Here is a 144179-nt window from a genome sequence, read left to right on the forward strand (position 1 = left end):
AAAAAAAAAATATTTCAAAACCACCTCCATGGAAATCTGTGAGAAGTCTGCATGCTGAACAAATAACTCCAGGTTTGTCAATTCTACTTTAGTGATTAAAATTTGAAAGTCTCTTCTTCTCCCTTCATAGCTCTTTCTTGTTATGATCCTGTGAGAAGGTGGTCATCTTATTCTTCCCAGAAATCTAACTACTTCTAAGATGGGATATAGGACATGATTTACTTGCAAACAGCAACAGGAGGCAATACTTTGGGAAGGAAGTTCATGTACTGTGAGTGTTTGCATTCACAAAAAAAAGCATGTGGATGTGTATGGGCATATGTAAGCTTGTACTCTTGAAAAATGAAGTAGCCTGTAATTAGGTTATGGATCATAACACACTAAAAAACTACAGCACTTCAGAATGATGAGCTGTACATGAAACATTCATTGTCAATCCTGCCATTTCTCAGCTGATTCATATAAATAAGGAAGTGGCTTTGGCATGTAATCAATACCCTAAGTGAGGGAAGTAGAGTGAAGCTTGCTGTAGCAGCAGGATCCCCTATTAGAAAGAACATAACCTGTTCTTATTCTTAAAGATGATCTAAAGGGCAGAGACTGCTTATCCTGACACTGTAAATGATAAAAATCCAATTTCTGGGATTGAAGTTCGGTGCTGAGGTGGGTGAAAAAGTTCTCGTGTGGTGGAGTTTTACATAGTGGGGCCAAACATACATCACTGACTTGCGTCACAACTGTCTACTTTCCCAAATCTTTCCCTAAAAATATAGGATACAGTCATTGTGCCTGTCTATTTTTAAACTCTGGTAAGGACACCAGTGATCCACTGTTTGCTCTTGAGTAAAAGGTGTAGCTCGTGTGTGTGTAGGTGGTCAGTAGGCAAATATGGTATTCTGATGGTGTTATGGTATAAATCTCCTGAGATTTATGACCTTTGTCTCTTGTGCTTATTCTCATTTCCTTTGTGCTTTCCTGCTTGTTTGTTAACTCTTTGGGAAATACACCTCACTTCTGTCTGGCATCTGAACAGCACCTAGCACAGTCACTTCTGTCTGGCATCTGAACAGCACCTAGCACAGTGTAGTTCAGGCTCATACGTGCTAACCATAGCATCTTAAAAGTCTGTGAACTGTGATGGCAGAGTCTGCAAAGTAGGAAATTGCAAACAAAAAAATCTGTGTTTAATTTGCAGTAAGGGGATTTAAGTTAGACAAGCTTTCTAACAGTAGCACAGTGAAATATAAATAGGTTGTCTTGGAATAGACTAGCCAATGCCTTCTTAGGACTCATTGATAAACTGATCCTGCCCAGAAACATGGTGATGAACCATATGACCTCTTAACATCTTCTTTTGGGCCTGTTTTTTGTGTTTCTGTGATCTTTCAAAGATAACTCTGGTCTTTAACCCCATACATCCCACTCAGACTAGGGGGAACTTTGTGTCCAAGTTCTGTATTCACCTTGTAAAACCTGTTGACTGAGAAAACCTTGTCTGCAGTTCATCAATACATTTTTATGTCAGCCATTTTATGTCACACAAACAGGTTTTTCAGTATTATTTTTCAGAATAGGCCCTAACTTATAGAATCATAGAGTCAGAGAATAGTTTGGGTTTGAAGGGACCTTAAAGGTCACCTATTTCAACCCCCTCTGAAATGAGCAGGGACATTGTCAACTTCTCTGGGAAGTTGTATTTTCATGGTGCAGCTCTGAAGGGAAGAGATAGATACTCTCTGACATAAAGCAGGTACATGATTACAGAGGTCATTAGCTGCTGGCTCAACATTTATCTAACTACTTTTTTGCACATTCAGAACCATGGTGTCTGTGGGACTGATTCCAGCGCTACTGCATAGTTACTAGAGTTGCTTTTCTTCTTTTCTCTAGACTGTATGAGAAGAACTGCACTAAAACCTGCTTGGAGTACAGAACAAGCTGTAGAAAAGCCAGTCTGCTAGGGATCACACAACAGAGGTAACAGAGCCTTTGTTGAGGACTACAGTGTGACCAGTGTTGCTTTCAGGCACTACTGTTTCAGAAGTGTATTGATGAAACAGAAGAAACTTCAAGGGATAATTATAAGTAAAAGTTAAATATGTTAGGTGGGGCAAGGGATGTTAAAAAATATCAGGAAAGAATAGAAATCCACAAATATTTGAAAGGTGTAAACATCACAGAAAGAAGTATTACTTCTGAAGTTCAGTGAACCATAGGATGGTACAAATTTTTTTCAGTAATGGACAATGCCTGGGGCAAACACCAGCAAAAAGGACTAGCTGAAAAACTGTTCTCTCTGTTTTGCAAGCTGGAAAAGCGACCTGACCACCTAAGTATAGGCATTTACAAAATATGTTAGCAGAAGCTGTATGGCTCTTCAGACAGGCAGATACTACTGAACGTGTCTCACAGAACATACCTTTCTGTAACAACAGAAGCACCAAAGGCCAAGGAGTCATCTGACCTTTTCTTCCACCCCCATGAACTTGGCAAAGAGGATTTTTGTCTTTGTCAAGAAGGTACCTAGCGGGCTACAAACTATGCTGAGCATTACGCATGTGGTCGTCTCCTCTTGGCTGAGCACTATGTTTGTCATACAGTCTTACCCATGGAGCTGGGCAAGAAATATATGCTGCTGCTGAGCAGCTGGATGCCAACATTTTGTTGTAAACAGTTAAACAGTGGACAGAATTGGGAGAGAGACTGCATGATAAGCAGACAGTCAGGTGTCAGAGACTGAAACAGATTGCTCCATGTTCTTAACAGACAAAGTGCCCAACCTCTGCGAGAACATAAAATGTACAGCCTCTTGGGCTGGTTTTCCTTACCCATGCATACTGTGAGGGATGGAGAAGGATTGACACATTTCTATAGAAATACACATATTTATGTGCAAAACACATAACATGTAAAGGAAAATATTGTTAAAGTCTGAACAGGAAATCCTGGGGCTATTTTCAAGACAAACCAAGTAACTTAGGAACTCTGCTGCATTATCATTTGTTAAACTTTGAAAACATTTGTCCTCTATATTTTCCTATGCGTACTGAACATAAGGTATACTTTACCCTTGAATAGCATGTATTTCAATCCCACCATGCAGAGAACAGGAGTCCTACTAAAATAAGCATATTTTTTTGTGTTACACTGTTGTAACAACAAACATCATTCTTGTTTGAAACAAAGCTTGGTTCTAGAGGTAGAAGTCCAATTTAGGGGAGAATAAATAACTCTACCTGATGCGGCAGGTCATCAGAACTGACAGACATTTCAGATGTACCCAAAGTGGGTGGAAAACCACTTCAACCAAGTCTGTCAGTGCTTACCTGCCTCAACCCACCATGAAGCTCTAAGCAATAGACAGTGTAGCACAGCAAAGATGGGCCATGAAGCACCTATACTTGAACAGCACACCAGACAAACGGGAGATGGTAGGAATTTCCTGCTGCTGATTCCCCACATCACTGAATCATGGTCTCACAGCAAGTTGTAAGTATTTCTTTTTGAAGAGCTGAATAAGATAGCACATAACGCACAAGCTGATTCAGTCATTACATGAGTCTATGATTCTACCTGTCCTGAAGGAATAAAAAGGAAAGGACCTGCTATTTTTTTAAATGAGAAACTTTATTCTGAATTTTGTATTACCAGAGTTTGTACTCAGGCAGAGTAATTAACAGCTTAGCTGTTACACAGTTACACTTCATAAAGTTCGATGGCGTTTGTCATTTGAAGCAATGTGAGGAGGAGCCAGACTATGTCATCGAGACTTTTAGGAGTGTATTAGGCATCTAGGTTATATCTCAGACCCTGTGAATGAAGCACTGCTTCCTGCACCCCTACTTTTCTCTCCATCTCTCTCAGTTTAGATTGCAAGGTCTCTAAATAAGGGCCATTTGCTCCTGCACCTGCTCAGTGCCTACTCTGCTAGCTGTAGAGCAGCACAAATAACATTGTCACCTGGAGGAGCCTCCCTGAGTAGATGTCACTTGCTCCTGTCAAGATGAAAAAATAGAGGTGCTGTTTTAATGTGGGAGGTTTTCTCTTCAAACCAATAATTTAAAAATCTTCCCGTATACATAAATCTCTCAAACATAAGAGAAAAGGGGAGATATCCTCACTTGTATTGGTTTGATCTCAGAAATGTTACATCTGTATTATTATCAGCCTTACTCCTGGAAGAAAGAGCACCTAGTCAAAAACACCCATCTGCTAATCAAACCAGAACTGAATGCATCAGCTCCACAGTCTTTGGTAATGCTGCTGGATGACAGTGCCAAGTTTTCACTTTTATTTGACAGTTTTCCCACAAAACAGGGAACAGCAATGTCAGCTTACTTCCACATTTTGTGCTTTAATCACAAAGCACTTGTGAGAGCACTTCTTACTTTTTTTTCCAGGAGTGCTGAAATAGCCTGTGGTAGATTGAGGGGTGTCATTTTTCCAAGTGTTTGGAGAAGTCTGATGGGATGTGCAGTTAGTAGATACCGGGCAGGCAGTAGTATTCCCTCAACAACATTATTCTATTTCCAGTTGTTCATACGGCTTATACCTAAACTTCCACAGTGTTAAAATGCAAGTTTTGTTTGAGAATTTAATACTAAAAAAAGGACTTGGTTAACAGCCCTAATAACAAAACTCTTTTTTTTTTGCTCATAAAACCAAGTGCAGAGCAGACAGTAACTCTTTAATATACCATCAGCCCAAGACATTTCAACTTTTGCCTTCTTTTAAAATATGGTAAAAGCTATGAAATTGGTACAGTTTCTGGTTTCTCTGCTCAAACTGTCACAGAAGAAACTAGGAGAGATCTGCTCCTGCCTGAAAGTTTGCAGTAGGTGGGAAAAGTAAGAAAGAACTGCTAATAGAAGTGAGACACATCCCAGCTACCTGAGTTCAGACACAGCAGAGAGCTATATAATTATTTTCCTCATTGTTTTAAAAGTAAGGGTAGGATAGCAGGGAGACTTCAGGATGCCTTGAAATTCCAGACAACTCATTTAACAGCTGCAGGAGAGATGTGAGAAAACAAGCAGAAGGACTAGAAAGCTGGAGACTGATGGTTGATTTGCACCTCATTGCAGCTCATTGCCACTCTCAGCCTGAGAGCTGAGGGCAGGCAGCAGCAGGTGTACTTTGTAAAGCTGATTTTCCAGCACATGAGCCCTCTGCTAATTTGAGTACCAAAGTTCATTCAGCTAGTCCTCCTCAGAGGAACAGCTAAAATAGCTTTTGTGATCCTGTGTTTTTTCTACCAGAGTAGAAGAGAAGGTATTTTTCCATATGCTATTGTAAGTATAAGGTACCAGACTGTTGTTTTTTTTTAATGGGGAGTTACAAGGAATATTTAAAAACACATTGTACTTAAAAAGACTAATATTCTTTAATGGAGGCTTGCTTATATCTGCTTGAGGGCTCATGTGTACTTAGAGAACATATTTAAATTTAACTGCAATCTTTTTTTCTTCTAAAAGACATTCTGTATCTCTAATATAGGAGACTGTGTCAGCTTCCCGGCATTTATTTTTAAGGAGTAAATCTTTTAAATCAACCATAATAATAAAAAGCAGTCTGTTCTCTAAAATTACTCTGAGATTCTTATTATTGGTGTTGTGGGTTGTTTTTTTTTTTTTAAAGTATTCCTGTGGCTAAGGACATGTTCATTAAGGTAAACGTTTCTATTTGCAGGTAGAAAGATACACTTGGAGATCTTGACTCTGCATATATAAGACCAAGCTGCTGTCAGGCAGGGAGCTTGTAATAAACCAATTTAAGTAAAACATTTAGTATTTATGTCTATTGTAATTTAGAATAATAAATACTTACATGTGATTTTCCTCTTTGCTTCACAAGATTATACAAGTGGCAACTCTTCTGTTAAATGCTAGTGAGGCAAGTTGCTGCTCTTGAGAAAATAACTATTTTTTTCTACCTAAAAGCAGGGAGTTAACTTCTTGGGGAGGGGGAGTTTGCTTAATTTTGTTTCTTGATGCACAGTTTGCGTAAAAAGACACAGTTCAGTGAAGTCTATATCCTTCTGGGGGCAAGTTGGTATTTGTACTACGCGGGGGAAATCCCTTCAGGGTCAAGGAGTCTGGTGTTCTGTCCCTATGGGCAGCCATGTCAGTCCCTCTCACATGCACACATCACCTTGTGAACTCTAGTTATACAGCTGTTGTTTCATTTTCCTCTCCCTCTACCACTAACAGAAGTCTGGTCTGTAATGGTCCTATTCTGATAGGCTGGCTACAAGTAAAACCCAATCTTGAAGGATCTGAGGATTGCCGTTGCTGGTCGTGGAGGTTATGCTGTTAACATACACTGGACTTCTAACTGCTCCCCTGCTCCTTACTTCAAAACAAGCATTGTTTTTTGTGTATTTTGGGGTGTTGTTGGGTTTTTTTTAACATTGTATACAATCTTCTGGAGAAAATCAATACAGTGTATTTTCAGAGCTGAGGAGTTGAAAATGGTAGAGTGGTGGAATGCAGGTGTATTGCTGCAATATTAGGTGCAAAATGTCATTTAAAATCTGATTCTTGGGAGCTTCAGCTAGCTTTATCTGTTTGGTTTTTTTTTTAAATACTCTCTTATAATGATCTAAATGTCATAGCCAACTTCCAATAGTATTGCTTGTTTCCCTCATTTCTTTCCAATGACAAAGATTCAGTCAAGCTGCTGATGGCTGTAACAGAGCTCTGTTCAAGTCTGACCATGTTCATTGGGTTACACTTGCTGGTGGATGGTGTTTATCAGTGCTGATGTTTCAGCAGTTGCTCTCTTTGTGGGGTGAGGAACTGTGACTGAAGTCCACAGTGGAGCAGTGTCAGATGAAAGCTCCCAACTGCTCAGTTCAGAGGAGAAGGTTGCAAATTGCAAGGTAGAGATAGATTTCTCACTTGAAATGTGGCTTTATGCCTGCAAAATGCACCTTCCATGCCTTAGTCGCCCATGCATGCTTATCTTATTGGAAATATCTTTTTTAATTGTTGTCTGTGAGAATAGGTAATAAAAATACAAATAGAACTGAAGTGCCTCTGTAGAGTATGCTTCTTGGGTAATTCCCTGTGTGGTAGCGCGACTGCTGTAATTGTGGCTAATCAGTATAAGAAAGAACCGGGGTTTAGCTTTTTTTCTTGTAGGCCCACTGAAATGCTGAAACTCCTTTTGTACTCACTTTTCCCAGCTCCCCACATCCCCCCAGCCAGTACCCACAAAGAGCAAATCCAGAAAGACAGCCTAGTATTTTCCTGAAAGTAAACTTCATTTAAATCTTAGCTTCTGAAACCTGTCGTGAGATGGTATCATGAAAGCTGCAGGCTCAGAATACTTTAACTGACTTGTGTAGCTGTGGCTGCAGGGTTTGGCTGGGAGGCCATTGAAAGAGATCAGAAACTGATAATGTCTATAGCTGTAGGAGATACCTTCAGTAAAGAGCTGGACAGTTGTTGCTATTGCACCTGAACGAAAAGCCGTGGAACCAGGGAAGGAAGTATGTGCTACAAATGTGATCAGAAGTAATAGTTACAAAAGTTTGTGTGAGACTTTTGTTTCTTTTTAATGAACACTTTTTATATTAAAAAAAAAAACCAAAAAACCATTTGGGATAAATTGGTCTGAGTAATATTGCTTAGTGCTTCCTTTAATCTAAAGAGACAGTCAACTGCTAGGATGCAGGGAGTTCTTCAGTTCTTATTTTTGCTCCCCTCTCCCGGCATGGTTATTGTATTTAAGAATAAGCAGTGAGATTTCAGAAAGTATTTCTTTCTTTCTTCCCCACCTTTTCCAAACCCATATCACTTTCGGATCACTGGAGAACTAAACATCATGTTTTTTGTCACAGCTGGTATGTGGTCCAAGGATTTTTCAAATCACTTGATACCAAAGCTCCTAGCTGTCTGCTGAACGGAAAAATTGGCACAAAGAATATGTGTATGTTGATCATCCTGACTTTTATATTTTTGTCTCTATTCTTTCCAGATACTTTGCTAAAGAGGCGAATTGATAATGTCTTCAGAACATGGAGCTAACAAACGGCATCATAACCCAGTGGACAGTATATGTAGAAAGATCAAATCTATCCAAATGATGGACCAAGTCTCTAATCCTGCTTTGCAGATACCAAAGTTTCAGTCCCGGAACTTTGACAGTTCACAGTGCAATATCAAAAAAAATGTAGAAGAAATACTGAAGCAAAGAACTCTTAGAAGTCATGATAGTACTGGTCCACACTTAATCAGTCCCAGCAGTGACAGTGTTTTCTCTGCAGACTCGCAATTGCTGTCACCTTGTCTTGGGCATATATCTGACTCCTATTCTCCACATGTTACATCTTCAATCATTAATAGTGAAGAGAGATCCAGCAACTCATGGATGCCAGTATGCCCCATGGAGAACTATTCTCCATCTTACTTCAGATCCAGAGAGGCTAATACCCAGAACAAACCGTGTGCTTTATCAAATATCAAATCTAAAGATGTACCTTGTGAACAGAAGTATCTTACATCAAGTCCAAGTCCAAATTTACACTTCTTCACATCTGATAAAATGTCAGAAAGTACGGTGGCGCAATCTCCTGTGCCGAAGAGATTACCTTTGAGTGAAAGAGGTAACAATCTGGGCATGAAGTGGGTGGGTGTAGAAAAAAAACAACTCCAAATTGAAAATCCTAGACATCCAAGCATTCAGCCTGCATAGATGACATTTATTTACTATATAAGCTAGTAACAATACATTTTGGAATCACTAAAATCCAATAAGACTGCAAAAAGAACTGAGTTAAATCTTAATTTTTCCCTTTAAAAAATGTTAATGTAAATGTAAAAAGTGAGGAACTAGTAAGTCATGTCAAACTCTTTTTAATTTCCCAATTCTGTTTTGTCAATGAGAGATTTGACTTTTTATTTAGTCTGCCTTTAATATAAAAAGATATATGAGTTTTGGTGTGGATTCTTGTTTGGGGTTTTTTTAAGGATTGTTTTCTTAATAATCTGACCATGATGATTTCTGTACAATATATATGGAAGGGGAGGGAAGAAATAGCTGGACTCTTAAAATCTTCTGGTTCATATGTTTACTTCATGCAAAAGAATAGCCAGTTGCCAAAAATGCATGTGTAGAAGTAGATGCATAAACCAGTTCCCAACTCAGAGGCTCCAGCTATAAACAGTTCCTGGTGTGATTTGGCAGTAAAAGCTCTGTTTTTATTGGTGGGGTGGAGAGAGCTGGCTGGCTGGCTTTGGGTTTGAATCATCTTAAGAAAAAAAAAAGTGTCATTCAAGCTGTGGTAGGCTATGTGTACTCGTGCTATTATGAAAGTAATATTGTAGTTAGAAGCTGTGGTGCATGCAAGTTGTTATCAGCACATAAAGACGGACAATAACAAACATTCTTCATAGGATGGAAGCAGTCACTGGGGTACAAAGCTGACCACGTGTACGATGTGAGCTTGATCTGTGAAGAAGACCTACTGACCACTATCTTCTGTGCGTGTGACGTAGAGCATACAGGTTTGCCAGTGGCTTTTCATTGCTGTTTTGTTCTTCTTTAAACAAATTTTCAAGGCTGAGATCATGTTATGATTCCTGAGACATGACAATCTGTGATATGCTTAGATTGAGTAGTTCCCTTAGCTAGGTGGCTGTATGTGTGGCAGATGCAGAATAAATGTCTGTGCCTCTTTTACATGGTGCCTGTCCCTTCCCTCCCCTCAGCCTTGTGGATCTTTGCTGTATTTTAGCACAGAGAAAGTGGAGAAGCAACACGATTCTAGCAATGAACCTTATGGGAAATGACTGTTTGTTTCTTTTAGGCTTTTTCCTAATAGAAAAGAGAACTTTGGGGAAACTTCAGAGCAAGAGAGAATTCCTTTGAGTTCCACCTCAAACATGACTAAAAATGGTAGAGAAAGGAGTCATCTAGCAGTGTAAGATAATGTCAGTCACAGGGTTTGCCCAATTTGATGAGACCTGAAAGTAGTAACATAGCAAATGTGTCGAGTTTGTTCCTCTTAAAGTGAAGTCCACAAAATAGTAAACTGGGCTTTCACACTTATGAATTAGAAAAACCAAACAAAAGCTCTAAACTATTCCTTTCCCGGTGACACCAGGACTGCAGGGATCTCTTGCTTGTCCACAGCTCTCTAGTGCAATTGAATACATACCAGTACAGATCAGTAGCACGCCCTTTTACAGCTTTTTATAATGGCCTACTAGACTTCAGTCTGGCGTATGGACACCTGTATCTATTTTAGGAAAAGTAGCAGTTTCCAAGATCATTGATTATTTGAGACATACAACTAGTCGGGGATTGGAAGACAGTGGTCTTGAAGAGCTGTGCAACATGCTTGACCCAGACCAGAAAGATATCTCCATGGACCTGGAAACATACCATGCCATCATGAAGGAGTGGATTGAAGACTGTAAGAGAAAATGGTAATAGCTTTTTATCAATCTATATCGTAAAAGCTTCTGTGAAAACAGGAGAGCAGAAAGTTCTCCTGTGGCTTGCGCCTTTTGTACTCTGGAACATAGTATCAGGACACTGTGACCACAATGTGGATTTTGGCTGGAAGCTTTTAAATGTTACAAAGTTGGTAAGCAATCCAGTGTCATACTGTTGTGACTCTTGATGCTTTCTTGTTTCAGGGAAGATGATGCCACCGAGGAACCAACACCAAGCATGGAAGGCCTGGAATTGAAAACGCACAAAAACACCTCTGAAGGTGCAGACCATTTTATTCTGTTTTTATTTGGGAAAATTCCTCTTTCTTATTCTATAACTAAAAACTCTGCCTCTTTCAGGAAAAAAGACGCATATCCGAATGAATGTTACATCAGGAAGCTTGGAGGCCTTTGGGGGAGATGTGTCTAAAGGAGACATGTAAGTCCATTTAAGCAATTCTTTCTCAGACTTTAGTACTCCTAGCTTTGAATTACTTGAGAGTAATTCCTAGAACCACTGTTTCAGAAAACTATCTTGGCAGAGTTTCTAATGCTAACCTCAGTCTGCACTAGCTCTTGATACTATCACATTCTTCCTCACAGCTTCTGCTTGAGACTTAAACACTAATAATTTTTCCTACTGATAGCGTGGGCCTTCTGTGTCCGTGGGCCTTCTGTGTCCGTGGGCCTTCTGTGTCCGTGGGCCTTCTGTGTCCGTGGGCCTTCTGTGTCCGTGGGCCTTCTGTGTCCGTGGGCCTTCTGTGTCCGTGGGCCTTCTGTGTCCGTGGGCCTTCTGTGTCCGTGGGCCTTCTGTGTCCGTGGGCCTTCTGTGTCCGTGGGCCTTCTAAATTCCCAGTGGTCAGAATTTTGACATGTATTTCTCTTTCTTTTTAAATTGGTTCCTTCCCTCCCCCAAGTTCTTAGGTGTATGACAATAGCAGATGTTACCTCCTGAAAATCTGGTCCTTGGTTTTGTTCGGGTTGTTTTTATAGTCATGACTGTGACTTGAATTCTGTTAATAGCAAAGCACTTATCTTTGAAACTTCTGGTGTTTGTTAACTTTTGCCTTTTATGCATAGCCAAACATCTTAAGATCTGCTTTCTGATGCTTCCCTATCATTTCTCAGGATCTCAAAAGGGTGTTCCTTGTTCAAGTTTCAGTTGAAAGCATAAGTGGAGGATGGTTTAGGGAAAAGAAAGGATCCAGAGATTGTGGAGTTAATACAAAAGTATTAGTGGTGGCCTAAGAGGTGGTTAGCAAAGGCTTAAGATACCGGCATGCACACATCCAGATATGGCACTTGTCTGGTGGCATACTTTAATTGTAGGGAACATGAAAAAAAAAAAAAGCTTAAAACCAGAACAGTTCCTTGTGTCCATAGAACTGATCAGAAGATGATCTGGTATCTCTGTGCAGAGCAAATGACTGCACATTGAAGCATTACAAGCCCTCTGTGGGCCCTCCTCTCACCTCTCTAATCAGTGCAGCACAGCATCAGGATTTTTTAAAAGTCTAAATTAGCTCAAATCACCTTTCTCAATCTTTCCTGGTTTTGTTACTGGAACAGGGAGACTTCTGACTTGATAACCTGTGTTGTGGACCTGCAGTACAACAACCAGAAGCTTCGTGAAGAGAACAACAAGCTGAAGTTCACACTGGAAGCTGTGGATGAGACCAACAATAAGCTATTGGCAGATAATGAGCATCTACATCAACAAATAAAAAGGTGAGAAAACCTGATGGCACCAGATCCACAGTGTAATGACCATGGGCAGACCTGTCTTCTTCCAAGGGGTCCAGCCTTGCTTTATGATTTTTAGCCTCGCAGGTGCTTCATGACAGCAACTTTCTGGACTTAATGTAGTATCTGTAAGGTTTAACCCTCTTGCCTGATTGTTCTGCTCTGTACCTCCTGGTTCTCATAAAATCAGTCATTCATTTTATAGCCTGGGTCTTGCAGCATGAGGTGCTGTGGGTGCACACAGGCAAAATCTTAGGGTAAAGCAAAATCAAACAAACAAATTATAAGGAAAAAATTAGAAACCACTTAATACTACCAAGAGAACAGCCAAACACTGGAAGGCTTCCAATCCTAGACCACACACTTGCTGCCAAGCAGAGGGCAAATGAGCACATAAGAGCTATTTTACTAGTCCCTTGAGAAACTCAAGTGACTTGGCTCGTTAGCTGAGTATTGCTGCAGCTTGGGGACCTATCAATGCCATGAGTATGAGCCTATTTTTACAGTGAGTTCATAGTGCTCATCTGACCCAATTATTCGTTCAAACGTGATATAGTTATGTCAACTGCTAAACCATTCCCACTGTCTTCTGGGGAGATTAAGGCAGGAGTCCTGTAGCGTAGCTGGCATGGGGCATGTGCCCTCGTGTTGGATTATGTGCTCTGGAGTTCCCTGCAGCCTAGAGCTAGCTAGGAAAAGGGCCTTGCCCCATTGGTTAAATATACATTGTTTGGAGTATCAGATCAGGATAAGAAAATGCTGCAGACCTTATTCTTGAAAACTGAACTGCAATGGTTTCTGTAACTGCTAACAACAAAGTATTGTGAAGATGAGTTTGTGTGCTCAGATAACCTGATATATTTGACTGTAACAAGCTGGATTGTCCAGCTTGCCATCTTGGATAGCAAAGCATGCCGTCTTGGATACTATGTTTGCCTGGGGTTTCCTACCTTACTGTGAGAGTGGAAGGGGTTGATAAATAGAGGGGTTAAGTCCATGAGACTACTTACTGGACAAAAATGATGGGCTTAAGCTTGATTGTTGTTCTTCTGCTAAGTATCTGTGCCAAAGAATAAGTCCCTGGTGGCTTTTAAAAATACTGGGTTTGGTATTTCAAGCCAATCTAATGACCAACAGTTACTCACTAAAGTTTCTCTGGATTTACTCACCCCACTCTACTATCCCACCCCTCCCACAGCATCCAGCATTCTGTGCTGAAAGCCAAATCACTGGAAGAAGAACTAGAAGAAGCAAAAAACAACCTCAACCTGTCAGAAGAGAGGAGACAGCAGATTCTCTGCCAGAATAAACAGCTAGTAGGTGCTCTTATTTCTTAGCTTACGTTGTACAGCATCTCATACCTTGCTGTGACAGTGGCATGGCCACTCAGACTGAAAAAATCAGTAGCGTGACCTCTGTACCAGTAAGTATTGAGGCTTTTTGAGGATGTTTGAAATGTGATTTATTAGTGTTACAAAAACACTGTGAAGTTTTTTTGCATGGAAGTTTCTTTAAACTATTATCAGTTACAATGAAGAAAACAATTTGAAGGGCCAGTTTCACATATAACTATGCTTAAAGACAACAGCTCTCATGCTACCATCACTGAGCCCTGTCTGTTTTGAAGTTGGTGATGTTCTGCCAGAAATTCACATGACTTTTCTAGAACGAGCAGGGAGCAGGAGACTCAGTTCAGATGTCCACACAAGAGAGTCATTCTCCTATGCACCCCTAAGTTATTGTCAATGTCCGTATGGGCTGGTAATATGGCAAGGGCCTATCAAAAACCTGTCCATTCTAGACTGACAGCTGGAAGCCAGGCAGCACTCCTTGGCATACCTCAAAGGGCACAAGCTCCCTACATGAGAGCATCTGAATTGCACCTGAGGTGTCTGAGTAGCAAAGCCTGTGTGACTGTAAGAGGTGTAAAGCAGCCTGATAACATGGCTGATGTGGCTGTAGCTTTAGCAGGTGTTGCCAGACACCAGAGCATAGGCTTTCCGGAGAACATATGTTTGCATTGATGCCATGCGTGTTGTTCACACTACGGTGGCATCTCTGCATCTTGCTGTGTGGGAGTAGCTGTAAATTGGTGTTCTGTAGCTCTGTGTGCTGCTGATGGTGGGTATTTAGAAATCAAAAAGTCTTCCATGCCAAGCAAGTACACAAGATTTTTTTTTTGTTGGTGCTATTCTGCTGTGGTGCGTGTATATTTTTGTTTTGCTTTAATTTGAAAGTACATGCATAATTCACCTTGTGAGAAGGAGATAGGGTGGGAGGGATAAATATTATTAGAAGTTTTGTAGTTGGACTTGTAAGTCCCTTAGTTACTGTTCCTTGTGCAGTGGAGGCACCAAGTGGGATACTACCTTTCTTCATGTCTGATATGAAAATAGTATAGCGTGGCACATAGGCTTTCCAGATTTGTCTTTAAGCATGAGCGCAACTAGACTTGATCACTCTTGCCTTGAATACCTCCTTCCTATCATCTAGTGGTCTGAGCTTTACTCTGATTTGGAATGTCTGTGTCAAACCCATCAGTGAGGGTTTATGAGTTAGACTAGCCTCAGCACTCCCCTTTTTGCTGTGCTCTCTGAAGCCAAGAAATGTAATGCCACAGCTTCATATTGGGCTCTGGATGTGTTTGTGGTCTATTGCTTCTTGGCTTAGTTGACATACTAAAACCAACTTTTTTTTCTCCTTTTTTTTTTTAATATATCTCATCAGGAAAAAGAAAATCAGTCTCTCATCTTCAAAATTACTTCTCTCCAGGAAGAGGTAAATAAATCATGACTTTGCAAGTACAGGTTCTTGTCTAGCTAAAAGCTCACTATTAAGAAATGAAATGTTTGCCAGACTTTGAAGCCTGACATGCTAATTAGGTTATCAAAACATCTTGCATTTTAGAAGGATGACTTGTCATAAAACTTCATATCCTGAAGTTGCACTATGCTTTAGACTTTTTCCATTTGCTGGGGAAGTAAGGTTGGGGAAGTACATGGCACAAGGACAAATAGCTTCCCCCCCCCCCCCGCCTTTTTTCAAAGCTTTATAGACAAATTTCAAATATCTCTAGTTAACACAGATATAAATATACTAACTCTATATTGAAACAATCTCCATCTAACACTTTTTCATTCATATTCACTTCTGTTTCCCTCCCCCAAAGGAGGAGTCCCATATAGAGCTGTAACTCCATAAAAAATGCAGTGGCTGGGGGCTCCACTCACAGCTGGATCCATTGACACTGGCCAAGGATCTACAGGAGGCTTGTAGGGAATATACAGCTAATGGAGCTATATCTCTAGGCACTTTTTTTTTTGCTCAGTGTAGAACTATTTTTTTTTTACTTTTTTAATCTATTTCATTAAAGTAAATATTTTATAAACCAAATTTTATCAGGTGATAAAATGTTTTAATACAGGCTGTAAGCAAGTATTTTAGATTATTTAGGATGAAATAGAGAAACCAGTTAAATCATACGTAGTAATGAAAAGAAAGCCCCTCATGGATTCAGGAATCTATTATCTATTATAACAACATGGTAGTCATTGCTCTTTGCATGTTTACCACACTCAAGATTAGTCTTTCTGAAAAGCTTGTAAATCCAAATAGCTATTAAACTGCATCTTTCCAAAAATAATTCTCATGCTGCAGGCCTGAAAGCTTTTCTTTAGCTTTCTAGGTCTGGTAGTGCTTATAAATTATGTTTTGAGGGTTTTTTCTTTTTCTTTTAACAGTGCTCTCGAGAAATGGGGGGGAGGGGGGAAGGAGCAGAAGCAGTTTCAGTGGGGCAAACATATACAATCTATGTGCATAAATGTGGGTAGCGATTTAGAGTAGGCAGTAGTTTGGGGGTGGAGATGTCATTTTGCCTAGTTTCTTCACGGAGAAGCTGTCAATCCGTTCAGTTGTGCCTAAACACTCTGTATCTTGTTCAGAATATTAGGAGTAGCATGGATACCGATGGACTTCAAAAGAAGATTTTGGAGCTGTCTAAAAATGCAGCAGAGCTTCAAGTAAGCATTTCAAATCTAGGAGGAACAAACAGACAGCCTGTAGTTTACTTGGGTCTAATGAGAGGAATTTCTGCCTCTGGAAAGTAGACAATCCTGAATCTGTCTGTATTAAAGAACTGCAGTGCACCCATAACTTGGACAACGCAACAGCTTTGACTAAGAAAGTTGCTGTCTGGATGCTAAAAACTGGGCTAATATAAACAATCCACAGTTTCATTCTTTCCTCCAAGTTAAACTTTTAGGGTTCTTCTTCCACACTATTTGAGAAAATACATTAGAAAGTCAAGCTTTGGCTGATGTTGCTGAAACTATTAGCCTGGGCAGACAAGAGGAAAAAAAGGTAACTGTGAAGACTGAGAATGCTTTCTCTTTTAATTGGATGCAAGATTTGAACTTTGAAACACACCACACAAGGTATTCAAAGAAGAATTTGAGTCTTCTAAGCAAGGACTCTTGATACCCTTTTTCCCTTCCAAGTAAGAGAGAGGAACAGACTTGTATGCATACTGATGACAGGAATTATTTTTGAATTATCTTTTCATTCTTTAGATCCAAGTACATATCTATGAGAGCACTGTAGTGAACAAAGAGGCAAGCTTGATCCAGGTTAGTTGCTTTTACTTCATTACTGTCTTGACTCAAAATACTGACTGTGGGATGACTTGTAAAAATGCAAGGCACCAGTCTTCACTGTGGCACTTTTATTTGTACTGTTCTCATACTACAGAACCTGATCCTATAAATGCTTCAAAGTAGGCGAGATCTGCTTTAAGACCTGGTTATGAGTCAGCATAATTAAAGGTTTCAGGATTTTGCTTTTATTTAAAAAAAGAAAAAAAAAAAAGACATCCTATTAAAACAATAATTAAAACAAACTTGCAAACTTCAGAAAAAAAGTACAGAAACTTCTAAAGGCTACTTCCTTCAACAGATGGTAAAAGAATGTACCTGCACAAGATCCTTTCCTTCATTTCTTTTACAGAAATTGCTTAATTTTTGTGTCAAACTAGAAATGGTGATTCAGAGTCCAATGGAAAAGCAAATTTGTCCTCTCTCATTACTGAAGTGTAATTATCTAGGCTTTGCTGAAGAGTGAACATTTTTGATGTTGTTTTTAAACTTATGTCTGTTTTCTAATACAGAAACAAGACTACATAAGGGTGTTGGCATTCTCTGGATTCATGAATTATGCAAATACCCTTCTAGGCTAATGGAGTGTTTAGCAGAACATGTTCTAAATCAGCTGATGAAATATTTGACTATTAGGCTGTCTGCAAAAGTGAGTGCAGCTGCATTCAAATAGTGACAAGAGAACCTAACTTCAATGTGATTCAGCTGATAATTTTGTAGCTGAGGTGTGGTTTTTTTTTTAAATTGTTTTAGTGTTTTGTAGAAGCAGATCAAGGGCACAAATTAAATTTTTTTTTTTAAATAGCTTTTACCTTCTCCTCCTTGAATGATTCAAAGCTTTTGTGGAATCTGTAGTATCCTTTTATTTTAAAAAGTCTTTTCTAGTCTACCGACTAAATGGGAATTTTGAAAGCAGATTGCTAGATTGCATATCCTTGTAGATAAAGGTGACTGGTTTGTATAATCTTGACGATACTGGTATGGAAAACTGACTTTGCTTGTTGGCATTAGGTTCTGTGGGATAAGGGTTTACCTGTAAGTGAAGAGAACCCTCTCATAGCTCTTTAATCCTATCCAATCCAGCTTTGGATAATGGTCACTGAAAATTATTATGGCAGCCTTTCTTTTCAAGGCCTGCAGAAGGTATGTGAAGATAGAAAACACTTAATTTTTCCTTTAAAAAAAAAAAAAAGAAAAACCAAAAACAAAACCCCCCAAAAACCCAACAACTTCAGAACCATACATCCGTTGTCTCTGCCAAGGCTGGAAACCTGGTTCTATACCTCGCTTTTCTGCTTAGCTGTCTTACCTGCTTAGCTTCCTGTGTATTTTCTCTCTTTCAAAACCTCAACAATTTTTAAAGAGGAAGAGTAGGAAGAAGTCATAAGAGGCGAGAGGACCAAAGCTCCTACCTGAAGTTCCTGTTTTTTCTGACAAATGCTCTGCTTGTCTGTGCAGTGTCTGCTATTGTAATGGCATAACATGACTAAAGCCCATTGCTAGTTTGCAATGCTAAGAAAGTTACTACTTCTAACTCCTCAGTCTTACCATGAGGGTTGATATGTTCTGTCAGCACTTCCATTAGGTGGTGTTTAATCTGCAGAGCGATACACTCTATGCCTTTAATCATGAAAACTAATGAGAGTAAATTCAGAACACTGCAACCTGTTTTAAAGGTCAGTTGGGATTAAAACTCGTGCTAGGCACAATATAGTCCAGGTTTCCAGCTAAAACTAGACTGCTTCTGTCTAATTTAATATGCTACTGCTGGTACAGAAACCAGGTAAGTAATAACTTGAAACACAGCCCTTGGAAAGGGTTTTTCTCTCTCCTTAATTTCAGGAGTTACGTAGAAAAGGTCTTCTGAGTGCTTTCTGTTAGCCAATATGCAAGGTAATTGCCTGTATTCTTTTAAATTTGTTTACTGCTGTGATGTAGGATTGAGTATAGTGTTATGTTGGTTACGAAGCATCATAGCTGTAAGTATTACAAATGCACTTCAAGGTGCTAATTGTCAGGTTGTATGCTTTAAATGTTCTTTTCTCCACAATCTCTGCAGAAGGAGAAGGACATCAAAGAACTGAAGTTAACCATTGTGGAGTGTTCCTCAATAATAGAGGTATGAGATCGAGTTTAGTTTTTGACTATGTGAGGGGAAAGCATGCATATTCTGTACTTATTCTGCATGACAAACTGTCTAATCAGGTCTGATGTATGTTTTAGACTTTGCGGGCAGAAAAAAATAAGCTACTGGAGAACATGCAACACATGCAGCAGGAGCTGATCTCGTGAGTATTTTGAACAAGTCCCAGGAAATGTGGTTCATCAAAAGTCAAAAAGGGCCGATAACTTTTTTTTTTCCTGCTTCTTTTAGAAATGGGTTGAGTTTGTGTAAATTTAACGGTAATATTCCTGAAGGGATGAATTCACTGCACTGTGAACTGGAACTTGCTCAGTCTTCTGAGGTATGAATCAAGTCTTTATTAAACCTTAGCCCAGTTGTCTTGCATCAATAAAGGAAGAACAAAGCTCATTCCCTGTAGATCATTAAGATAACCCTGGAATTCTAAGCCATTAATCCTAGCACGCAAGCATAGAATGTGAAGGTTACAACATTGTCCTAAGTACATTGGAGAAAGTCCAAAGAAAAGCAAACAAAACAATCAGAGATCTAAAAAAAGAGACCTGCAAAGTAACTCTGGAAGAGCTAGGGTCATGCATTTAGCTGGCAGAAGACCAGACTGATAGGAGAGGATACAAATTTTCAACTATATAAAGGCTATTATGCTGAAGAAAGTAACTGTACTTGTACTGCCTACACTAGACACGAACAAAGATTTTCTGTCGCAGGAGGGGAGACTTCTTCCTTGAAGTCTAATATAGTGAAAAAGAAAATTAAGCATTAGAGTAAGCATCTTGACAAAGTTGTAGAGACTTTATCTAATTTATTCTTTAGAAACGCTGATAAGCATCTGTGTGTAGGTACCATTCCCTTGTCTCTCAGCAGGTACAAAGGAGACTGATCTATAGAAGTCCTGTCCAGCTCATTTTTAGCTTTTTTTTTTTTCTTTCTTTCTTTCTTTTCCCTGAGGTCTTTGGATAGTGACTCAGAGGAGGACAGGAGAGGCATCCTTCTGATGAGTCTGGCCCAGGCTGACAAATTCTTAGTACTGCAGTTGAGCCTGTTGGTTTGGAGTTGTAGTGTCCTCTGTGTCCCCTGCAGAACACCCGACAGGTGGTCTGGTGACTTTTGGGAGCTATACTTCTGATCAGACATACTTCACGTAGCACTGGAAGTTTGGTTTCTAATTTACTGTTCTCATAGCTTTCCAGCACTCCAGTGGAGAACTACTAGAAAAAAACAATTTACGTGTACATTCTCATTTTGGTTCAGATTTTTATCTGAACTGTTCTGTGCCCATTTCCCTAAAGGCGTTCCATGGAGTCCTATCCTTCCTTACAGTGCTGTTCTTCCTTTCAGATGCAAGCTGTGCAGCAGAGATGATAACACGTGCTATTGCAGTGATTTTTTTTTTTTTTCCTTGTAAGACTTCACCATGCTGCTACTTGTTTTTGTATGTGGTGTCTTCGCACAACATTTGCAAAGAGTTAGCGTTTTTAAACAGAAAAAAAATCTACTAATGGCCTAAAACTACAGGCCCAGAAATGAGAGGTATACTTGGCTGGGCAGCTATGTTTTAAAAGTAATGTATTGTCCCCTATTGCAGCTCCCCACAACAGCAGTGAGTCGCTGCATTTAGCTCTCACATGCTATAAGGAGACACAATTCCACCAAATCGCCTGTAAAGCAAGTGAGGGCTCTGCTTATTCATCACTTGGTAAAGCTTATTCTGAATAAAGATAACTAATTATTGACTTCCTCTTGCCTATTCCTGACATGAAAATTTACATTGGATCACTCAGCAGCTTGGCTGGCTTGCTTTTTTAAATCCCCATGACATGATGGTTTTGAAAAGCTTTTACAAGCTTCAAGTTTCAGTAGCTCTGACCTTCTGGTAAATACAATGCAGGGATACTTCAGAAAAGTCTAAATGTCACTGATGCTGTTTTGTAATAAGGAGATGTCAAAATAAGCTAGCTGGCTCTTCCATCTCTTCAAAGATTACCAAGACTGAATGGACATCCCTGGATGAAACACTGGACCGTGAAGTGCTGTTTTTACTTCAGGGACCTGAATATGTGGGAGAAAAATTTAAGACTATCATGCAAAACCTGGTCAGTGGCAGAGCTTATGTGAATAAGGATGTGGTCTTCTATCAGCCTTTTAATTAGGATTTCTCCAAGCATTGATAATCAAATCGTGTTTACTCCCTTTGAAAAAATAAGAATAGTTTCTTTGGGGGTGGAGTGGGGTCATACAACAATATCACTTGGCACCTACTCTAACTTATAGCCTGGGTGATTCTGGGCAACATTATGTCAGACTAGTACTAGAAATGTCCAGGTTTGGGGTTTTTTGTTGCTTTGGGTTTTTTTTGTTGTTGTTTGGTTATTTTGGTGGGGGGGTTGTTTTTCAGCAAGAGGAAGCCTCTGAAGCAGAGGAGCTGGTCACAGCTTCTTTACAATGGATAAAAGATCCTGATGTGAACATGCAACAGGCTTGGGAAAGAAAACTTGTGGTAAGTAATTGTTTCTCTGAACCTATTTTATTAAATAGTGGGGCCGTGCAAACACTTCAGGTGAGTATCTTAACTGCTGCATGCTACGTATATTAATTATTGAGATCATAGCAGTCCATCTGGAGGTCAGAGATAGCTGTATGGAGAGAAATATCTTTTGTAACTTTTTTTTTTTTTTTGAGGAGGAAGGGGATGATTTCTTTTCACTGAACTGCTGTGCTTTTCTTGACTTTTCTGCAAGAGATCACTGTGTTAAAACTATGCTTGAAGGAAAGGCTAGATGAAGCAAGTTGACTTGAAAAGGAAAATGAGGTCATGATGGCAACACTATATTGTGTGAGCTATGAAACTGTTATGCCCACTGTGTATTTCTGTGTGCCTTGAGCACTCATTTTCCCCTGTGCTCTGAATCTGACTCCAGTAGTGGATGGTTTTATCCTCAAGAGGAAGAGGGAGAGGGCTTTATAACAAGATTTCCAAATCAAAACCTTCATAGGGTTTGCTTTGTTTTGAAAGGCAGAGAGTTCTGCTTTTGCTGGACACATTCCACAGGAAAAGTTTCTACAAAAACGTATTTTACAGCTAAATCTGGCATGATGTGTGTTTACTATTCCTCATACCTCTTGTGAGGCTTGAAAGTAAAGATTTTGCTCAAGGTAACTGGCAAAAATAACTTCCCTGTGTGGTAGCAGTAGTCTGTGGACACAGCTCCATTCTCTTCATTTTATTCCCTCCTCTGCTCCTATGTAACAGCAGTTTCTGAAATGTTCATGTTACTGGATGTAGCTCTTTCTCTAACCTGCTCCTTCTTCCTAATCTGTTGTTAGGAACGCTGCTACAGAAAACTCCACTGAAGTGTATACTAATGCTGTCTTTTGGCTTCTTAATAGATGCAAAAACCTCAATTCATCCCACTTGGGTAATAGCAGGTGGCACCACAGTACATGCTGCTTTAAGCTGTTAGCTTTTAAGCAGGGTGCTACCCTTCTTTTCTTCTAGTGCTGCAAAATATTGTATCTGGCTTTATCTTTCCTGGGCAGGTGGGAGCAATGATTGCAGCCATCCAGTCCTGCAGACAGTTTTTTTATTTTTTTCTCTTTTATGTAAATCCTGAAAGCTTCCCCTTGGAGAAGGTGTAAGCGATTCAGTCTCTTCACCCTGGTGTGACTTTGGGTAGGCTCTAGGAAACTGCTGGCTTGTGCGTTGCTGAACTTTTTGATGTTGACTAAAAAATTCCTTCTTCACAGCTGTCACAGCTGAAAAATACTTGTTCAACTTACCATTGGGATGGTATTCCTGTTAAGCATGCAAAGCTAAAAACTTTCAGTGTGGGTGTTGTAGTTGATCATGGCAAATTAATCCTATTCTGGCTCCTAGAGAGCGATGCATTTGGAAACTAAGCTAACAGAGGATCAAAGAAGAACAAGATTCTTTAAAAAAAAAAAAAAAAAAAAAAGTCCTGATCCATCTGGGACCCGTAGGGACGGGAAGTAACTTAATGTCAAACATATAGTCTTCACCTAGCTAGAACAAGCCAGATGTGTGGGAAATATGGTATATAGAGCTGAACAACAGTAGATCCAAAAAAAGAAGCATTCAAAGTAGTTTCTTCCAGCCTTAGTGAAAGCTCTTGCAGAAAAATGAATTAATTCTTGGACCATGCGCTTTACTTGAAGTCTAAATACTTCACCACTTCCTGTGCAATATATTATGGACACATTTTGCTGGGTTTTAGTATTTCTGAAGTACATAATACATAAAGTAAATTTTAAGTATGCATGTGGTTTTGTGTGTATAGACATATATTTAAGAATATATTGATGGTGACAGTAAAAACTTTTTTTGCCCTTCTCCTGTTGGAAGATAAGACTGTGGCACTTGTGCCCTGATAAGCTTATGCCACTTATGGGTCAAAACCATGTTATTTCTAAGAGCAAGTGCTGCCTGCTTTGGCTGAGAAACTGGTCTTCAGGATGTGGGCATTTGCATGTTGTCACATCCCATGTCATCCTAGTAAACCTATCTAGCAATGCTGCTCAGGGTCTGTCTTTTTTTTTTTTTTAGCATGATACTTGATGTCCTGTGCTTTTTTTGTTTGTCATGAACAACATTGCTCTAACTTGCAAGTAGGTAACGTGGCCCATATTTGTAGAATTGATGTTTTCCCCTTTGAACTAATGTAAAAACACAGAAATATGAACCTCATTCTTACCTGACCTCTGTTTGACTTTCATTAAGCGTTCTTTAAAAGCTAAGGACTCTTCTGTATGTTCAGTTGAACAAGGTCAGAGAAAGAGAACTAGATTCTTCTTTCTCAGTACTTTATACTGCAAATCACTGTTCAGAGAAATAGAGAGGATGCAATGTTACTTAATGCTTCATTTTTATGATCGTCCCCTTTTTCTTCCTATAAATCAGAGGTAAAACTGAAAATCTTTGTCACAGGGCTTATCCCCTGGACAGATCTCATCTGCTAGGCATCTATGACAAACTGAAATACAGATTTATTGGTAGGTTTTTTTATTTTATATTGCTGTGGTACAAACTCATATTGATGATTGACACAAATTGATGCCAATGGATTTAGTTGTACTTTGAGGAAAGGGTCAGAGAAGCCTAAATTATCAACTAAAACTTCCCCTTATGAAATATTTTTTCGTGTTGTTGCTGTATCTGGGCATATTGTACTGGAGGTTTTTCTGGGGTAAATTTTAGACTCCCTCATGCACCATGTAATATTCTGCTACACTTACCATAAATACTTGCTAACCGTATATTTGTTTTGCAAGGGATAAAGAGGAAGAGACTATCTAGATCTGCACAGAAAGAAAGCCGAAGAGTGGCTTTTGACTTAGAAGTAGTCTTTTGGAAAAAGTGGGAGCCATTTATCAAATTGAATTACCATATAGAAGGCTTATGTTTTAACTGTTATGCATTGCTCCATCTTAAACTCTTAATGTACTAACACTCAGCAGGAGTCTAGCCTGTCTGCCCCTGCATCCCATCAGATTCAGGAGTAAGAAGGCACAGATTTGAAGTTAACAGGTAGTTAACCTATTGGACTGTGCAAAACACTATTTTGTACAAAGCAAATGCCAATTTCTCTTTTATAGTATCTTCCTTCTTAAACTGTATTTTATCTCATTTCTCTCTCTCTTCCCCTCCCTCCCTCGTCTTCCCCAACGAGATGCTGTGTGAGTAGATTACAAAACGTTGTCATCCACCTTATCGATTGCTGATAGTGTTGGATATAGGTGATGATACTAAATGGTGGAGCAGGGAAATAAATTCTCATCATGTAAATTTGGGCTTTTGTTTACTCTCTGGTTCTGCTCCTTATCTATCTGACTACATGGCAACTCAGTTTCAAAATTCCACAGGTTCTCAAGCAAGAACTGGGAGAAAAAAGACACCTTTGGATCCAGAAACTTCAACTCTTGCAAAAATACAAAGAATCCCTAGATAAGGATTTTATTCGAATGGCAGGCAACCTGAGGAGAACCAAGACAGAGCAACTTCACCTAAGGAAAGACCTCTCTGCCAGGTACCCCTTCAAAGTGTGTGTGCCTTTGTTGGGGTTTTGTGTTTTTTGGAGGTTTTTTGTTGGTTGCTTAGTTGTTTGGTGGAGTTTTTGGTTTTGGTTTGGATTGGGGTTTTTTTTGACTTATGGAACAAAGCTTATTGAATTCTGAAGACTTTTTGTTCACAGAGGAAATTATCTGATGTTTTGGAGAGTGGATCTGGTTTTAGCATAACGTTTACACTCTGTGGGAGTTAAGGTTTGTGTATGAAGTAACATACAGTCTTGGCGATGTCTTTGAAAACACCAGGGAACCACAGACTGAACAGTTAAAGCAAGAGCGCACTGCCTATCTAGCAGGTGCAACCATTAAATAAACTGCTGGTTTTGTGTAAAGCGGAAGACCTGTAAAAGATATGCCTGCAGGTATTATTGCTTTGAGAGATAATTGCTAGCCCCAGACAATATAATCTTTCAGTTTCTCAAAGGTATAGCTTCAAGGAGTTATCTCATTAAGTATGAAAAGCTAACTTTAAATTTCAGTTTATTGGTACATGGTTCCTGTTATGAGTTTTGATGTTACAAATATGGCAGCAAAAGACAGCAGGTGTAAACCTCTGCCTGCCCACCCTCCCTCTGCTCCTCAGACATTCAGGAAAGCAGCTAGTCAAGTTTTTTTGCCAGAACAACTAATTTGAATTTGATGTCTTTGTGAAACCTAGGCTTACTCATAGTGTCAACCTTCTGTTATCCTATGCTAAATGTAAATTTTTGCATGCATGCCTTTACCTGTGTTTGGGGTATAAGTAGCTTCCTAGGGCTTTGCATCCTTGAGAGCTAATGCAGAGCACTCATACTACACTTTTGCCTGACTTATCTTCCACTTAATATTGTTAATGTAGACCTCCCACATGCTCTCCCTTCACTCGGAGAAGAGCTGGTAAAAATACTGATGGTTTGGTTTCTTAAAACTGCCTCTCTATTAAAATCGTTTGGGGTGGTAGCAATAAGAAAGAGGAAAAAAATGTATGAAGGTGAGTTAGAAAAGGAATGGGCAAAGGGTTTCTGCAGTAGAAAAGAAGGGGTTCCTTGAAAGCCATTGTCCTTAGCACTAGTTCTGATGGCACCTGCTTGCTCTCAAGTGGAATATCCTCCGACATAGCTTCATCAGACTAATGTCCCAGTGTTTATCTGCAGTAATAGCTCCAGGGTATCTTTTCTAGAATGATTGACTCTATGTCTAACTACTATTTCTCACAAACTGCGAGTCAAAAGAATGCATTGACAAAACTGCAAAAGTTAGCCCCACTAAGCTCTTGCTCTTTGGGAGTTCTCTGGATATTCCAAAAGCTTCCACTGCAGTACCTAACTGGCTGGGGCAGGCACAGCCATTGCACCATTCAGCTGGGGAGAAAGCAGGGAAAACCTCTATTCCCTTCCTAATTCTAGAGCTGCTATAGAGAAGTCTTGTCTGCTTACTGGGTTGAATTGTGCTTAGCAAGAACTAAGTCCCTGGTGCTGGATCCTGGGGAGCTGCAATATGTAACAGCTGACTGTGGCTCTTGATGCCTGTCTCGACAACTAGCGTGTGTCATCTCTCGGGCATGCCTGCTCTAAAATGTCAGTAACGGATTGTGGTTTGTGCTCTCTCGCCCTGCAGGCAACGTGAGATAGAAACTGTCAAACAGTTACAAGAACAAACTGCTGGCCAGGCAGAAGCCCTTGGTTTAGAGCTGCAAAAAGCTACAAAGCAGCTTGAGGATGCCAGCAAACAGGTAAGGGACCTTCTATGCAGGAAACAGGTTACGTACAATGCACTGCTGCTTTTGGGAAAGGAAATTGCATGTTCAGAATGGAGTGCCTCATTGCAAAAGTGGAACCAGCAGAGGAAGTAAATTTTGAGGGGGTGGTGACAACAGTTTGCTGATGAAAGAGGCAGCATTGCATATTTGTGGTGGCTTAAAAAAAAAAAAAGAGAAAAAAAAACCCACCAAAAATAGCTTCCATACACAGTCCACCCCAATGTAAAAATGCAGAAGTTCAGAGAGAGCTTTATCACTTCCTGAGAAAGAACAGATGCAGTTTGGTTTCATTTACATGAACTGTAGAGGCTCCTTGTGTTAGCCAGGCTGCTTTATTTTTTTTTCATTCCCTTTTTTCTTAAATATTGTTTTGTGCTTAGGCAGAGGATCAAGCTGAAGCCTTTCACTTTGCTTGTGAGGAAGCCGCATCCTTGAAATGCAAGTTAGAGGAAGCCATTTCTGAGCAGCAAAAACTCAAGGATGTGAACGCAGCTTTAACAAGCACTTGCCAGTTACTTCAAGACAAGGTGGAAGACCAGAAAAGTGAGTAACTACTGGCAGTGTGCCAGCATTCACTCTTGCATGGGCAAATCCTTTGTGGTTTAGTTATGGCAAGGGGGAACAGGACTGATCTGCAGGTCATCCGGTAAAATGCTCTGTGGAGGATTTTTTTTTTCTTTCTATTTTTCCTTCTGCTTTAAGAGAACTGCAACTATGGCCTCTGGGCTAAGAATCAGGTGGGATCCCAATGAGTGTGGGTTGGGCTTGACCAAAGCTGCAGAACCTCCTAACAAAGTCTCTAGTCCTAGGAGCAAGGGTTAGTAACTGCATGGGTGGCACTGGCACTCCTTTACTGAAGGTGCTGTTCCCACACCTGAATAGCCCACCTTATTCTTAAGTCATCCCTCTTTCTTAAGCTTCCTGTACCAAATAGACCTGATTTTTGTGTTCTGCATTCTGCTTGCTGCTTGTATTTGCTTTGTGTTTTTTAATAACTGCATGGTACCAGGCTGTTTTCTTTAGTAGAAAACAGTCATGTCACTGCATCATACACATGGAACTTTTGATATGGAACAATGGAAACTTCATACTACCTCTTGCTCACTTACTAACATCAACACCTCAAAAACCTGGGCAATTAAAGGAATGCAGTGGTTTGATTCCAGCACATGTGGCTCTTTCTTTCCAAATTCTGGAGTGTGTATCACTTATAGGAAAAAATTTGACTGACTTAAGCCTACTGAAAGTTTGACCTCAGGCATATGTTTCCCTGGGCAATGTGATTGACGCTCAAAATATATGTGTGTTGTAAACAACTTTACAGTTTGCCTTGTAGGAAAAATTACATGGGACCCTATACCTTAGCTCTAAGGCACAGCTGTTATGCATTGATGCAGCAGAAAGAGCACCAGACTGTGCCTGCTGACTTCTGACCAGTATTTTGGCATTGTTCACGTGTGTGTGTACTCATGTTGCTTTCATGCTTACTTACTGCTTCCTTCGAACTCTGGAGTTTGTTTTTTCTGCAAGAGGCCTAACAATGGAAATAGTGTGTCATTTTCCATCTCTGAATGGGCAAAGCTCTTCTGCAAAGCGAGCTAGTGTAAATGAAAAGAGAGAACCCCTGATGTGTTGAAGAGACTGGTGCCACTGCAACTCACAAAAAGCAGAAAATAAATAAACTAACACACACACACCCCCACCCCCACCACCCCCCCAACAACAAAGAGACTCCCTAAAAAACCACCACCCTTTTGCCACCTCCCTGCCTACTATTAGCTCTGGTGTAAAAGCTACAATAGACATATCAGGGTAGCAGTCACCAGAGGCAGGCCTTGGCATTACCAAACTTGAACAAAGGATGTCTGTAAGTATAACATAAAGCCCATCACCTTTAAAACTTCTGTATGGGATGTCAAATTGAAAGGACAAATTATTCTCTTCCATCAAGTGATAATAGTCATCCAATTCCACAGGGAACTGTGGCACCTTAACACTGACGATGTGGGGAATCATTGCCCCTTCTCTCCCTCCCCACCCCCCTTATAGCAAGGGGTAATGTAATCACAGGGAAGAAAAAATGCCCAGTGTTTTCTGTAGGGTGGAACTCGCAAAACAAAATGCACTTTTAAAATTCTCTTTCCTGTGGAAAACTGTTGTAGGTATCACTAGACTAAAGCAAAATACAATGACAGGCAGTAGTCAGGTTTAAAGGCACCGTAACATCTGACTACTTGTTATCAAATGATAAGGAACCCTGTAAGACTTGTAAATGTCTCTTTATAGCAACTGCTAATGCACTGAGATGGCAACTGCTTCAAAGGCGACTCTGTGAATTTCTATGTCAGGTACGATGCTTGTTTGGTGGGAGAAGAAAAAGGTAGGCTTGCACAGGAGGTGCTCTGGTGGAAGGATACCTACAGCTCAGATGAACTGCAAGTAATTTGGCAGCATCTGATTTCTTTTTTCTCACATGTACATAACTGTGGAGGCAGTAAACTGCATGTACTGATCTGCACATGATTATTTTCCTTCTTCAGCCTTCTGGAAAAAATGAGCTAGAACTTACAGGTGTGGTGTTGGTCTTCATTGTTGGTGATCATATCAAATGGGCCTGAGGAAAGCTTTCCCTGATGTGTTGGTGTGATTCGTCCCCCACAGTCAGCCCCCTCTTCTGCAGACAGTCTTGAAAACAAATGTTTAAAATACTGCAATAAAATGTTTTTCAGTATCCAGACATTGGAATAGGCAGTGAAACAGTTATTACCTTTGTGCCCCTCTGTGGAAATACGTTGGAAGTTATATAACTCTGGAGTGCTTTGCTTTTAATAAAAATACTTTCTTCAAGTTTAGAAGGGGGTGGAGGGGGAGACATTGTGGGAAGACTTTTTCCCAACTGGCTCTAGTAAGGAACGCTATAGTTCAGAGTCTGAACAGTCTGGATTTAACATAGAATAAGAAGGTATTTATAAAGGCAAACAGAAGATCCTAAAATGTATCCCAGGCTGTAACAGGGGCATCAGAGGAGCAGAATCAAAACTATGGACCAGCGGTATGTGACTAAAACTTTTATTTGTGCATAAAGGTCTGCAGAATTAAAGGCTGAAGGTAGCAAGGAAAAATAGTTTTCCTGGTAGCTGAAAATAGTGCAATTAGATAAAATTCCATTTTGTTCATAATCAGTAGTAGTGTTCTTTCTCTTTTTTACCTTTTTTTTTTCTTCTACCTCTGCCTGACTTAAACTATTTCTCTATCACAACAGTGTTGTGCAGAGTTAGAATCTGACTACAGTCTGCCCACAACAGCTGAGCCAGTAAAAGAGCAGGTAAGCGTGCTTGCTATGACCATTGCTGAGCCTGTCAAAATGTGACACTAGTTTTGTTTTAGGTTTTTTGGGGTTGTGGTGTTTTTTCCATGACCTGAAGGTAATAAATAACTTTCCTTGTGAAAAACTTTGCGAAGTTACACATTTAATAAAAAAAATTTGAGGTACATATGTATGCATGCACATGTATACACACATACAAAAGCATATTCAAAACCTTATTGCAAAACCAGTTTCCTATTGCTTCTGAACAGTCACTGTGACAAAATACAGGCATAAATTGCATTTTGAGAAGGATCGGAAGCTGAAGATGGGGCTACATCTTCCAATTTCTTTTCCATTTTTCACCACTTAAGCAACATGATGTCAAATGCAGCTGCCTAAGTGTTGCTTCAGAAGTTTCCTCTAGCCATCTTCAGATGATACCTCTTCAGCATTAAACAGCAAGCAAGTGGTGTGCGTTCAGGGGCAGGGGATGGGGGGGGCAGTGCTTGGCCTCCATGCAGAGGAGCTGGAGATGCCCTCCTGCTGAGGGAAATATGACCTGTGTAGCAGGTGCTGCACAAATGTTCCCCCCCTCAGTCTGGTTGGTTTGGCTTGGCTGAAAGGGGTTTTCTTTTCTTGTTTTTGGTTTTTTTTAATGGGGTTTGGTTGGTTGGTTGAGTGGGGGTTTTTTTGGTTCTGCTGTCCTGCTCATCTTGCCTGGTTTTGTAGTATCTAGTTCCAGACCTAGCCTGAACCAACACGTCTGTTGCAAATGTAAAGTTGAATTATTCTACCTCTTACTGTATCTGTTCTGCACATTAAGGATGTGAGCTTTTCAAGACACAAAAGCAACAGATGATGTATTTGTATAACTGTTAGTATTACATTATGCAAATGCAACTGCGTGTGTGGGGGGAGTTGGTGGCATTAATGTATTCAGCATGACTGAACAGCAGCACTTGCTATATTTCAATTAGCAGCTCCATTGCTCTAAAAAACTGTGGAGTGAAGGACCCATCTTGTGCACGGAACTTCCCAGGACACTGCCCTCGGATGTTTCATACAGGCATAGCACGCCTCTGCTAGGTAAGACCTGGTGGTGTTGGCCATTTTTTTCTCTCTTTCTTGAAATATAGGAAGAGTTGATAGAGCGGTATCAATGGTGCTAAATGTGCTGGTAAAGCATGGAAAAATCTATTGTTGGCTTTAGCTGCTTTCTGCTTGTAATCCAGGAGGCTGAACCATGCTTATAAAGCTTGTAATGAAAGGCCTGAAAAGGCGACTGTCTGTCAGCCTAACAGGAATCCCCAAAAGCTTAAGGAACTATTGGTATAAATCATGCATCCAAGTATATTCCTGACAAGATGCTTGCCACTCTCGATCAATGAGACTTCAGTTAAGGTTCTTCCCATTCACTCTGACTGGCACACACTGAGAGAGCAAACAATGTCCTGCTACTCTGCTGAGGTCAGTCCTGGTTTAAAAACTTGAATGGGTAACGCAGCTACTGAGAATCAAACAATTGTATTTGTTGATTTCTCCTGCATTCATAAGGTGTTCATACTTCCCTACAACTCTCAGGCCTTAGGAGTATTAAAAGCAACCACTAACAGATACACACTGTAGGACCACAGAACTGCAGACTGCATTTGGCATTTTATAGAAAAAGCGTTTCTTCCAGCAGTAAGCTGGTACCACACAGAGTCTCTTCTCACACAAACTATAAAATGCTGAAATGTAATTCTACACCATACTGGGGAAAATGGAAGATGATCTTGCTTGACTGCACGTGCTCCTTTATAAGAGCACTCTGCTGTTCTGAAATGGCTGCTTCAGTGGGCCAACTTGGAACGTTCTTGCAACTTGTGGCAATATCAAGATCCAGCCACAAATAAGGCAGGTATTCTTGCCTCGCACCAATCAAGTATCGATACAAAAAAAAAAAAATCTATTTCCTAGCCCTCTCTGCCACACAAAACAATTCACTGCAACAAAGCTGTCCTACATGGAAGCTTCTATAACCTGACTGATGGAGAACCTCCATCCCCAGGTGCTGCAGACTCTCCATCTACAAAATATATTAAGGCCACATAACCTAACCCTTTCATTCCAAGATGGAAGCTGCCTTTATTATAAATCTGTATTTGGTTGATCTGCTGCTTGATTATTTTAGAGTTAGTAGAAAATTGGCATGCGACTAAATCCCCCTTTGACAGGGACCACCACTCTTCACACTTGTCTCTCGTAACAGATGCTCTGACCTTGGAAACCTCATGCCCAAATAACCCTCCTGTGCACAGCTGGGATCGGCCTTATAGACAAAGCTCTGGCAGCCGCACGTTTGAAAGCTGCGATCTGGGACACGCATCCACTTCAGATGTGACGTCAGTGGGGTGCCAGTAAGATGGCAGAATAACCTCTTTGGGTGAAGGGTAAAAGAGTCCACAGGATGTAGCAGGTTCCAAGGGAAAGCTGTATTCCCAGCACATGTCGAGTTCAACAGCAGGGCATCTCTTATAGGAAATACTGAACACTCAGTGGTCAGCTAATGGTGTTATGGGGTAACACTTTGCTTCTATTCACAACAGTAATATTAACACTTTTTACTGAAATTGTTGGTATGACCACCAGCCAAATACAGTGATGGTGTTTCCACTTCATGCTGGAGAACTGAGGCATGATGTAGGCATTCCTGTGCCTATTTTCAGTATTTAACTCACAATTGATGCTCCCATTTAGAAGCCAAAATTATTTTGGCTTTGAGGAGTCACTTTTTTTTTTCTTTTTCCAGAGTTTAGAGCAGGTATTCTGAGATTTTTACTTATCAAGCCAACTCCTTAGATCTTTAAAATAGAGATTGAACTGCTTAAGAATATGAAAGCTAGCTAACTATTGTTGATGAATATTTTAAAAGATAAGGATGTTCCTGAAGGTGCAGAGGCAGGCACTGCAGCAAAAGACTCGACAGCTCTTGAAGCTTTTGCCACTGGTTTTCTGTAGAATTGTGCAGTGTGGAGGAGGTTGGGAGAAGGACTGGTGGTGGTTCTTGCTGTTTGGGGGAGGAGGGATTGATGTTAGTGATGAATTTATCTTTCTCTGAGAGACCAGCTGTCTGACTATACAGATAGTGGTGACTTCAGTTGTTATGTGCTTAAGGAAAATGGGCAATATATCTCACTGTTATTTGGGCAATATGCAAATAAAATGTGTACTGCCAGGTGGAAAATATGCTCTGCTGTTGACTATACTGATGCAGACCTTCCTGTTTCCATTACAATGATGGACCCTTCACTTACTGAGGTGAGTGCTGTCTCTGCCCATGATGTGGTTTTGAATGGGTTCAAGCATTTAGTGCTTTACTCAGACCCAGATCCAGATTGAGCAGCTATAAATCAGCAACTGCTCCAAAGTGAATGGAGCTAGCATCAGTCAGCAGGGTGATGTGGCATCTTGTTCTGTGTGGGGTGGTCCCTTCTATTTGGGCATGCTTCTGGAATACCGTAGATTTAGACCCAAATATCTTGATGTTCACATGCATCTGGGTCATGCTTTTAGCTCGGGGGTATCTTAAATGTTGTTTCAACTCTTGAAATAGTGCTGTTTCTGCAGTAATGCTCTGTTCTGCTAGGGAAGTCTGAGTGATTTTGCTCTTTTTATCCACCTGCAAGAAGCCACAGGATGTTTTAGTTGTGAATACTGCCTTTCTCTGCACTTTCTCCCACAGCTACCATTAACAGCTGAAAAATTACATCTTTGCTGTATGAAAACTTGCCTTCAGCTGATGTGCTCAGATATGCCTTCAGTGCTGTATTGAATCCTGCATCTACAGCTTGAGCTGTCAGTCTGCTTTCTCTTGGCAACAGCAAGATGAGCTGCAGCTCAGCACACCTACTTGTGCTCTGTGTTCAGTGTCACAATACTCACTGTTGCAATCTAGATCTCAGCCCTGCCATACAGGGCTTCTAATTAGCTTTACAAACTCCAGTATTGGTGATGTTGGTGGTGATGGAAGAATATCGGTCAGTGGTTTCTGTGAACCTGGAAATAACTTTTGCAAGACTAATGAGCAGGCAACCTCAGACCTACCCTAGCTGGTGTGTGGTACCTGCCAAGTGCAGCAGTGGTCCGGTTGTAGCGACAAGTCAAGGCAGAAAGTGCAGTCAGGGTAAAAAGTAAGAATGGTGGAGACTGCCTGTGGTTTCAGCACACTGCTCAGTTGGGGTAGAGCAGGCGAGGAGCTCCTGGCTTATGCTGCTACTACTTAAGCTACCTTAAAGAGGATAATTTCAAGGGCTCCTGCTTGATCCAGTCCTTCTGGAAAGTCACAGCCTTGCAAAGTTGTTTGAAATGCCTGTGCTTCATTGCTCTGGAGCATTCTGTAATTCCAGCTGGGGTCAGAAATTTAATTTTCCATTTTTGCCTCTTTTTTTTTTTTTAATATAAACTTTCCATGTGAATATTCTAGAGGGGGAAAAGTAAAATGTTAAAGCTTGCCCCAGAGAAAAGGCAAACAGGCTGTGTCCAGTATCTGTTCTAAAAACTGTGACGTGCAGCAAAATTTGAATATCCTTGTTTAATAGGAGAAGTCTCCCTAGTTTTTTGGGGTTGTTTTTTTCATTCACTGTGGTTACAGATGTGTTTGAGCAGATCAAGCCCTTCAGTATGTAAGTAACTAAAATTATTTTGTTAAAGCATTGTCACCATAGGAGTTTAGGGGCTATTTAATAAAGGAGCTCTTGTGAGAGCCAGATGAAGCTTGGGCTTTCTAGACTTGTTTTGATTTACAAATATGAAAGTCATCTCACAGTCTAAAAACCAGATGATAGGCCTTCCAAATGTTAATGTTTGTCTGGGAGGAGTTATACAAGACTGTGGCCAGAATTTTTCTGCTCTGATAGAGGATCCTTGGATTATTAAGCTAATCAAAGGGATGGAGGGGGGAAAAAGTGATTAGGAATGTACTACAGAATCTTTGACACAGTCCTTTTATTAGGAAGAACCATTCTCTAATGCCCTGTGTGAACAGATTTTATTAGGAAATCTAGAATGTGGGTTTTCCTTCTTCTTGTTGTGTTTTCTCTTTAAGTGTATCCTGTGCAATCCATGGGACCTCACAATCCTCACACTCAATATGGAGTTTTAAACACTGAATTAAGGGTTGTTTTTTCTTCATTGCAAACACAAACCACTGACCATGTGATTACCTAGGGATGGAGACGGCATGTAGAATAATGTATCCCTTTAGTCATTCCCAGGTGATGCAGGGGTTGGGTTTTTTTGCTTGAGTGGGGGGGAGTGTGTGTTTTAAAAGCCCTTTAGATTTCTTTTGTTTTCATTCCAACATGCTATTCATTTTGACCTTCTCCTTCCCCAATGCTCCTCTAGACTTAATGTCCTGAACAAGAAAAATGCAATGCTGTACTTCCTTAAGCTTAATAGAGAATTCAAATAAGAATAAAAATAGCCTGGATTTGCATTAGAGGAAATATCTGGCTGGCTGGGGCAAGGCTCTGCGAGTGCAGTTAAGCTCTGATGGGTGAGGGAGCAGAGAGGAGAGAGAAGGCACTTATGCTGGGAGCAGTCGGTTGCTCTCAGAAGTAACCTGGGGCCTTGGTCATCTCCTTTTCTACTTTGCTGGGTTTCCTGGGTCCTCTGAAGATACCAGAACATAGGTGACTACTCACTGATACGGTTTTTCTGTTGTAGTCATCCCCCTATCTCAGTAGCGCTCTTGGACGCTTGATATGTAGGGAGCTAGCCAAAGCCTCGTATGTCTCTGCTTGGAGATAGGTTGTGTTTTTGGTTTGTTAGGTTTTTTCTTCTATTCAGCACTCTTCTTCAGCAGTGGGTGGAGTTCATCAAAAGTCATTACCAACTTAACCCTTTAAACCTCTATTTCACCCTGTATTTTCACCCATAGAGACCCATCTATCAATTGAATAAACAAATTGGAGTTACCCAGGGAGAAATGAAGAAGAGGGATATTTCCTGTTCGGTATCTCCCTTGCCATATTAAAAGACTTAAGAGGATGTTGGTTTTGTCTGTGATGTGATAAGACTTGGGTCCAGAACAGCACTATAGCGGTTAAAGCAACATGAGCAAAACTACATAGCAGCCTTTAACTGCTGAATTCCTCTCTGCTGTTTGCATACAAAGAAGGAGGCCTGAAGCCTTCTGAACTGGCTGGGTAATTATTATATATAATATTGAAAACCAGTGTAATTCAAAGACACACGCACTAAAATGTACAACACAACATGCAAGTTTTCTGTGTTCTGAATCATCTGCTCAGTTGAGCTGTTAATTGTAACACTTTAATTTACCTAAATGAGTCTGACATCAATAGCCAAGTGAAGTGGTCTGCACCTCACTTGTGGGGTTTGAGGTCAAGACCTTGAAAACGGATGTCTCTTGATGCACAGCATTAAGATAGAATAGTGGTATGGTAACATGTACGTCGGTCACTTGAAAATGTGTGTTGGAAGCAAAACGTGATATTCCTGAGATAAGATTTCTACAAAAACATAGTTATCACTCCTAATGATGATAACACGCTAAGTTACATACTGTATATATGGGTGGCTTTACACTAGCAGATGAATCTTCATGCACATACTATCTAGTTCTTCACTGCTGAAATAATTTAGGCACAGCTAGGGGAAATACTTTGACATACGAATTTTCTATTCGCATGGCAACCCCTTCCCTGATACTAACTTTTCTCTCTTTCTATTAAGATTGACTGTGCAGAGCCTTCACTACCAGCCAGTCTGATCCCGTCCAGGTCAGGCTTTGTGCAAGCTTTTAAAAGTCTTTATCAAGATTGTATAATACGGATGAGTATCTGAAAGAATTTTGTTTTGGCAGTGATCACTTAACATCACCCCAAGAAGTTCTTACATCCTCTTCGGAAAGCACTGCACCAGTAACGGGTAAGGCCTTAATTTGGGGCACAGATGTGAGAACTTTTTGCACTGAAAATCTTGGAAATAGATGTGATCAAGTCTGCACCTGTACTGAACAGCAAGAGCTCTGTCTTCTGTTGCCTGACATTATAGGCTGCCTTGTTATGGATGAAAAATCACCCAAGTGCTCACGTGAAAAAGAGGAAGATATGCCAACTTCTGTAGCAATGGAGAAAAACAACAATAAGGATCCGGCTGGTCCTGTGTCAGGTACAGTAACCACTGCAGCGCGCTGGCCCTCATGCAGTGAGGAAACTGCTTGCTTCCAGCACATCTTTGAAGTGAGGAAGCAGAGTAAGAAAAATAACTTAATGACAACTTTTGATTTTTATGTTGTTGAACATAAAATTTCACTTTTGTTTGCAAGTGCTCTCAACCTTCCCTGAAACTCTGAGTAGGAATAAGTTTTTACCTACTCACAGGAAGCGGGTAGCATACAGCACTGCCAGAAGTAAACATGAAATAACTTAGTGAAATCTTGATGCTTGCTCAGCTGGCAAGACATTGTATAGGTAAGAAACCTCAGGCAATTTGGGGAGGAGACAGAATGTTTTCACTGTTTTTAAAAGTTAAGTGACACAGCTAGACTAAATAACACTTTGTTCTCTTTTAAAACTGATGCTGAGGGCACAAGAACCTAGAGTTGGTCAAAAGGAGAGATGAGGATAGAAGCCTTTGTGTATGGTTCTGTCTTTCGCTGTAGCCATAAACACCCAGAAGAATTACTTTTACCAGACCTATTGGTGCTTCTTCCACTTAAAAACCAAAAGCAAAACAAAACTGGAGTATGTGTACACAGTGTATTTAAGCTATTTTTAAAAAAGCTGATCTGAATAAGCAGCACAGAATACGTGTACGTGCTTGTTTGTAACAATTTTTTTTAACCTTGACCACAAAAAGTCTTATATTTAGGTAATTTCTTGTTTAGTTTTGTTTCTTTCTTTAGTACTCTCTTCCTGAAACCTAACTCAGTCTCCTCACTTAAATGTATTTTCTTTCTACTAATTTGCCTTTACTGTTAATTTTCATATGTGGTCTGGGTGCCTTTGGCAAGGCGGAAACAGATATGCAAAACAGATCAGAAAGAGTCCAAATAGCTTTAAAGTCTGAGAATCTGCTGTCTGGTGTACATCTCTGAACAGAAAATATTTCTAGTGTTAGAACAGAGACACTGATGAATCTCCACTTGTGGTTTTTGCTAGTACCACACAATGTCTTCTAAAGGTGCTTGGGAGCCAGGTCAGATATGTAGGGCTGCTGCAAAAATCAGCAGGGACGAAAAAGAGTGCTAAGCAGAGGTTGATGGTCATGTGAAGGATGAAAAGAGAAAGCACTTCAAATCTGAAGGTGGTTTGTTTGTTGTTGTTGTTTTTCCTATGCCATTTCTTTGGTTTGCATCTGTGTGGGTGTATGACTACATAAACAGAAAAGGGGGAAAAAAACATTTCTAGATGTTCTAAAAGCTGTAAATAGCTACCAGAGTTACTGGTAAGCTAGAAATTAATGTGACTCTTGGACTTTCTTCAGTTTCTTAAATATTTTCCTTTTAAAAACTTTTAAATACCTGTCTTCCTGGAGATTATTTTTGCCTGCTTTAAAGTTGTTCTAAATTGCAGCACTTGAAAGTCTGTGTTGCGTTTGAACTGGCATCATCAGTTCCTGAACTTAGCAGTTCATCATCACTCATCTTCTGGGAAAGAGAGTTATTTTGTCGGCTCTGTCAGCACCCTGCTAGTTCAGCTTTTAGGTACAAAGGACTGTCCAAGTGTCAGACTATATTTGAAGCTTATGGATGCCTGAAATACAACAACTGTACGTGTTTCATGACCTGGTTGTGCTCAAGCTCCTCTGTGAAGGCAACTGAAGCAGCATCTATTTCTTGACTTCACTGGATGTTCCATAACATGAAAGAAGAGAATTACAAATACTCATCACTTCTCCTGTTAGTTTGTGCATGGGATTTTTTTTTATATATATTCCTGTGCTTATAGAATTCCAAATAAAAATTAATTATAAACTTTCTCTTTAAATAACAAACAAACAAAAAGAACCCCACCATGCTGGTATCAAAATAATGAAATTCATTTATCCAAGGGAATGTTACTGTAACTCTTGCAACTTCAGCTAGAGCAACTACAACCAGGAGTAATACTCTCACTTGTAGACATGTAACGCATCTTAATGGGATTTTTTTTTTTCCAAGCCAAACATAATTATCATCATACTTCTTCCTTTATAGTGTTCTTTGCTGCTTCCTCTCCTTCTCAATGTTCCCTCCTGGCATTTGCTCTAATTTCTTTTAGCCATGTTGGTCCATGGTGTTGGAGGTTTGTTTTTTTTACTGCTACATTTGGTTTTGGGAATATTTCTCCTCAGGAATGGATCTGACCAAGAAGGAATTCTGCCCCATGATGGAAGAACACAAAACCACGTTTCAAAACATTTTAAAGCCAGACCCGGTAAGACTCCCAGTGGCAGTGAAACATAGCACTGGTTTGGTGAGCAGTGACAAAGAAAAATACTGCAGGAGGGGACAGGCCCCTCCAGTGGTGTTGTGGCTCTTCCCTTGCTATAACTATTCTCTGATATGCCTTTAGGAGGTGGACCAGGAAAAGAAAAATAATAAAAAGCAGAGTGAGGAAGCACCAGCTGTGGTACCCAGTAGGAAAGGTAAGAGGTTTTGGCTGAACACATTCGTGTAAGTCAAGCGCATTCCTTGGTCACTTGTGTCAGGACCTGTGTAAAGAGCTGCGGAGAGCTGCCTGCCCCACATGAATTGTTATAAGGGGTGTTCATTTTAAAGAATAGTTAGCTGCAGTTAGAGACCAAAATGGATTAGCAATGGAGAGAAGGAAAATGTTATCATGCAAAACCTGCTTCTCTGATTTCTACAGATACTGATCTGACCAGCTCCATCTTCCTCTAGACAGGAGAGACAACTTGGAAGTTGCAAAGGAGTTGGGATATTTGAAACAGTTCTGGCATGCCTGCCCTCCCCAAATATTTGTAAAACAGCATCCTTTATGCTAGCTAGAGTTTGGGGTACTACGGTGTAGATAAGCAGTGTGATGTTTCTACTGAACTGTGTTTAGACATCTCCACTCTTCTAATCACCTCGCCTGTTGCCTCTGGAGTTCACTAAAAGCTAGTGATGTAAGTCACGTAACATCCTGAGCCTCTGGGCTGGGGACTTAAAACAAAACCTATAATTGATCATTCCTGTACCAACTAAATGCCATGCCAGGTGAAGCCAACTAAACAACTAACTCCTGTGGCTTTGTACAAGTGATAGTGCTGCGCTCTCTTACCAATACTGTAATGTATTCCATATAATAATAATAATGTACTCCAATGTACACAAATTAGATTTATTGGCAAGATAAACTTTTATTAACACTGTCAATTTTTAACAGTGGCTTCTGTTGGAGCTTAAGAGACTTTCACAAGCTGTTTTTTCACTTTTGTATGAGAACTTTTCTTCTCTCTTCCCAGGGAGTTCACCCACTGCAGGTGGCATTAAAGCAGATAAAACAAAGCAAAATGAGCCGTAAGTGTTTTGATTTTCAACGATCACCTGCAGCTATGAATTTAAAGCTGCAGCCTATTACATGATTGTTTCTTCTTACCCTACAGTGACTCTCCTAATGAGAAAGAAGTGGAGGTAAGTCTTAACTGCTTGTATCCTTAGGTATCTCGGACAACAGAAAGATCTTGTCGATAAGCCCCAATTAACTTGTCCCATACAAAAGAATGGTGCTGAGTAGCTTAAACTAGATATATTTCTAGAAGTTGCCTTATGAGATCTGTCTTTCCAAGCCCAATTGAAATTTTGGAGGAGATGGGAAAAGGTGGCAAATCTGAACAAAAGATTTGTCACTACTAAAATATTTGTTTGCAAGCTTGAAGGAGCATAGCTGTGACCTTGTCCCAGGTAGAATGTGCTGATTTAAGACAGTTTTTGTCAAAAGACACAGATGGCACACTGCGTGCTGCCAGAGTATCACCTATTCTGGCTGCAGATTATTTCCCTCATCGCTACAGATGGGAAGACTGGCTTTGGTGAAACGGCCCATGTTTGCTTTCTCTTCTGTAGCTCTCCTATAACTGTTTGTGGGGTATAGTCCCAAATGTCATGTCAGTATCCAAATCTACCTCAAAAGCTTCTGCATCCCTTGGATTATTCTGAAATCTTTTCCTTTCCCACAACAGGCTGAATTTCTGAGGTTGTCTTTAGGTTTTAAATGTGACTTGTTTACTTTGGACAAGAGAGTGAAGCTTGAAGAAAGGTCCCGAGACTTGGCTGAAGAAAATTTGAAAAAGGAGATCACAAATGCTCTAAAGATGTTAGAGGTTAGTAATGGCCAAGGCTGGTAGGGTGGATAGGATGAATGGTTGTGAAAGTGTCTCACTTAACACAGTGCTTTTTTTTAGGATTTGTGTGTGTAATACATAATAAGCAAATCTGAACTAAGTTCTTGAGTGATGTACTTGAAATATGGGAGACTTTGCATTTGAGAGGTAGCTGCCTTCTGAGTGTATTGTACGCTCAGGCAGTGGGGAAATTTTCTATTGCAGAGATGTCGGGCAAGAACCCCTATCTGCAGCTGACTTTATGCTAGGTAAGATGAAGCCTCTGCCTGCTGGAGATCTGTATCCAAGTTACACTGATCAGGATGTTGGATGCTGATCTTGTGACTCTGTGGTCCTGGACGCAACTCCTCAGCATCATCAGCTGGGTTCACCCCTCTTTCTCTACTGACAGCTCACACTGTTTTTTCTTACCAATGTGCCTCTTAGGCTTTAGTTCCTCTGTGTGAAGAAGATAACCAAGCGCAAGAGATTATTAAGAAGTTGCAGAAAAGCTTGCAGTTCCTCAGCCAGTATGCAGCCCGAGTTGCCAGTAGAGCAGAGATGTTGGGAGCTATTAATCAGGTAACTTTCCATGAAAATGTATTTTGTACAAAGTTAAAAGCTTCTAGATATAAAGGGATAGCAGTATCTGTTTGCTAGGCTTCTGATTACATACACAAGATTCCCAAATCAAATTCTGTAATGCAGACTGACCAGTACAGCTTAGTCTTGGCTTTCTCTTCTCAGATCACTGTTTGGTGTGTTATAAGGAATGCCAGGCACTGTGAGAGCAGCTACACTGCACTAGCATTGTGCAAAAACACACAACAGAAATATGGTCCTGATCTAGAACAAACAAACAAAAAACCCCAAACACACAAAAATCCAGAATAAACTTCGCATCAGAGGGGTGTATACAGTGGAGAGCACAAGAATGCAATGTGGTAACAATAGTCTTGATGCTCTAACGGTAGTTCTGTGCCTTGTGGAAAGGGCAGCTAATAAGCTAAATCTATGGAGACTTACAAAGACCTGCTCAAATGTTATGTGTAACTGTGGATAATGCCAAAGAACAGTGTGAAAAATATGACTTGGCAACACTAGCAACTGCGTGGTGGCAGCTGAGACTGTAGATTAGAGAAGGAGATGAGGAGGAGTTGTAAGGGCTCAGAAAATGGAGACTAATTTATTTTAGTATAAGAATAATCACTGGGGACGTGAGACCTGTGTCACTCGGGCACATGTTGGGAGATGGGTTGTGGTGAAACGTTGAAAGGGCAGACAAAAATGAGAAGATGTTGCATCACAGTGATACAAGATGAGAATAGACGGTTACGGGGGGGTGGGGGTGGGGAGGGAAGACTTAAAATCTAAACATGATGCAGTTCCTCAAAGAGCTACTCCTTTTTCTTTCTGCTGTTGCACTTGCTCTATTAGGAAAGCCGTGTCAGCAAGGCTGTGGAAGTAATGATTCAGCATGTGGAAAACCTGAAGCGCATGTACACAAAAGAACATGCAGAACTTGAGGAGCTGAAACAGGTCCTGCTCCAGAATGAGAGATCTTTCAGTTCACTTGGAGATCGAGGTAACTGAAGAGCTGCTTTGTCTTTTTCTCTTTCTAGCACCTGCCAGATAGACACTTACTATTTTAAACTTAACATATTAGGTGGAGGGGTTATATGACTGTGTTTTCTCCTTTCCTAAAAAAAGCAATTTACTAACGGTATTAGATACAGCTCTCTGAAACTAGAGTTGTATGTAAACTGTCGTGAAGCTCTGGGCAGAGGGGGACATTGCAAGTATGCAGTAATATTCTGGCTTTTCGAAAAGTTCATTGCGTGTCGTGGTGATAATCTTATTCCTTGTGAGCGGTAAATTTGGGTGCTCCCTCACACTGGAGCATTCCCAGTAGCTATTTCAAGGTAGCTGAGCTTTGACTGATCTCTACAGATGCTTCCTGCTCTTTTCTAAATAGGAATCACAGACTCCTTAAGTGCAGGTGCTCTGAATTTCCCCCTCTAAGCAGATGGTACAGTGGTCACGTTTTCAGATGGCGCTGTGTACTTGTGGCTTTGCCAGAGAAGGATTAAATTCTTCTGAAAAACAGAGCACATATTTTTAAAAACAGAAAGGGCCGTCCTGCACGCTGGTAAAATCCTCGCAGGAGCCATCTGAATCACAGGCTGTTCCTTCCTGACTGTAAAAGATTGTCCTGTAGCAGGGACACTGCCTCGATAACAGAAGAATACCTTTAATGATAGCCACAGAAATTGATGCTTGTAGGGGATATGTAATGTGTGACTATTATAAACTTACGTAATGAAATTGAGTTTTCAGGAAAAAAGTGCTCTCTTCTGCTTTCTGAGAGTACTCTGATACACTCTTCACTTAAACAGATACTGCAAAAAGTCAGACCTTTAGTTGTAAATAAAGCTCACTGCATTCCTGTAAGCCTTTCTGTTGTTTGATCTCTTCACAGATGAATCTACAAATAAAAAACTACCAAATTCTTTTAACTTTAAGGTAATGGCTGTTACAGCTTAACATGAAATTTCAAATGTGTTTTTAAGTGTGTGTGTTCATGTGTTTGCCTTGTCATGTGCTGGTGCTCTGCTACATGCTTGACTCTGTAGTTCTCTGTCTCAAATATGGGCTGATGTTATCAAACACGAGGATATGTTTTTTTCAGTCGTGCCCACCAACCTGAGGGAACTGCATGTGGTCCCACTTAGAAGATGAAGTGTTCACAGAAGCTGAAATAGCTGTGCTGTCATGAATGGTTAGGAAATATTGTTGATATATGGTTCTCATCAGGGCTACAGAAGAAGGGTTTAGCAGAGAGGGAGTGGGAAAAAAAAAAAAATAGATGGGAGCAATTCATATAGACCATAGGAATTCCTGTGAGCACCATTATGAGAACTGACACGCCTTCAATTTTAGTATTTTGCTGGAAGCTGTGCAGCCAGCCTCACTTCAGATGCTTAGCAGGGAAAAAGCAGTTAATGCGGAAAGATGCTGCTTTAAAGAATATGGTTTGGGCTGTGCTTATGATTTGATTTGTGTGTCACTTCAAGCTAAGTATCAACTTTTTTTTATACACTTTGTATAAAAACAGATGGTATTTTATGTGATCAGTGAGTAATCCAGTCATTCCTTGATAGTCAGTAATGCCTCTTATCTGTATAGCCATCGTCATCCCTACGAAGAGTTAGCATTGCAGCGTTGCCTAGGAGTGCTGGAAATGCAGGTATTGGGCTGCCGCTGGTAAGTAAGGGTTCCCAGGTGGCGGAGGTGCTTTACCTTCTCAAAACTGTCTCAGCTGAAGCATGAAAATGCAGATATAGTAAGTCTGAAACTTCTTCTCCAGGCCCTGCTCCATGAACCTGATGGAGATGAACGAAGTGATAAATTCAACAGGAGATCAAGCAATTGGTAAAGTTACTTGGGCTTGTCTTTGAATAGGGTTAAATATTTTTCAACTCTAACTGTGCCTGTATTAAGCAGCTTATGGAGCATCTTGAGGTATAATAATGTTTAGGCTACACATTTCCCATTAGTTTTACATGCTTCAATAGGTAAATATGAGTCTTCATGACTAAATGTTAGAGCTCTTTTTTTTTATATATAATTTTTTTATTAAGAGTTGAGAGTTTTAAAAAATTACCATGACTTTCTTGATGTTGAACTAAAATATGAAATGTAAGCAGCTGGCACTGATGGATCTGGGTTTGGGGTGGGTTGGTTTTTTTTTTTTGGAAAAAAAAAAAAAAAATCCTAATTTCAGGCAACTAATGTTGGAATTTATTTGTCTAAGGCCTACCCAAATGAGTAGGCTACTGCTGAATTTCTAATCTCCAGCTATATATCCGACAGGGGAAATTAAGGCAAATTTGTTTAAAAAATGACAGGGGACGACTAGGAGCAAAGCAAAATGAGAAGCGTCCTTCACTACAGCGGTTCATTAGCACATATTCCTGGGCAGAGTATGACAACGAACATTCTGAAACAAAGTAAGTTCAACACAGACATCCTCCGAGGTGGGTGTGGGGGTGTGTGTAGGGTGGGTTGGTTTGTTTTAATGAACTCTTAACTGTCCACCACCTGATCAGGGCTGTAAAGTCAAGCTTTGAGCTCTGTCAAGCTGAATGCTTGATGGAAAACTTTGGAACTGTTGATGCTTGCTTACAGAAATGAGCAGTTGGAATCACCTGCTGAAGTACAAGAAGAACTGTCAAGGAAGGAAAGCATCTCTGAAAAAGGAAAACGTTCATCAAAATGGAACCTAGAGTCAGTGTAAGTTTTCTCACATCACTCTGAGGTAAAGCAGTGTTTGGGTGGCGGACATGGGAAGAGGATGTGAAGTGGTAGCTTTGGTTTGGTGGTTAATGCTGACTTCTTAAGCAAACCAACTGGGAATAAGTAATGTCAGGTGCCAGAGACTCACCCCACAAGAGATTCATTACTAATCTGAAATGGTGAGGTAGAGGAGCCTCATGCTATGATCCCACCTCTTTTGGTTACTCTGTGACAGCTCTTACAGCTAGGCCACCAGGTCATGCTAACACATACTCTAAAAATGATCAAGGATTTGAGGCCTGTGCAAAACTTAACAGCAGCTTTGCACACACTGAGACACAAGTAGTTACCATGACTAACTCCAGACTATTCCAGTTAACTTCTTGGAATATCTCAAGTCAAGGAGGAGAGTGCTGTCCTCAGCAAGTATCCCTTGGAAGTTCCTTCCTTAGAGGAAAGGAGGTCTGCTGTTTCTGCAGAGAAACTGTTTTTATTCCATATGAATATCCTACGCTAAGCCTCCACTGTGAGCATTCCTGATCAAAGGGGGAGACGAGACAATTACGCTAGCGTGTAAAACTGAGAAGGCGGCAAGAACAGATATATATTGGGGTTTTTTTCATTGTTTGTTAACGATGGAGGTACTTGATGTCATGAGAAGTCTAGGATTTGGATAGTCAGAGTGAGCAAGACTTCTCCCTAACCTCAAGGAAGGCACCAAAGCCCTAGAAAACAATAAAACATAAGGCCAGTACTTTCAGTGCTTTCTACAAGGAAGATTTCTTGATGATTTGCAAGGCAGCTTTCGTGAGTCCCCTTCAGAAACTGTGTGTGGTACAGGGAGCAGGGGTGGTCTTATGAGTTGGGTCAGTCACCTAACAGCTTAGCAAGAGCCTGCTTACTGAGGTCTGCATTTTAAACCCAGAATGTAAGATACCACTGTACACAGCTCCCAATACAGTAACAACCTCATCACTTTTGACAGTTAAGGATCTGCTTTAGGGTTTTTTGGGGTGGGGAAGTGGCATGGGAAGAAGGTTTACCAAGTTTTGAAGAAAAACTGAACCACTCTGACCTTGCTTTTCTGTGCAGATGCAATTTAATGTCATCATGGGCATCCCATTTCAAGACTTCATTTTCCAACGCTAACAAAACTCTCTGGGTTTCTGTTTCCATCCTGGTACTGCTTGCTGCTCTTACAAGCTTCCTCACTGGGCTGTCTCTTCAAAGACCAGCAGATGCAGCACCTGTAGGAACTGGGGACTCCTGGACTTCACTACAGCAACTGTTGTGGCCATACACAGGACTTCAACACAATGGACCACCCCCAGTATAACAAAGGCTCTGACTTTTGTAGTTATACTTCTGAGTTCTGGATGACGGTATGAGAAGCTGAGATAGATAGTGTATTTAAGATTATGTGTTTGGGTTGTGGATGTCTTTTGGGGAGATTGTTTGCTTTTTTTAAAAGCATGACTTGACTTGAAATTGAAAAATACTTCCTTCCCCTCCCCTCCCCCTTCTGATACAAGTCATCTTTCTTTACAAGTACCTACAAGCGTCTTGGTTCCATTCAGGCTAGTGATTTGGAACACAGCTAACAATAAATATGACTAAGCAGTCTAGTCACAAGAGAATGAAGAACTTATTTTGCTTTAACAAAAATGGAATGTTTGCCATTTTAGTCATTGAAGCTGTTTCAGTGATTTGAATAGAAAAGGATTTAAGACTTGAAATGTAACTTTGAGAGCTTTTGGTAATAAAGTTTTAAAGGAAAGCATGCAGTATTTAAGAGTATGTTAAAAGTCTTGTAGCAAGCAATAGCTGATATATGACATCAATAAACAGGAAGCTAGCTGTTTCCACTTTCTCAATTGCTGCTGTGCTGGCAGAGTCTTTAAGCATATGGTAGAGTGTGGAGTGAAATTCAGAATCTTCTTCTAGCTCTTCTGAAAAAGCTTCACTGGTTTCAGTAATCTTGAGCTTTTGTGCTTTCTGACCATTAAACATGTAAAGAGACCAGTCTTTGACAGAATCTGCTTTAAGATGCTCACTTACCTGTTGCAGGAAAAAAAAAAGTGCTGTAAGAAAGATGACACACTGACAGACTACCCATTCTAGTATTAAATTCTTGTATGCTCATGACTGTAATGCAGAAACAAAACCAAGGCCCTGCTTTAAACTCCAAAAACAGTATTAGCACTCTGTGCCTAAGAGACTGTCTACCAGGTACGGTATCAACACCACAACCTTCCATCTAGTTTGCTTCTGTAAAATGCAAGGTTTGGCAGCTTTCTCACTGCTCCTGACTCCTGTGGAGGGAGTAGCTAGGTGTGACAGGCATCACTTGTTTTAGTTCTTGCTCCTGGGATTAAGTATTAGGCTAAATATTTGTATGTATATGTCACATGCATTTAACTCAAGAGAGTAGGAAAGCTGCTTGAGAGTTCAAGGGTGGTCTGTTCTGTATCTGCAACCACAACTGGGACTATTTTTCTGACTGCCTGGGCAAAGTTTTAACCACATGCATTTTAATTTGCAGATGGAAGCAAATCAATCCTTTACAGTAGCAAACAAATGAAACCCCATATGGGCAAGAAGAAATTTCCAGATATTAATTTGACCTTGCAGATTAGATTGCTGTTCAGAGGCCCCCCCTACAGTAGGACACCTCATGAAAATCAGCATCCAGCCCCCATCATCCCAGCCTTGGCTAAAGCCTCAATAGCTGGTCAGCTCACAGTTACACATCCTGGCACATGAGCAAGTGTCTTTGCTAGGGAGATGTGTCTCACCTCACACCTGCATGGGCTGCGAAGCAGTGGAGAAGCAGGCTCTGAAGGTTTGCTGAGCACTGCAAAGTAGTCAAGCCTAAGTCTTAAAACTGCTGCACTAAGAGAGTGTATGCAGGGGTTGAAGACAACACTCGAGATAAGTGTTACTTAAAGAAGTTAATTGTTTCTGTCTAACTATGACAGAGCTCTGTGCTGGTTTTCTCTAGAAGTTTAGTCTAAAACCACAAACCTTGAACACTACTTGCTCTTGACCTGCTTCTAGATTCCATTTGCTCCAGGCAAAAGCAAAAGCAGATGCAACCAGTGCCATCTGCTGATAGGCCCGGACTTCTGCTAGGGGAGCCTGTAACACAAAAGTACAAGTTAGAAAATACATATGCCTACCAGTCAGTCTAATTCCCTGTCATACAAATGTAAGAAAAAGCTTGCTTTAACCAAAATCCACTGGCTAAGCTGGCAGAACACTTCCATACTTGCCCCCTGCTTCTGCACAACAGGTTTTCACACAAGAAAATGTTACCTAAATGAAAAACAGATGGAAAAAAACAACATGTAAACCATACACTCTTGCACTCACCTTCTTGTTCACAGAGACATACTTGTGAGAATACTCTCCTGGGAAAATATTCACACCAGCTTTTTTCAAAACTGCTCTTAGGGCAACTGGACTTGTCCATTTTCCTGTGATGTGGGAAAGCACATCCTTCTCTTCCACCACTACTGAAGACAACATGCACTGATTATCCTGTTGTTGCACAAACCAGTGAAAGCAACTTACTGGTCATGAAAGCTATTTTCTGCTTTAGGCATCAAAATATACTGACATATCTTTGCTATTCTGGATATTGCATACATATCTGCCACTGAGCTGTAAACTTTCATTCACAGATCCTGAAGAAAGGCACTTGTCTGTAGGATTTCAGAAATGATGATGGTCTAAGCTTATGCTCACACAGACCCTTTCAAAATCACACCTGTTACTGAACTGATTTATATGGCAATGAGCACATGGATAATGATGATGCACAACATGAACCTTCAAAGTAGTAGGTTGCTTGAAATGCTTTTTTTTCTCTTGGTATAGTTGGGAGCAGAGAGGAACAATTTTTAAGTCTCTAGCTGGTGAAACAGTTCTGAATTCAGCAAGGTAGTATCAATATCAAAGCACTTACGGGAACTTTGCTTTCTTCTGACCAGTTCACAGAAAATAACTGAAATTAAATTGCTCACTCTCTTTTCCTTACAGTGTTCAGAAAGGAACAGATCCTCCCTCATTTTCAACCAGGTAGAGTGAGATTCAAATTGCTCTTGTGGAAGCTTCCCAAGTTCTTAATTAAGGACACTGTAATAATTCTTTTGGGAATAAAAAAAAGCTGCAAGTCTTTTATTAAAGAAAAATTATTTACTGTACCTTAACTTGTATCTGAATCATTGCAAAGACTGTAGTAACTGTAAGTAGGGCTTCATCCATACCAATAGGTTGCAATTCCCACGCCTGATACGGCATGTTGAGATGGGCATCCTGGAGAAGTGCTACTGTATAGAAGGCGTCCATCTCAAAGGTGATACTCTTCTCTTGCGTTACATACGTTATGTTGCCAATGCCATCAGTTCTCCACTGCTGCCCTTTACAAAAGGGATGCAAAAGCACAAAGATGTATACGTAAAAGCTTCTGCTTCTGATATGTACTGGGGAAAAATTAGTTAGTTAGTAAAGACATCCCAGGTTAACTACTATTCAGAGTTAAGGTAAAACATTAGGCACAAAATAAAAAGAATTCACTTAAGGCAAAATCTCCCCTCATTTTAGTTGTCTTTAAGTACAAGATTGGTCTAATTTTGAGAGGAAAGCTTCTCCTTAATCTCAGAAGAACTACAACTATTAATGTAATGTAATTCATTTTTTTTACTTGCTATCTAGTAGTCCACAAGCTCATTTTCAACAGTAATTTCAACTGTCACACTGTTGTTTTAATAGGTTCTACTCTCTTTCATTAATGTAAAGTCAGAGGTCTGTTGTACTTGAACTAGAATATCACATTTGGTTTTTAACATTTAATTTTTGTATTTTAACTTAATACTAATACATGTAGCTAGTTAGGAGCTAATTTGGTTCAAAGTGGACTTTTTACATGACTTCATGCTAGCAAAACTTGATTTGTGGTACACAGTTGTACTACTGCCCATTCAATGGTGTGTATATTTTTCCATTCATATTAAAAAGCTACAGTAAAAAGCCGCACCAAGCAGTCTGTTATTAGATATGATGCAGAAACAAAACAGAACCAAAAAAACCAAACCTCAAATCAAGTAATACTGAAGACCCCAAATTATTTCTGGGCTGTGAATTGGCTCTTATTTTCACAGCTGGGTTCTGGAAATAGTCCCACTCGGGTACAAATTCCACTGTTGAAATTTAAGAGAGATTTCTGTCCTAAGTTGGTACCTGTAGGATCCCATCGGGCTATCACAGGATCTTCAAAATACATCACATCATCTGAAAGCTTAAGGGTTATCTGTATTGGTGGATGTGTGGCAGCTTCAGCCTGTTCTGGGGGATATGAGTATGCCTCCAACCCACCATCAAGTAACTTTGGCAAGATGGGAAAAAGACAGGTAAAGTTTTATTAGAAAATGCAATAGTCTACTTTTTTTGTTTTAAGTAAGTCCACCTAATTGCCTGCAGAGTTTCCTAATACACCATTTAAAATGCTTTGCTAATGTTGCACATTTCTAGCTACAACACTGACGACAGTAGAAGGGTGCCTCCTAACAGGCCTTTGACCCCTTCATCTGCTGTGGGTGGCACCCTTAAGGCAGCGCCACACAGTGAGAATAGTCAATTTTTTAATAGATCCACAGCCGCCAAAAAAAACCAAGAGCCCCTGAGAGGCAAAAGCAGGTAACATTCCACTTTGTCCACACAGAGTCAAAGGGAATGGAAGAGGTCACACGCGCCTGGTAATGCAGGTCTGTGTGCTCAGCTGGGAAGGAAGATCCCACGCCTCTTGATCCACCCACAGTCCCACTTCCTCAGTTCATACGGGCACTTCACTTACTAAAGGTTTTCAGTGTCACACAGTAAAGACGGTGCTGTAGGTTAGTGCTGCATCAGGCTCCATGAGTGGGAAAACTAGAACACATTGGCGATAGCCCTCAAATATCTTGCAGGGTCCGTAACTGAATCGGCAGTAATTTTGCTACCAGCCCTCTTGAAGTGTACCTTTCACATATGAAAAACTAAGAACTTCTCTCTTTGCTTTTACTTTGGCCAAGAGCACTTTCCAGCACGACCTGTGCTAGCCATGCTGATGGGCACTGATGGAGCACACACCTCTCAAAGTGCAGGCCGATCTCTTCCCCCAGCTGCTTCAGAAAATTGGCCAAGCACAACTGAAGAATGATGTGAAAACTTGGTCCTTTAGTTCACTGCTCAGGAGCTCCTGTACACTGCATACATACAGTGGCAACACACCCCGGGAACGGCTCTTCAAGGACGACAGAGAAGAGGACTGCATGGGGTGGAATCTCTTTCCTCACTCACCTCCACCATACTCCAGTCCTTGACTTGTTTGACCTGAGGTGGAAGCTGCAGTACAGCAATGTGGTACACACCACCCACCGGCACAAACTGTTGCAAATCAACAACGTGCTCATCAGTTATCACCTCTTCTTTTTCGTTTGTCTCTCCCTGCATCAGTGGATCCTGAACTAAATTAAACAACCAAACAACATGAGTTAACTTACTGCTTCAAGTAAGACACTGAGATTTCCCACTTCTATTATTTTTCACTTTTGCACAAAAAGCCCATATGCGTGAAGTGCTTTATACTCCGCAGCGTCTCAGCACCATCTACTGGTGTTTCCCAAATCTTTTAACAATTAAGAGAGACAGACAGCTGGACAATGAAAAGCACTTGTTTTGGTACTGAGCTTTTTAACAGATTAACCTCTGCTCTAACTCTATAGTCAATTCAAAATGCTTTATATAGGAATATGGTTTTACTGATGAAATGACTGACATCATTAATCACAGAAAAATTTCACAAGTATACAGTACAGTAGATTCTGCACAGGTTTAGTAAGATTATATTGGTATGAAAAGAAATGAGGCAAATAAAAAGATAAGCACCTACAGGTCCTATGCTGAAGGTGAAAGACGATATTTATGAAGAGCAGGAGGGATTTAACATGAAACAAAAAATTTCGGGTATCAAAGACATGTCAAATTTTTTCCATGCATAATTATGTATATGTTACATATATGTATGAATTTAAGTTTTAATTAACTGGAAAATGTTATTAGAAGGCATGCATGCCAGGGACAAAAAAAGGACTATAAATATTTTCTTTAAAGAAAACCAAACAAACAAGCCCACGTAAAACATTGCACCGGATGTTACAGAAGGAGGACGGAAGTTACCATTGACAGGGATCAAGGAAAAAGTGTTCAATACCGTAAAACAGCTACTGTAGGTGTTATGAAATTTGCTGTTAAGAGAGCGAGATAACCTCAAAAAAAGACAAATATTTATATAAAACTGTTTTCAAGCTTTTTAAAAAACAAGTGAAAATGATGTTAATTTTATAATGTCAGATTTAGTTGCATTAGGCAGAGGTTTTATTCTACTGTATTCACACAACAACATAATGTCCTTTTGCAGTTATTCCGAGCAAAAAATTTACAGGAAGTAAAAGCCATCTTACTACCACCCACAGTGGTAGCTTGCACTGTAACTTGCTTTTTAAAATAATAATACAAAAATATTTAAGTGTCTTCTAAACAAAATTATTCATTCTCCCAAGCTGAACTGAATTCTTAACACTGGTACAATGAAGTTAAATCCAGAGAACTGCAGCAGTTCTTGCTCTTTTCCCTGCTGTTTCATTCTTGAGTTTTGCCTCTCGTCTACCTGCCTGCCTGTTTTCACTGAATTTGTGGTAACTGAGTATCCTTTCAAACTCTGCTCTGAAAAGTGGTCGAATGGCTTTGCAAATCATTAGCATGCCAGCAAAAGCATAGTTTCATAAGCCTTCTCTCCATATTAAAGCAGATAGATAAACAAGCTTGAAGACATTCAGGTATAATCAGTACACTTCAGTGCACATACATTTCAACCTAATACTATAGTAGGGATTTTCAAAGCCTTACTGAAATAAAACAGCAAATTCCTCCAAATGAAGCCCAAGTTCTTTAAATTATCCTGAAAAACCACCTTGTTTGGGTGGTCTTTATGGTCTAGTCCGACAACTGGTTGCTTGGACTGTGCTCAGCAGAAAGGGTTGTGGGGTGGGGTTTGGTTTTGTTGGGGGTTTTTTTACAACAAGGAAAAGGGTGTACAGTCCAGCTAAACTGTGCTCAATATTTTGCAGTTAATTTATTTAAGATAGTACTGCAAGAAAACTCACTTATTAAACCAAAGGGCACCACAACATTGAAGCAATTTGTAACTAAACTTATGTGGGACACATAAACAATTTCAGTTCCTAGAATTAGGCCCTCTTTTAGCAAAGTATATCAGCACGTATCTCGCTTTAAGCACACATTTAAGTAACACTCGGTAACACCTACACTACCTGCATACCTACCATTATAGGCATTTGAATCATTTTTTTTCTGAGGAAGTCAATTTCACCTGACAGCCTGGCAGATTCATAAAGATTACGGGTGAGACATACACACACACACATACATAAACATATGCATAATAATATGTAAATGTACATGAACATAAACGTAAATAATAAATGAATTAAAATAAGTGTGGGGACAAAATCCATTTTCCTAGCTGTCCTATTTTCTCCCTGCATTTAACAATCATTAACAGAAATGTCAACAAAACTCAAGTGTTATCAAAACATCAATATAAACTTTGTTCCATTCACACTGATATCTGTATCACAATGTTTCCATATATAAAATTAAATATTTAGAGTAAGTACTTTTGTAATGCTGCACATAAAACCTAACCAAATACCTTGTGATGCTATGTCCAAGATTTCTGGTTTCTTCTCAATTTCCTCCTCCATCTCATTTGGATCAGTTATGCTGTTGCTGTTTTCTTTGAATGAGAGATCACTCTATATAAAAAGCAAAAGACATTTTTCCCTTAGTCAGACACAGACACAAGAAAGAAGAGGGTATCACCTCCTTCAAGGAGGCCCAAGGAGAAAGAATAGAGTCCCACTCCTCCAGCAGCTTTTGCACCAATCTTACTACAGAGTCAAGGCTTTAGGAGAAATCATTCCCACCTAGCCAGCAAAAATAGTTTTGATTAAAGGTTCTCTCCAACTTTGCACCTGGATATATAAATAGAGATAAACCTGAAGTAATTACTTCATTTCCACAGCAAATTCCATCTCAAGCTCCCCAAGTACCATATAAGCACTTAACCTTTTTAGCAGCGTGTGCACTCAAAAATTACGTTTACACTGACTTTACAGCTAGAAGGGTGACACAAAGAAAACTTAAGCCAAAGCCACACTGAAACTCTGCCAGAACCCCCATTTGCAGTCTGAGCCTGTGCCTTGCCCGTGATATTTGTTCCCTTTCTCACACCGTTTTCTCTTTTCAAAACATTACCCTAGATTTCCAGCCAAATTTCCAACCCAGATACAAATTCATTCCTGTCCTAGCAGACTCCTCTGGAAGCATAGCAGGGGACAAAAGGCAGTTCAGTGCGCGAGCCATCCCTCTGGAGGCACAGGCACCTCCTGTGCCCTGCACTGTGCCTGCCCGTGCGTGGGAGGAACACACACCTCCCAAAGCAGGACAGAAGGTGAGGGGAAAGAAGTGTTTACGTATGTAAACGTGGGAGAACTCAAGGCAGAGCCAGACAGGAGGAGAGGCTGCAGTAGAGGAGAGAAGTGGAGTCTTCAGAGGGAACAGGAAAATTCAAAAAACTGGACTGAGAGAAAGAGAGTAAGACCTAGAAAACAAAAACAGAAGGAATGAAATGAGGAGCTTGAAAAAAGTCTGAAAAATGTAGGTGAAAAATGCCAAAAGAGAAGATCTTCTGTCATGTAAAAAAAAAAGAAAAAAGGAACCAAGAAAAATGGGATTCAGGCACTGATTCACTACAAGGCATCAGGGACCGAAAAGGAAAAAGGCAAAGATAGTTGCTCCAAAGGTATTAAGGTGTAAAACATGACAGTTTGCAGTTATTTGTGCAGAAATTTTAGATAGAGAACCCGAGTCATTTCATCTGCAGGTCACAAATGATACAAGAATACAGAGCCAAGCAACCGCCACAACCCCCAAAGCCCACATGCACCATTGGGGAGTGTTGATGAAGGGAATCCAGCAAACGGAAACAGTATTGGGAAAGCCCTCTCGTGGCAAAAGCTTCAGCATACAGACACTGAGCCACCAAGTAACCGCACGACCAAGACCTGCTGAACTCAATCCTATTCCGCATACTGCGAATTTTCCTAATACTGGATTCCTGCAATGATTTTATGGGGCTGTCCGTTTCTCAGAAGCAGAACGCACGTCACAGATTTATGGAAATATCTTACAATGGCACCTAACATTCCTCACGGCTTGATCCTACTCTTAAACCGCCAGCCCAATGCCAACTTATGCATGCTGACTGCACGGCAACTACCACAGCCTGCCCAAATGCCCCTTCCTACCTTCTGTACAACAATCTTTGGCCATTCATCTTTCCATTCTCTTGAGGTCTGTGGCACTGTATTAACACAAGTTGCCTTTTTCTATAAAACGTTCAAGAATCTGGCGCGCTCAGGCACGGGACACACGAAGAAGCTGTTACACCACGACTAGGCTTTGAGTAGCAATAGCGGTGTAGGATGTCCTTTGGTTGAGATGCTTTACCTACCTTTCTCCCATCAGAACACATTTCTTCTTCAGCAGCCATGCCGGACTCTTCCCTGGCTTTCTTTTCCTCCTCTTCTGGTTCTTCTACGTTGTCTTTTGAAAGCTGAGTTAACTCTTTGCTATCTAAGACTTCCAATTTCGGCACCCTCTGACACCGCAGCCAAAGTGGAGATACATGATCATAATGCGTATGCAATATGCGAACAGCAACACTGCTCACAGCCAGTGACTTTGGAAGATCAAATCCATGTTGTGCATCACAGAACACATGATTTTTGAACCTGTAAGGAACAGTTTAAAAAATAACATTCCCTCGTAAGGTTGGCAGCACTTTTATTCTTCTTCATTAAGTATTCAAATTGATGTTCTACACTAAAAGTCGCCTAAATTCTCTTTTGTCACCTGGCACAGTCTAAGAAATAGAGCGGGACGTCACGATACACTTCCTGCTTTGTTTGTACTGACAGCTGTTCGTAAGCCCCTCCAGAAAAAACGTAACTGCATTAAGGGGATCAGGAGCTGCAAAAATAACGGCCCTGATAGGATGACAGTGAGGCAGAATCAGGGGGCAGCTCTTCTACACAGTACATTCCTGGTAACACAGACTAATTTAATGGGCAAACTCCTACATAGGTGAAGTCACCAGCTGTCTACGTTACATCGGTCTCAGTATCTTCCACGTAAAACCCAAAGAGATACACAGACGTAAAAGCAATTTTGATAATCAACAGTATCACACTCCTCCTTGTGAGAGCGTAGGAAACGGGCTAAGAGCAGCATGAGAGGCCAACTTGCATCAGGTAAGTATCTACCTTGTAAACTTGTGTTCTTTCATCAGATAGGAAAGTTTCCTGCTCATTGCAACTCCTGCCCAACCAAAACCAGAACAATTCAAATAATACTTCTTTTCAGATAAGAACAGCTGGTCAAAAGTTCTGAAAATCTTCTAGTAATGCATCTTTTATTTTTTAATTCTTGGCTGAAAATTTTAAGTGCATCTCTAAGCTGACCAAAAGACTTTAACACTAACCCAAATGGGCTCTTCCTGCAGGTCAGTCTGCTGTTGCTCATGACACAACCTTCTAACTATCTTAGCAAAGCTTACAGCAACAGGTCCTTAGTCATGGTAAAGTCCTTTTATCATTTTATTCCTCATATTTGTGAAGTGGGACTAGGAAGTCTGCGCAAAAATCTTGTTTTGAAAAATATATCAGTTAAATGGTAATCTAATGTAAAAAATCTTAGATTCAGAACCAATAGTGGAGGATACCTGCATCCCAGGCTCTAGAATCTTTTATCTAAGAGGGGACTGAGCACAAAGCATCATTCAGCACTTTGCAAGCAACTGTAACAGCCTAGAAACTATTTACAGCAGCAGCAAGAAACATGACTTCCAGAGGAATTTCCATTCTCTGCATGAGTGCTATTGTTTTCCTTTAAAAATTGTTCTGGCAGTAACAGAGTTCTACTGTAACATTTTAGGAAACAAACCATATACATGTATTTATAGGTATATACATCTATAATACACTACTGTTTCTTCAATAAAACTGATGTAACTAGTACCTTCCCTAGCAACAGGGTGGTGTGAAATCCATCAGCTGGGAGTCTGTAGAATAAATGCTATTCAACATGAAAAGGATTATGAGAAACTGGTTCTTGGTGTTTACTTGGCTTGGGCCAACAAAGCCAGGACTCATTTCAAATTAAGAATTTCAGTATGTTGTACCTTACTTTCTTTTTCAGATTGGCCCAAATACAGAAAGTAACATTTTTATCCTTTATGACCGCCTGCATATTTCCGCTGTCAGAATCTTCACACATATTAGCTGTCTACAAAGAAAAAAGCTGATTAAATCATGTTTGCTTCTTATTTGTATCACTCTGATTTACTTACAACTACACTTGAATAAATAAATAAAAGACATGTAGGAATAAAAATAGACCAGACCAAGCTCAGGTATGTTATATTTATGTACTAAAACATGACAATTATAAACTCAAATCTCTTTGTTAAAATTTGAACTATGTTCTTTTTCTTCCTCTGACTTCATCAATTCTGTCAGTCAAAAACTGCCAAATATGGGACCTTACATTATCCCCTTCAACGGTACTACCTCTCTCTCTCTTAAGCATGCGCCCTTAAAAACACTTCTCAGGACAAGGGGACAAAAAGGACTTACTGACCAATATAGCATTCCCATCTCACAGTCACTGCAGAGATTATTTAGTATTTTTGTCAATATAAAATTTGTGAAATGGTAATTACATTAGGAGTTTAATCCTCAACTCAGTAAAGACAATCAAGAATTTAATATTTCTTAATTTGCAGAGGGTTTTGACCCTCAAGCGGCTTGCTATTTCCTTTACTCCTTTTTTTTTGTTTCCTCTAGCAATATTCTTTTGCTACACATACTTATATATATGATCAATGTACTTAAAATAACAAACCAGATCACTACTTATACATGCAACCCAGAAAACTGATTCCCAAGTATATTTTAATTTTCTTGTTTTAATACTTTGCTCTTTCCAAGATCTTAATTTAAAAAATATTTTAGTCATATGAACTTGTATTAAAAAATGTGTACAAGCTAACCTTATGACCTGCTTTTCACACTTGTCATTTTTTGTACAGTAAACTAGCTTTAATTTGTTTCCTATTTTGCCTCAGTGATTTAAATTTCATGCAGCGCCCCTCGTTTTCAACATGTGCAAATCTCACAAAATTTCACAATAATTTAATCTTAAGTGTCTTAATGATGGGAATTGCCACTGTAAAGCTAAGACTTTCAGGGCTTTGGAAGAATTACACGTCTGGTATCTGCTATACACATGATGTGGAAACTCAAACACTAAATCTGGAAACTCAAGTACTAATCTCTGTGACAATTTAAGAATAAATAAAAACAACCGTCACAACAAGACACTTGTAGCTAACCTTATGTGCTATAACCTTATGTTTACAACTTTGAAGTAGTAAATCTTGCTTACTTTAAGCAGGTGCTCTGTAGCTCCATTGTACTTCTGATGAAGCAGATTCTGCAATTCCAGAATAGATTCCTGGTACTGGACTGTTTCTTTTTCTGTTATCTCATTTGGTGGTGTGTCCAATAAAAGAAACTGCAACTTCTCAATTAACTAGAAGACATTATATGTGGGGAAAAGTATCTCTATTTTGATACCACCTTTAACATACTGTTTTGTCATGGAAAATGAGGCCAACTTGCTGCCTTTGTACCTAAACATATCTTGGTTGCAGAAATAATCTTTTTCTATTACATCTCCAGAAATTGTGCTAAGCCAGCATTATCAGATAGACAGTCAATCATGCAAAGTGCTGGAAATTCCAGGGTCAATTCTGCCTTCCTTCATTCCTCTAGTCCAATTCCTTCATTCCTTAACCTGTGAGCTGTGAAATCTTAGCTTATGAAATAGAGCATTTAATGAACCTGATCAGTCATATGAGGAAACCTTTTGGTCAAAAATTACTTTTAGTGAAAAGTTCACAGCTTTATTTTGGAACCATATTTTCTATAGTAATAATTTCAACTATGAAATCTTAAAAAAAAAAATAAAAAGACATACAGCAATTACATTTTAATTCTCAGAACACATGTGAGACTCACCCCCAATTTCTGGAAGACCTCATTTAACTTTCTGAAAAACACTATCAAGTTAGCATAAATGAAAATATAATCCTACATTTAGAGAGCAGCTACAAATTGCGTAAAATTGCCTCACAAACCATCAATGGTTGGTGGCTTGCATTTTGGGAACTCTTGCTCTTACATGGCACTTTACTGGCTGTAAGTGTTACACAATAAGGCTGCTGTCCACTGAAGCATCTACATACAACATGAGCTAATATGTTCCGGCTCAAGACTGTTTAAAGTGTACATAGCGGGGAAGATGGGTGTTGGAATACTACAGCTCAGTGTAGAAATATTACACACTAATCCCTTAAATGCACTGCATATTTAACGTCAATAGTCATCTTCTTTAGAGTTAACAATAAATCTGCAGTCAACAAAATGGAAAAACTGAAGAAAAACGTCTGGGTTTTGAAGGTTATAGCCAATTTCAGTCATTAGGCCAAAAAAAAAAAAGAAAAAAGAAAAAAGGAACGGGGAGGAGGCTGTTAAGGATATGGTCTGGTAAGCTTAAACTAAAAAAATACCATTTTAACACTTACAATTAGCACCTGTTCTCCCTTCTGCATCACAAGTTGAACATCCTCATTTTGCTCTTCACGCCATAAGCTCATGAAAGTATTTATTTCCTTCAGTACCGTTGGGTCAGGACTTCCATCACAACTGAGGTAATGCTCCCACTACAGAAAATGTTCAAAGAAATTTAGATATGGGCATGTGGTGCAAATTACTATCATTATTACAAGAAAAAGGAGGATTCTGAAAGACAAATATATTACAGTGATACATTCACATCTGCATCTAAACAGGACTGTAACACCACCTGGCTTACCAGTACACCAGAAAAAAATGGTTTACTTGGATATTGATGTGTTAAGATACTTCTGCTCACCTAGTATTTGCTGTTCATACTTACTCATTTATCAGTAGTTTCTGTTCTGCTAGGTAGAAGCAATGAATTCAGTACCTGCCACAAATGAGGGGCTGAAAGAATGACTGAGAACACAAATAAGGAACCAGTGCAGGTGGAAGAGGCAGATGGTTCTCAAACCAGAATCTGCCAACAAAACTGAAAATTCCTACACTGGCAATAAAGTTGCTTGAGAGCCTTCTACTCGAACATGTTTATTCCTCCTTGCTCTGCCGCTGAAGGAGATTTCCTCCTCCTTACCAATTCAGCTGCTACAGAAACCTCTGGTGGGAATATGAAACCCTAGATTTTTTTTTTTCATAACTATTTTCAAATCAATTATTGGTCATTCTTATAGGTGAGGGGAAGAGAAAAAAAAATCAGCAGCAGGCTAAACCCACTTAACTCTACACATGAGCCTAACATTGGCTCATGGGGTCAAATTATCACCTGTAATGTAATTTTTTTCATCCATATAGTAAGATATTAAGCAAACACTGCCTGCCTGTTTACTCTGAAGATTAATAATGCAATGTTACTGAAGACTGCATTACAGTGAACAACAGATCTTTTAAAAGAAAAACGCTTGTATAATTGCATTCCCAACCACTTCCACAACCATCTCCACTGACTTCAAAAAAAGCAATGATAGGTGAGTGCTCAGTGCACTGGAAACTCCTGTATAAAAGAGTGATCAGTCTCCTGTAATTAAAACATCTGATATCTTTTTTTTTTTTTATCTTAGCACTTAAAAGAGAGCTTCAGTTTCATCATCAGGAAAACACATCCTTAAAAATAACAACACTTGTTTGTGGAGAAAAAGGATAATTTTCATGATAATTTGTAAATGTGTCTGTTAATCTGAACTGAAATTCTTCAGAAATGGAACATGGAAACTCAGCATTTGGTATTACATATTTCTTTTGCCCTAAATAATCTTAAGAAAAAACTAAACTCACCCTGGTATTTCCCATAATCTACCATTATTTTATCTGAAGACTTATTTTTAAAATAATAGTTCTAATTTTTAGAACTAGCCATTACTTTTCAAAACAAAAAAAATCCTTATGCTTCTCCTTCTGAGAAATACTCTTCAGAAACATCCATAAAAAACAACTGTCCCCTTTCAAAATGACCAATAGATGCTCCTGTTCACAAGGATAACAGAGTCAGAGCTTGTCATCAACTGAAAAAGGTAGTAAAAATCATCCCTGCTGCACCTTTGCGGCAACAAAGGCTACGGGCACAGCAGGGTACACCAGGAAGAGCGTAACCAGGGAGCCTAGGACTGTTCCCTCTGCAGGGCTCCCGAGGCCACATCTGCAGGGCTGCCTCCAGTGTTGGGTTCCTCGGTGCAAGAGAAAAAGTGGTCACCTGGAGAGTCCAGAGGAGGGACATTAAGATGCTTCAGGTACTGGAGGAAATGACACAAGAAGAAAGGTCGAGTTTTGTTAATCTGGAGAGGACTAAGAAAGCTAAAGGAGGAGCCAATTGCAATCTACCAGTACCTAGAGAGGGGTTATAGAGAAGACAGAGGCAAGCTTATTTCTCAGAGGCACACAGGGACAATGTGCCATGACAAAGAGGCAGAGATCACAAGCTGTAACAGGGGAAATGCCAATTGGATTCAAAGAAAAATTATTGCAACGAGTGGTAAAGCAGTCAACTAGGTTGCCCAGAGATACCGTGCTATCCCCATCCTTAGAAATTTTCAAAACCCAACTGAGCACCTTCATCTAACTTCAGAGTTTGCTCTGCTTTGTGCAGGAGGTTGAAGTATATGAGTTTCAGAAGACTCTTCTAACGTGATTTATCCAGCGATTCTAAATTTGTTCTACAGAGGCTTTATAACGGATTAAGTGATATACAAGACAAAGAGAAAATCCTTGTGTCTACAAGTCTGTTTAACCTTACTTGGAACCAAACGGATCAAATATCATTATTACACAGTTACTGAATGATGTTTGATGGATTTATGAGAGTGAAATGTTCTACTAGCATATTTCCATGCCTTATTATTTAAAGTTTAACTTTACAGGCATATAGTACTATTGGGTGATAATTCAATCTCCATGCATGTCACCCAAAACTGCAGATATCAACTCTTAGCTGCATTTTCCTGTATTTTAAGCCCTGATATCTGACCCAGATTTGAGCTGTGTCCTTCAAAGTTTTGGCCAACCTCTCTCCAAATGACGACGTGTCATATCCAGGAACCACTGGAACAATTGTTGTCAATTGTCTCAAATTCTACAAAAATATTTTTAAGCCCTCACAGAGATTTTCTTGTGGAATGTTGAAAAGTAGAATGAATTCAACAAATAAAAAAGGAAGAACAAATACCAGAACATCTGAACCTAAATTCCTCTTGACTGCTGCGGGGCCCTAATACTTCGATCAGACAGGTAGGCTTCTCTTTGCCCATGTTCCTCTTCTGTGTACACCAAGGTACAGAAGACAGAGGAGAGTGAGGATGGCCAGTTATTACCTTGAGATGGAACTTGAAATGCAGCCATAGCACACAACTAAGATTCTGTAATGGAGACGTAACCTAAAGTCTCTTTATTGTCGAACCTCTACAACACTGAGCAGATTTTGTAAAGAAAGCTTACCTTTGCATGTGCTCTATAATCTGTTTTCCACTGCTGTGCAGACAAAAACTTCTGTTCCAGTGAATAAAGTTCTGCTAGTTCAGATTCCCTTCGTTCTTGATCCTATTTTTATATATATATCAAACAGAAGAGTTCAAATATTTGGTTTATATCACATTAAAAAAAAAGTAGGATATTTGAATGAGTTATCTTTTAAACAAATCCAAACACAGATAACTTGCTTTTAACACAAACATTTAACTGAGAAGACTGCAGCAGTTCGCAATATGTTATCGTCATTACATTAGCTGCTGAGCCATGTGATAAACATAACATGTCATATGATTGTTAACCTCTCACTTGAACAGTTTCCACATCATCATCCTGGAACCACCTCTAATGAGAGCTGATGAAAAATGTAAGCATATGTTGAAAAAATGTGTCCAAGCTGATTTTTTTTTCCCTTATAATTTCTATTATTTTCAAATTATCTTCTCTCTACGGGGAAAAAAGTGTTCTGTGAAGGAGAAGAGCCACAGGCAAGAGTGACTTTTTGCTGGGGGGAAAAAATAAATTGTGGTAAATGTCCTTTTTAAAAACAAAACAAAACAAAACAAAAATATTTAGATATTACCAATCAGTTTTTGTTCTGAATTCCAGTCGTCTAAGAAAAATAAACACACATATATACATGCACCCACACAAATCAATGCATCTGTCCTAATATGTAACCACTTCTAGAATTTATACCAAAATCTGCTTGCCACAACTGTACCAATTATGGGGAACACAAAAAATATATGCAATTGCAAATATAGTAGAAATGGAAAAAAAGAAGTATTTATTCAAACTGGAGCATCACATATCCCAAAAGTTAATGTATTTAACCACAGCATCTTTATATATCAAAAACAGGCAAGACTACCTTGTCTCAGAGAATTTTTCTGAATCGCAGAATCATTAATGTTGGAAAAGACCTTTAAGATCATGAAGTCCAACCATCAACCCAACACCACCATGCCCACTAAACCATGTCCTGAAGTGTCACATCTCATGTTTTTTGAACACCTCCAGTGATGGTGACTCCACCACCTCCCTGGGCAGCCTGTTCCAATGCTTGACCACTCTCTCAGTAAAGAAATTTTTCCTGATATCCAGTCTAAACCTCTCCTGGTGCAACCTGAGGCCATTTCCTGTCGTCCTATCGCTAGTCACTTGGGAGAAGAGACCAACACCCACATTGCCACACCCCGCTTTCAGGTAGCTGTAGAGAGCGATAAGGTCTCCCCTCAGCCTCCTCTTCTCCAGACTGAACAACCCCAGTTCCCTCAGCCGCTCCTCATAAGACTTGTTCTCCAGACCCCTCACCAGCCAAATATTGGCTTAGTGAAAGAATTTTACCGAAAAAAATCCAGCACCATTTCCCTTGACTTTACATGTATTATGTTTTATTCAATTACTAATCCAGCTCACCACCTTCTCAACTTGTGGGATCTTACACCAGAGTGCCTTTCAGTGATTTGGCTAGATTTTTCATTGCTAATTTTAATCTAGTGATGCTAGAAAATTTCCTCTACATTGCTCCCACCACTAAGGACATAAGGAAATTCCTTTCCATTCTCACACTAAATTAATAACGTTTCACAGACCTCATCACAAGTTTAGAAAGAAGATTAGAATTTTTCATTAACTATCGAGTATGAACTAACTTTTGCCTTAAGCTTTTCCATCTGCTCTTGTTCAATTCTCTCCTTTTCAAGTCTTGCTGCTTCTTCTTGTTGAGCTTGCAATCGGGCTTCCTCTGAAGATTGGGAAATATATCAAAATAATTATATTTTGTTTAATAAAACCAGACAAATTATTTTGTTATTAGCTGTAATCACAAAAAACTATAATAATGAGCAACACAAAGGTTGTATCTTGTATTGTGCAGAAATCTTCCAAATGAGCCAAATTACTTTGAATTATAGTACTAAAACACACTAACTATGGTGCTACCCCTATCAGCCCATGACAATACAAGTGGAGACAAGGATCAGCAAGCCCTCTTCTTCCCCTCAGAAACAGCAGCAGGAGCTTATTTATCTAAAGCGCCCTTTATCTACAGCTTGAACGGGCCCAGGTTCTTAATCCAACATCTGTGGTGAAACTGCCCAAGTGGTTCAGTCCCAAGTTAGTCTTCTCCTTTCCTACAACCTTTGGTGGGTACCTCAATCTTACAGTTGTTACTTCATTGAAATCCTCTTCGGGATCAGGTACTCCTGATGACAGTTTTAGCTCTTCTTTGCTGCCACAGGGACCAGAAAATCAGAAAGGATGTGAAAACTAAAATGGAATTCAAACTCTAAGCCTTCAGCCTAAGCTAGCACAGCCTATGCATCAATCCAGATGTTCCCAAAAAGTGGCTTGAATGTCACTGCCTACATGCAAATCACTTACAATCTATCTGTGTTGCACAGAGGCAAAAGCAACGGCAGTTCCCAAATCTGCCTGTACTCACAGAGATTACTTAGTCATTAGTAGTCACTTGCTATTACTAGCAGTCATGCCCAAACCCCTGCGAGGATGGATTAATGGCAGCAAGGGAAGAGATGGGTCTGATGTTCAGGCAGGGGTATGTGGTTGTGATACTGAACTGTAGAAGCAGACACATTCAGATGGGAAGGACAGGTCAAGTCGTGCAACTGGGACTTCATTTTAAGGGATACAGTGATACACAACGGAAAGATCTTGAAGAAGCGCGTGGAGGAATCAGTTGCTCAGCAGAGACAGAGACTTAAGCCCAAGCAAATGACACTTTAATCTATCCAAGTTTGTATGCACTTTATCTGCTACCCCTTCAGAACACCAGCTAGCACCCTGCCAACAGATGTATTCTGTTGGCTGCCTTTGGAAAAAGTCCTTTTCAGTGAATTTCTCTTCTTTACCAATAACTAGGCTTGGAAGGGGCCGTGAGGAAGAAAACCACAGAACACTGCATTGCTAACTTGCTGACAATATTGCAAAAGGTCATGGTAAGAGAGAAAAAAAAAAAAAAAAAAAAAGAATTCATTCTTCCAGCCATTCTTCTTCCCAGGTCCTACTCATGGTAGCAGTAACTCGAGAAAACAGTATGGCTCTAACAGGAAAGTGAGACGTGGGAGGCGGTGACAAGTAACGCAGAATTTGGCCTACGCAAGAAAAGAGAAATGAATCACCTGTATTTGAGAGAGACAGATATTGGTGCACATATAGTTTGGGAGATTATTTTCTGTCCATTTAATTAAAATAAGTGATTTGTGCCATCACATGCCCTGTAAATTAAGTGCACAGTACCTTCCTCTTTCAGCCTCCTTTCTTCTTCTTCTTTCTGTAAACTCAGTTGTTCAGCTTTTCTAACTTTCTTTTTGCCACCAGACTCAAGGTTTGCAATAAATTAAAAGAAAACAAATGTCAATATTACTTTAATCCATTTTAGGAGGTATTCCCCCTCTATAACTTTGCCATTCTAATCTGATCCCCGAATTAAGATTTTTAGACTCCCTACACAGTCAATGAAGCCTCCAGGACAGCAATCCACATCCTGGACTCAATTTTGTTCTCATTTTCATGATGCAATATATGCTCTCACAATTAATTGTTCTGTGCTAGACACTCCTGAACATGGCCACACTAGGGGAATATTAAAATATATTGTTTTAATGTGGACATTGAATAACAGGTAGATCTGCTAAGAAAGTGGATGTTACAGCATCAACCATTTTGGAAAATATTCGGAAATGTATTTTGGGATATAGGCGAGTGACATTTAGAAGCATCTAATTCACACGACAACTAACAAAAAGTCCTCTTTACTGTCATAAAATCCTAACTGCAACTCAAGACAGTTAACTGTTCAACCTCTAGGTTAATCCTAGAATAACTACATTTTAAATTTGGGTTTCTCAGAAGTTATCTGCCTTATCAATTCTTAGCAGTTTGGGTATACATTTTAAAGAAAATAAAAGACAAGGTAAATAACATGCAAAATCTACTGTCACGTAACAGATTAACCAAGATACAACACTTTTTTTTGCCCTGTAATTCACAGCATTCATAGATTCCTCACTGGTGATACACATAAAAATGTGACAATTCAATCTATGCAGATGAGGCCACATTGTTCTAAGGAGACTTGAACAGCTAGGACGTAGTAAGCATAATTCTCTTTGGATTTCAAGATTTGGATCTGGGCCCTCACTTTTTTTATCACCAGCAAAAAAAGAAGATTCTTGGACAAGTTTTTATTTTTTATTATCGTTTTGTGTTCGTTTGGTTTTTCTGTTGACACAGTCTTGGAATGTTTAATCAAACATGTAGGATCAGCACTGTCACTAGAAAACAGCACTTAAAATAAAGACACACATGAGGACACCACCGATTCCCTGTTAATGCAGTAGCAAAAGCAGCCTAAGGTTGCAGTCCTCACCAAGTGCACAGTTACTAAGGACTAAATTATCTTTATTCAGTTTTACTCAGTGTTTACACAAGTAACACTACCATTGTATTGCACGCACAATAAACTTGCAGTCAATGTGCCTTGACTCCATCTGGGGTTGATGGAATGATGCCTGGGAGGAGTGCTGTTCCTGCAAAGACAAGGCCTGAATACAACACATTTTAAAAAAAAAAAAAAAAAAAAGCAAAAGGGGAGAGAAGAGAGAAAGATGGGCCAGGAAGTAAATCAAAGCAAGTATATGGAGCTTGCAAAAATACGGAGGCCAATTTTGTACTGAACTGCAAAATTAATTCACAGCCAACATTATTGTTTACGAGTGAGAGAGATAAGACTATTTCTTCTGTATGCGTGAGAAAATAAACCATGATATTCTGCATAGGCTCCAGCATACAGAGAAAACAAAGAGTGACAGCAGCCTAAACTAAGGTTGAAAGCAAATGTATGGATGACAAAAGACAAGATGTCAAGGAAAACAAATGACTTGCATTTGGTGGTGTATCTGTGTACTGGCTGAACAACGGTATTCTGCCACTGACCCGCACAAATGAAAGAGAACTGAATTAAATTAAATGTTTACTTTTTTAAAAACAGAGGAAATATGGAATGTAAATGGGTTCAGAAGGCAAGGCAATGTGAAAAGAGGAGACACATCCTCTATCTAGGCATCTAACCTGAACGTTGCCTATCAGAGCTGAATCCCAAGTCCCCACGCCATCACTGGCAAGAGACAAGTGCTTACAAGGATTCAGACAGGTAAGGAAAAATGACTAAAACATATCAAGAGAATATAACTGGACGGTATCACAATGTAAATGAGCACTAAGGATCAAAGACATCTGTTTGGAATCCAATCCTCCTCTTCTGCAGAGAAACGGGCACAGAATGGTAGCACAGCAGCATGGTGCCCATCTTGCAGAGGTGTAAATAAGGCAATAAAGAAAGAGGTCCAACAAAGCTGACAGGGAAAGACAATGAAAGAGGACTTAAGTCCAGACAGTTGCAAATGAACATGATGGTATTATGAAGTCTTCCCACCCGCTCCACCCGAGTATTGAGTGGGAATTTGGTAAACACTGTTACGAGTCCTCCAATTGACAGGGAGCTTAGGAGACAGGTTTGGAGACAAGGAGAAGGTTTGTCATTCAACACACAAAAAGTGTTAGTTCACATTCTAATTCGGACTAGTATATTTCCAGATATACATAGCTACTTGGAAAGCTATTTACTTTGCATGGTGATAAATATATATATAAATGTAACTTTGAATACAAAAGTTATCACAAAGCTTGAACAAAAACAATGGTGAAAATTCAGTGCCAACAACAAACGTACATCCACCAGAGTTAGTGTGCATCTTATCACATTTGTTACCAAAGCATTTATTTGCAAAATTCTCCTAGAACAGAGCCAGCAAAAACCACAATTCTACCCATTAAGATTACAGGGAAGAATCAGTTCCTTCCAGTTAAAAAAAAAAAAAAAAAAAAAAAAATCTTTGATTGCTTTTCCTCCAGTGAAAATGGAAAATCTGCTTGTTTCCATTACTTACAATCACTTTTTAGTCAACTTCTTTTCACATGCTTATGACAACATACAGCTGACAAAATTTGAGATGCACAGTTCTCCAACGAATACATGTGAATGTGTTCTTTTTTGCGGGAGGGCTGGATAATTGCATTATCACTGAATTAAGAATAATCCACGGGCATGAATTTATGCAACTCAGTTTTCCATGAACTTCTGTTTGTTGTCCCCCCTACCCATCACGTGAATGTGTCCAGCCTGCAGCTCAAAGCCAGGATGCTGGCTCCCTGTCTGGACCTCCATGGCCAAGCACAATGCACAGCAGCTGCGCTGGCCACCTTTTCCCTAGTAGTTCTGCAGGAATGACAACTCAGCCTCCTTGCAAAAGGCACATAAGCTTAGTGTCCTGGAGACACCTCTTCCTCTTTCAAATTTGATGGAGCCTGACCAACTGGCTCAGAAGAAATACAGCTTAGAAAACAAAAAAAAACCCCACCTTTTTCTTTTTAAAAAGCACATTTGCATACGATGGTATCATAGCACTTTTATTGTGACAGAACCTCTTAAAAATCATGTTTGTAGTCATTAAGTCCAGACGTAACTGATGCTTACTTTCATTTCAGTATGAACTGATTTGTAATTTTACTCATTTAATTTCCAAAATAACAGAATTGTGCTGGCACAGTATCTAAATGAACACTGCAAGGGTCAAAATACTGTATGTGAACCAGAGCTTACCTACCTTTTTTTTCTTTTTTGGACCCTAGAAGATCGGGGGGGGCAGGGAGAAAGAGGGGAGGGTGGGGAAAAAAAAAAGAGGAGAGCGAGCATCAGAGAACAGGGTATCAAGTAGTAAGGAATAGTTAGAAAATACAACTATTCTGTAAAATTAAATGAGATTAACTATTGAAAAATAATGACAACAACTTCAATATTGCAGAAAATTAGCCACTAACACATTACTCCAGACCATCATAATTTATCAGGCTAGATTACACTTATAGTTATAGAATTATACCTACTTATTCCCACTGTTAAAAAATTAACGTACAACAAATATGTAATTTAGTCCAAGATACAATTTAGTCAAAAAATGTTTTCTAAACTAAACAACTGATACTGTGTGCTACCCCCAATAACATTAAATTATACCATGTGATGACTTAGAAGAACACAGAAACACCACTGGCATCTTTCCTTATTCAAGGGGAAACTGAACATGAAGTGAAAAATGTAATTACAAGACTTCTCCAAGCGACTACAGGAAAGAAGGACAAGGTCTAGAAAGCCAAACATCTACCTGAATCCCTTATTTGATTTACCAAGAAATACCTTTTCTGTGCAACATCTAGACATTGCCATGTGAATTTAAGTAACTTCAGTGTGATTAGTTACCCACATGAGCATATTCCCTGCGGGGTGGAAAAAGGGAAGAAGGAGAAGACAGGCCGTGCAAGGGCACGCAGAGGGGTTTGTTACCATAGAGGAATTCTGACAACAGAGTTTTAGTAACCTCCAAGCTGAGTTTCATGCTAAGCAGCCATAGTAACAAAGCGCAGCACAAGAAATGAGATTGGGGGATTGCAGCGAAGCTCACATGCCCTTCACGTGACTTTAAATAAGACTTACAACTTCACCTTAAATCTTTTTTGCCATATACCGGTACTTCAGCAGCCCATGTGGGATACTTCAGTCCAGCCCTTACCCACCTCACCAGCGTCTCAAGGCTCCCGTTACCGTTGCTTCTACCTTCCCTCTTTACCTGCAAGAGCTCAAAGCCCTGCGGCTACACCGGCACCAGCAAAACTGCCCGGGCACAGGCCGCCGCCGCCCCAGCTGCAGCTGAGGGCGCAGGTGCAGCTCCGCGGCTGCCCCCAGCAGGCCGCACTCTCACCGCCAGCGCCGGCAGCTGGGTCATCCCAACCGGGCAGCGGCAGCCCCAGCCCAGCGTGGTGCAGGTCCCCAAAACGAGCCACCGTAGCGAGGAGACAACCCTGAACCTGCCGCCGCCCCAGCCCGCTCTCACCATTGCGCCGCCACGGCCGCGTTGCCTAGGCGACCAGCCCCCCCTCCCACGTGCTCCCCGCCGCTAGTGGCGTCCTTCCGCCCACCGCCCCGCCCCTAAGAGCAGCCGTGCTGCCGCCGGGAGAAGGGCGGTGCCTCCCGTTACGGCTTTGCCGTAAAGCGGCGCCAGCTGGGATTACGGCGCCGAGCGGGTGAGCTACTGACTTTCTACTTCTCCCCCTGCCCCGTGGGCCGGGCCGGGCCGGGGGGTGCGGTGCGGTGGTTGTGTGTGACTGAGCGCCGGAGGCGCAGGGCAGGGCGACAGGCAGCGGCCCCCGTCGGCTAAAGCAGGGGGAGGCGGCAGCCCGAGGGGCGGTCCCCGGCCCCGCGGAGCGTGGCCGGTTCCCCGCTAGTGCCATTTGGGGAAGCTGGGCTGGATTCCCGTTATTTACAAAAATAAAATTCGGTTTACTTCGTTACTAACGCATTTTTTTTCCCCGTTACGTTTTGCCAGTATGCGCTGGCCTCAATTCGTAATGCACTTAAACGATTTCAAAAGCAAGCGATATTTATAAACGCGAAGGAATTCCTATGGTTTTATTATTTTTGTATATATGTATTTACCACTGTACATATATACACGTGTGCACATAGATACAAACGCTCCCGTCGCAGACCACCGAGGAAGCAGCAGCCAGGCTAGCAGCCCGGTGGAGAGCCACAAGCACGTAAGGAAGCAGCCGACGAAGATAAACGAGCATGACAGTAGTGGCGAGGTTTTGGAGGGGCCCTGTGTTGCGTTTGAGATGAGGACAGATGGAAGGGGAGAAGAGAGGGAGGAACTAGGCAGACATTAAAAGGAAAAGAAGCCAAAAGCAGAAGAGAGCGAGCAGAACCAGACAATAACAGGGTTAGAACAAAGAGGGCTACTGTAAGGTAATGTGTGGTGAGAAGCTATGGAGGATGAGGCTGGGATTTACTGACTCCCATGGAAGGCTAATGTCAAACATTATTCTTCAGGTAAAAAAAAAAAAAAAAAAAATCAGAGGAGAATAAAGAGTTCACTGAAATGTGAGAATGGCCAATTCTTTAAGAGGTGAAGTGTTGAATCTGTACAAAAATGTAAGTGTCTTAAACTTCATGAGCACTTTCCTTAACTAGACAAAACCTTTTCACTGCACACTTGATCTATTAAAAAAAAAAATCTTCTCTTTTTTTCTTCAAGCTGCTGCACCTTGGAAGGGAGTATCCCAAAGGAGCAGACTACTTTAGAAGCCGTTTGAAGGCAGCTTTTCTAAAAAATAAAGATGTGAAAGATCCTGAAAAAATTAAGCAGCTAATTGCACGAGGAGAATTTGTTATAAAAGAGCTGGAGGCTTTGTACTTCCTCAGAAAATACAGAGCTCTGAAGCAGCGCTACTACAGTGATGACAATCAATAACTGGTATTAATGACTTTACATGTAACAATACAAATCGATAAAAATAAACAATAAAAGAGCTGTAACCTCCAAAGAAATGAAATGTAAATCCTTCCAACCTATCTAAAGTACAAATTAGGACTTGGCTTCCCCTTAAGTAGTTGCTTGAAGGATTTGGGGTTTGTATTGTATGAGTAACAGGTTTTTCCTCAACTACTTTTGACCTCCTTGAACTGAAGCTTCAGTTATGAAACAATTTTGCAGTAAATAGTGGTAATATAATTCTGTTCTGCTTCATTTCGATACAGATGTTGAACAGAGTTCTTCTTACCCGATAGCTGTGTGTTTGAACACCGATTCAAGGTGCTACAGTTCTCTTGTTACTTAGAAGATTAATCTGATCTTCCGCATCTAATGATTCATTTCCATTGTAAATGAGCACTGTCTCAAAAGTAAATTCTTAAAGCTGTTTGTTAACTACATCCGTTTAAAGTGCAAGAGTCACACTGGCAGGCTGGCAGAGGTGCTGCCTGTGTTAGTAAGACGACTACAGCGTGAGGAAAGGGGTGAATCTGAACAGTGGTTTAAGCACTTAGACCCCGAAGGCAATTGCTGCTACTACTAGTTTCCAATGTTGTATAAGTAAGTGCTGTAGCAGGAATATAGAACTTGATCCTTTTCCCCTGGCAGAGAAGTTTGACCATGGGTGTTTGCTCCATGGCTAACTCCGTAGACCTCGGCTCAGCTAGCACAAGCGTGCGCCAGAGCTGATGCTCTGTACAGACTAGGGTTGGTTGGTGTTTCCACTCCCCCCTCCCCCAAGAAGTAAGTGACACCTGGAGGTAGAACAGAAATAATCTTTGAAATATAGGTCAGTAATTGCTGCAGTAGAACTGTTGGCAGTAGCAAGTCTTCACACATGTAAATTACAGAACAAAGAAAAAGATGGCAAATTAGACAGTACGCTACCTCGTGATGAAGTGTGCTGCAGTTTCTAGCATCACACTGATGTGGAAGAGAGTCCTTCCACATCAGCTTAACTCCTCTACAATTGCAGTTAAACCTGTTCTGAACTAATACCCCTACATACAAAATTTAACCTGCCCTCCTCAATAACTGATAAAAGATTATCCAGACAAGGTAACAAAGGGCCAAAGTGTGAGTTTACAGAACAGTACCAGTTTCACACTTTTTCCCCATAGGACACAATGGATACTAAAGCATGTCTTCCATATTCTCTAAGTTTATGGAAGGCATTTGATAGAAGAAAACAAACGTGCACCTGGGAATGAACACAGAATAACTATGCAGAGTATTTTAGACTAATTCACATCAAGTCTGCTGCTGGACCAGTGAAAACAAGGCCTCTGAGGCATGACTGGGGATAGTACAGGCCAAGCTGCCTGCACTAGTGAAGGACAAGCACAACCTCACCTGAAGCGCGGCTCTGCTCACCGCAGGGCACAGAATGCAAAAGCGGCACGGACCAGAGGAGATGGGTTGGTACAATAAAGCATTTTGTCGAAGTGCAGCAGCACCCCCTCGCAGAGGGAGGGAACAGCAGCAGGCAAAGACAACAGCTTTGTGACAGGCAATGAGAAGTACAAGGAATAAACTGAGAACAGCTGCCAAACACGTGCAATTCCATGGATGCACCATTCCAGAGGTGAGGCACTGAAATTTCTTGGGAGAGAAAAAGCAAACTGGGACAGAAACTCACAATAACTATTTTTTATTACATTACAATAAATAGGAGCAGTACAGTTTGACAAAAAAATGACAAATTCCAGATCACCTCACAGCACATACTCCTAAAAAACATTAAAAATTTTTAAAACAAACAGTGGTTTTTTTTTTTTTTTTAACTTAATGTCTGGTATGACCAACATTCTTAGGTCACGCAACCAAATGATGGAAAAACTGGATCACACTGCATATGTTCCACATCAAATAAAGCACAATGTACAAAATGTGCATGTTTCAGTTTACACTATACAAAAATAGTTAAAATACATTCCAGGTAAACATATTACATTAAGAAGTCATTCTAGTAAGAAGTTGGCACTCAAGAGGAAAAAGCAGAAGTATTTTCAACATGAAAACACGAGACAGTGGAATAAAGAAATGTTAGGAAAGATTTACCATCTATGTAGCTTTATGTAAACTTGAGACAAAATAATTTCTTTACAGTTTGATGGTCTTTGAAGGTAATAATTGTATTGCTTCATAGTATAGACAAGAGCAGAAGATCGTGTGTCAGTATCTACCCATTACAGAGATCCTGTTATTGTAACAAAATCTATACAGTGAAACTTTTTTTTAAGTTAGCAAAAATTTTAGGGCAATAAGACTGGTCAAAAGAATTAAATTTCAGTTTTGAGAAAACCAATAATAAAGTTGTTTACCAGAGTTACATAAAGCTACTGTAAGAAGGTGTTACTCCCTGACACATGGCAATTTAATGTATTAATGCAGTGATTCACATGTTCATTTAGTAGTTGCTATCAAAACAGACAGCATCCAGGTATGTTCTTTGAAAACATTTCAAATAGGGAAAGACATAATTATGAGATCAACTTGTGCAAGCTGCAATCCAACATGCTTCACCAAATCTCAACAAATATGAAGACAAAACTGCACAACAGTGGCAAGGATGTGTATTTTTCTTCTTGTAAAAAAAGTAAATGAGGGCTAATCTAAATAGATTTTGTACGTATTTAATTAGATTGGGAGCTACAGATCACATTTACTGAAAAAAAACCAACCTGTTTTATATATAGCTTTATATTAGAGCTATAAATCCACATTTGATGATTAAGACATTTCAGCTAGAATTTCTCCTAGCAGTTTTTAGTTAAATTAACGTAAGAATTTTAGACCAGCCCCAATTTTACATGCAGTGTGACTCAGTTACAAAAATCTTAAAGTAATCTCAAGATTACTTTCATTTACTCGAGGTATACTATCCACTTTTGCTACGTTCTTCTTCTATAATCAAGAGTGTCTAAAATGTGCAAATAACTGTCTCCAAAACGTTTTAACCTTGGAAGCTGTAAAGTGTTTTGTGACATTAAGAATCAGTTCATATTCCTTATTGTTCCTTATGATATAATGTTAGGTTCTCCTATTACTGTTTTTCATCATAAAGTATATTTCACATTGAAGCTGAAAGGAGGGGAGGGGGCCTGGGTTTTGGTGGAGAGTGGGGAATGGCAGAGGCGCAGGCAGGGAAAGGCATTATTCCTCTCAGCCACATTGAAATTAAAGAACACGCAGCAACCCAGACAGTACACGTCCCCTGCCAGCTTTGCAGCTCTCCACCCGTGAGAGTCACTGGTGGTTTGATTTTTTTTTTATAGAAGCAAAAGAATACTTTTCTCATGCAGTTGCACCTTTAACATCATTGAAATGGTCCAAGTTACACAGGTGTATGAAAATTGTACTGTGTAAAATTTCCACATAATTGTTTAGTTATACCTTAGGTTAGTTAGGGCAATGCTGCTATTCCCTGTTCCAAACTTTCCAGTGTCCTGAATTATCCTACTTCAATGTCTTGTGTTTTGTTTTCTTGGGCACACCAGAGTCACATTTTCAATTTTACTCTGCAGCTGAGTTAAGTACTATGAAGGAGTGTACCTTCAGGAACCCAGGCCCTAATGAAACAATCAAACAATGCAACATTTACAGTAAGACAACAGGAACTGTCAACACTGGAATTACTGGCTCTTACTTTAGTGCAGAATAACTACATTACTGCAGTACCAAAAAATGAAAGCTTCTGCAAAAATTCTGCATTAATTTCAATCAGGAGAAAAGAGTGGTGAGGGAGGGCGATATCACAAGAGAACTTAATCACAGAGAAAGGTAACATTAAAATCTTGGTCTAGCTTCATGACAGTCTAGACACTGGAATGCCACTCACCAACCATTTAATCTGTGCAACAAAACTAGTACTTCACAAACATTACACAAACAACACTGACTCTGGAAACCATGTTCTATGCTGACGGTTTGTGCAAATTCCACACCATTTTTATGGCATAGCAGATTTCCAAATTATTTGCATGAAGCAGATAAATTCAACTCATTCATTCACTCATTTGATGTGAGTACAATTTAAAACTTCTCCCCTATTTTGCACAAAATATGCATCTGGAAATATTTAATGCCACTCGTGGGGGAAAAAAATGGTTTTACTTCGCTATATAATTTAGGATTTATTCTGATTTCATTCTTACGGTAAATTCTGGATCCATGTATGAATTTAGCTAAGAATTTAATCGACTTATCTGTTAAGGCTTTCTAGTAGAGACACTAGAGACACTAAAGGGTGAAATCCTGTACCTACTGAACAAAGCTACTTAGATTTGCCACTGGGGGTCAGGAGAGCTAGAATTTCACCTTGGTCTTCAGAGACAAAGAGTCAGTGAAAGTCTTAAAGCAATGCATTAACAATAGCAAATCAACCTAATTAGAACTTTTACTTTTTCCATTGCCAGATGTGCATTGTTGTATTTTTTTAATTTTTATTTTTTATAGAAAAAATAGAGTATTTAACGAGTGACTGTGACAAATTGCAGTGAAAAATTTTTTTGTGAAAGTTTTATCTTTACATTCATTAAAGTTGATCTGAAATGCTACAAGACTAGATGCCTAGAAGCAAAATCTACAGGAAGACTATAAAGGCTTCTGGTCTCTCTATATTGCAGTCAGTCTAAAATAAAAGAAAGGCTGAAACAAAAGTCTCTTTTGCTAACTAGTCCTTTTTCCCAACCAGATTTAGACACCAAAAAATTAAAGGGGATGTTACAATGTGCAGAGCATCATTTCATTGTTTGGTTTGCACACAGAACAGAAGTTTACAATCAGTAAGAAAAATAGGAAGTTAGCCACTGTGCATGCACCAGAGTCCTAAGACAGTTCTCAGGTTTTTTGGGGGGGTTTGTTTGTTTGTTTTTAGTTTGTTTTGTTTTCACAGGCATTGCTAGTTCAAGAACCAACAGTCAAAGAATACTGGCACTTTAAGAGGAATGAAGTTTCCACTGTCATTTAAAACAAGCATTCAGGTAAAGCTAACAGGATCATGAAGCAGAAAGTAAAGTAATGCTAAAACAAATGCTAATAATTTAGTGTAATGTACAAAAATTACTTAAGTACTTCTTAAGAATAAGGATAAATTGTATTTACATAATTATACACTTTGTCTTTGTCTTCTTTTTCTTCTTTTTACCATCTTTGCTCATCTTCTCTTTGTGTTTTCTGATTTCTCGAACTAATGTATAGAAGGCATCATCAACACCCTGAAAAGATATACACACACACACATTAAGATCACATTAACAGACTCACACACCTGCTTAGGTACAGCCTGTTTTCATCTGACCTGATCAGGTGAAGTGTTTCAATCAGCTGTCTGTGTTGCTGCCTGCCAGGAGAGGTTACACTGCCCTCTCCATTCTGAGGCTTCTATAATGTCTCCTTGAATAGACTGCAGGTTGGAGGAATTGCCAGGGCAACAGTCCTCTCGGGCATTCCTGTTTCTTGGGAAGGGGTGTGCTGGGAAAAACATATGCAGATGGAAGGGGAACTCCAGTTGTCTCCTGTCATGTAAGAGGAGGACGCCTGACAGCATTACTGTGCACGGGCAGAGGGGCCTGCAGGAGAGCAGCTTTGGGGAATAGGTTGCCACCGTTTGAACAATTACTCCTGGCTGCAGGCTGTTCCTCTCCTGAGTTCTGAGCAGCACTGAACAACAACCTGAAAAAACTTCTGATGCCAGCAACAGCTAACACCTGCCTGGCCTCTGTCTCAGCTGTTCCCCAAAATGGGCTTCCAGCAGCCTGCAGGTGACGTGCTGCTCAGGGGTTGACCACATAGGTTCCCCCGTAGGGAGTTGATACCCCATAGGTCCAATTCCATTACTAATGTGTCAAGAGAAGTAATTTAGTGTATTGCCCTCTTCTCCATCTCAAAGAGGGCACATGTTGTCCCACCTCAAACTAAAAAAAGTATAGGTATCACATGTTTAGATTATATGTGGATTGTTACTACAGAATAAAGTTCTGATGCATTAGCTAGCTTTGTTTATGCCTTTATAATCTCTATGCAGCTTTAAAAAGTAAATACAAATATTTGTACCAAGAATTCAATGCCAAAAAGAGATAGTTGTGATTATTCTACAATTTCTCAGGCACGCTGATATAGTAATCACACCACAGTTTTATAAATCTTTACATATGCAAATCAATCAAATCAATCCATGTTCCCATGATAAATCATTATTTGATAAATCATTCTATTCCAATTATATAAAGACACATGGAACACATTTTATCTATGGTGCTGTATCTTGTACAGTCACTTAAAATCTTCACAGCTCCAGTAGTGAAGCTACAGGCACAAAAGCTGATGTTTCTTCACATTGAGGAGTTTTTCATTTGGGGGAGGAGGGGTAATTATAGCTGAAAAAAATAAACTCTGGTCACAAGGCCAGCATATCTAAAAGCCTGATATAAACAATTATCAAGTACAGTGTTACATGATATACTTTAACAACCTATTTACATGAAACAGTTTATTCTATTGCCTAGCTTTCAGGTTGCTCCAAATTCCGATCAAGTACCCATGTTCTCAGTCAGCTTTTACATTTAATGGTTTGAATACTGACAGTTATAAAAACATTAAGATAAAAAATTATCTTGATTCTTAACTGCCTTATTCCTTATCTTATCTTTTAGATAGATCAGAAATAGTTGTATAATGTATCACAGCAGCCAACTGCACCACTATAGAACTAGGTCTAGAAATTTAGCCCTAGAACTATCAGGCCTATCTGTCAGCTACAGAGTTTTGCCTTCAAGCCACCAATAAAAATGAACAGTCTCTGTTTATTCCTGTCATGCCTACTTCAGTTAGAGAACCGAAAGTGAACTCTGAAAAAAGCACAACAACAACAAGCCAAAAATCACCTAATTCATTACTCTTTCAGTCAAACACCAAATGATGATGAAACTTAATATGGAAGGTCCAAACAACAGTGAGGTGTTAAATAGCTTCACTTATAAAGCAATGCTCCCAGTATATCCTAAATTTATTTAAAACCTTCACATTCAAGTTCATAAAACATTTACAAATAACTGGTGTTCGATCAAAGTCCTTGTCAGGCTACCTCCCAATACTAACAGCACGCTTTTGCAAGGTCTTGTAGTATACAAAATACATTCGCAAATAACTTACTTCTACATTTTAAAATATTATTGATCAATATAAAATTGATGTGTCATGCCTAATGGAAGAGTAGCCTTGGTTCTGGAAAAGATCACATCCCCCATGAATCTTCAGAGAATTAGAAATGCTTGGTATTATTTTACAGATAGATAGTGTATTTTGCTTATAACTTCAGCATTAATGCACAAAGTGAACGTTTAGCGATGTTCATGTAGGGAAGTAGTGATGGTTCAAAGTGCATCTACTGCAGTCCTCATACCAGACAGCCAGCTAGGAGGAAAGCATTAAGAATCAATCACAACAGACAGAAGAATAGTTTCATTCTTAGAACACAAGAGTGGTATAAAAAACACCCCTGCACAATATTCTTCTACACATTTCCTTACAAAACCACCTTTCAGTACTGCACAATCATTAGTGTGTTAGAAAAATAAGCATTACGAGGACAGTCACTGGCTTTCAGCGGTGTCTTCAAATGAGACATGCTAAACAAAAATTGCAATTTAAGTCTTCAAATGAGCAATCCTCCCTCATTAAACTAGTTTTAAAAGAAATACAGAAAAAATAACTTGTACAAAGTAATAGCTAGAGACTATTACGGGTCTTTAAACACATGACTTCACAAGTAAGGCTGAAATTTTTATTCTACCTAGTGAGGTGATGATCTTTTAAATACAGCGCATGTTGCAAGATACTAGGTAATTGAATTAGCTTTCGTCCTTGCATTTACATCTTTGTAGATCAAGCCTTTAAAATTATTAATTATATATTTGGTAGTTTGGTCCTACCACAATGTCTCCTAAAATCAGGTAATGAATATAACATGAGATACAAAACTACATTTAGAATATTTGTGAATTAGAACTGGAGGACTCAAGATAAACTGAGGTCTTTCAGTTTTCAGTCTGTGGATTAAATTTTAAATGTACCTAGTAGATACTCTGTTTACAGAAGGTCCCTAAAGGGATCAATACTGTAAGATCAAAGGCAGTCAACCTTTCTAGTTACTTCTTTCAGTAAGAAGGGACTGCATACAGCTGACCTTCCTCCCTCTCACAATGGGGTTATTGTGTGCAAGCATTGCTGAAAGTGTAAGAGGTACTGAATGAGTGCTTTAAATCCAGGCTCAGAATTAAAAACTCAAAATTCACTGTGCATGCTCAGAACTACACCACACTGTCTCAGTAAAGGTGCACTGACAGGCTTGCTCCTGACACCTGATTTTCCAAAGGGCAACTACGAAATGCAAACAGAACAGAAAACACAGAAACAGCCTTGCTCCTGGCTGCAACTTTTCTTTGGGGCACCACATGGTCTCACCACCATATAGAAGCCTGCATATCAGGTTACGTGGTTACAAGTACGTCTGAGACTTGGCAACTAACCTGATTGTATCAATAAGAAACCCTAAATTCAGAAGGAATTGGGAATTCCTAAGGGTTCTGGGCCCAAACAGACCCTTAAACAAGTTTTAAATTGTATGAGTCTTTTTAATATGTATTTAATATTTTTATAGCTATAATACAGACATATGTATCTGTCATGAGGAAAAATTATTTATATACCTCAGCAGTACTATGGAAAAAAACCCATGAAATTACAGTTTAAATCAAGATTCTAGAAATTAATGAACTTTAGTAATTCAAACATTTTAATATTAACCTAGCTCAACCTGAATTGCCTGATCTAGCTGTCTAATTAATGCCTTAGAGAAACTTTTCATTATAGCATGCTTTTTATGTTAAAAACTTCAATGTTTTCAAGAAAGATCTTTTGAGGATTTTACACTGTGTTATAGAAATTTCTTCTTGCTAGTTGGAAATTACAAACTGAGCAAAAGGTGTTACGTACTTTCTGCTTTACTGTGTAACAGGCAAAGGAACGAACCTCTTGGAAAGCGTCAGCAGTTAACAGTAAGTAATCTGGGTAGTCAAAATTTTCACTTGCCTTGTACAAAAGTAACATAACTAAGAAGACATCCCATAAGCAGCAGGAAGATAAACTGAATATTCCAAGAGGTAGCAAAACACTCTGAACCATCAAATTTGATTATCCACAAACAAAAAAGGAAAATACTGTCTATCATTGCAAACTGTGTTATAACGAATATTTCTGAAGTCTCAAATGCCAGCTGAAAGACTCACATCATTAGATGCTGGTCTCGTTAGCTTGTCTACTACACAGACTGAAAAAATTCCTTACTAAATGGAAAACTGCCAGACTGTTTTAAATGCCAGTTTCTTATTCCATTAGAATCACTACTGAACTACAGCTCTACCACCATAATTTTCATATATGCTTTCTCCAGCTTAACCTCCTAAACACAAAGTTGCTGAAATGACTATCAATACTATGTAGAATTCACTTGAGTATAAAGACAAATATTTCCTCCACTGAGCAGACACTCTTGAAGTTCTAGAGTCTAATATCCAACACTATTTCCTAAATCAAGTATAGAGAGAAAAAAAAACCCAACTAAAAAAACCAACCCACCAGCCAACAATATCCATTATTGACAAAAGAGATTTTCCTCATCCTGGGGAGAGGGGGGACAAACACCAAACCACACAACCACAAAAAACCCCCAAAAACAACACCACAAACTATACTTCTCTTGGACATCAGGAGAAAGAAAGTGGGAAGCTGGTAGAAAGACAGCATGCTCTCCGAGCTATCAAAAAGAACCTTAAAATCTGAAAATATGCTTCCACTGAAAAAAAATAATGAAAACCACAATTCCCACGATCCTATTCTCCTTCTCCCAAGGAAGTCCACAGAGAGGAAGAGCGGACAGAATTCAGGATCTTTAAAGTCCTAGTATACAAAAAGAAATTCCACTTTGAGGTATGGCTATGTTAGTAAGACAGCAGGAAACAGCAAAGTTGGTTTTCAGAAGGCTACACAAAGGAGGCTTAATCAATTTAATTCATATTGCTCTCATCAAAACTAATCTTGCCAAGCTGCTTAGTTGGTTTTTGATAACTAAGAAAGAATAAAACAAGGTATTTTCATGGCATCAATGTTATTGATATTTGGATGTAAGACTGAGGAGCTTCATAACTGAAGTTTCCAGTTTCCTGCAAAGGAAACCTTTGATACAAACATATCACAAAGTGTATCTTTTTTTAAGGAAACATCTAAAGAATTATCTCGGAGCAGCCATTCATCACTTAAAGCTGAGAATATAATAAACCTGAGGAGATCTAGCAAAAACTGAAATGAAACAAAATTTCTCCTCCTTTCCCCAAATAGAGAAATGAAACTCCCTTATTGAAGGGGATATTCCCACAGCTGTGACAGTTTCTTTAGGATACAAGGCAAATTCCACCACCCCTCTGCAACATATTCTGAAGTGTGAAAAAACACCTTGAAAAGCAAACAGTTTTTCTTTTACACAATGGGAAATTCTTGGTCATCCTCCGGTTGGACAAGTACAAAAGGAGTAACAACCCACTGTCTGTAGTGGTGCAGTAAGAGGTAAAGCACTAATGGAATAGTAATATATGCAAGGAGATATTCTGATGGTTTGTTCAAAAAGCACTGGAAGTGATTTAGACCTAGCACTTCTTCCATATCACAGTTTTGTCCTCCCTCTCCTCCTCCTTTTTTTTCCTTACAGGAGTGTACTGAAAAAACCCTGATTTTGTGACAATTTTTAATTATTTTTGGTGGTGTTTTTTTTGGGGGGGGGGTGTGTGATTTTGTTGTGGTTTTTTTCCCTCTACAGTTTTGTTTCACTGTAGCTTCTCCCCCCACTTTGTAAAGGCCCTCAAAAACCTGAAATGCTACCATTTTGTCAAAATATGAATCACTCACAGCATTAGAGTTGGGAAAAAAGGTCCAATCAATATTCACTTCAACAGTATGTGCAATATATCTGTAATAAAAGTTTTTCCTCTTAACTTCTTCAGATACAAAACTAGGTCTCCATTCCACAGATAAGAGAACTTGATATGCAGTAAAGACTTCTTGTTAATCTCTTTATCAAAAACCCATGAAACAAAGCAAATCCATAGTGCTTGGGTGTTTGCCAGGAGTATTATTCAGGACTACTATGCTGAAATCTGATTGGTTTTATATCTTAAATTATGTAATCAATTAACCATAAAATGTCCGATTTGCAAGACACTGTCAATCATTTTCATTTGGCAAGTGATTTGTAAAAACTTACCCTGTTACATTACAAGGCATTTTTTAATTTTCACGCACCCTGGAGTCTTTTCTTCTTTGCTGATTTTTTTCACTCTGTACTGTCGAATCTCTCGCACCAATGTATAAAAAGCATCCTCCACTCTCTGCATTGTAAAACACAACTCCTTAAAAACTGCTTCATTAGCAATTGTGACATATTGGGACACCCACGGCAGGGAAAAAACCACAACAAAACCACTGAAATTATGAGCTTTACTTGAGAGAAGCATATGGATCTCCATTTATATATTTAAAATGCTGGGCTTGCACATTTGGTGCTTGATAAATACTTTTTAATGCAAGCAAAAGAGACACACTCAAAGAATTTACTGATTACCAATTATTGTGAATAGCTATGCTCAAGCCCTCCTTTTGTTCTGCACAAGGTAACAGACAAAAAAAGAGTAAGAAATATTTTCTTCCATTGCATATCCCGCTGAAAGTAATACCGCTTGTGTTACTGAATCTTTTCAAACATTTTTGTGGGTATGGACATATTTAGCAGGCACAAAGCCTTATCAGATTGGTAACTGGAGGGTACTTATAAACACACACAGTTAACCACCTATTTTCACTTCTTAGCAGAAGTGAGAACCTGTTACTGTTTGGGCAGGCAAAGAAGAGTAAGCTCATTTATGTTCTGTTCTTTAGATAAGAAAGTGTACTTTCTTCACAAAAGCTAATTTCCTAAGAGGTTACAAAGAAATAAAATCTTGTAACAATATTAAATTTTGGGCAATAATTTTTATAAAGCTACTTACTTTACAGAGGAAGCACTGTGCTATAAAATTTAGGAAAAGGCATATTTGAGTCATGGCAAAGTGCTTTTAAGAAGCACCTTAAGTATATTATATTTCAGAGTAACTTTCAAAAGTAGTTGTAATTATAGAAGTCACTGTTCCACGCAGAAAAAGCAACAAGTTCATTATCATCGTGTTCAAGAGCTTGATTCACATCAACATACAAGGCACATCTAATCTGTTCTCTCTGGGCCAGACTCAGGCAGCCACAAGAGTCCCATAATAACAATTAAGTGCAAGCAGCCTGTGACGTTCTGCTACTCAGATTTTCCCTGGCTGAGGAGAGCTCTTCAAGTATTCCAGGGATGACACAGAACTATGTTGTTTTTACTTCTCTGGTCTCACATCCTACCTTTCTGCAGCTCTGTGTTTAGGCCACTTGGATATGATGATACCATATGCATTTTTTAAAAGCAAAAAAGTATGAGGACTGAGGATACCTTTAAGCAAATACAAGATAGAGAGGTACAGCACCAGCTTCAAGTTAGAACATTTGTTATTTTAAACTGAGTAGATCTGTGCATAAACTTAGAAATTTAGAGAATCTGTGAAGATGTTCTTGTTGTAAGAAGATGCAAAATATTTAGCTGTAGCTTTTAAAGGGGAGAGCAAATCTCTCCTTTGCTTTACTGTCCATCTCATTCAGTCAGATCAACAGGGTTGTTAATTTAATACAAACTCATGATTTGAAAAATAAAAGCAGAACAGACTGATGATCGTGGAAAACAGTACAACCATTTAAGTCCCAAAACTTTATTACTACCCAAATGCACAATAAGGGCAGATTTTCCATAAATTATTTCTCTAACCCATCTTCATATTATGCACTTAAAAGTAGCTAACATTTACTTCCACAGTTATTGGGTCATTTTGCATGAACAGTGCCATAGGTTATCACAGTGAAGACTCAACGCATTGCTTATCTGAGGGTTCTTCTGAACTACAGCCACTTGAATTTAAAGATTACATGAATTAGATTTATTTCTTGGATTGTATTTCTCTGTTATATATAATGTGCTATTTCTCTGCTATCTATAATGTGCCCTATGAGGATGTAGTGAAGTATCGACGAGGTGACAAGTCTTACATTCCAGGTCTGAGAATTTACAAAAAGAAAGCCATTAAAAAACAGCAAAAAACAAGTAAAGCTCATACTTTCATGTCTTCCTGGAAGGAATGGAAGTGTATTCCTGAAGAGGAAAGAGTAAACATTGATCAGCTGCTACGTGCCAAAGCACAGACTGTACAAGAATCAACACTTTTGCAAATCTACTGTTTTGCAGTAGAAATACATAATTTGATTATGGAGCTTTCACATGAATAATTAGATAGCAATTCTTCAGTCAACATTTATTGCCATTTATTTCCCATCACCAATATGAGCTATAATTTGCTTTAGCAATGCAGAGAGAGGGAGACACACCGACAGAGTGAGAAAAGAAATTGCTACTACTGCCACCACCAAGAACAATCTTATGAATCCTGTTGAAAGAAATCATTCTGAAAGAAAATCTGTAGAGATACATTTACTAATTTCATTAGCACAAGGTGACCTTTTAAAGAGCCAGGTGCCAGTCTTAGACACTTAAGAAGACATTTTAATACCAATTTCTTTTAAGATTCTTCAGTATTTTTTCCTTAAATGAGCATGGACCATGCATCTAAAATATGATTAACCAGTTCTGTTAGCTGTCAGAACTGGAAGCAAAAATATCCCTTGGCAGATATTAAAAACTTCTAAATCTAAACTGCTGTTTACTTTTAACAGCCCAAGGAACCCATGACCTTGAGGCAACATTTTCAGGAAGCTTTTGACTCCTAGGAGACAGCCAAACAGTCGATTTAAAATATGACTATGTGCAAATAAATACTATTTCAAATATGCACCAAAGTACAAATGGGATTTTTCACATGTTCTGCTTCTGTAAATAGTGCTTAAAGGAAACTAATGAAAATTAGCCTTCACATCTCAAAAGCATTGTGTCCACCTTTATACACTTTCAATAATCAAAATTATTCATGAGGACACAAGCAAAAATAATGCTACTCACTTGCATAAAAGCACTCCCAACATAAAACTTTCTAGTGGTAAAGTCATCTTAGTCAATACCAGAGAATACACAAACCTGCAAAAATATACTAGTTTGTGTAACATTTAGCTTATAGGTTAAGGCTAATTTTTTGCTGTCCCTAAAACAGATGTGTATCAGAGGACTGTTTAGAACCAGTTACTACCACTCAGCCACATGTAGAACCTCCACTAGTTTGGGGAGGAAGGAAGTATTAAGCTGATTGTCTTATCTTCTGATGGTTAAATACCAGGCATACATCAGTAAATTCATATTAAATAATGCACAAAATCATGATTAGAGTTACAAAGTTAATCACTCCCAGGTTCAGAAGTGCCAGAATTACAGCTCTGTCCTACCTGAATTTCACCCATTGTAGACACATATCCTTTTTTGCTGCATCTTTACATTACGTAAATAACAAACCTGTTTGCTCAGCATCCTGGAGTCATTCAGCACACAAGCTGGATGCCACAATTTGGTTCAACATTATCAAAACTTTTTTTTCTTGGGGCCTTGGTCTTGGGAAGGACTAAACCTTTTTGGAGAAGTTTTACCTTATAACAAACAAGTGACATGAAAAAAACTCAACCCACATTGTGAAGTCTGACAAAGTTATAATTGAAAACAAAATGGAACCTGTACACATGAACTACATCAAAAATGGCTTGGAGTTAAACACATACAATATCATTAAACAGATGTGACAAATCCCCAAAAAATGGCAAGTTGGTTCAAGCAAACTGTCTAAATTATCTTAACTGAGATGTAGGAATGAAGTTCTGTAAATACTGCACTGACTACTTCATCAGACCAGGGTAGAGGTTTTCAACATACTTTCATCACAAGTTTGGGACCTAACCTATTGTACATCAGACAGCTGAAATAGCTATAATGCTTTTTTAACAGCATCCTTGTGATTTAGGTCAACTCCTTCATTAAACACTTCAAATGTATGTTTAAGTATATATCGTAAACAATGAGATCGAACACTCTGGGGAATCCTTTACTATGCTTACAACAATGCCCATGTATCTGCTTTTCCTTTGAATTCAATACTAGCAGAACAGTTGAAATGTTCCAAGGAAAACAAAATCCTACAGTCAAACCGCATTTGCTGTGTAGCTACAGCCTTGCAGCTTTTCCTTGTGTAACTCACAGGCAAATGGAAGCCCAGTAAAGAATACAGGATGCAGCCTGGGTGGGGATAAATCAAGTTTGCCTCTGATCTCTCAGTGATACTATCGATAATATTGGGAGCTCTATGCTCATGTGGACAGGGGAGAGTTTGAATTTAAAGCTTATGTCAAACAGAGAAAAGCAAAAACAGCTATCAAAATAAACCTAAGAACTTCATACCCTTCTGTATAAAGATTGTGAAAGGATGAGTATAAGCAATGCAACATGCCTTACAAAACCACCAGTATTGACATGTGTTTATATTTAGAAACAGGACTATCACTATTTTTCATAAATTACATTACATTCATTTCAATCAGTAGACTAATTGAGAAAATTAATAATCTATAGCCTTATACCCAAGTTGTAGGGTCCACTAAGCAAATGTTTCACTGATGAACTCAATGATTTGTATGAAAATTCACAGAGAATTGGCTTAAAACATGACCTTTTTGCAGTAAAGTTTACATCTTTTTTGACACTCGGAACTAAATAAAAACAAATACACTAACTTTTAGAACAACTTATTTCTGTGCTTCATTTCAGTATTTTTCTCTTTCCTATTTTTGACCTCATCTATGAATTTTTTAAAATCTTAAAAACTGACTTAGTTGGAACTGAGATATTCTGCACGAGCATACAGTGCTATCATCTTTTAAAAAGTGTCTTGGCAATCAAAACAGACTACATGGACAACTGCTTTCCATTTCCATCTCCCTGTTTCCTTCCCCAGAAACCTTTCTGATTTTCTCTCAGCTCCAGCAGACGCGGGGCACAGGGAAGGGCTGAAGCAAGAAGGCGGTGAGGGCCCCTTCAACAGGGCATTCGTGCTGACATTTCAGTGTGGTGGGAGGTGCACATAGGAAAGGAAAAGAAGGTTCCTGCTTCTAAATATTCATGTCAGACTTTTGATGGACTCCAGAAGCTACCAGACCACCATCTACATCTATTCATACTTGGAAGTTCTGCATGTAACCAGAGAGGAACAGATTTATTTTTTTAATTTCTCTATTTTTAGCCAAGGACTGAATTCTGCCCAATACAAATGTAGTCCGTGGGCCACATGCAGCTCACAAAATGGTTTGAATCCCCTAATTTAAAAAGTTACTTTGGAAGACAGGGGGGGGTGTGTGTGTGGGGGGGTGTATATATATGCATATATTTTTTTATATGACAGTGTGAATTAAAATCATGATATGTAAATGCACATGTATACACACATATATACACACACAAACATGAATACTTAGATGATCTTGCTGTAATTAAAGATCAAGTTCTTCCTCTTCTCAAAAATATTTTATTAACACAGCATCTTATGAAGCAGTTTCATAACACAAGATGTGATGAACAGCACTGCAAAAGAATCAGCAGCCATACCTAGTGGTTCCAATTATTTAGAAGCCAACATTCTCAAAAGAGTCTATTGGGTTTCTTTATTTTAAAATCCACAAGACATCTTTAGGGACTCATCTGTAGAGGTTGTAAAGCTCAGCTTTGAAAAACAACAGCCAAAAGTCAGATCCCTTCTATAACATTTCAGTTGGCACCTCCAGAAAAATAAAGTCACAGATAAAAGCAGTCAAATTCTAGAATGACAGTTCATATATGACTGATCTATTGTCCTCTGAAACAAGTACAAACCTCCATCAGACCTCTTAAAAGTCTGAAAAATAAAAAAGCAGATACTACTTTGTGTGAACAAAGATTATAAAACTGAACAGGAGTGGTGATTTTTGAGCATGCGATTTTTTATTGGCTAGGCAGGGTGGGCTGCTTGCAGGAGTAAACTGCAGGTGGGTTGGGGAGATGAAAATACACCATTCTATCAACATAACTTCATTAAATGTTGCTATGCAAAAGGAGTATTTCCTCAACAAAGCCTGACTCTCTATAAAACAGGCTGAACAAAGTAAAATCCAGATGTTAGTACAGAACTTCTATTATTTCAAACCTCAAATATAATTTCAGAGATCTTCCTTTTTTATCCTAACATCTCAGTGAGAGCCACTAAACACAGGACCTTCCAAACAAGGACACTGTGGGACACTGTAATCATTCAGTCCACTTATATGCCAAATTATTCAGAACATTCATGTGGCCAAATTTCTTCTTGGCTGTTAACGTTGTGTAGTTCTGTTTTTTTAATCCTACCTAACAGACTTTCTCTATTGCCAAAAGTTAGCATTCCTTTGATTCCTCTGTAAAGTTTTACTAATTAGTCCAGGTTCCAACTTGTCAGCAACCTGGGTGGGTGTAGCAAATTTGCACTAATAAAATATTCGTTTCTTATATTTAAAAATAACTTACTGTCTACAAGGAAACTCTGCCAAGTGATGAAGCTGAATCTTTTTAGCAGTTACATTGAGCAGTTACTCAAATTGCAATATTCTGCTCCTAATTTGCCTCCTTCTGCTACACCTAATTCCTGATTCATAACTTGCACATAAAACTTCTGATTATGCAGAGTATGAGTTATTCAGCCACCAAGGCCTGATCTAATTTGTACCGATAGCAAGTCTTCAGTCTTAAAAAAAAAACAAACACAAATCAGCATTTTTCTAAAAGAATGCTTTCTTCCAGAAGTACAGAACGAGTTTCATCTATATCTGTATAGCTTATCTTCTCCTGAATACACAAGTGTACCACTATGTGCACCTTTGTCTTAGCAAACCCTGAGAGAAGCACTGAAAGGACCCTAATGGCTGCCTCTTTCACCTATACCAGGGGTACAATAAAGCAACAGTGAGCTCTAAAGTCTTAGAAGAGTATCAGTTTACACAAGCAATTAATCCAGTAATTTCAAAAAAAGGTGTATCAAGCATGTCTCACTAATGCTGAATCAATGCCTCAAAGAAAAATTCCTTTTGTTATTAATGAAAAGACTTAAACTAGAAGAAACTAATTAGCTAATTAAGCAGTCTGCTTAATCCTCTAGCTAAGGAAAAAAAGCATTTCACCTCTAAGCAGAAGTGCTTTTTATTCTATTAAAACCTATCACAATGTTAAGAATGCTGCAACTGTCTGACAGTGGAGAGTAATAGCAGGCCAGGTCTCATTCTTCGAGTTTGCCCAACTGAAGCGAATCACTCATTAGTAAACAATCACCAGTTGTCAGTGAGTTGACAGAAGAAAGAGACACCAGAAGAATTTCTACACTGGAGAAATACACCTACTGATATGACCAAGCAATTGTCAATGCCTAGAATAATTAATATTATGATAATGCAGATGAGAGTGCGGCATTTGTATTTGGCAAGTTTTGATCTTTACCTGTCTTGTCTTTGCTGATGTTTCAATGAAAGGAATTCCATAACTTCTTGCTAAATCCTGAGCTTGTTTTGTATCTACTGTTCTGGAAGGCAAATCACATTTGTTTCCTACTAGCACCATTGGGACATCTTCAGAGTCTTTAACTCTCTTTATTTGTTCCCTAAAAAAGAAGAAAGAGAAAAGACATTGAATTTATCAGATACTAATATTAACAGTTTCTACGGTAGATTTTAAAACAATGAAAAAAAATTACATTAACAGATTCCAACATCATTCTTTACACTAATTTACTGCACATACACTATTAGAAGCCACCAAAAAATAAATTGACCAATCCTGTCACCATCAAGTTTATCATCTTATTTAAAAAAAATTAGATTGACATTTTGAAAACTACTATAGATTTTGATGCCTTTTTTTTTTTGTTAGTTTTTATCAGTTAATGCCAGAACAAGCCTAAGAAGCTCTGGTTTATCTCTCATACTCAGCACTCATAATACTTAATTCATCTGCTAAGATAAAAGCAAAAGCACCATGCCTGTCATCTTGATTTTGGTTTGGTTTTTGGGGTGTGGGTTTTTGTTTTGTTTTGCTGTTTAATTAAAGACAACATTACTAACTCTGCATTTAGACAGGGGTTTTTAAACTCTTGAGACCACTGGTCTGGTTCACTGCAGAAAGAAATTTGGTAAGACAGTCCTTTCAAACACTACCTAGAAAGCATCTTGAAATACTGGTTAGAGGTACTTGTCAAGAATCTCTAATAACAATCATTGATTTCATTACTTTTGCCTTTCCAAATAGTATATCAGTATGTTCCTTAATTAATATAGTCACAGTTTTCAGTTATTTATTTATAAGCCTTCAGTCCACAAGGTCATCCACAGGTGTGTGAATGCACAGTAGAAACTCCAGTATTCAACTCACAACAATCTTTGAAATGAACTGGGAAGGCCGCCTTATGCAAATCTGCAATTCCCTCTTTAAAGACAAAAATTCCCCATCAAAAACTCTATGCTCTTTCTTCTCCTTACATCAACATCTATCTTGCCTTTTTGCCTTCTTCCTCTACAACCAGAAGAAACACATTTGTAATAATCTGGTTAGATAATGAAGAGAAGTTTACAGTTTTTCCAAGAGCAATAGGTATGTGTTTTTAAATTTGTCATCCCTGCTGTGCTAACTCTTAACTGTTTCTTTTCTTTTAAGTCACCAGTACCAATAGATTCAATTACAACATTTTCTATATAATGAAGTTTATATTTAAATTGAGCTATCCAGCCTTTGTATAAACAAAGAAACAGTCCTGAAAGAAAGCGCCCACATTCTCAATATTGATCTCTCTCTGGGTTAGCATGCAAACGAGAGGGGCAAAATTGCTGCAACAGTACTCCCTTGGTCCCACAGCTGCTCCAGGGAGATAAGCCAGCAGTAAGCTATTTCTGTAGGCAGGCATCTACCTGTTTAGCTACTCACATCAGCACACTACACAATCAAATGAGCTGACTTGCTGGCAATACAGGAGAAAATAAAACTATGTGATCAGGGCAGTTGCACCTGCTGTCTTCGATTACATTGGACCATGATCATATCCCACCTTAAATGAGGAACTGTAACTTACATACATAACAAAAATGTGCAACTTCAGCTTATGAGTAGATGTTTGGTTTTTGGGTAATACCGATAGCAAAACGCTCCTCCACCACACAGCAACGTAGATCTGACAGCATTATAAATGCCTAACTATGAATAGCTTAATATTACATGTTTGGGACTAATCTTAAACTGATGCTGCTAAACTCAGTGATCTTTGGTGGGATTCGCATTACCTTCTAACAGAATACCCAAGGAGAATTCAGTATAATAGTAAGCTACTAAGTTATAAGTGATCTGGTATGGTAATCACCAGAGACTGCTTCTATTTTTATATTAGTGTAGCTGACGAAGAAAGCATGAGCTGAAATTTTTAAATAACTATTAAAAAAAAGAGACTATAAAGAAACTAATAACAGGGTTTTTCTTAGGAGTCATCCTGGAGCTCTGATTTTGTGTGTGTCTGCCATTCTTAGGCATCAGGGTTCACACATGCTACTTTTCTAGTAACATTCCACAGGTATTTCCCCTCCACCCCCAGAACAAAAGCTAACAATTGACATCACTGTCTGTACAATTTCAATTGCATAAGTTTTTCCATTTCAGTACACAATTTTATCCATGAAATGGGCAGTTTATCTTTAGATAAGTCTTCACTATGAATAGGCAGAAATACCAAGTCACATTAGTTTAATTTATATAGAAGAGCTTTCAGATACTTTGTCTGCCTAACTTGCGAACGAGGCAGCAGATCTTCAGATTACCCAAAATTCCAGACCTACAAATGCACAAATAAGTTGCAACATTGCTAATTTGCAAATTTCCCCTTAGATGCTGTTTCATAAGAGATCATTCTGTTATATAACGGAAGAGCAAGCAACCTATCCACCAAATACAAGAGTTAGTCAATTATCTTTCAACATACACACCTATAATGGTGAATATCTTCAAAAGACTTTGTATTGTTTATAGCAAATACACACAGGAAGCCCTCCCCTGTTCTCATATATTGATCCCTCATTGCACTGTATTCTTCTTGACCTGCTGTATCAAGAATATCCAAGAGACAGGTTTCTCCATCAATGACTACTTGCTTCCTGTAAGAATCCTAAGAAAAGAAAGAAAAAAAAAAAAGAACCTTGGTTACACACAAACAAGTCAAACACCTATAACTCAGGAGATATTAAAGTTGTTTACTAGTAATCAAGCATGACTGAAAACACTTAAAGAGATAAAATCCAGTTTTACAGATGGGCAAATGACAGTAGGAAAACAGTGTCCCATATTTACACGTACATAGTAACCCAGAAGTGCAAAACACACTGAAAGGATGTGTTTGTATCTGTATTCTGAATTTGCAGTGACTAACAGTACGTGTGTGCATACACACACAGAAAAAGGGCAGTGTTCTCGTTTCTTATTTTGTACAAAAGACCAAAAAGTACAAATTGGATCCAGATCAAAAGCATGTCCTCTTTGTCTCTGTTAATACAAGACTTGATGACATATGTAATACTGATTTTAAAAGGCTGGACTTCATTTAAGCTTACTCAATTTACCAAGGTTTTTTGGTTTTGTTTTTAAGTTAAATTTGACCTTCATTCTATGGATGTTTACGGAAGCATCGTGCCACAGCAATGTACAAAATAGTAAAATAGAAAGAGCAGACAAGTAAGATAACACCAAAAATCTCTGCCACTGAAAAGGAAATTAACTATAAAGAACCTTCAGTGTTTGGGACATGGAATCCGTTTCATATGCCTAAGCAGGTGCATATAATGATACTATTATCAAAGTTGAGCTGATATATTTGAAGTTCAAGATTTTTAGCCACGACAGACCAACAGAGTCACATAAAAGTCCTGATGGGTTGGTTCACAGAAATGTTGGAACAAATGATTTCAACACTATCAATCCCAAGTTTTCAGGTTTGTAGCTAAAATCTGTACTAAGTCCCAAGCAACTAAATATTAATGTCTATTTACAGCTCTTTTTGGTGCTAGGCGTCTACAAGTACATTGTTTTAGGGCTAAAAACATAAGCATTACTTTCCCAATAACTTCTATAAACACCTAATAAAAAAATTAAAAAATGCCAATAAACCTTGAGTCATTGAGCAGTTCCATGAATTACTCTCCATAAACACTACTTGTAAGGTATAAACACAAAGCTTTCACATCCCTTAGCTAGAAATTAACACAATATTGGTTTTGTTCTTTTTAACACTATATAGAAGTGAACCTAAGCTACTGGGAAGGGAATTAAAGATTTAAGTTGCAATTCTAGCCAACTTCAAGATGAATTCAGAATGACCTTCCTTTGTACCCATTTTTAAGGCACAATACACCTACTCCTGTGCACTTTTTATCTATTTGTATTTTTATAAAAGGCTCTCTTTCCTGTTGCTCACACTAAAAAACAAGCAGGAGATAATTGTATAGAATCAGTATTTTAAACTAAGCAAACTCTGTAATCTCACATTTATCTTGAGCCCGGATGACATTTAACAGTATCAGGTAAAACAACATTGACTGTTTACCTTAAAGATAAAAGTTTACCTCCAACGTGATTTTGGAAATATTTATTTCACAGAAGTGCAAATTCAATGCTCAATTAAGAAGTAGGTAACTTTAGAAACATGTAAGCCATGTTTAAATACTGATACAGCCAAGACAAATACACAAGCTCCAATGTGTTTTAAAATAAAGTTAATATTCTAGCTCATTGCTTAAAGGAAAAACAAACATCAAAAAAAAACCCCAAAGGGTGCATTTTTATTCCAATTCACTTAAATTCAATAGCAGATCCCCCATATCCTATGATACCTTTATCACAGTTCACAGTGAAGTACTAGTAGAACTTCTATCATTATACTAGGCATGCTTACAAAGTTTTAATTTTCTCTTCTTGCAATTTGACTGCTAGTTTAAAACCATGAAAAACAGTTCTTGAAAAGCCTGTATTATTCCTTTACATCTTAGCACTTCAAAGGAGAAGAAATTCCCCACAACTGAGCTCTAAACAAAAGCTTTAAGTAATTTTCATCAAAGAACATAATTTCTAAGAGAAAATAAAATCACTTTTAAGAACTGCTGGCTTTAGCATGCCTACCATGTTACCAGTCGCAGCAAAGATGCACCAGGATAAAGCACAGCACTGGTACAAAAATGCTTTGAGAGGATAGCTGTTTTGCCCTCTTTTGGAGAGAAAATTTTGTCACTAAGTAGAAAGTGGATTTGAGGCGGAAGGAAAAGAAAGACGTGGGAGAGAAAATTCAAGCTTATGACTTACTTCCAAGCTACTGAATTAATGAATACTTTGCTTTTTTGCCCCCCTACCTGCAAACGATCAAACTGAAATTGCGTTTGCCACTGTAGGAAAAAAAACCTGAAGCACCACATTAAAAGCTCAGGGTACTGGGACCCCCAACCCCCATCATGGTGAATATCAGTGTGAGCATATCCGAGATAAAATTTGTTTATTTGTTACCATTCTGTAAAAATTATCAAGCCCTACAAAACAGGATGTAGGATGTAACAAAAAGTTATGCCACTATAGTACCTGTCGCAATTCTGCTTCAAAATGCAATTGCAGAACCCAAATGGCCAGACTCCCCTTCAACAAGAACAAAAACAGCCTTCTAATCTATAAACTTCATAATTTATAAAAATCCAGTAGCTTTACTGCACACTGGAAGATTTGTAGTAATGAATGCAATGAAGAAACAAAAAAACATGCAGTATGAGGCTATTAAGTAAAAAAAAAAAAGCTAGAAGTTAATTTCAAAGTAGTATCTTGCAATTTTCCCCCAGTATACAGACTCAGCATACCTATATAAAAAAGTTTTAATTTCATTAATCATTTAACCTGCTTTTATCGTCCTTTCACAAGCCATAAAAATCAGCACAAATTATAGTAATTCCATCTGTTCTGATAACAAAGTGTGATAGGAAATCTCTGCTATACATTACATATGGAATTTATCTAAAAAAAACACCCACTGCTTAATAAACCCCACCTAAGCAAGTAACTATTATTTTGTAAAAATCCATTACACCAGTGATTTAATGTTAAAATAACACAGCTACTAAGACTAAGCTATTACTAAATATTGGCGGAAGTTTCACAGGTGCATAGGTCATTTAAGAACACAGACTTAAATATCAGTATTCTAAATCAGCTGAGGGATTTTGCTAATCCAATTGAAAAATCTCTGACAGACAACTAGGAAAGCTGCTCTTTCTCTAGGACATTTAAAATGACATATGTTTAGCAATAAACATACTGAAGCTGTAAACAAACTAAAAATAAAATAAATTCTAAAATTATATTATCACACAAGATAATCACAAATAAAGATTCAACAAACCTCGGCCAGTAGAGGGCACTAGTCCAACTGTCCTGTTTATTCGGCCAGATTATTAGACTAAGAAGGGTTAGTGTACATACAGTTTAAAAAAAACACTTAAAATTGCTTGGCTGTAAATCTGTGCTTGGACATCTACTTCAAATAAGAAATGAAATTGTGAAACACGTATAAATCGTATATATTTGAATAACAGTTGCCACCCAAACGTGCAAACCCCATCATTTTAATTCCTCCCCCTGCTCCCCCATCATTTGCTATGCTCAGGTAAAATAAAATACTCAAGCAGGCCATGAAGCTTGACATTTTCTAAACAAGTTATTTGTTGAATCATTAAGTCTATTCCACTGAAAACAGCAACAACATTAACATTGTAAATGCATCTGTGATTAAGTAACTAGTATATTTTTCCACTGTTCAACTGCACTATGTCTTCACAACGTGAGAATTTTCAGTGTCGAGTTTCATTTTGTTAATCTCAGGAAAAATTTAAAATTATTCAATCATTGTGTAGTTATGTGTAATACAGATAACAAACACTGAACTCTCTTCTCTGTCTACCCCAAAATATTTAGCTTGATTTATTTATCTGCAAGGGAAAAGGAGTATTTTGGCAACAGCAGTATGGCAATGAAAGAAACAGTAGTAAGTGAGAAACAATAGTATTGACGCTACTGAACCATCTTAACTTATTATTTACCAGTCAAAGCAACTTTAGCCTTAATTCCTCATACTGCATAAAAAACACTCTACAGCTATTTTTCTTTGATCAGCCCTACCACCACAACTGCACCTATACAGGAAGCACAATCAAGCAACCCTCCTCAACTGAATGGGATTCTGCCCAGGCAAGGACCGAAGCATTTAAACACAATGACAAGCCCATTCTCTGCAACCTGTTTGCCTCTCCAAATCACAGACCACTCTTATTATAACTGAATTATTTCTTCTTCCCTACAAGCTTACCTACATGATTATAGCACTGCGAGTGCACACAAGGTGATTTACCACACAAGCCGGAGCTGGAAGATACAGCCTCCATTCTTCAAGGTCTCAGAATTTACAAGACAAAAATGGTAACCTGTACTCGGGCAAGAACTTGTAGGAGTTGCAGAAGGTTAATACTGTTGCATGCGATGAGTTGTGGATGCTGGTAAACCTTTAACCTAATGGGTTTTCTTTCTTTCAGAAGAACATACTGATTCTGGATCACACCACAGTGTTACAGTCATCCTGCACACTACCAAATAAAAGCCACAGTTCTGGGATTTTAGGTTCTTTCTATAAGGAACTATATCTTCTTTTTATTATCTTACATTAAAATGTATTTGGTATTCCCCAAAATACTCAGCTTGTTGATTAGCAAAATCCCTTGAGTGATTTAGGAATACTGGCATTTGAGTTTTTTGTGTTCCTAAATTATTTACAAAGTTCTAGCTTTATATGACAACTTATAGCATAAAACCTCCACAGTACTTTTTGTAATATGTAAACACACCTCTAACCTAACAGAAACCCAGATGATTATGAACAAGTATTACAAAGACCAAGATACCCCAAAGTTCCTTTTGTAGGAAAAAGTAAAAATCCCATTTTGCTTGTTCCTTCCAATGAGTTTTGCGTGTTGTCTGGTTTTTAAGCGTGTTTTGGATGGTGGTGGTTGTTTTAAGATTTCACATCTTAGTAATTGAAAGAGCTGCTCTCCTAGTGCAAGTCAAATGCTCTTCCTCTTTCCATAGGTCTATTCACAAAATCTTCTACAAGCATACATGAGATTACTTGGCCATTCAACAGAGACTCAAGACACACGGGCACATTAAGGTAAACTCAAACTCAGACCAACACGTCTCTATTTGAGGTACATTAACTCAGGCCTGAACTTTGCTAACGCTAGAGCTTGCTACCATCTCAGGGCACTGGCTCCTTTCACTTATGTCTACCTGAAAATGACTACATAGCCACCTTCCGAGTCACCATTTTAAGCCTAGATTTAAACCCTTGTGATTCCTTCAAGTGAGCTTGGAAGTGCCTCACTGTATAAACATATAAATGAAGTCATATGCTACAGACCTTCGGTGCTTGGAACATAAAACTCTTGGGTAAATTATAGTGTCATTTCTCCTTTTATACAATCTGAGGTTATTAAATCCAACGATCCACAGGAGGTTTCAGGCGACACTAGCATTTTTCTTATATTTAAAAGACAGAGCTTGCCTGCTCATTAAAAACGTTTAAAAACTTTTAAAGCTTAAATACAACTTCAGATTTTGAGAAACTGTGCCATGTATGTCAAAGAATCCACTACAGCAGCTATTTTACAACATTTTTTTCCTAGCTATGGAAACATGCACTGGTGCGTTTAAAAAAAAAAAAAAAAAAAAAAATCAGGCTCCAAATTTTTGCTTCATTCCCTATAACATTCCAGGACGCATTTCTCACCTTGTGAAAACGGTGATAGGAGCTGAGAAAGCCTGACACATACATTTCAGAACTACAAATTTTCCTTCTTGATATCAAAAAGGAAAGTCCCATTTAAGAGGTTGCATACAAAAGCCATGAGGAGTTTTGCCAAGCATTTTCAAGTGAATTTGGCTACTACTTTGTCATCGAGATCTTAAAAATTCGCATCCAAACTGTCCAACAAAACATGGCAATTAACATCATACTTTAATCGATCAAAATTGTTAATTTTTTACTGCAACTGTTGTTCCACAGCCAGATCAAGAAGCACAGCGGTTTCCTCTTCAGTGCTGGTCTGATGCTGACCATTATCTTTGAGCTCTTTCCATTATAAAGCCTTGTTCTATGTTTTTGTGGTAACTGTCCAAAAATAAACAACTACCATTATTACTGATAATCTCTCCTCACAAAAACTATAAGATGAAATTGTTTACCTCTATTGTAGGGTCATATTCATCCACAAAGTGATTCTGAATTAGTTGTATTGTCAAGGCGCTCTTGCCTACACCACCAGCTCCAACGACAACAAGTTTATATTCTGTCATTTTTTAGCAGACCTGATGACAAAGAAACCAACATTAAGCAGAAAGAGTCAGGCTCCGACTAATGAGGATGCTGTCGGTGCGTTTTCATTCAGTATCACGTTCCTTTACTACTACCGGAAAGCAACTCCCTCCCTGAAAGACAAGACAAAAAGCTGTGAGGGAATGCTATTTCTCAAACAAAATTATACATAGGAAGCATAGCGTGGGCACTAAGCTGAAAGGCGCCGATTACAAAGAGATAAAAAAAGCAAGGATATACTAAATTCTGAAAAAAGGTCAAGGAGTATTTCTTGCGGGGCAAAGATTTCGTTCGCCGCCGCTTTCTACCAAAGCCCCGGTGACGCTGGGCGACCGCCCGCATTTTTACGAAAGCCGGGCCAAATCGAGCTCCCCTCAGATTGACCCACAAACACGGGAACCCGCCTCCTGCAAGCGGCCGTGACGGGACGGGCGCGGGTGCCAGCACAGCTTCACCTGACGGCTTCACCTCTCCAGTTGTTGGTTTGGTTTGGAGGAGGGGGGGTTTAGGTTGTTTTGTTTTCTTTTTTCCCGGGCTAGCCCAACGCGACCGCCCCGAGCTCGGCCGCGGGGCCAGCGGCAGGATCCCCCCACAACCTCCCCAGGGCTCAGGATGCCGCTGCCCCGCCCCGGCTCCCCTCAGCCAGGAGCCAGAGACGCGGCCGGGCCGCCGAAACTTTCCGGCCCGGCCCGGCGCCTCGGCCCCGCGCACGGTGAGGGTTTAAAGATTTGGGGAGGAAACAAATATATACATATATATAAGGATAAAGGAGTGGGACGGCTGGTTGACTCGGCATAAGCCGCCGGGTGCGGGGCTCCCGGAGGGCGTTGGCCACCTGTCCCATCGCCCCCTCCCGCCGCCGCCGAGCCACCGCCCGCGCCGCGGGGAAGGACGACAGAGGGGCAGGCGAAGGCTGCTCCGGGGGGCGCCGGCGGAGGGGAAGCGGGGCAGGGCGCAGCCCCGCGGGCGGCAGCGGGACAGGCACCGGGAGGCGGCCCTCACCCGGTTGCCGGCGTTTCTGCCCCTCCGCGGAGCGACTCTGGGAGAAGGAAGGGGACGGGGGAGGGGGGTGCCCGGCTCCGGGAAGCCGCACCGCTTCCCCCTGCCCCACCTCGAAGGGAAAGGGGGGGAAGAAAGCAAGCACGACGGTCCGTCCCGGTTCAGCGGAGTAGGGATAAGGCGGGTACCTGCCTAGCGCTGCAGCCGGCCGCGGAAGCACGCCAGTGCCTCCCTTGCCCGCCCCACCGCGGCGGTCGCTCCGCGTCCCTTTCCGTCCCGGTCTGAAATGGCGGGGGACGGGGAGGGCTGGGGCTGGAGCTGCCGAGGGAGCCGAGCGCCGAGAGGGTGGATGGATGGATGGACGAGCGCGATCGATGCGCTCCGCGCTCCCCCGCCCCTTGCGGCAGCCTCAGCCCCTCCCTTGCCTCCTCCTCCTCCCCCTCCTCCCGCCGCACCGCCTCGGGCGGTTGAGGCGGCGCGGCGGGAGGAGGGGGAGAAGGGGCCGGGACCGTTTATCGCGGGTACCGGGTTTTGTGTCGCAGCGTGAGGGAAAACCTGTCCGGGAAGTGTGCGCTGGAGGGTGGTGAAGGGAAATAAGTACAATTCCAGCGTTTTTTCGCCATTTCCCCCTTCCCTGCTCGACGACAGAGGATCCGACGGGCACCGCCGCAGTTCCTCAGAGCCGGGGACCGAGGGAGAGAGGTTTAACGGCCGCCGTAAGGCGCTCTACCGGTTCAGCCTGTGGGGAGCGTGTTGGCTGCCCGGCCATGCAGGCGTAAGACAGCGTCTGGCTAAACATAAAAAGCATTTTTATCCATAGCCGGTCACGAAAATGTCAGCAGAGGCCTGGCGGTATTGCTGCGAAACTTAAGCGCCCATTAAAGTTGGTCGGCTTCACTAGGTTCAAAATAAAACACAAGACTTTTGTTATTAGCTAGCAGGATGCTCCGTATCAAAGTTAATAAACACGGGTTTTTTTTTAGAAGCAAGTTAATAATTCCATAGTGAAACCTGTTTTCTTGCAAAAAGGCCAAAAACATAATTCCCTGTAATTGAAAGGCTCTAATGCATTGATTCATATACTACAATGTCACTTAAACGCCTGTGGTACATCCCAAGTGGTAAGATTTTTTTGAAACACATGGCCCGGTCTCAGACAAAGGTAATGAACCTTACTCCTAACAAAGCTTATTCTGAGGGTAACACCAGCGATGTCGACTGGCTCACACAAGGGATTAATTTGGCTAGTTTTGTTCTCCCTCTTTAAATTGGAAGGTCAAAAATAAATGTCGTGTCTACACATCTGGTGTTCAAGAGAGTTTTAATTTAGGAGGCTGGAGCTTTGTTCCCTGCAACCGCGTGTGACAACTTCCAGCTTCTTTCATTCTCAGTGTGCATCTAAGGGGCTCCGCTTTTGGGCCATACCCAGCTGAGCATCGAAGGCATTAACGTTCTGGGACTATGCCGTTTAATTTAGAAAGTGTGTTCTTGTGATTAATTCACGTAAATAAGCCAAACCCCTGTGGCGGTGTTCAGCACTACTCCCCAATGCTAAGGTGTTAAGACTCAGGTAGAAAACAAATACAACTTTGAGCTGTTGTGTGAAAAGTGGTGTCTCTTCACACAGAAACTGCAAAAGTTCAGACAAGCTTTTCTTGTATTCTTGAAATGAGTCTTTTCTGTCACCGAAATCAGTGACAAAAGCCCTGTGGAATCCTATGGGAGCTTCTGTAAAGATACTTATATACAGTGGGAAGATATATACTGTCATGAACTGTGGAGAAAATGAAATTGGGAAACTCTTTATGATCCCCATTTCTCCTCTCCCAGGGATTTAGGTGTTAATAACCTGGTCATTTTTGTATTAAACATTATTGGATTGCTTCCCAACAGCCTCAATAAAAAAGACTTGCAAAAATACCTGTGACAGTGTAATGAACATGACATGAAATCATCTGGCAAATTAGAGTTAAAACTGAGTGATTCAGTTTGCTTATGAAGTAGGCTACCTCACATGAGCAGATGTAAAAAAACGAAAGAAAGACCTGCTTTCAAAGAACAAGTAGCCTGGTGGTAAAACCACGAGCTTGGGATGTGGCAAACCCACATTCCCATCTGTGGTGTGAAAGAGGCAAAGAAAGGATTTGAATGCAGATGTTTGGTAATGGAGGTAAACGCCCTGATCAGCAATTTTAGGATAGCCGGATCTCACTTTTTGTATTTTGCCCCCCCTAGGAAAACCATTTGAATGTTGTGGTTCCTCCAACGCAGTGGGAAAATGCCTGTGTAACAGGAAAACTTGCCCAGTTCTGCACATAATGCTGGTCTTCCACAAACAGCTTTGATGGTTTGTTCTCATCTACAGGGCTTTATATGGGGAGAAGCTGTTCATCTTTAAACCCGCACAGTCCCAGCTGGGATTAGAAGAGTATCCGGAGAGCAGCTGCCCTTAGTAGAACCTCCTCTGTGAAAACTTAAGGTCCTGACGACAGCTTGAATCGTTGTATCTCCATACAATCTCAATGAAATGTGCAAACAATCATTTTGCGTATTGTTGGGAGGGAAAATGAATTGTTAGGATTCTGCAAAAAGCAGAACGCAAAGATTGATTATTTTGTGCACAGATTTGTTTATAAATGTCTATTATGAAATTGCTGTTTGCTGTAATTAAATTTCATTTAGAAATACCTTCTCAGGTTTAATGTGTGAAGACAAGCTGAAATAAATGAGCTGATCAAAAATACTAAGTGCCAACCCATACACTGCATTGATATGAAAGCTGGTGAAAAGTCAGCACAAGCAATGCAAAACCTCCTAGATTTTGCGGAAATGCTGTTCTATGCCTTCATTTTAGTGATTGTTTCTTCAGTGCAATTTGGACAGAGAATTCTGAACACAAGCGAAGATGCATGTCTTCAAATCCCAAAACACTTTAGTGTGCTAGAGCTAAATACTTTTGTTAAGTTAAAGCATATTCATCAATTCAAAGGCTTCTTCACGTTTGCATTAAAGTATTCCAGTCACAGTCTTCTGGATCCTCTGTGGATATGGATCTTTGAGGGCAAATCACCAGTCACAGCTCCTTACTCTGACAAGATGCTTCCCTTATGCTATCAAGCACTAGGCCAAGTATAATCCCATCAGCCACATATTTACGCTACTCAGATTTGCCCAATCCCAAACATTATACAACAAATTCAGTGACATTTTAACTTTGAGAATATATGAGCTTTCACCACCCGTCAGCAGTTGTGAGGTGGGGGGGAGGAAATGTAAAATACAGCTCCAGACTCAAGGTAAGTAGTAAGCTTTCCCTGTAACAAAGAGTGTCAGACAAGCTGAGACAAGAGTTAATTTTCCTGTAGCTTTTCCTGGCATTGAACTCTATGCAAAGCAGATGCAAAGCCAATGTAGAGTTCCTACAGGAAGGTAAGTGGGTTTGTATGACTTCAAGTTTGCCTGCTGTGAATTAGGAATATTAGCAAAGAGGATTTTTCTGTCACACATAGGTAGGCCAAGGGTCCCTGGCCCATATGGCCAGTAGCAATGCATATGTGGTCAGATAACTACCAATATAGATTCAGTCCTGGCCATGCATAAGCACGCAGTTATACTTCAGTTGGTTTAGCCATTGGCCACCATACTGGTCTTAATGGTGGTTTCATGCTTTTAGGCCACCATTACGGCACTTTGCGCAAGGACAGACACTACCTGATCAGCCTGCACATGTGAAGTGTTTACATAACAAAGTTTCTGAAGACCTTTGACCTGACTGCATGGGTTTATATGGGCTGTGTGGTTTATTTTATGCAGGCACGTTATTTTGCTTTGGTGTAAGATTCCAGGTGTCACCCAGGAGCAGTATTTGAGACATTCCTGTCATTTTTAACTCCTATCTAGAGCAGTACAAATGCTTTTATAAATTTTTGCCTGCTGACACAGCAGGATACAATTATATTCCCCAAGACTTTTAACTCACTAACTCTACTCAAAACAGGATCTACAAGACATATATAGGACAGCATACAGTGAACCTAAATATATAAATAATTACATCCACAGATAAGTATCTCTATATGTGCAATTTAAAAAATTTTGAGTGAGTTTGTATCAAAATAAAGGTTATAGTTCTCACAAGGTGTTAATTTTCATGCCCTATCAAATTTCCTGTGGTGGTACGGACCTCCTAGTTTACATGTATAGATCGAAGTTTAACATAGATGCACTCACACAGTATATGAACATAGCATATATGGACTCACACTGAATGTGAACGTGTTTTGCCTTGTCACTGCAAATCCTTTTCAAATTATCTGACAGATCCTGAGAAACCCACAAACCCTAAACCAGAAATTACCTTTCAAATGCTCAGCTGTATAAAGCACAAGTCTAGGTTCTGCTCCTTTGGCTTCAGTGGCAGCTAGGTTGTCCACTACCCACTTTAAACACAAGAATAGCACAAGATCCTGCAGACCTCCCTTCTTTTTTATATGTAGGCACTAAGGAAACACGGTTAATGTATTTTTCTGCAATAACATTAGGTTTGGCTCGAAAGTAACATGCTAAGATATACCACATTACTGGTATTTGTAACTGGTTTGACTTTTGGTTTAATTCAGCTGTCTCTGACTTTTTGAGTATAGTTCTCTGCTAAAAATGGGGTGGGGAGAGAGGAACAGTTCAACTGTGAACTATTCTTTAGAAAACTGGATGCTTTTGCCATCCCACTAATATCATCTGGCATTAATTAACATAGCATCTCCCTAATTATATTGTCAGCACACAGCCACTATATTAAAATACAAAGAGAATTGTTAAAATTTCCCAATTTAACATTGGTATTTCTTTTAAAGCATAATTTTTCAAGTTTTGTGTATATAGGAAATCATCCAAAGCCTGAAGTTAATGGGCTTCATTCCGATTAGGCCCAGAAATGTTTGGAAAAATCAGTGGGGTGTCCAAATTGCCTCTCTAAACCAAGCGATTAGATGCCTCATTTCTATTACTGGCACCCGCAGCTCAGCACCCAAAACTAACTGAGTATGCAACACTGCAGATCTAACGGGTCTCTCAAGGTACTGAAGACTACCGCATGGGGAGAAAAAGAGAGCATTGGACACAGTGGAAGTTCACCGTCCCGCTGCACCCATGCCTTTAGGGTGCCAAAAAGAGACACTAGGAAGAAGTAAGTAGATCTCTCCTACCCAAGACAGCGTGGAAGAGCGGGAGCGGGGCCTCCACACCTCACACTTGAGTGTGACTGGGTCAGCCTCAAAACATAGTCCTGAGACACGCCAAACATCTGCTCCTCAAGTGGAACCTGCAGGAGGTGAACAGAGAATTCCAGCCCCGGCATGACCCTCCCCTCTCAAGCAGCTCCCACCTCTCTCCTGCGTGTTTTCCCCTTCCCATCCTCATGAGTTGGTGTGTCAGGCATGGCAGAGTGACTGGCTCTGCAAATTGCCCCTCAGCTCTAGCTGGTGGGGGAAATCAGGTAGCTGAGGAAACATGGCCGTGCTGCATGGCAACGTACCCTGCTACAAGCCATGCTTCTTGTGTCATGCCAGGGGCAGCTGCTCCCTGACACTCTCCTAATGAATTTTCTGTGTCTCCTTCTTTGGGGAGAACTGTGGAGAATAACTAGTGCCGTAGCAGAGCTTGTGCTCTCAGTGCAAAGCTGCGAGGCCTTGAGCAAAACCTTTGGTTCCAGCTAAGTCCATCCTGCTTAAAAGCACCCTGTCCATGGGCAGGAATCTGTGTGTGTGGCTGAGCCAAACTGAGTGACTCCGAAGTAAAACACTGGGTTAACTTTGCCTTTTGGCATGATCTAGAGTCCAATCCTGCTCTCAGTGAATGGCAGTTCTGCCACTTGCTTATGCCTGGGTTTACACATTAGCATTGCCTACCCTTCAGCATCACTAGCCTCCACTCATATCCCTTGGTATTATTAAAATCTTTGAGATCTAGCTGATTTCTAGCTCAGCAGGATTTTTATTTCTCTGGAGTTTGGTAAAAGTATACATCTCCCTGAGATGATCAGAAACACATGGAAAAATATTAAAATGGTGCATAAAGAGAAAAAGAATGAAATATTTTCTTTCCAAGACAGCTACTCTTTTGCTGCAGACTTTTTACTTCGGGAAAAAAATGAAAATGTTGTCAGCGCTTTGGAAACTACGTCCCTTTTTCCACCTTAACAGTCTTTTGCCTGTTTTGCCTAGACCTGTAAGCCGAGCACGTTGCTACAGCTCAAGACAATGCATGAAGACTTAACATTTTTCAAAGAAGTAAAAAGCATTCCAGCAGCAGTAGAAGTTCACATTTTTCTTGGACAGGATGTATTTCCCCAGCTCCCCTGGGAAACTGGAAGCAGAATCCCAGGGCAGTCCTCCCCACAAACTGCTGTGCTTGGGAGTCAGCTATTTTGGGGATATGAACCAGCCTGGAAGACTCAGCCAATGGAGACGCTGGACAACTTGCAGATTTAGGGAAGGCTGGAAGACATCTCAGCAGAGCTCAGAGCCTGAAAAGCCGAGGTACGCGGGCTTGCAGTACAGGGAACTGCCTGGCGGGTTTCGAGGCCAAGATCCTGGCAAGGCAAAGGACAGGCAAGCAAGAAGTTTAAACTGAAATCACCAGTTTCACACAGAAAGTTCTGGTTGGAAATTCCTGTTTCTTGATCAGGGCCATCGTCTGGATGCAGCTGTTTGCCAGCTGAAGCTTGGTCAGCGCAGGGCTGCATTAACTCCTGCTGGGAGGCCCTGATCGCAGATGGCAAGGAGCATGCTGGCCTCATCTTTTGTAGCCTCTCCCACGGAAGATGTGGTGCTGCCCCTTCTATGAAGAAGAACTGCAGTACCTTCATGATCTGTCAATGATTTTCATTCACTGCTGTCCTCCTAAAGGCTAAAATATGGACCATTGAATGGTATTTCTGGCCTGTCCAAATGATGCAGGACTGGACTCTCTGTGCCCTGTGACTTCTGCATTTATGTACACCTGTGTGGGCAGGGTGAAGGCCACTAAATGAAAGTGGTGGGATTTTACACAGGGAGAGGGGCAAGCATGCACCCACCAGTCACGGACGCTTAAAACACATCTGGTCTCCAAGCAGATTCTTCTGTAAACCAAAACCCAAGCCTGAACATACCAAATTTTGTGCTCACACCTCTTGGTGACATAATGCATTAAGTAAACGGGACAACCCCTGTGTCCAGACCCTCCACCAGCATGAAGAAATATAGTGCATGTGGAGTGATACCAGTATATCCCCTTGCAGCCAGTTCTGGGCTTCCCAAGGCTATAGATGAAACTGAGTTTTGCAACTCAAATGAGTGAGTGGCCAGGGGCAGAGAGGGGCCTTGCTGCTTCTGTGGTGGGAGACAAGGATGTGTATCTGGGACAAAACCTCTGGCAAGCTGAACTGTCCGTTCCCATTGCTGCAGAGGCACAGGGAGGCACCAGACAGTGCTACTGCTGGGTACAGCCAGCCCCAACCATATTAGTCATCTTTATCCCATACAACCAAGCTTTTCCTTGGCACAGCAGCTTCCACACACTGTCACAGCCCTGGGCAAAAAAGACAGTGGGGCCACACTGTTCCTGCCTCTTCCCTTATGATCCTGGTCTGCTGTCCTCGCTCTACATCTAGAGCCAGCCCAAATAAATTATGCATATTAATATATGTGTTTTACAGCAACCTACAAAACAATTCTTTGATCTCAGTTTAGGCCTTTGGTTGTTACTATGATACCAGCGATAATAAATAAACAAATACAGGAAGAAGCAATATGTATCTGCAGCAGCAGCAGTTTGGATACCTGCTTCCTCACACATACACACACTCCAGTGATAGAATTTCATTTTAAGAAAAAGTCACTATACTCGAGATCATAGGTCCTACTTTGCTGCACAGTAATTCAGATTTCATCCCATTTCATTTCAGGAGATTCCACTGGACATTTATCAGCTTACACACTCAGAATTATTAGGGAATGGCTGCATTTACTCCAGGCTTGAATTGGAACAAGTTCTAGCAAAATTTGTCTAATGGTGGTTAGTAAGTCTAATAGCAGTGTACAGTCCTAGGAAATGGACATAGAAGCACTGCAAGAATGTGAATACAGCGAGAAGTATTGCTGAGGTGTAGCACGTAGACTCAGAGATGGTTCAAAAATAAAAGAAACTTCTGTTTAATCACAACAGTGGGGTTTTTAGTATCGCTTACTCTTGCAGAGGCAGTTAAATAGGTCCTGACATAGAGTACCAAGGAAGGAAATGTATGTGTTTATTTTGGAGTGTTTGGATCATTGGATAGAAAGCTTATAGGAAAATGGAAAACACGCAGCAGTAATTTATTTCTAAAGGGAAGGGGGAGAAAAGTCAAGGAAATTCCCTCACAGTCTGCTGGAGTAAGATTTTCAGCTAGTGTAAATCTGCAGGCTAAGTTAAAATTATTTGAACCAGCTCATGTCCTGTATCAATAGAAAGCAATACAGCAATGTTGATTTACATTAGCTGGTGATTTGAAGCCCTAAGGAGAGTCAGCATTACCAGACTCCTGCCTCAGGGTAAGACCAGGGCTTTATCTTAGGATCAGATCCAGCTCTCATCTGCAGTGGGGCTGTGCGGCCAGGTAGTGGCTTCCGTCCCTTGTTAGCTGTCAATAAACATCAGCCTTTTCCTCTCTTTCCACCAACCTGGTAAGTCCCTCCATGACCACATTAAAATAAAATTTGGGCTTTGCAACAGTGATTCCTGTTTGCTTGTCCTTAGATCCCAACACTCAACAGCTTTGCAGGCCGAAAGCATATTCTCTGCGACCTCCTCAATATGTTTGCATTATCAGCTATTACATTTTTTATTACACATCATTGAATTTGACGCATCAAGACTTTTACGCAGCTTGCCCCTGCTCTCTAGGAATTTCACAAATAAATCACTGAGAAGCACTGCAAACTGTCAAAGAATCGCTGACATACTCTACAGTAGAAAGGCATTGGATAACCTTTTGCACTAGAATGCTATTTTTAAGTGCTTTAATAAAGACCACTATTGTTTTTGAAAATACATGCCTATGGTGAAAGGAGTTAATGGTTTGCACATGATGTATCACACCCATGATGAAATTCTTCACAGAAAAGTTAAAAATCCCAAGCAGTAACCACGCATACAAAATTGTTAAGGATACTCTGTGCGTTGAAGCTCTTGTCTTCATCTGAGCATTTAGACCTCTCTGAGCGTCCTTTGTGTAATAGAGCATAGATATAAAAGACAGGCTTAATGATCCAGACACTTTTCCACACCACGGGGTCAGAGCCTTGGGCAAAGGTTTCCCCCATTCAAAGGCAGGAAAGGAGGAGAGAAAGGGTGCTGGATGTGTCTAAACAGCTGCCTCTGGGTTTTGTGAGTGCCCTGAGAAGAAAGGATGCCAAAGCATCTGCTTCTTGGGACAAGGCTGTGGTGTTTCTGCAAAGGGGAATTGACTGTGTTCTGTTTATAACCACCCTTGTGGTAATCAGCAAGTGTCTGTATGTTCTTTAAATAGACACATTACCCTAAGGAAATACCCAAGTCAGCACCTCTGTATCCTGCTGTTAGAGAGGAAACCTGACCTACAAGACATCAAAATTTGCTGCCACTTGGTGAAGGGGCAGAAATATTTTAGCTATGGCCTGACTGCTGCTTGCTTTTCTTGGAGAGATAGCTCCATCACCCTTGGTTCAGCTCTCACATATGTCAGTTTTACTCTGGAATGACTCCAGTTACTTTAGAGGAGTTGCTCTAATCACTAATTACCAAGTGGCAATAAGAAAACAACCAAGCTTCAAGGAACTGCTTTCTAAGTAAAGCACGAAGGATATGATCAAATAATTGATTAGTTTATAGATACCTCATTTATTCTCACTAATTGCTGTTAAAAATGGAAATCTATAGTTCCAAATATTTGTCCTAGGAAATTACTGCTCTTCTATCTGATACTTAAGTATTACTGTATGAATCATTTAAAACTAGACAAGACAAACCACCAGAAAGTGTGTTGAGCAAAATGAGGATAGAGTTGCAATTGGTCAGAAGAACAGACAAGATAGATAGTCTCTCTCCTTTCTCAATGCCTACAGAAGAAAGTTCTATACTATAGTTTTTTAAATGGACATGGTGCTTGGGACAGTAATTCTAAAAAGAGCTTCACTGAAATACTTATCTCTAAAGAAGTCTTCATAACCAGGTGATACCTGGAAAATGTGGCTTTCAAAATATTATATAAGTACACATTTAGAATAGAGAAGAGGAAAAATAGCCATTGAAAAGGCATTATGAACCGTAGCACTACACATATCCATTAAACTGCATTTTGTTATCTCAGTGCAGTCAGGAACTTTGCAATTATAAACAAGAAACAGAAGACAGAGATTAGCACGCTGGACTTTTTACACAGTATTTTACATCAGAGTCTGGTTGTATAAGCTAAAGTGAGGATATTGAAGTCAATGAAGCCACTTGGAAATGACCCTATCATAAGTGAAATCAGAACTAAGTGTAATAATATAGTGTTAAAACTTCATTAACACCAGAATGAGTGGGGGAAATGATATTTTTTTAGCACGTTTCCTTTATTACTTGTCAGATTTTGATCAGCCTTTCCTGCAAAACCTGGCATTTATAGAAATACGTATTTTGGAGGAAAAGCAGTAAATAAGCAAATTTAGTTCTGCTGATGTACCGAGGATGCAAATACACTTAAAGTTTTCGTAAGACTTAGTCTAGGGGAACCAGCTTTACAAACATACACTTCGGCCTGTCAATCATTAACAATTCCTGACATTGTCCTCCTGCCATAAAGCCCACCTCTATCCCAGATTTGCCCTTTGAATTGTTGATTCACATTCTCACTTTTCGAAGACATCTAAATAACTCCTTGTGAACAGCTGACATCTCACTAAATTTGTGTCAGAGAGAACTTCTGTATCTAGAACAACTCCTTGTCAGTGGACCTTCCCTGAACAGGTAGAAGGATGAAAAGTATTGTGGTTAAGGAAGAAATATGAGTCACTGTGTTTGTCACCCTGTCAGCTCTTAAATTGCTGCATTCACACTCACATTCGTCTTGAGATTGAGCATGACCAAGCTGTAGCCAAGCCATACTTCTGGCCATGTCTGAAGTCTGTCCAGATGGCACGCATCCCTGCTCCTCACAGAGGCAAGACCTTAACTTCAGTGATAGGCCAGGGCTTCTGACTCACGCAGCTCCCACTGAGCACAGCAGCCACAGGGAGTTATAGCCAAGTAGCCGTGGGGACGTATAGCCAATCGTCAAGACAACAGCATGTGCCAGGGACAGGAGCAGTGGCATCCAGCAGACAATACCCGATGAAGTAAACTACTTCAGTCTGTACCCTGCCTCTGCGAGAAGGCTGAACTGAGACCTTACCAGGAGTGAGGAGCAGCAGGGCACCTCCCTGGGGGGCACTGCCGGTCCTGCAGGAACTTAGCACCAGCAGTGGTGCTGATGGGTGACTTGAGTCCTGGCTGTGACCACAGGGGAGGACACAGGCCTGCTTTGTCTCAGATGTGGGGAGATAAGACTGGCTCACAGGCGGGCTTAGGGAATGCCACTTACATGCAGTTGGGAGCTTTTTCCATTCAGATGCAAACAGTTTTAAAACAATATGGAGAACTGAGAGTTGGGCTAAATTGCCTGTGTAGACATTGCATATGTGCTTCTGATGTGAACTTCACTGTGTGAGCTTCTTTTTTGCTTGGCCCAATTGGAAGATGTAGTCTCTGGTTACTAATGTTAACTGGTGTTTAAGGAGCAGAGACTGTACAGTTTTACAGAGGATATAGCCAAAGGCCTCAAATATTTCCTTCCTTTCTTTCTGGAACCACCTCACTCTTGTCTGGGATGAGCTACATATCGTAGGCACTGAGTAAGTGTTTGCAAGCCTTGTTCATGAGAGCTGAGAAGGCACATAAAGATGAATGCTCCCGAGCACACTGGCAGCAGGGGACTCTGAGGCTCTATACAGCCTCCTTTAAGTTTCCACATCTATTTAACAGGGCAAGGCCATTTCTGTGGCACTCTACACATGGGAGTCTTTGTGGACAGGGAGCGGCTACACACATTCACAGATCAGCCTGAAAGGGACAATCATGATTCATTTATGCTCTCTGTTCCCAGTTAAGCCCTGTGTGTGGGTTAGTGGCCCTCTGTAATCAGTAATCCTGTAAGCTGTTAATAGCCATGAGCAATACAACCGCCGTGGTTTGAACTCTTTGCATTTGCAGACAGTGGCCATTCTGACCCCTTGCACAGCACAGAACAAAGCTTACCCAGGCATTTCTGCAGCAAGATCTGAGCTCGTCTGTGATGTTTTACACACCCAAAAAGGAGTCATCTACTAGCGCTACTGAATCTTTCTTCATGCCGTGGACTGATTTAAGCTTTGCAGTATAAAGGGATAAAGCTGCTGAGGCAAATACATCTCTGTTGGAGACGTATTTCTTATGTTTCTTTCCCCCAGCACTCATGCCAGGGAGGGTTCACTGCTGCCAATGCAAGGAACAACTCTTGGAGAGGAGAGCAATCTGCTTCACCAGGGAGCATGGATGGGGCAAGGGGAAGAGTGAAAGCCTGTTGATGTGGAAGGCAAGGATAGCAATAGATCAGTGGAAGCATATGAGCTGACGGGTATATTTTCTATCAAGACATAGAAACACAGAAGCATAGCACTGCTTTTTGTGATGAACAATTCTTCACATACAAGGAATGTCACTGAACTGACTTTTGAAGAATTCCTCTGAAGTTCCTATCAAGCATCACTGCTGGCAAAGCTTATAAATCTGTTTGAGACCCAGGAAAGGAAGATGATACAGGACTGCAAGATGTCATTGTACAAATGGTGTAGTTCACCAAAAATAAGACCCTGAAGACCCCTGTCCTCACCCTACAATTATGGGGAGGGAGTGACAGTGGAACACAGCCTTTAGGACACCATGGAATATATTTAAGCCTCCAGGCAGTTCTCAGAGCACCTTGACATACATAATTAGCAAGGGTGCTGGTGTTTATTTAGGGCTTGTGGTTGTGAAAAATACAACAAAGATATTTTGGGGTGATGGGCAATAATCAAGGAAGTAAAATAATTTCTCTCCTCTCTTTGCTTTTTCTCTCAGATTTTCTATCATAGAAACAAATTGAACCCCATCCCTATCCAGTTAGTTCACTTAACTCGTGCTTCCTTGACAGCTAACATATGCTATGCAAGATTACTCTCCTACATTCCCTTTCGCCTTCTACCCTTCCATTTCATTGTTGCTGAATCATCCTAAAGCTAGATGATCTTACAATTTCAAACGGTTTTTGAGAACCTATAGTCAGACTGACAGAAGGCAGCAGGGAGTGAGCTTAGCTTGCTGTTTTTCTCAATAGCTCTCTGAGACGAAAATTCCTCCTTGCCGCATACAGTCCTAAATGAAAGAGTAATTTCTGACTTGCTTTCACAAGCCTTTTGATTTTCTTCTGCTTTAGTCTGCACATGTCTCACAGATACTTCTCCAGCCCCTGCTCCTTATGGACCAGTATCATTTTACATCACACTTCGTTTTTATCAAAGGGTTTTTTTTAAACAGAGAGGTGCTCCTTAGAAAAATTTCAAATCCACGTTTCCCTGAACTTTGTGGGAGCAGTCAGCCTGGAATTTCATTTTCCTATGATGCTCAAGTCAATGTTTTTCTGGTTTGTTTTTTTTTTTTAAGAATTTGGAAGAAAACTTGGTTGGGTTAAAATTAATGTTACTTTTTGAAAATATAAACTCATATTAGCACCTGAACTTTGTAGCTTATGTCCATCCATTCCTTTAAATGTTCATTAGTAAAATACTCACTTATTGAAGGCAGAGAAAGAATTAGTGTCACCTGACATTACATTCAGAAATAAAGGTGTGTATATATATGTGTATGTGATCAAAAGGTACAATTAGAGTGAATTACAGCAATTTAATTCAGCTGACTTTATTTAAGCCTATTATGCTCTGCAGTTCCTTTGTTTCAAGGAGAAACAAGATAAAGGCTGGCTAGGTGAGTAATAAACTTCTATCGCATACATTAATATACAGTAATCAGACAGTAAAATCTTATTCAAAAGGCCTATTGTGCAAGACACTGTACAAACAAAGACAAACATAGTTCCTGCCTTGCAACTCAGTAAAGGCAAAAGGGAGAATGAATCAATTTTAACAGAAGTAGCTATTAATATGAAGTATAGTAAAGTCAGTGCTGGTCTTTCCATTGAATTCACTTGATTTCAGATCACATGTGTCCATATGCACACAAATTTGTTCCACCTATGTTTATAGACACGCACATTTCACTTAGAGGCAAGTCTTGGAGTGACACTGTATATGCACAGCAGTGTACATGATCCTAACAAAAAAAGAATCACTTGGCAATGAAATCAATACCTACTCGCTTAATTGCTGCCACTCTTCTGAAATGCATTTGTGTCTTCTGTGTACTGTATCTTCTGTGCTATGACAGAAGCAGATAGTGAGGGAAGATCTGTCTTGAACAGAAGTAGATTGTAGAAAAAAGATATTTTTCTTAAGGATAATAGGCATGTATTTTCTTTCAAACAAGCTGTTCTATGAAAAGGAGAAGGAATTTTACTATTTGAATTTTATGGGTTTTAGTGTAAGCAAGCTGAGGTACTTAAATCCTACACTGCATGCATAAGCTACAAAGGTTAAACCTAGCAAAGCAGAGTTTTAGCAATGTGGGGGCAGGGTAAGAATGTATCTTTTCTTTAGCAGTGTTTCAAGAACTAGTTCTCACAAATTTTTGAAATATTTTGTGTGGCATTTAATGAAGTCACATCAAGACTCCCTCCTCAGCCCGTAAGAGATGCTATTGTCTTTTTCAAACATGCTTTTTCAGAGCATACTCCTTCACTGGTAAACTTGTTGTGATTAAAAAGAAGCATGAAAGACAGAGAAAACTTTGGATAAATTAAACATTCCATTTTTGTGGCAAACAAGTAGCTCGGAAACTTGAGGAAAGAAGCCAGTGTTTTAAAGTCTAATGCATGGAGGACAATTTTCAAACTGATGCTCAATGAAGTTGGGTGTCCTACCCCATACATAAAGATTTACCCAAACCAGTGTGAAGTGCTTGTGTCAATGCAAACTTCCAGATACAGAATTTTATGCTTAGATTTAGCTTTTATTTGTGAACGCATACTCCCTATTTACCCTCTAGCCCATTATGTAGGAGGCGGGCTCCTACATAAAAATCACTGTACCTTTTACCTAAATCCTACTTCCTAGCCTATTCCTAGTCTTTCCTAGCCTAGCAGGAGCAATGTTAGTCTCAAAACCCTGTCCAAATTTCAGCAAATAAATGCACTCTGCCTACCCAGCTTTCCTCCTTAGCTTCAGTTAGAAAAAAATATGCTGCACATTATATATTGCTGTGTTTTACAAAGTTTGTACAACATAAATATACTGAGTCTCTGTCAAAATGTGCTCTACTTCAGATACAGCCACAAAAGTGGGTGAAAAATTGCTCAATGCATAGTGTACATCGATGGCTCTGAAATCTCCTTGCATGAAGGAATTTCTATAAATGATGTATAAATCTATTTTAGTTCATTTAAAGGCATTTCTTTTTGTGGCTTATTTTCTCAGGCTAATGCAAGCAGTTATGCCACTGTTGTGCCTTTACAAATCGGGGTATAAATAAATAACAATTAAACTGCTTATACTTTCATTTTCAAATTTTAAATTCTACTGGCACTGAGAACATATAACTTGAAGGTTGAATCCACAACTGAAGAGTCACTATAAAGGAAGGATGCATATGGCTAAGTACTGGTGTTAAAACATCTTGCTTGCAGATATTTCCTTTTGCAGATTCTAATGGGAGATGAGGGAAGATCCATGTTTCAGTTTATCTGTACCACCAAAGTTTACAGAGAAGGAAAAGAGTGGGTGGGAGAAGAGGAAACGGGAGGGGAGGCTGGGGAAAAAAAACATTTCAGCTGTTGTCCATCTATGTTCTAAATACAGGATCCTCTGATCTACTGATATGTAATTCATACCAGCAATTTAATACCTTGAAAATATTTTGCACAGACCTGATGATGTTATGGGTATTTTTCCTCTACCTCCTTTAATAAACAGTGCCATCGGATGATTTTCCTCTCTTAGCCTGAGTCATTTCCTCTTCCGTGGCCTCAAGCTCTTTTAGCCTACAACTGACACTAACTACCACCATGGGAGTCCTTCAAGTCTCTGTCCTCAGCTGCAGCTGGCTTGCAAGAATTAGGCATTACTGTTTGGGGAAGCTATTGTGACATTCGCCAGGCTGTGAATTTAGTTATTGTGGTTTAAGTACCCACGTGGACACTCCTATTCTGTACTAAAAGTGCCTTTTTTTGTGTTTTAACTTGATCCACTTCCAAAGTAGCCTATGCTAAGGCCACATGGACACATCTACATGGAAAAACAGCTTGTCATAGCTTGTAATAGCTTGTATTCCTCACTACCTTCTATGTGGAGATGGTTATTCCCACCCTAATTACACTCTGGAATTGTTTACTTAAATCTTGGGTAGTTTTACATAAAAAATCTATTTTGTCTCTATTATCTCTTTTATGCTACCAACTGCCAGCAGCTTTATCCAGTTGTATAAAATGCTATCTTCACCGGTTTTCCTTTTCCACAAGCATTTCAAAAATGCCTTCATTGAGTGATATTTTATAGACTTTACTGTAATACCACAGATAAACCACAGCTTTTTAGCAAAATTCATGCTGATGAAATGTTGCTATCAAAATACTTAAAATATAAAGAGCTTTAATCTGCAGCCATTCTGATTGGGAAAAAAACCCGACAAATACTTACAGCTTTTACAACTCCAAAAAGCTGCTCCACAACTGTGCAACCACAGATCCAGTTTTGCCTCTGATGTGTCCTTTTCTTCTCCCAGTGTCCCATCTGGGCACACTTGTAGGAAGTGCAAGCTGAGCCAAGTGTTCTGCAGTTCACCACGAGAGCAGGTCCATGGTTTTGGCATTTTTGTCTAAGCCTGGCAGGCAGTAGTAGGACAGCAGCAGGTAGCAGGCAAGGAGAGCCACTATGTGAGGCAACAATGTTTCATTAGGCAGAGCTGGAGGGACCAAGAAGACAGAGGCGGTGCATAATTAATGAGAGGTTGGAGCTTCTGGGGCATATTTCAGAGGAAGGGGTTTGGGCTTAGGAAGGAGTGGAGCGTACGGGTGGGAAAAGGGCTTTGGGGGAAGGACAATCCTGGCAGGAGTGAGGAGGAAGTGGGGAACTGGAAGGGCTGAAGGGCTCTGCAGTGGTAGAGGAGGGGCAGACCTCTTTGTGGCAGGCAGTGTTAGGTAACTGAAACAGAAGTACTGGTGGATGGGAGCTCTGGCTGGGAAGTGCAGGAGGGCTCCAGGACAAGATGGGTGGATAGCTGGGATGCCTGGGGCTCAGATACAGTTGGATTTGCCTGGGACATACTCCCTTCCAGGCATTCCCAGTCACACCTGGGGTCTAATGGGGGATGACTAGGGTTACTTCATGCTACTACCCTATCAATTACCTTTACCTTCCTCATGCTCATTTTTACTGTTAGAAATATGATAGCTCAGTTCAAAACTCTGTGCTTACTGCTGGTGGAGCCTCTTTGAACTTTGGGGACCTCAACAACAGACTTGAAAGGACTTTCTGCAGCAGGCTCTGGGGAGCAGTTGCAGGGGTGCTGGGCTTCCACAAGAGCTGCATATCCATGCCCAAAGCTACTTGATAATGACTTTGTTCACTTTTGAATTCAGAGTTGAATGTGAGCTAGGCTGGGACGTGAAGCATGTGAGGTACCTTAGAGATAGCTTTATGTGCCCGAAACCCACTGTAATCCAAGGGGTTTCAGACTGTGGTACACAGCCAGGACCCCCTGCAAGGAGAACATCAAAAGAGTTCTTGCCAGGAGTCCCACAGACCTAGAGTGTGAAATCTTTATCCCATGGGGCTGGAATTTTATTTGCAGAAACACAACTAAATGGACTCCTCAGCAACAAGTTAAATGCTGCTGCTGTGATTGCCGAGGAGTCCACTTACTCACCACTATATTTGGCAACATGGTAAGTTAGTTTTCATTATTTCATTTAGAGCATGGAAGACCTTTGGAGAAAGAACTGAATGATAAGTTGCTTTGGGTTGTTTTTATATTAGAGATCTTTATCTTTTAACAACCTGAGTTATGTCATATTTTTAAAAAGCATTTGTCTCTATAGCTAGCTTTTACAGACAGCCTTTACAAGAGTGGGGAGGGAGAAGGGAGAACAACAGACATTTCATCCTGAAACATAAAGGAATCATGTGGATCTTGGCTTAGGGATGTTCAAGTTAATTTCTACTTAGGTGATAAATCTATTTTTCATGGGTTTGTAACTTGGCTATAAAAGCATATTTGAAGACTTGAATCTTGGCAGTCAAGGCTCTCAGGTCAGTAGAGTATTTTTAGCAATATTTTATTTTTAAAAAAAAGAAAAACATAGAAGGTTGCTTTATAGTTTAGAAAGTTAAAGAGAGAGTTTTAAAAAGCATGGGTTGGGTCACATTTTGACACCCATGTTTGGTTTTTCTTCCCTTAAAGAAGAGAAAAAAAATCCCCATCCAGCCTGCTTCCAGCTTGACAGACAATAAAAGATATTTCAGATTTATCCTTTTAAAATTGCCCACAGGCCTCTTTCATATTCAAGAGTAAATAATCCATCTCAGCTAATAATCATTAAAAACTGAAATCGAGGCACTGTTGTGAATTTTAATGATTATGTTTAATGATCTTCAGCTCATACAAGTCATCGTAACACCAGGAATGGCAATGGAACTACATCAGCTAGCACTCCCCTCAATGTGGATAGTAAACATACACACCACTACCTTCCTCAAAATACATGACTAATTCAGTAATACTGAGGCAGTAAAGTAATTAATACATTAGGAGAAATGAAGAACCAATGAGAGGACAGCAATCAGCTCAGCATGCCACGTACTAAAAGCATTAGGACAATTTTGGTCAAGCATACTGGGCCAAACACTTTGCCACAGAATCTTTGGTTTTACAGTTTCATTCAACCTCAAAATTGCAGAGGGGCTGAGTCAATCCTGCCAGAATTTGAATTAGTGGTTCCAGGGAGACTAGGAGCTAAGCCACTGGTATAGCTAAGCAGGGGGGCAGAAGAGGTGTGGAGCAGGCAGAGCAAACATGAAGGTCCATTTCTGGTCTTTACAGCCTCTTGTTTGGTTCTGCTGCACAATCTCCCTTCTGTGATTTAGAGTCCCTTTAACATCGTGGGGCAAACTCAGCTCTGGCTGCTAGTGCTAACCTGTTTGTGTTGTACCAGCAAGGTGAAAGGCTGTCCTAAAAGAGTAGCTGGCATTTTCTTGACACTAAGAGAAATCCAGATTTAGTACAAAGATCATTCATGCCACCTGCTCCCAACCCAGACCAGGAAACTCTTTAGGACACTGACTGGGCCAGACCTAAAGCACCTCCTGCAATGGAACCACCCATATGAGACCATTTTAAAGCAGCTATAGGATTAAATACCCTGGAGCCAAATTGATCCCAGCCCTGCAAGTTTTAAGGAAACAGAAAGATGACTTTGACAGATTTAACTCTCACCACAGGTTCTGCGTTCAGTTCAGTTCATTTGGGCCTGAAGACCTAGCTCTTCTAAGGTGATCAAATCAACATTTAAGAGCAATTCTCACCCCCTTAGGCACCCCAAAGGAGGCCTTTGTGTTTATCTTCAGGTGTTTTACATCCAGCAGTGACTTTTGTTGGCCCAGTTACTGTCTTAGTCTCTGTCCCTCCACCCCTGCTCTTTCCACCCTCATCCTCCCTTGCTCTCCCCTCCCTGGCTCCTTCCTCCTGTGGCTGGGTTCCCCACTCTGTGCTGTACACGCCCTACTAATGATTTCTGCACATCAGCTCTTCCAAGCACATGTCCTTTGTACAGTGTGTCACATAACGCACCTCCCATTCAAAACAACAGGCCTTTTCTTCAAGCTTCTGTCCAATGAAACAACTTGGTCTGTACACCTAGCCACAGCCCAAAATAGAATAGAGTAAGGAGGAGGACGACTGGGCAAGGTTTGGGCTGCGTTTTAATGGGCTGGGTTTCCTGCACAACAAAGCTGTGGGACAGCAGTTAGGATATTTGCAGCCTGTTTGCAATTAGCCAGGTAGCTATGCTTAGGGAGGTTGATATGTGCATTCACTTAAAGCACGAAGGTAAGGTTCTGCTAACATCATTTAGAATCTCACCACTCAGCTATTCCAGCAAGCCTTTGAGCTGCTGTTGGAGTTCTTTCAGCTCCAGTCTAGGTATTATATAGTCCTCCTAGCTGTAGTATTGCAGCACCTCCCAAGTATTTAAAAATAGAAGTCACAGTAACAATCTCCCTTTCTTACTTGGCAGCTAGGAGGAGAAATACTTGGCGTAACTTATACATTTGTTTGCATATTCGTGGGTGGGATCAAGTTGTTTGTTGACGTGTATGTGGGAAGAATTAAATTTCTCTCAGTAAGTTGAAAAGGTTTTAGCACAAAAAATGATGACTTCGGTGACAGTTTTTCATGTATGCATACTGCAGCTCAATGATTCCCTAGGTTTTGCCCAAAGGGCGAAGGTGTGGTCAAGGCCATGATCTGGAGCTCGTTGTTGTTAAGTAGCTACTGGGGTCTCCACAACATGAAGAACTTTCTGTCCTCTCATTTCTGCTTCTGGGCAAAGCACACCACTGCTGCTGAAACACTTTTATGCTCTGGAAAGCCTTTTAAAACACCCAAGCAGCCCACCCATGTGGCACAAACACCAATTGTTTATTTGTAGAGGTCTCTCGCTAATAGAATGTTCTTCACCCCACACCCTTTGTCAACTAGAGTGGCTGACTGCCATGGGATGTAGTTTCTATCAAGAGCTCGGTGCATGGATCCCAGATGTGAGTGTGCATGAAGTATGGTCATCAGTTCACACATCAGAAAGGCAGAGAACAGTTTAAATCTTCATGGGTTATCAGGGCTCAAGCCCAGAAGGTGACTGAGTCTGGCTAATCAATGGGAAATGATGACATTGCTTTGATCAATATTTGGAGGGGAGGGAAAGAGTAGAAATGGAAGAATTCAATCCAGTTGCCTGCCTTAAATTGGAGGTAAATATAGTGTACATAAATAAATGTGGGGAGAAATATGAAAGCTAAAATATCTTCCCAGACTGAGATTTTCCTATCTGAACACAATCTAAAGACATATGATGTACCCTAGGACGGAATATCTGAATGTATTTATTAGGAAGTTTCTACAGCTTGTCAGCTAGATGTAGGGAAGGGAGAAAGAGCAAGGGGCTTTTGCTCTCTGGATGTGTTCTTGAAGAGAGTAGGTAACCTTAGATTTCCTTCCTTTCTGTCCCCTGTTTAGGCAAAATGCATTGTTTCCTACTGCTCTCTTGTATTTCTTAGCATAGGTATGAAATTCAACATATACTCCCATGATACTTGCATCCTTTTGCTTCTTGAAGCTTCAGATTTTCTGGTGAAGTGTCCCTAGAACAATGAAAATCTTTGTCAAAAGGAGCTTCTGTAATACTCATTATGGAACTTCGAGGCCTGAAAACAGCCAAACTTGCTCCTTCTGACTGTGAGAGTTAATGTGAGTAACATGGACCCATCACCCAGCCTTTTGAAAGATGCGAGAGATCACCCCGATAGCAGTCTTCCTTGTAACGCAGTCCCCTACAGACAGATGATGCAACAGGTGAGCTGCTCCTCAGATGCTGGATGCTAATTTGCTTCTGTTGCAACGTGTCCTACTCGGCCTGTCTGGCTCCTTGTCCCTGTTCCCGCAGTTCCACTCACCTCCACAAACTTCGCTTCTGAGGCTTCCTGGTGGGCGTCTGCTTTTCCCACACCTGACTTAGAATAGCTTAAGCCTCCCATGTTGCCTGCTTTGATTTCAGTCCCTTTTGCCACACAACCAGACAGGTAAGCTAAAGATGCTTTTTGTCTATCCCAAATCATGGCTGACTGATGAGGGATAAACCTGACCCAACAGCCTCTGTATGGTCACATGCAATTAGCAACACTCAGAGTTCATTATGGCTTTTCCTCACACCATCAATACCTCTCTGTCTGAAGAGCTTTCTAAACTTTTCAGAGTCTGGTTTATTGACTCCACACATATTCCAACATGGTACATCATGATTTGTCTAGCTGCTCTTACAGGAAGCTAATCATTTCTCCAGGCACCCCTGGAGATCATTTAGTCCAACCCTCTGCTCAAAGCAGGGTCACCCAGAGCATGTTGCTCAGGAACACGCCCAGCTGGGTTTTGAATATCTCCAAGGACAGGGACTCCACAACCTCTCTCGGCCACCTGTTCCAGTATTTGATCACCCTGACAGTGAAAAAGTTTTTTCTTATATTTAAAGTAGATTTTCCTGTATTTCAGTTTGTGCTTATGGCCTCTTGTCCTGTCACTGGCCACTCCTGGGAAAAGCCTGGCTCCATTTTCTTTATATCCTCTTGTCAGTTATCTATACACATTGATAAAATCCACCAAGCCTCCTCAGCCCAACACTCACAGCCTCTCCTTGTATGATGGATACTCCAATCCCTTAATCATTTTAGTGGCCCTTTGCTGGACTCACTCTAGTATTTCCATGTCTCACTTATGTTGGGGATCCCAGTGCTCCAGATGTGTCTCACCAGTGCTGAACAGAGAGGAAGGATCACCTCCTTCAATCTCCCAGTAATGCTCTTCCTAATGCATTCAAGGAGGCTCTTGCCTTCTTTGTCCCTAGGACGTATTGCTGGCTAATAGTCAACTTGTCCACCAACCCCAAGTCCTTTTTTGCAAAGCTACTTTCCAGCTGGTTGCCCCCAGCCTGTACTGGTGCATGGGATTATTCCTCCCCAGTTACAATATTCTCTGACACATGGAAGGTGCAAGATGGTATCTTCTGTTCCCTGAGAAACCAAAACAAGCACCTCTTAGGATAAGCAGAAGCACAGCTTTCTCTCCCAAAGGTTTCCTCTGTGACTGTGCCCCACCTCCGTGGACGAATGCTTCTTCCTGAAACTGCATTTTTTGCTAACAAAGGTGTGCACCCAAAATAAACAGCAAAACCGAAACTACTGTAATTTTCCCTTTCTGTCACTGAAACACTATAGCTATCACTGGACTCATGAGGAGTAGACTGTGATTCATACTAACTGGCAAACACACAGGTCCTACACAATTCATAAAATCCCCTCCATAGCTCCGGGCTTCTGGCATTGTTCTGACTATCATGATGAATGCCAGCCACCAGAAAACACTTGTATACAGACTTCTGAATTGAGAGACATAAACAGGCCCATGTGGATCACTGGAGATATGCTGGAGAGCTTCTGAATATCCTGCAGAAAGGTTTTGAGCTGTTTGGCACAGTGACAGTGTTCCAGTATCCTGATTTTAAGACTGCCACTCATGCAGGTAGGGTATATCTTGATCGTAGACCCTTACCTTGCAACTGCCTTTAACATAAGCCATAGTAAGGTAAAAGCAAATAAGAAAGAAAATCCAAAATCCATAACATGTTGTAAATATTTCTAAAGGTAGAGGTGACAAAGATGACAGAAAGAAAAGCATTTATCACATGATCAAATCCTTAAATCATCCTCCCCTCCCCCTTCCCTCATAAGCTGATAAGCTGTAGATCCACTCTTAAGCCGCACGGTCAGGACTCATCCTTGTGCACACTCCTGCCCTCGGGCAGCATTTGCAGGTGGGAGAACCACGCCAGCTCTGTAGTTTTACCTTTGTTTGGGGTTTGTCTGGGGACTCAGATTCACATCTCGCATTTCTTCCATCTTGTCCCTGCTTGCAGTTATTATAGATCGCTTCTTAAAAGAACTGGTTTCAGACTTCACCTCGTGAAACTGTACCTTTTTGGAAATACTAATCCCTTTGCCAGGCCTGATGTGTCATAACTCTCTCTGAGGAGGTGTAAAATGCCTTTTCTCACCTGGTGGGACCAAGTGCAATACTCAGTGAGGACTATTTCCCTACACTTGAACTTACTTTTCACATGAACATGCACATCAGCAACCGCACTTCACACAGATACCTATGCCTATTTCGTACAGTGCTGGCTCCTGTCCGAGATTTCACACAACAGTAATTAATTACATGAGGCAATAATATACACGGGAGAGCTGAGCAACCAATTCTGGGTTTGAGGGTGTTATTTTCAGTTGTACATTGTAAATTTGCCAGGGTAAATTAAAACCAGCACTATGTACCTAAATTTAACACTTGGTACCTCCTTGTTTACAACCAGAAAGTGGTGCCTTCATTTTCCTCCCCTTCACATGTCTGCAGTTGTATGACTGAGCAAGATGCAGTACAGTTTCCTCTCCTGAGTAAATTTTTTCCCTTGATAATAATAATATTGAACACTTAAATAGCACTTTTCATCCACAAGGTGCCTCACTAGTGTTAATACAATTAGCTAACTTAATTCTGCCTCCTCCTTCCTCCTGAATGTGCACAGAACAGGCAAAATGAGACACCAAAGGAAGTGTTAGAGTCACTGGCTTCCAGTCCTAAGGCCGCTCTCTCTATGAAGCAAGTGCTCTAAGACACCCCCTACAAAGCCCCACTATTACAGCTGCAATTTTGTAAGCACCTTTTTATAGCAGCTTTTGTTCTTTATCATCCAATGCATTGAGCAAACAGCTTCTGGGAAGGAGCACACTCATGTTTACCTTTGCTCTATGTGCCACCATCAGTGCTATCTGAAACCCAGACAGACATGAAACAGGTGCCAGAGTTGCATATTTGAGTCACCAACAGTAAAGACTGACTCATAATTAACATTGAACATATAGTCTGTTTTCAGATCTTTGGGTAGAGATGTAAAAACTGAATGTCACATTAAAGAGAGGCTGTCAGCCATCTAGGTCTCTAAGGAAACAAAGTTTGACAGTAAAAATGGGTAATGATATTATTTCTGGAACATTTTTTAGAGTTTATAACTTCTAGACTTTACACAGATCAATTAAGCTTCTCTCTGCACCACCCCCCCCCCCCCGAAATATAGCCGAAAAAAATACAGATTTATGGAAGAAGTCTCTCAGTTGTCCCCAGGAAAAAGGTTCCATTTAAGTGAATGGAAGTTAAATTGGGACAAAGACCACCCATTTTAGCTTAGACTGAAGTCAGAGCTGATCCAAGTCTGTGTCAGGCATAGGTGAGTATGGGAAAGTTAGTTCATATTCGGGCACCACTTCTGCGCAGTCTGTGCTTTGTTACAGAGGATGGTCTCTATCTTTTCCAGGATACCTTCAAGTTTAGAAAGGGCTCTTCCTTCCCTAGGGACCAAGGCGGAAAATGAAGTACAATGAGCTTCTCAGGAGGTAAATGAACATAAAGACCTTTAATTTCTGCAACAGGGAGACTTTCCTGCCTTTGGACTAGCAGCACTTCTCTCCACCCGCTTCCCTTCTTTGCAGCTGGCAGCTGGGACCAGCAGCTGGAGTCCAGCTGCAAAGGTCATCACTACATTAACCCCTGCTGGACTGGTTTCCTACCCTTCAGACCAAGAGGAACCTGGACTGGGGAGGTCTGACTGTACCTTGCTGAAGGCGTACCAGATGACTTGGCCAATCCAAAAATACACTGAAGAGTATATGTCATATCAGAAGGCAGCTATACAGATTAGTATGTGTGTACAGTACTTTTAACTGCAGTAGCATATTGTCCAATGATTACAGAACACTATTTTTAAATAAAGGAAATACTATTATCCACATTGTATAAAAATATAAGGCACAGGAAGTTGGATGTAAACTTCTTAAATGGACATAAAAAACAGTATCTGAGCTGCAAGCAGAACCCAGGTCACCTGCTCTAACCTCCCACTGCCTCCTGTACTCCCTGTTTACCTCTGCTGGGTGAATTACTTCAGATATTTCAGAGGCAAATCATTTCAGAGGTTAGATCTTCTAAAAATTGCAGGAGAACACCATGATTACTCAAAAGACAAGAGCAAAAACAGACTCACATTTCATCTTCATTTCTTCATTCCCTCATCAAAAATGTACTTCAGAGAGTAGTATCTACTCAACACCTGGTTACACACCAGCTAAATTCCACTAACGTAACCCTTGAACACTGATCAAAGAGTCCCTCCAATAAGCAGATCTGCAGCAGAACAATCCTGTTTCAGTGAAGCAAGAGCCACTTCCATTCAGTATGATTATTACACCAAATCAGTTCCCTGGGAGACAATCTAATCAAGTGATCAGTTTAATCAAAGAGGTTGCTATTAAAGTTTTATATGCTCCTGTCCAGCAAGAATAGTATATTGCCAGCCAAGTTCTGGCATGTTTGAAAGGTTGAGAAATAACAGATTCCAGGAGTAGCAATTCAGAAGATTTTTTGCCAGCTAAGGCCCAGATCCTGCAATCAAAAGTAGGCAAGCAAGCTCCTACACCTACAAGGCATCTGTGACTTCAGTGAAAATTTGTACTGACTACAGTACTTGCCCATGTGTTCCTAGTTATTACACTAGAGCCAAAGACTGCACCTCCTAGCCAGGGGCAGATTTACAAGGAAACAGGCTACAGGGGCAGCATTCACACCATGCACATGTATTCCAGCTGTCATGCGGCCCCACCTAAATTGTGTTTGCTCTTGGCAGAACAGAAGGCAGTTTTCTTCTATCACCTCTTCCTCAAGAACAACTCTTCCCTTTTCCTTTTCTTTACTTTCCAAAGTTCTGTGCATTCATCTAATTATCTCATGGAAACCCCTCATTGCTAGCTTTCATAGAGTCCCCACCTGCATCTATTTCTGTTTCCACAGTAGTACTAAATATTTGGAGACTATCCAAAGATGACATCAGACTCCTGCACTACAGCATCACCCTCACCTTCATTAGTACCACCTTTCATACCAAACAACGGTATTTCTCCCATCATGGAATACCACACAGAAAAATAATCCAGTATTTTATCTCCTATGTTTAAACATATTGTCCCATTTTCTTCTCTATTCTTCCACCCATTGTGGTGATAGGCTGGATTATGCACTTTAATCAGAACTAAGAAAAAAATGGGGGAGCTGAAATCTAGAACTGCAGCTGAGCTCACCTCTATAAAGCAACAATAACAACAGCAGCAAGAACTGAAAAACAATTAGACTTAAAAGACATTCAACATTGCTGACATCCAAAGAACTGACATGAGTTTGCCTCAAAGTCAAGGTTACGGAGGTCACCTACTTCACCATCAGTGTGATGGCATAACCTCTGCATTTTTAGCAACTCCTTTCTAGGACAGAAGAATCAATACAGACCAGAGCTTTATAACCATCCACTCCAACTGCATCAGGCTACCTGGGAAACATTAGCAGCTTTGGTGCTAACCTCTGAGGGCTCAGGCACATCCTGATGAAGTCCCAGTGAAGAGGCCCAGACTCTTATTCCAAAGGAAGAGGAGGAAGAAAATTTACCTTATGGAATGGGTTTTAAGAATCATATGCTCATTTACTTTCTCAGCCTGTACGTGCAATTACACAGGCAATTACACATGTAAATTAGGCAGAAAATAGAACTTTGCATGAGTAAAAGTTAGTCCTTACATCATGTCTGTTTACAACTGCTAATTGTGAAAGTGCTAAGTTTTTGTCCTGGTCTGCAGTTAAAAATGAAGCCAGTATAGTTATAGGAGAGCAGCAGTTTGTGTGTGGATGTGTGGGAATAAACCACTTCTTTGCAGCACAGCTCTCCTTGGAAAAAACACTTTCTGCTACACCACCAAAGGAGAGCCCATCACCTGGTATATCTCAGTGCTTCCAAGTTACACAATATAAGCTGTCAAAAATACGTGTGTGACTACAAACTGGTTCTCCATTAACTGGGAAATTTAGCTGTATAATGCATCTATCCTGACAATTCTCTTTGGGTAGCCAAAGTCTTTTTATGTTCTGTGCAGCACGGAAAATGCACACTCAGTACTCAAGTTCCAATGGTCCTACGATGATTTCAGCAGAGTAATGCAGTGTGATTCAAGGTCAATGCTCCCTGAATCAATTTGCCATGGTCTATAATCTTTGCTGTAAACAGCCTGCTCTGCAACTAAGAAAGCAGAAAGGGTTTTAATGCCATCAGTTTCACCCTTAATACCTTCATGTTAAGCTCAAAGAGCTGAAAGGATTTCATATGATTTGTTCCAGGCTTGTATCAGACCTTACATCAAGGTACCTCCCTTATTCTAGACCACCACGGTGGCCTCTAATGTTTGGCTCTTCACAGGACCAGCCCTGTGTTCAGCGTAAATTAAAACAGCTGGAGGATTATATCTAAAGGAGTAGGCAAACACTCTCAGTGTAACCTCTGCCCCGTTCACCCTCTCCATGCTTGGCATGCACCCATGTTGGGAGCAAGGCAGAAGGACCACAGGCAGCCGATGACTGCTTTGCTTTCTCATGCAGCATGGAACGCCAAAGAAAGCCAGTTGTACCGTGTGATGTCCCCTTTGAACAGCTTCACAGGCGTTAAAGGGTCACAGTGTTGGGGAGGGGGTGAACTGGTCTCTTTGTTTCTCATTTCCACCCTGGAGTCCAACATCCATTCTCTTTTTCGCAATTAAAATTATAACAAAGCCTCCAAAGGCATTTTCCCAGTGTTCACCCCCAAATAAACCACACGAGAGAATGCCACAGGGTGCTAGAAAGACTTTGAAGTCCCCGTGAGAGAACTCTTCTGTGATGTTCTCTCCCTTATCATGCCTAAATTATGCTTTTAAGACAACAACAAAAGAAAGATAGGCCATACCCTCCATTTGCTACTGTCTCCATTTAAAACCGAAACACATGAAAAGCTGTAGATAAGGTCTGGCATAAATAAAAGTAGAGACTAGGCTATCTATAAAAATCACAAGATAATATGATAAGTAAAAGAGCATTTAATAAAAGGGAAATCATCCCTGCAATTCTCCAAAACCTCAGTAATGCAGCAGGTTTTTAACAACTTGGTCAAAGCAGTGGATTTTTTCACTATTCTAGTAGAATATTCTGCATAAATAATAGCAACTAATCAAAAGCTCCTTCTACTGATATTTCTCAAAGCCAGGCTGGTAATATCCTGGTGCAGGCGACATCAAAGCCTATCGTCTTGCCTTGCAATACACCCACCCCAAGCAGACTGACCACCCGCCATGTAGCAGAAGACAGTATCGCTGAGTGAAGTTAGCACTGCCACCATGTGATAGAGATTCAGTGGGCATTTTCTGACAGGATAGGCCCCCCATTTTTTTTTACTTCCACAGAATCTCTTTGGAAGGAAGAGACTGCCTAAGTGGTCACTATAGCTACTGAAAAAGAATTAGACAGCAAAGAACAAAAGGTTGAAGAACAGAGAGCCAAATGTTAAAAAACAATCTAGTTTTTTGACATTTCAGATGGTTCTGCCTTATTTTTTACAAGTCTGCAGTACCAATGTTCAGATTTCAGAAGTCCTCAAAAGTGTTTGGATCTCAGGTTCTGGTTTGAATTAGCTCTTATATTCAGACTCTATTTTCCGTTACCATCACCATAAGTACACTTTTACTTTATAATGCCTCACAATGATTAGTATGCCTTTTTGATTTTTTTTCATTTGTCTTCTGTATGGATATGGAAAAAAACCCAACACTTTCAACCTAGATCAAAGAAACCTTGAAAAACCAAAAATCTCAAAAAGGACAGGTTTTTGCTTCTAGAGTCCTAAATCTTGCTGTTATTTTATTTTGGTAATTCTCAAAACAAAAAACAGTATTTCAAAATTAACTGAAACGTTTAACTTTTCCAACACTTGTCACATGTGTTGAAGGAAGGTGTCTAATGAACTCAGAAGGTCCCTGCCCCCACCAAAACTACATTCACTGGATGGGTGGGTGGATGGACGGACGGAAGGGAGGAAGGAAGGAAAAGTCAGCTCCACTTATCCTGTGATACAAAGTGAACCAAGTAGAAAACACAGTAGAAGTACACTACAGATGTGAGAGCCTTTCTGCTAATGAACTAGCTGCTAATGGGCATGGCTGTACAGAAAGTGTGGCAGCAGCCATGTTTTCAGCAACACCTCATACACCAAGCACACTGTACATTTTACAGAGACAATGGGTATTGGCCAGGACCTCAGGCTCATGTCTAGACTCAAAGAAGTGAGGCTGATTTTTCATTACCATCTTTTTAGAAACAATCTGTGGAATAACATTTTGCAATCTTGCAGGTGGGCTGTTTTGACAAAGACTCTCAGGTTGCTTTTGCAAGTTGCTTCCCAAGGCCAAATTACCCTGGTGCAGTAGGCGTTGCCTCCATTTTGCAGCAGGGGAAACCAAGGCACCACAGGCTCAAATCACTTGTCCAAGATGACACAGTAAACCTGCAACAGCCCAGCAATAAAGCCTGAGAGTTATGAGATAATGATAGGAACTGTCAGCATATCTTTTTCTCATTACTTCACAGTTTGATGAGGGATAACACATTACAGAACAGCAACTGTCCATGTGAAATTGTTAGCCTTAATTTTTTGCCCGTGTGAACTATTCACTGAAGCAGTCAGTAACTGCTGTGGTTTTGTTTTTGTATTCCTTGCCTGTGCATTTTTCTGCAAATGCCAGCTACAAGGTATTGTTATAGTGGGGGTTGAGAGGAAAATACAAACATAATATATTCAGTTTGTTCAGTTAATCTTTTTGTTAGCCTTCACAGCTTTTTTGTGGTAGATTTCTGCAAGCACTTGAGATGCCTGGGCAAAGATGTTTAATCAGTGCACTTCCTCAGTTGTACATGTAAGCATTTGCGGAAAATTAATTTCAGATTTGACTGTGCAAGAATTCATGCTCCAAGTGTGTGCACACAACCCAGCCAGGCAAGAGAAGAGCGCTCAAGGTATTTGGTCAATCTCACAAGTTAGCCACTGTTAACAGATGTAACACTTCCCCACTCTGTAAAACGTGCTCTTCTTAGTGTGCCACTCCATGTGGGTAGCTTAATGCAGCTTTTGCCTGCTTTACAGAAGTACCTTTCCCCTGATTATTAACAACAGCTTGCCAGACTAAACTAGAGTTTGTACTGGTGCTGTTTTTCTGTCAGTTGTGAGGTTTAGTGAGAATACTTGGCCAAATTAATTCCTGGCAAAAGTCTAACTTGTTTTACAACCAAGCAATCACTCCCTAAAATACCTATTACTAGTAGCAGTTTTGATACTGGTTTAAAATATCCCAGTTTTGATCACTTACAGCCAAAAATCAATCCTGTGGTTCCATTCCGGGGCTCTCCAGGAACCACGGGCCACTAGTATATTCAGGGCTGTACCAAGGATGGGGCAGAAAGCAAGTCAGCTCTGGATGTTCTTCCAAGAGAGGCACAAAATGTTGGAAAAGAACAAAACACAGCCACTCCTCATGAATTTGGAGATCAGTGGGAGACCCTGCAGGGAGCTTCCATGGAGCAGGAGGGCAAGCAGGGGAGTGCCAGACAGCCCCAGACAGGAGCATGCCTTGCTGCAGTCATGAATATCCTGTACCCTGAATAGAGCAGACTGAAAGTTCTTGCTTAGCTGATCAATAGGAAAATAAGGTTAGCCTTATCTGACGAACCAGGAGCCTGACTGCGTAACCCCACAAGCAAGCTATTGGGTTCAGGCTTCAGAGTGATGGGTTTCCACTGAGCAACAGTGATTCAGCTTCAAGGCATCAAATGCATAGAGCTGGGTCCAAGGAAAGTCTCACATGCCTCATCTTCAGGGGACTGTTTCCCAGAATAGGGTAAGAAATGCCAAGCCCAACAGCTAAGCAGCTTACCTGTCTGCAAAAAAAACATTAGGAGACTTGGAGTTTAAAAAAAAAAAATTAAAAAAAAAATCAAAGTCATAGGGCCTTCAAAAGAGGAAAAGAGGGCCCTTATTCAGAATATCTGATATTACAGTGGTAAGAGCACATTCCTGGGACGGGGAGATATGGTTTTGAACGTTCTTTGGCTGAGGGGGCATAACACCTCCTTACGTCTCATCTCTGCACGGGTGCTCTAACCACTGGGTATTAGAACCTCTCTGCAGGGTTCATGGAGGTGATTAAAACACCCTCATCCTCTCAACCAGGCACTGGCCATGAGTTGAGGCTGCCTCCCGAGCAGCCCTGGAGCAAGCCAGGTGAAGGGCTGCCTGATGTGGACACGCTGCTTGGCTGTGTCCCTCCAAGGGCAGGTGCAGGATGGCTCAGACTGGGACAGCCATGCCAGTGCCCAAGGCAGAACCCCAGGTGCCGGAAACCATGCAATGGAACAGGGTAGTGTGACGTGAGTGCGGACACCCCTGGAATTCAAGTGACAGATGAACAAGGGACTTCTAGGCGACAGTCTTAGATTGGTGCCCCTTCAGTTCCACTTAAAATCTAATTTGGCCCCTAAACTATATATCGGCTATAACCCTCAGTGTCACACAGTGAACGAACCACCACTTGGTGCTGCAGAAAATATGACTGACCTAAAATCTGAAAATGCATTTTTGTACTAACAAAGGTGGTTCCTCATCCTGGAAAAACTAAAAACTTCTGCTCTCTTACAGATAACATGTGTGAAGGTAAATGCTGAGGCCACTGGTAAAGGAGTGTAAATTACTGTAGTTTGAAGTGTGGCAACCTACACTCTAACCTACCCAACAGGTTTTATTTAACTGTAAAATAAATGAGCCCTAGCTTTAAAAACGCATTTCCCAAAAATGTATTACAACTGCCTCTTCTTAGCCGAGTAGACATCACAACATTGTCACAGCAAAAAGTGATCTCTAAATGCCATCACTGATGCTTGTTGCCTGAGATTCAGATCCTGCTGCCATGGGTGTATACTGAGAGATCTTTTAGCCCTTGAACAGAATCGGTGAGCTTTGCAAAGGGTCAGGTTAACAACATCTGATCCCAAATAAGCTACCTAATCTCAGAAGAAACAAGAAAGAAGGGCAACACAAAGGCGTTTGTAAATAGCACATGTCCATGGGCTTGAACATATCTGCAGATTTCACACTAGGTTTCACACAAATTTCATACCAAAAAGTATTATCAACTTTGTCAGTGTGGGATCTCACTAAGGGCCTGTAAATTGGCCTGTATTACTAATGCAGGAGAGGACACAATGAACTATATACTTAGCCTTTGAACTATACACTCGAGTCTGCCGCAGATTAATCAGGTAACTTTGGGACAGCTTTAAAAAGCTATCTGTAACTGAGGGCTGCAATTTTGGGGAAACCCACATATTAAAACAGCTGCTTTCCTTGCTAAGTACTGAAAAATGTGAACCACTAGCTTGAGGTCATTTTCAGCTAAACATGTCCTCAATTTTCCCAGCTATAATATAGGCACAGAATTACCCTGCATTGGGTTTTATCCTACACTCCCTTATTTAGGGGGAAAAAAAAATGAAATTATGTCAGGAGGACTATTTTGAATCTATTCGTAAGAGAAACAGTTGGCAGAACAGAGTTTCGAGATTACTGCATGGCACATCCTATAGAGAGAGACGTAATGTTGGAGAAAACTAAATATGAGATCTTTAATCCCAAGACGTGTTTACACAAATGTGTTCTATTTCAAAACCGCCTCTAAATTATTTCAAGCAAGCAGAGAACATTCACTCCCCAAAGTGTTAAATTATGCACAGAAATTGCAATTCAGTTCCAGTAAAATACTCATTCTGATGCTAGATTTATTTTTCCCTCCTGATTAATTGCATGTGCTGAAAAGACCACAAAGTCCACAACAACCTGAGGCCATTTTAAAGAATGCTGCAGAGGTCATTTAAGAAAGCAGCATAATGGATAAAAGCGAGGCAGTTCTCGTAACACACAAGGCCTGGATGACACACCTTCTGTACACTCTGCCACTTGGGTTTCTTTCCAGAGTACAGTATTTTATGAAGGAGGAATTTTAGTCCATGGACTAATAATGCAAGACAAGTTGCCCAGGTTGGAAACATGGGAGGAGTGGCTCAGAAGAATGTAGGTCTCAACACATTGGATTAATAATTAACAAGACAGACAGAAAGGCAGAAAAAAGAAGAGGAGAAAAGAAAGACTGCATTGAGAGCCACATTTAGGGCTATCTCCAGAAGGCCAAAATCCATTCTCACAATGTTCCTTTGGAGTATACTTTATTCAGCTAAAAAAACCAAAACAAAACCACAAACCACCACCCTGTTCAGGTTTCTAGCATAAGAGAAAAATGGAATGACCTTCTTCAAAAACACCACTGGATTTATGTTTCCTGGCAGATCCCTCTCAGCACGCCCTTACTCCTCCATTTCTTTGACGCTGTCAGGCAGATGACAAGCCGAACTCCACAACTCAAAGTCCGGTTTTTGTACTCTGATACCTTTTCACATGCTTAAATGCCCTCAGATCAACTACTCATAGACATTAATAGTTGGTATAAGGATCTGAAGACTAGTGCAACTTGCAGAAAAATTCAACAAGAAGTACATTGAAGTAGTCCCAGTGCTACTCTAAAAAAGGCTTGAATACATCTTTTTGTAAGGGTATGATGTATTTTGGATCTAGAGGTGATTTTTTTCTGGCTGTGAACTTAAGTCATCTTCTGAATCTGGCTGTGCCAGTAAAATCTGTTACCACCCCGAGCCCCTCTGCTGGATCTTGGCCTCATCCAACTGCCTAAGGAGCAGCTCCAGCGAGCACTCCTTTCACTTCAGATGAGCTCAGACCGACTACTGCAACTATTCAAACCAGATTGCCTGATTTTTGCCTGAAAAGAATTAGCATGTGCTCCCACCGACCGGCAGCTCGATGGGAACAGCAGTCTTCAGCCAGGAGACAATTACAAACAGCCAAAAAGCTGTACGCAAAAAATGACATCTTCCTACAGCCTCACTGAAAAAGTGAGAAACTCGGAAAGCGAGTGTGGCAATTCTAGTACAAAAATGTCTTAGTTGCTTAGAATCAGAGAATGGTTTGGGTTGGACGGGACCTTAAAGACCGTTTAGTTCCAATGCCCCTGCCATGGGCAGGGACACCTTCCACTAGACCAGGTTGCTCAAAGCCCCATCCAGCCTGGCCTTGGACACTTACAGGCATGAGGCATCCACAGCTTCCCTGTGCAACCTGTTCCAGTGCCTCACCACCCCCATAGTGAAGAATTTCTTCCTTATATAAAAATCTTTCAGTTTAAAGCCATTACCTCTTCTTGTGCTGCCCAGCCTCATCCTGCACCTAGCCAGTGGCTTATAGCTTCCAAAACAGGTAGTGTGTCCCCTTTTCCCTCTCCAGGCTGCCCTGTCTGGCCCCTTGCACTGCCTCTACTGCTCATCAAAACATGTGGGAAATAATTCAGCTCATTAATCTAGCAAAGAGCTAGTGACTTCTTTCTGTGATTAGCCTTAGTACTAGTAGTCTACTGCGTGAGGGACAGACAAGCAACCGAGTCAATGTATGGGACAGACCAGTATCACCCACCCTGGAGACTTGTAGGGAAGGGTGGTAGCAGGTCACCTCCCTTCGGGTGCCAACAAGGCATTAGATCTGCATAGCCTCCACCACATAGCTACAAACTCCAAAGAGTCACATTTATTTCATTTTGATCTAAAAGAATAAATATTAATAGGAAACACCAGTGAAACAGTATCCCTGTCACAGGCCCCCATAGTGCTTTAATTCCAGCAATGCAGTTCAAACCAGACAACTTCCATGTTTAGAGAATCCCAAACTTACACCTTTGTAATACATTTGCAAAGAAGTAAAACCAGATTTTTCCCTTTTTATATATATACACGCCTATATATTTACATATACATACACCTCTCTATGTATACACCTATATATACGTATAACTAAGTTGATTAGTATACAGTGCCCTTTACTAAAGGCCTTTATTGGCACAAGTCTCAGTCTGGGCACAATTATGGTAAGCGAGCATATGCTGTTCCCAAAGCTATTGGGGACTCCACACCAGTGGAGCTGCACGCCTGCTGACAAGACACTGACAGCCTGAGGCACCCACTAGACTACTCAGTTTTCAGGGGTAGTGATTAAAAAAATCCCACAACCATATTGGAGCTTGTAACTAGAATGAGTCTTCAGTATAATAACAGGTAGGCAAACACACACAGGTGAGTACCTGGGAGAGGGACAGAGGGATTTCAGCATCACTCCCCAATTCAGGCAGCTCACCAACAAGTATGAGTCCCTGCCAGAACACAACAGGGGTTGTTAAATTTTGGGACAAACCTTTCAGAAAGCCAGTTACCCTCATAGGCTGCACTGTCACAGATGGAGCTTGCTTTCCTCTCCTCTGCCAGCACAGGCCCTGCCTCTCCACCTGATCTTGCCCTGCAGAACAAAAGCCTTCTGCTCAGCAGCCACAGGGGACTGGTATGCATGACTGTTCCTTGCTGCCTAGCTCCATCACATTTAAAATGGGATGTGCAAAAGCCTCCATCCTTCCTTCCTCCCTGCCGGTATCTGGTCATTTTAGATTTGAAAGCAGTTAATTTATTTGTGCAATACCCTGAGTAGAGGGGTGGGGAATTGGGAATCCTTTATATTACTGATCAATATGACTATGCAGATGGTATTCACCAGTGATGCTTCACAACCAGTTTAACTCCACTCTTTTTGGATCTGGTTGTTTTGTGCTTTCATTTAGTATGAAATATAATTCAGAGCATGAAGAAGGTGCAGAATTAGCGGCCTAGACAACTTCATACACTAAAGCAGTTAAGCAGTTCGCTATGTAAATTTCCATTGATTAGTTAATCAAATTAATTTCACTTGATTAAACTGCAGAGGGTATTAAAACCTACAGCTTTAAAACTGAACGTAAACATTGCAGTCACTTTTCAAGTAGATGCCAACAAAAGTGCAGTTAGAAAAAACAGAGAAAAACCCCAACCAAACAAAAACAGCTTACTTGAAGCACATTCCATCTATGAAATACGTTTCTTTCTCTCTCCCACTGTGGCAGCGGTGAGATCCTTAACAAGAAAGAAAATTGGGCAGCTTAAGCATTTCAAAAAAAACCTTTTAAAATGCACTTAGCCATCACAACATTTTAGGACACAGAGCCCCTTTCTTCAAGGGCCTGACCCAAATTCTACTAAAATCAGTAAGTCTCTGCACTGATTGAACAGGCATTGATTATAGTTTTAAATACACAAAAAGAATAAGTAATCTGCTGTCCTTTTTACCGATTTACGCGCAATGTCTCTCCCTTTCGCAGATCCATTTAGATTTTACCCTGGAAACTACTGCCATGCTCCAATAAAAGAGGGGTCAAGTCAATCTGTGCACTTACAGTACCACCTAAATAAACCGCTTGCTAGAAACTAGCGGCACGTATTTGAGGCTATTCAAAGCCCTGTAGTCAGTCTACTCTCAACACAGGGATAGGCTTTGGGGTTGTGGTGGTGTGTTCCGCCCCCCCCCCCCCCCCCTTTTCCTGGTTTGATGCAAATACTAATAAAAGCCAGAAGGAAACCTATCAGTCTGCCCCCGGTAGGCCAAGTAAGAGCTGGAGCAGTTCCTGCCCCCATCCCCATCCTTCTCTCCATTATGCATTAGCAGAATAACCAAGCTGCCTTGCTAACAGCATGTTGTGTGGAGGTTTTCTTTAAAACGGGGATAAAGACGTTTGCAATTCTTATTACAGAGTCAGTGCTCAACAGTACTGTGGAGAGAGGAGCACAGGTACCAACTGCATGAGAAGATTTGTATGAATACATATACACCTAGAAATAGAAGGCTTAGACTCCAAGTGAAGGGGAAAATGTTACTGATTTCAGTAGGATTTCTGCGTAAGAGGTAAAAAAAAAAAAAAAGCATTACTTATGGAGATACAAGTCACAAAGGTGCTGTTCTTCTCATGTCAAAGTTCTGACAGAAAATTCCTCGGGTCCCAGTTCCTCAGAGAGGACTTGTGTAACAGCGAGCTTGCAAGATCGGGTTCAAGTCACCACTGCCGCTCGCTTACCTTAGTCATTTATTTCAATGCAGAACGATTACAAAATCCTGCCGCTCCGTTAACGCCTTACAGTCCGGAACGGGCACAGACAGTGGGAAACCTCCATCAGCCGTAAAGCACTATGTCTCCCTTCCAACTCTCGCTGCACAAAAAGCTCCAATGAATAGGCTTTTTTTTTTTTTTTAAAGGGGGAAAGGGGAGCAGCAAGAACGATTTTCACAACTCAAAAGTTCTTGGCCAAAGAGGATGATCTGAAAGCAAAGCCACCTGAACAGCTTCGCAAATAGGTAACTTTTGACTGAAACTACCTTTGACGAGCCCCTGGATTTTAACTTCAGGTCCGTACGTCCTGAGAGGACCCACCCCCAAAATTCACCAGACGCTCAGGTCGGCCTGAAAACGAGCGACCTTCCCCACCGCACAGCGGCCGTGCAAGCGGGCGCAGGAGGCTGCGGCGGCGAGCCGTGCTTCGGCTCCCCACCGGCGGCCGCGACGAGCGGACCCTCCCGCAGAACCAGCGCCCAAGGACTGAGGCGGCGGTTGGGCTCGCGCTCCAACGGCTGGCCGGGCCGCGCGCAACCGCCCGGCGCGCCTTGCCCCCTCCCCCGCGCTCCTCCGGGCGCACGTGCCCTGGCCGCAGCAGCGTGCGGGCTCTGCCGCCACCGCCCAGCGCCGCACGGAGACTCCCAAGGGCTCTTTAAATAGGGTCTATAAATACAACGGCGGAGGCCTCCTCCCCATTGGCCGCCGCCGCCCGGCTGATTTGCATGCCGGGGCGGGGCCCCTCAGGTCACGTGGGGGCGGGGCTGGTTGTGCAAGCGCGCGGGGTGACCCATTTCCCGGCGGGGCGGCAGCGCCCGGCCGCGGGCGGCGAGAGCGGCGGCAGTTAGCGGGGCCCACTTCCTCCCGCCCCGAGAGGGGTGCAGCCCGGCGGGTTTGCCGTGCGGTGCCTTACCCTGCCCGCTCGCCATCACCGCGCCGCGGAGACCTGCAGCAAATGCAGTGCAGCGCATTGCACTGCATTGCTTTTTCAGGCTGCCGGCAGGCCCTCGGGTGGTGTCCGTGTGCCTGAGGCCACCCAAGGCACTGGCCCAGTAAGGAGCCTGCGGTTGGCTGCAAGAGGAGGCCGGAAGCCATCCCCCTGCCTCGTAGAGGGTTCAGATCCGGGCGGAAAGCAGCAACGTTTCACACTCCCGCTGCTGTATTTCTGGAATTAGGTGGGGTGGGAGAGGCAAATAAGGCCTTTGAAACTGTGGACGTCAGTAGCGTGTCATGCCAGGGTCAATAGATGACAATGCAAACCACAGCTGGGCGCTAAGCGGTGGAGGGGGGGAGCGCAAAGGGGGCTGGAAGCCGCTGCCTGCTTGGGGCTGGACCAGCAGCTGGGGGAGAGAGGGAAGCCCAGAACGTACGTGCAGGATGCCTTGGGCACCCGCTTCCTGCAGCACTGCTCTTTGCAGAACCGAGTTGTTATGTATTTGCTAGAGTTGTCCAAAAATTTCTGAGAACACAGTTCCCCTTTGAAATAGTTGCCAGGCAAAAAAAAAAAAACAAAACCAGGCTGCTTTGTGGGAGCAAAGTTTCACTTTTTTATATCCCAAGAGCCTCTTCAAACAGGTCCTTTAGATCTGTTATAATTTCTGTAAGTTAAGCATTTTATTTCAAACGAGGCCAAATTAAGAATGAGGACTGCTGTTGCCTTTTTGCTGACTCACTCTGAAATAATATTAGAAAATGTTGAGATTTCTTGGCACGAAAATCTGGAATTTCAGCAACTCCTGGAATTTACACTGTTGCCCTGATTCCTCAGCGAAGCACAGACCCTCTCTCCTTTGGCGGCAGAAGGAGGGATCTCTTGGGCCCACTGGGGACAGATGTCCCATGCCCTGCCACAGTCACGGGGCCTTTACCTCAAGCCCAGCTGATCCCAAAGCCCATCCATGAAAAACGCTTGACCTTCCCCAGCCCTTTGATCTGCCTCCGGATTCCCACCATGCTGCTGGGCTGGTGCAATGCCTGCCACGGTTGGTCCCGACCTCACCAAAAGAAGGCGATCCACAGAAATGGTGATTCAGGGTGAACAGCTGGGTTTCTGTAGGCAGAGCCCAGACCTGCAGACTGGCACTTGGAAGACGGCATAATCAAAAGCCTGAGTATTTCTTAGGAAACAGAATACCATTTTTTTTTAACTTTTTAGCATCTAACAGCTTAGCAATGCAACCTGGAGTTGCTAATATATGGGGATTTATCTCAAGGTTCAGCTGTCGGGTGTTTTCTTTAGACCTATGGCATTCTGAGTCATAGCATTGTAACAGAATCTCAGTTTTAATTAAAGAAAAGGAAGATGTTTCTGCATCTCATGATGATGCATGGAGAGGCATTGTGGTAGATATAAAGGAGGCAGAAGTAGGAAGAGAGAAAGAAACCAAACCAAAATGCAAAACAAGCCAGAAATTGTTGTACGAACGATAATTCAAGATTTCTGAATTCTTGGCATTGGCTGTGCCGCATCGCGATGCCGAAGGCCAGCGTTGTGGGTGTGGGTATTGCAGCCCTTTGTAAGAGTTAACCCGCTTGCGTTGAACAGGCAAAACCGAATACTTTCCCACACACTGCATTTCCCAGTAAATTTTACTTGGGCTGTGCTGACCTAGATCTGCCTGAGGATCTAATATATTTTTGAGTGCAAAGATAAATACACTCTGTTTCTCTATTTAATTTTTGAACAGCTTTAATTAAACCTAGCTTTATTTAAACACATGCAGAGCTCCCTTGCTATTTGGTCTTCAGTGTCAAGACTCTTTGCCATTCACAGGAAGAGCCGTGTCATAAAATGAACCGCGGAAGAGCGGCTGCTGCTCCTCCATCCCTCTCTCTTTTGCTGTTCTTCGCTCTTTTCGGGGGTAGTGGCTCTTGGAAAACAAGTTTTGAGCTGGAAGAAGACCTAGTCGCACATCCAGCATCTTTCAGGGCAGAGGAGCCCTACTTTCGTGACAAAACAAGGATTTGATCTGCACAGGGGATGCTGCATCAGGACCTACTTTTTATTATGATTAACAGCAACGGTAACAATAATAAATTCCATTTTTTAGATCATGAAAAGTGTCAAGAGCTTAAAAACTGCCCTTGTTCAGTACTTTGTTTATTTAGCCTGAAAATACGCCTACCAGCTTTGCCGTGCCCCATCTCCAGGGACATGTTCAGAGACAAGGAGACAGGAGGGTGCCTTTACCCGCAGCAAGCAAAGGTGCTGCCGCCCAGACCCCGTGCAGGCACTGTCGGGTTGAAGTGGGGACGCGTGGTAGAGAGAGGGGACCAGGGGCTGGACAAGCAGGGTTTCAGCACGTGGCTTGCCGCGATGTTGTGTAACAGCTAAATGGTTGCCACTGTCGTAACCTGGAAGTCGTGCTTTTGCTGTGTCCCCGGTGACTTCCCTTGAGCCCGACAGGCTGCCAAGAGGGCTTGTACGATGAGGGTGAGAGAAGGCAATGCGGAGTAAAAAGAAAAAGGAAACAAAAAAAGCTGAGAAACACAGGCCGCAGGTTTCAGTTGTCATGTTAACTGATGTTTCACGGCTCCGTTGCATTTGCATTCTAGAAGAAAGCAGAAAATGTGTTCACCACCCAGCATACAACTGGGTTCTTGTACTAGAAGATAACAGTTAAAATCTGCAGTTCATCCCTGTCCTCGTTTCACCATTTCAGCTGGCAGGGTGAAGAGTCCAGACCTTTAATACTCAACCTTTTTTTGCCTGCAACAATGAGCCATTTCTGTCTTTGCATCCCCAAGAAATGGTATCGATTGGTATCGATTCGTAAAGAGGCTCAGACAGACATACCTGTTGACTGGACTTTGTGAAGGGCCGCAGGTCAGACCTTGCCCTGTTTTGGCAATATTAAGCAACCTCTGTGAGGCTCAGCCCCATACCCTGTGGGGTGGCTTCGGGGGGGCGGGGGGCGGCCTGGCCCAGCCCGGGGAGGTTGGGGATGGTGGTGGTGGAGCAGCCTCTGCTCGCCAGCGGCTTTCCTTGCCGCAGGCTCACTGGCCTCTGCCAGGCTCCCTGCCACCTCCCTACCATAACCCTGCCCGTCTGGCTGCTGCCGAAATGCCAACACTGGTGGGAGATCCTTATGGAGCTAAACATTGGGTAGGTACCCTAAAAGCTGCCGGAGGGATGGTTCTGAGAGGTGGGCAGTTGGTGCCCAGACCTTCCCATCCCGCTGCCCCGCAAGGACTCACTGCCGCTAAGTCTTCTCATCCTTCTGCCCCTCTACTGAGACATCTCAGGTGCGTAATGGTGGCAGCGGTGTGGCCAGAGGTAGGTTTAAACCCCTGCACCCGCGTGCTCAAACTCACTGTACGTAACTGCAAGGTGCCAACGCATTTTCCTGTGTTGAAGACGGAGCCGCTATCCCAGCGGTAAAAGTCAGTCTGGCTTCACAGAGCAGGCTAAAAAGGGA

The 144179-nt window shown here is 40.7% G+C and overlaps 3 protein-coding genes across 5 annotated transcripts; 2 read left to right on the plus strand and 1 right to left on the minus strand.

The window, feature by feature from the left end:
• Positions 1–8007: 8007 nt before the first annotated feature.
• On the plus strand, positions 8008–47054 carry IRAG2 (inositol 1,4,5-triphosphate receptor associated 2; the record flags this gene model as incomplete). The annotated part of the gene is made up of 39 exons (XM_082014257.1): positions 8008–8608; positions 9399–9509; positions 10253–10433; positions 10647–10723; positions 10803–10881; positions 12012–12170; positions 13384–13501; positions 14913–14963; positions 16127–16204; positions 16754–16810; positions 18894–18953; positions 19058–19122; positions 19209–19299; positions 20957–21088; positions 21373–21474; positions 24855–25018; positions 26655–26769; positions 27177–27339; positions 29083–29144; positions 30059–30121; positions 31084–31192; positions 32358–32505; positions 33325–33406; positions 36845–36891; positions 36975–37039; positions 37166–37282; positions 39449–39531; positions 39670–39742; positions 40565–40619; positions 40706–40733; positions 41282–41422; positions 41870–42004; positions 42860–43007; positions 43902–43945; positions 44609–44686; positions 44790–44854; positions 45331–45432; positions 45611–45715; positions 46811–47054. 39 exons carry the CDS (start codon positions 8008–8010, stop codon positions 47052–47054), a joined length of 4398 nt encoding a protein of 1465 aa, XP_081870383.1.
• A 452-nt stretch (positions 47055–47506) lies between these two features.
• Positions 47507–100635, minus strand: LOC309412023 (GTPase KRas; the record flags this gene model as incomplete). 3 transcript variants are annotated; one of them, XM_082008806.1, is made up of 17 exons in its annotated part: positions 47507–47776; positions 48743–48856; positions 49091–49258; positions 49925–50139; positions 50960–51104; positions 52058–52224; positions 54492–54594; positions 56355–56634; positions 58083–58186; positions 59348–59494; positions 60549–60686; positions 63529–63630; positions 65217–65308; positions 66823–66904; positions 91672–91831; positions 94194–94372; positions 100525–100635. In XM_082008806.1, the coding sequence occupies 17 exons, from the start codon at positions 100633–100635 to the stop codon at positions 47507–47509; spliced, it is 2577 nt and encodes an 858-aa protein (XP_081864932.1). The 3 variants fall into 3 exon arrangements, with proteins under 3 accessions (XP_081864932.1, XP_081864934.1, XP_081864933.1); XM_082008808.1 differs by lacking the exons at positions 47507–47776; positions 48743–48856; positions 49091–49258; ... (9 more) ...; positions 65217–65308; positions 66823–66904 and adding an exon at positions 78116–78232; XM_082008807.1 differs by lacking the exons at positions 47507–47776; positions 48743–48856; positions 49091–49258; ... (9 more) ...; positions 65217–65308; positions 66823–66904 and adding an exon at positions 84335–84454.
• ETFRF1 (electron transfer flavoprotein regulatory factor 1) lies at positions 72237–73071 on the plus strand. Its single transcript, XM_082008092.1, has 2 exons — positions 72237–72634; positions 72738–73071. The coding sequence occupies exons 1-2, from the start codon at positions 72590–72592 to the stop codon at positions 72951–72953; spliced, it is 261 nt and encodes an 86-aa protein (XP_081864218.1). The 5' UTR covers positions 72237–72589; the 3' UTR covers positions 72954–73071.
• Positions 100636–144179: the final 43544 nt, after the last annotated feature.

The sequence above is a fragment of the Phaethon aethereus genome (assembly GCF_964289735.1).
Source record: "Phaethon aethereus genome assembly, chromosome: 1".
In the NCBI taxonomy this organism is placed as follows: domain Eukaryota; kingdom Metazoa; phylum Chordata; class Aves; order Phaethontiformes; family Phaethontidae; genus Phaethon; species Phaethon aethereus.

What these genes read in the sequence shown, in the direction of transcription:
- ETFRF1 (XM_082008092.1), top strand. Translation starts at nt 72,590, where the DNA reads ATGGCCAATTCTTTAAGAGGTGAAGTGTTGAATCTGTACAAAAAT. An exon ending in TGTTGAATCTGTACAAAAAT is followed by an intron (nt 72,635 to 72,737) that starts GTAAGTGTCTTA and finishes TTTTTCTTCAAG; the next exon opens with CTGCTGCACCTTGGAAGGGA.